General features: G+C 35.2%; 7 protein-coding genes across 13 annotated transcripts; 3 read left to right on the forward strand and 4 right to left on the reverse strand.

Annotated features, from left to right (window-relative positions):
• Window positions 1-1,752: 1,752 nt before the first annotated feature.
• Window positions 1,753-21,303, forward strand: LOC123549518 (U6 snRNA phosphodiesterase 1-like). The gene is made up of 7 exons (XM_045337666.2): window positions 1,753-1,885; window positions 17,133-17,299; window positions 17,838-18,015; window positions 18,268-18,321; window positions 18,899-19,004; window positions 20,479-20,562; window positions 20,916-21,303. Exons 1-7 carry the CDS (start codon window positions 1,809-1,811, stop codon window positions 21,039-21,041), a joined length of 792 nt encoding a protein of 263 aa, XP_045193601.2. The 5' UTR covers window positions 1,753-1,808; the 3' UTR covers window positions 21,042-21,303.
• A 2,187-nt stretch (window positions 21,304-23,490) lies between these two features.
• On the reverse strand, window positions 23,491-44,507 carry LOC123549515 (inositol monophosphatase 1-like). 5 transcript variants are annotated; one of them, XM_045337658.2, is made up of 10 exons: window positions 44,363-44,507; window positions 34,739-34,838; window positions 34,518-34,608; window positions 33,151-33,284; window positions 32,411-32,515; window positions 31,696-31,741; window positions 30,368-30,476; window positions 29,001-29,106; window positions 26,774-26,925; window positions 23,491-24,745 (listed from the first exon to the last, which is right to left on the reverse strand). In XM_045337658.2, exons 3-10 carry the CDS (start codon window positions 34,581-34,583, stop codon window positions 24,639-24,641), a joined length of 825 nt encoding a protein of 274 aa, XP_045193593.1. In that variant the 5' UTR covers window positions 34,584-34,608; window positions 34,739-34,838; window positions 44,363-44,507; the 3' UTR covers window positions 23,491-24,638. The 5 variants fall into 5 exon arrangements, with proteins under 5 accessions (XP_045193593.1, XP_045193594.1, XP_045193592.1 ...); XM_045337659.2 differs by lacking the exon at window positions 44,363-44,507 and adding an exon at window positions 35,455-36,437; XM_045337657.2 differs by lacking the exon at window positions 34,739-34,838.
• A 23-nt stretch (window positions 44,508-44,530) lies between these two features.
• LOC123549517 (dynein light chain roadblock-type 2) lies at window positions 44,531-58,366 on the forward strand. Of its 3 annotated transcripts, none has more exons than XM_045337665.2 (5): window positions 44,531-44,611; window positions 49,248-49,323; window positions 50,164-50,331; window positions 53,540-53,620; window positions 57,896-58,366. In XM_045337665.2, exons 1-4 carry the CDS (start codon window positions 44,609-44,611, stop codon window positions 53,584-53,586), a joined length of 294 nt encoding a protein of 97 aa, XP_045193600.1. In that variant the 5' UTR covers window positions 44,531-44,608; the 3' UTR covers window positions 53,587-53,620; window positions 57,896-58,366. The 3 variants fall into 3 exon arrangements, with proteins under 3 accessions (XP_045193600.1, XP_045193596.2, XP_045193597.2); XM_045337661.2 differs by lacking the exon at window positions 44,531-44,611 and adding an exon at window positions 46,767-46,931; XM_045337662.2 differs by lacking the exons at window positions 44,531-44,611; window positions 53,540-53,620 and adding an exon at window positions 46,767-46,931.
• A 3,165-nt stretch (window positions 58,367-61,531) lies between these two features.
• Window positions 61,532-83,236, reverse strand: LOC123549512 (putative tyrosine carboxypeptidase MATCAP2). Its single transcript, XM_045337652.2, has 4 exons — window positions 82,064-83,236; window positions 70,592-70,868; window positions 66,773-67,078; window positions 61,532-65,384 (listed from the first exon to the last, which is right to left on the reverse strand). Exons 1-4 carry the CDS (start codon window positions 82,691-82,693, stop codon window positions 65,131-65,133), a joined length of 1,467 nt encoding a protein of 488 aa, XP_045193587.1. The 5' UTR covers window positions 82,694-83,236; the 3' UTR covers window positions 61,532-65,130.
• Window positions 83,237-85,190: 1,954 nt separating this feature from the next.
• Window positions 85,191-93,152, forward strand: LOC123549513 (uncharacterized). The gene is made up of 4 exons (XM_045337653.2): window positions 85,191-85,614; window positions 87,870-88,014; window positions 88,874-89,051; window positions 89,452-93,152. Exons 1-4 carry the CDS (start codon window positions 85,514-85,516, stop codon window positions 89,913-89,915), a joined length of 888 nt encoding a protein of 295 aa, XP_045193588.1. The 5' UTR covers window positions 85,191-85,513; the 3' UTR covers window positions 89,916-93,152.
• LOC123549514 (proteasome subunit alpha type-7-like) lies at window positions 92,374-114,308 on the reverse strand. Its single transcript, XM_045337655.2, has 6 exons — window positions 114,150-114,308; window positions 103,481-103,607; window positions 100,645-100,769; window positions 99,931-100,047; window positions 98,153-98,335; window positions 92,374-93,243 (listed from the first exon to the last, which is right to left on the reverse strand). Exons 1-6 carry the CDS (start codon window positions 114,249-114,251, stop codon window positions 93,154-93,156), a joined length of 744 nt encoding a protein of 247 aa, XP_045193590.1. The 5' UTR covers window positions 114,252-114,308; the 3' UTR covers window positions 92,374-93,153.
• A 2,198-nt stretch (window positions 114,309-116,506) lies between these two features.
• LOC123550644 (uncharacterized) lies at window positions 116,507-118,012 on the reverse strand. Its single transcript, XM_045339069.2, has one exon. The coding sequence runs from the start codon at window positions 118,010-118,012 to the stop codon at window positions 116,507-116,509; it is 1,506 nt and encodes a 501-aa protein (XP_045195004.2).
• Between the last annotated feature and the right edge of the window lie 1,357 nt (window positions 118,013-119,369).

The raw sequence follows: 119,369 nt of genomic DNA on the forward strand, positions 1-119,369 counted from the left end.
TGGAGGGTTGATGGAGAAAATTTATAAATACTTTACACAAAGGGATCCACAACAAGAGTAACAGATTTTGAAAATTATACTTATGCATATTACACATTCTTAGCTTACTTGTGTTTCAAAGATTGATGCATTATCTTTGTAACTGTAAAAAAGTAATTGTGTTAAACAAAATTTCAATACATTTAATGAAGTAATGGAAGATATTCGTTCCGCAGAATTTAAAATATTACATGTTTGTTTTCCATGCAGTAAATCTGTTATTTTGTAACAGCACTAGCATACATGTATAAATTTTCGATTTTAATGAAATCATGAAACTCTCGAATTTTATACATTTCAGGTGGAAATTTTAGCGGAGTTGAAGAATCATGCAAAAATGACCAAACATGAAAGTTTCAATTATTGAATTACCCTTTTAGACTTATCATCTTAGACTTAGATCGCCACAATATGAAATAAAGATGAGAAAATACATGTATTGATTACTTGTTGATCGCAAATTACATTGAAAAATGGTCAGATATGGGTTCGATAATGGTTGGATTTACATTATGATAATGATTATCGTAAAGAATCCTACTTCCCAAGGACGATCAGGGAATGGAATGGGTTACCACCGGATATAGCGTCAGTGGGGACCCTGGAAACTTTCAAGTTCCAGGTGTCCAAGTACTTTGCCTAATCTCTGTAAGTTATTCTTGTTTTTAACTTTCCTCTGTATATAGTATATCTTTTAACTCTGAACTTTTTCTGCGCATACTCCCAAAACGTCAGTATAATCAATATGTTGATTGTGGACGCGAAACGGCAGAAGCAGAAGCAGAAGCAGAAACATTAGAAAATGGTCCAATCGCGATGTCTAGCCAATGTCGCGATCCGACATCTAAAAGGTTTGCAAATCCAACCAAAATTCAACATTAATCCGAATTCGGGATGCGACGTCTATACAACATCTTGCATACGTCAACACCTGACAGCGTTAACTGACGTTGGATAGACGGATTTTGGTTGCGACATCGGTGGCCTAAGTCCAAAATCTAACCAACGTCATATTTATGACGTCTAATAGACATCAGACTTAGACGTCTATGCATGAGTCGTTGGAATAAGATTGGATAGATAGTCAGATGAACGCCTTTTTTGTTATAAAACTAACTAGTATAATTTAGCAAAACTAGTATAGTTTAAAGATATTTACTTTTTATCACAAATTTTTAAGGCCTGAATGCACTTATGAATAATACTTCATTCGCGCATATCACGAATTGATGTTTCTCTTGATAAAGGACATGGTGGAATTTTAGGGATGTTGTCTTTTGTCAATGTGCTTTTTCCAGGAGAGGTCATTGATTATGGTTACACCAAAGTATTTTGCGTTGTTTGTAGTTTTCAGTTGAACAACGTGAATGCAGTAGGAGTGCTTCGTGGTGATTTGTATAACTTCCCATTTGTACAATACAATACAATACAATTGCAATTGCAATTGCAATGCAATGCAATGCAATGCAATGCAATGCAATTCAATGCAATACAATACAATACAATACAATACAATACAATACAAATATTAATACAAATACAAATACTAATACAAATGCAATAGTTCTTTAAGGGAAGTCTGAAAATCTGATATGCTAGAAAATGTCGAAAGACCTTTATGAAGTAAGTGGATTTTATATGAAATAAAGAACAGACGGATTTTGGTGGTATTAAGCTTACAGAAGAAAAAAAACGTATCATGTACGGTATATACCGGAGAGTACACACGGCAATTAGTAGACTTTGACGAAACGAAACGAATTCCCAAAATGTCAGCTTTGGTAAATTACTCAAGTTCTGAGGATTCTGACGACCAACAATTATCAAATAGTAGTCAAGTTAAAGGGTAAATGTTAAAGCAGTTACAAGTTTGATAAAAAGAGGCCGAATCGTCATAATATTCCGCGATTAAAAACAACCTATTTCGGACATGTTCGATTTTGGACATATTATTTTTTTCCTATCGCCTTTGCATTATGTATGGGCCAATTCATTTCATTCAACCCGGGGCACGTCGATGACGTGGAAAGCAAGAAAAAAATCTCGCCGGTTTATTAATAAAACGAACGTTTCGACTTACTGTATGCCGGCCACGAGAGCTGCAAAACCAAAAAAAATAGATTTCCAATTTATTGATTTTCTTGTGGCCTTTGTCCAAATAGAGAAGCATAATATTCTTGCAGCATTGGTTCTACATTTACTGGAAACTAACCCAAATTTTCAAATGTTACCCGATTTAATATGATTGCAGCTTGCTATCTCGCAAGACGGCCACATCGGCTGTTGCGGCGAAACAGTGTAGCCGCAAAAGGTGAAACGGATTGACCTATGCATGACTATGACATTTTATTGTTTTGTGTTGATAACATCTATTGTTTTTTTTTTTGGAAATTTGAACTATCAAATAAGTTTTAACTATATTCATCAAAAACTTGATATATTAATCAAACGCAGAGCTAGCCCAAAAAATTTTTTTTAATAAACACAATAAAAACACCTTATAAAACCTACCCAAACCGCTTTTTGGTGTTTGTGATAGGTTCCATCTGGAACATCTGTACGGGGACAGGAAACAGGCATTTATCTGATCTGATGCTGTCGTCAATCGAAGCGTATGTCGTAGGTTAGTTTCTGCTATTACTCAAACACTTACGCCTTACAGTTTAACTGTCCTTTCAGTGAAAAATCTGGAAAGCATTGTTGAATTTTTTGTGAAAACAAAAGTTTGCCATGAAATTATTGCCTGCATCTGTTTTTAAATGAAAAATATCTTCAATAATGTTACTTTTCGCCTGTGAAAATGGCTAATCTAGACTGTCTTACCAGGAGAGTAAAGATGTCGTTTTTTACATGAATTTGCCTTGTTGATTCAGGTATTTAGAATAAAAAAATTAGGACATTATTTTTAATGAAAAATAGCAAGTCGAACTGTAAACGTTGCTGAAAATATTTGTTTATGATATTGCTCTGTTCTTCACATTTAACATGCGTGTTAAACCTAGATGATTTTCTGGCAGTTTATCTAAAAGTTCGGAATACTAAATGTAACTTCGTTGTCGGCCTTTTTAAAAAAAAATATTGTTATTTAATTTAAAACATTGTATTTTTCACACATCAGTTTTAGATTAAATTTTTTTAAACTAATTTCTGGAGTTTAAACAACAATTTCGTTTGAAACATTCCCTACGTTCAAGAAGATGTTTGTTCTGTATGTAGAAATCTGACATTATAAACAATATTATAATTATGCTCTCAAGATTAAGCAAAGTTCACTTTCTGTATTTTCCATTTTTTTATTCAAATCAAAAAAATCGGTCCCTTTGATAAAGGTTTTGAATTACGTGGTAAAATATTTCTTCAGGAAGTGAGCTCAGTTATATTCATAATAATTAGCATATCACCATATGCGTCGCATGCTGTTTTGCTTCAGAATCCTTTAGATCAATCTCGGGATTCACTAATTATCGCCACTTAACATGTGATGGTAAACCCTTTGAACATATTTTGTTTTAGCCCATGATTAACATGAGGTAATATGCTAATTACGCGTAATCGATAGTGGTGAAAACAAAATATCGATCGCTAACACTGTCGATATTTACAGTATGAAACGACAGCTAAGTACAGATAAATGTATTGATTTATACGGAGTTTCTACTCCCCGTATTAGACCTTCCTGGTTCCATTAGTGATCCATTGAAACAATCAAGAAATGGTTGCAATGGATCGCATACGGAACGTGTTCCATTAAATGGATCGCGATTTTGAAGCGAGTTATTAACTTTACAGAGCCATTCAGAAGGCTTTCTCCTCTTTTATCAGGAAATATATGGTTTTAATCCATCGAATGTACCGTAACCGCAGATCTTCTAGTTGCTATGATTATATATGTTATGTAATTTCATCTAAGGTATAATATAGAGGGACAGAAATTAGTGCATTTTGTAGGTTGTAAGTCAGTGTAGGGGTTGGACATATGGATTTACTGAAGAGAAAATGGAGGTTGTTATTTCATTTAATTTCTATGATTTACAACTAAAGGTATTTTCTTAATACATGTACTTACAATTCAGTATAAATAAATGCATGTTAACATTGTGATTCTTTATAGATTTCATTGTATGTTAGAATTCAAAGATTTATCAAATGCATGACACAATAGTTTTTGAAATGCTGATTCAAATGACCTGTATATTACTTTCTTATATTGAAACTAGTTAATAAATATATATGTTTCTCTTTGTCTATCTATATTTCACAAAATTTAAGCTGGAATTTCTGTTAGCTGCACATGGTTTATCAAATGATTTGTATAAAACTGCATCCAAATCATTGATCATGAAAATGTTGAATGATTGCTATATACATTATTTAACAAATTAATATTTGAATAATTTTAACAGAAAAACCTTTTCAACAGTTGCTGCATATCTCTGCAAATCCAGGCTATATATATATCCAGTCACATAAACGATTTGCCAAAACTGAATGCATCAGGTTTCAATTAAATACAGCCTGTAGTTAGGAATTTATCAGTTTGATGAAATGCATTCCATTGAGTGATCTGTTAAGCGATCTATTATATATGCGTTCCATTAAGCGATCCATTATACGATCTATTATGCGTTCTGTTATACGATCTATTATGCGTTCCATTGAGCGATCTATTGTGCGCTCCATTAGCGTGTTGTTAAATGACACATTTATGTTAATTAGCAAACCATTAGCTCATTTGCATGTGAAATTGGAAAACGGTTTTGATGGTGTTTATTGGATTAACAACTCGCTTGCGGATCATGGTTTTAGTGGTGTTTATTGACAGTGTTTATTGGGCCTTTTTTTTTGTTTGGGAGGATTACAGAAGTATTTAAGAGGCATCAAAAGTATGTTAGGGCATGCATAAATGATGTTGTAAACTTACTTATTTCACTTAAAATAGCGTTTTTTTCATGGCTTTCTTATTAATGGCGGCACGCGGAAATATAGAAATGTGAGGGTCAAAAGTTCTATACTATAAATTCTATGAGTTGTTTATACTAAACATATTCATTTTTTTTTTAAATTGGCAGACAAACTAAGAATTATATTCTTAATGATAGTTCAACAGGAATTTCAAAAATACCCTTACGGAAATATTATAGTTTGCCGCGAACACTTGCTGCGATCATGCCGCGAATTATCCGGCGAACATGCCGCGAACACTTTTGATCATATTGGTATAATTGTTTGCGGATGTTCGTTTGGTGTTCACTTTCACATGCAAATTAGTTGTTTGCGGAACAAGTAGCTGTGAACTTCCGCGAAAATTGCTGCATCATCCGCAACTAGTTGATGCGAACATCACGCGAACTATTGCTGCAAAATGCCGCGAACTAGCTGAAAACCATCTCTACAGAAATGTTACAAAAAAGCATGTACAGAAAAGTGCAAAACAAATGAATTAGTAGGAATCGAGAAAATAAATTTAGTGATAACTTGAACACTGAGGTTGTAACATTCAAATTGTCAATGTCTGAATTTTTTCATATCATATTTGGAGCATTGTTAACAAATTTTAATGAATACTATGTTTGAATTTAAACTGTTACTTGTCCATTTCAATAAAAGTGTCCTGAGTGCATGTATTCATTTATCCCAATGTTTTTTTCACATGCTTATAAGTTATATTGTATCACTTAAAATCTGTCATAGTTTTTACATGTTAATTATCATACTTAGAAGCTTAAAAATTGTCAAAAATAAGCTAGTTTTATATTCTTTTAGATAATTGATACAGCTCTGCAAAAGGTTAAGCTATTTATTTCATTTTCAAATTCCTTTGTTTTACTGAGATATATGAGTATAGACTTATAACAAATTTTTGACTTACCAAAAAATTAGTATTATCCCTATCAGCCAGTAAGAATCAACTTATGAAACTGTCTGTAATGCACACAGATTTCCTTTAACATGTCCAGAATTCTGGTTGTAATTAACTTACAGACTCACACTGTGACCTTACAGATTTATGTTACAAATTAATTTATCACATTACCTGCTCTTATGAAAGCTCTCAGTAACTTTACCAAAGTTATAATCTTAGTTCTTCTTGCAAATATGCCGCGATCATTCCTCTTCCTGCGAATATCCTGCGAACTACTATCAAACCAATCGCGGTAGCAGCGAATATCCCGCGAATAGGTATGTTCGCGGCATGTTCGCAGCATGTTCGCGGCATGTTCGCAGCTTTTTGACCATTTCATAAGGGTATATATACTTTCAATTTTATGATTTGATTTTGCCTGTCACTTTAGATTTCAGAATCGGGCGAAATCAACATCCGTACTATTCAGTATCGTCGAGTGTCCATCATTCATCACTGGCCTGCATTCGACACGATATTGTTTTTCATAATAGTCTGTCTTGCGAGATTTTACAGGTGCACGTGACCATCCATGAGAAAATATTTTACAACCGTAGTTGTAAATGTAAAATCAAATAACAGCATCAAAATGCACAAATAACAGGTAATTTTTCTCTTCCTTCTAAAAAAATGTAAAAAAGTATTATTTTACCTGTCTGCCAACATCTTTTTCAATTTAAATCCAATTTTTAGTTCCACTATTCGGAGAATAGGGGGGCTATTCTACTCACCCCGGTGTTGGCGTGACCCTTCTTGGTTAAAGTTTTTCGGCAACCTTTGTTTTTCTGTCATATCTTTGTTACTATTGCTTATATCTTACTGTAACTTCACATAAACATTGTCCAGTATACAAACAAAGTATGTGTAGGGGCTGAGCCCATTATACCCAAGGTCAAGGTCACCAAGGTGTTATACTTAGGTTATTTTTAAGGTTAAGTTTTTTCGGTAACCTTTGTTTTTCTGTCATATCTTTGTTGCTATTGTTTATATCTTACTGTAACTTCTTATAAACATTGTCCAGTATACAAACAAAGTATGTGTAGGGGCTGAGCCCATTATACCCAAGGTCAAGGTCACCAAGGTGTTATACTTAGGTTATTTTTAAGGTTAAAGTTTTTCGGCAACCTTTGTTTTTGTCATATCTTTGTTGCTATTGCTTATATCTTACTGTAATTTCACATAAACGTTGTCCAGTATACAAACAATATATATGTGTAGGGGCTGAGCCCATTATACCCAAGGTCAAGGTCTCCAAGGTCTTATACTTAGGTTATTTTTAAGGTTAAAGTTTTTCGGCAACCTTTGTTTTTCTGTCATATCCTTTCCGCAGCCTTAACGTACTAAAATGTATTAGCGTCTGATGGCCCTTTCACGCTTCCGTAGAAACAACATTTATTACATGAAACTTATTTTGAAAACATTTCTGGAATGTCTAGGTCTGCAGCTCTCAAATACGGTTATATCTTACATCTGAGGCATATACTGACACTCTCAGACAACATCAAAAATGACATTTTGAGCAATTTGATGAAGTTCCAAAATTATCAATGTACCCTACGGACCCCTGTTGAATTTCTGTTTATCCAGAGCTAAAATATTTTTTCGTAGATTAAAAGCAGACATGCTGTACTAAAGCCCAGGTAATTTCAAATCGTAATAAAGTGCTGAAAATTGGCTCCCCAATAGCAAAAAAAAAAAAAAAAAAAAAAGTCCACGCGCATACATTTAGACGGGGTGACCCCTGTGCGTGACCCCTGACTATCTACGAATCAAACTGCGGCTTTTGTTTTCAAGTTTAGCATTTCTACTTTCATTTTATTTACTTCCGGAAATAGCTGAAGGTCAAGTGACGCCATTTTCTGTGTTGTCAAAAACATACATATGCCTGGCAAGATTGCATAAATATGTGCTGGCCGTCCTAAGGATATCTTTGTTACTATTGCTTACATCTTACTGTAACTTTACATAAACATTGTCCAGCATACAAACAAAGTATGTTTAGGGACTGGGCGCATTATACCCAAGGTCAAGGTCATCAAGGTCTTATATTTAGGTTAAAGTTTTTCGACAACCTTTGTTTTTCTGTCATATCTTTGTTACTTTTGCTTATATCATACTATAAGTTCACATAAACATTGTCCAGCATACAAACAAAATATGTGCAGGGGCTGAGCCCATTATACCCAAGGTCAAGGTCACCAAGAAGTTATACTTTGAATTATTTTCATGTTAAATTTTTTCGAGAGCTTCGTTTATAGACATATCTTTGGTACTTTGAAATATAATGACTTGAAATTAAAAGTATTAGTTTATAATCATCTGCATGTGTGGCTACATACCCCATAACTCTAGTTGTGTTTTTGACAGAATTATGCCCCTTTTGTACTTAAACTTTTTTGCAATCTTCGCTTTCTGGATATAACTTTAATGCAATATAAGATAAAGACTTGAAACTTAAAATGTATCTTTATCATCATTATCTGCATGTGTTGTAACACTCCCCATAACTCTGATTTGTATTTTTGACCGAATTATGCCCCTGTCATACTTAAATTGTTTACAAACTTCGTTTTCTGGACATAACTTTGGTACTATATAAGATAATGACTTGAAACTCAAAATATATCTTTATCATCATCATCTGCATGTGTTATAACAATCCTAATAACTCAGATTTGTGATTTTGATGGAATTATGCCCCTTGGTGTATCTTCCTTTTGAAGTAGAGATCTCTTATTCAGACATGTATTCATTTTACTGTCAAATCCCCGAATAGTGGAGCGCGCTGTCTTACGGACAGCTCTTATTATAGAAGTTTTACCCTCAAAATAAGTTTGACCGTTTGTCTGCTTTTGTTTACAATATGAATGAAGGCCATGTGACCGAAAATTTCCATCTCTCGTGTTGTGACGTCACAGGAAGTAGTGGGGTAACGACCTTAGGACCAAAATGTGACGGATATCTTCTGCAGTGTGTTGCTTTTAAACGGCATGGGGACAATTCATTTTTGATGGTTTGCAGTTAAAACTTGATAAATCTATGGATTAAAGGCTATTAACTACTGGTAAGTGCTTAGTTTACCTTGCAGTTCGATAATTATTTTTTATGCATGTGCAAATGCTTACGGTAACGAATGATGGATACTCGAGGATATACATTTTTTTTAATACGTTACGCTATTTTAAGTGAAATAAGTAAGTTTTTAACATCATTTAAGGATGTCTTAACATATATTTGATGCCTCTTAAATACTTCTAGTCTATCCTCAAAGGGTTGTCTAGGAATACGGAACTTTCGTAATCCTAGAACCAGAGACTAGGATCAAGGGCGTAGGAGCTGGGGTGGCAGGGGCGGCACTTGCTGCCCCAATATTTCGAGGAGTGGCGAAATGCCGAACTTGTAATTTTTTGAAAAGGCTAGAAAACATAATTTAGAATAATACAGCGGTCTTCCCTTGCCAATTGTCAATTTATCATGAAGTGCATCAGCGACTGATATGTACACAGAATCTTGTATTGCTGACACCTTGCTAGATCACCATGGTGACTGTATTGTACCAAGGTCGCTGTATTTTCACACCCCGCAGACTCAGATTATAGGCAGTACATTAATTAATGAAACTGCATACTGCCGAACAGATTACAGGCACTTGCAGTTAATGTTGTGTCTCATATTCTGCCGATTGAGTAAAACACAAATGCAAATCGACATCTTTAGATGTCTTTCTACAAAATATATCAAATAAAATATTTTGAACACTTAAACAATTTGTTTGAAATATCAAAGAAACCAATGAATCAATGCATCAAATGTAGAAAAATCCTCATAGATTTTACAGATCTAGTTACATTAGTAAGTAATACGGATTCAATATAAAATGGAAAAGCCAAATTAGCCTCGCAATTTTGCGATTCCAGAACAATCATTTGGTAAAAAGAACCTTGAACTCCGTTCATTCAACCCTCAATGGTTTCAGTGTATTACCATGGATTCACAGTATGATGAGTCTTCTGCTTGATCCCCAACTTAGACAATACTGGTTCTACCCTAGCAATACATTGTCCGTATCTAACATAATACCGTTATTACAGTGTTTTAACACAGTAAACTGTAAATAGGGGTGAAAACTCGGAAAAAAAGAGTATGTTCAAGAGTAGTCCCAATCCGTGACTCTAGTTACCTCCCCTTACGGTCCGTCCACAGAATATCTATCTATCTGTCTGCCATTGACGTCAAACCCCTTGCGGGAATGTAGACGCTTTGCACGACAAAATCAAAAAGAGAAAGAATATAGTGATAAAAATTTAGAGTGGAAGAAACTAAAAATAACTTCGGTGATATAAAAAGTTTAAAACTAGAGTTTTCAAGATAACTAGGGCGAGACATGTTCAAGGCTGTAAACTGCAGCACTGAACTGCTCTTAGTGCTGTAGGGTGGGAAGGTGGGCGACACTGGGGGGAAGTTGGTTCCAATGGTACACTGTTCTCGGAAAATAATAAAACTTGTAATAGTCAGTGGTTGCAGTAATTAACCTATAACTTAGGGAATGGCCATAGCGGACACAACAGGTCGTTTGGGTCAGGTAATCTACGATTGGGATAGCAACCAGATCATGATGAATCTTATAGAAGAGTGATAACCTAGAATCTATACGCCTTAAATCCAGTCTACGAAGGTTTAGGGAGTGTAGCATATCTGTTACACTGGAAGTTCGGCCGTAGTCGGTCTTGATCCAGCGGGTGGCTCTCCTTTGGACGCTTTCAATTTGGTCAGTTTGAGTTTGGGTGTGGGGCGACCATACCTCGGAGGCATATTCGAGCTGGGGTCGGACTAGAGTTTGGTAAGCAGTGGTCTTAATGGGTTGGGATTTGACCCTAATGTTTCTTCGTAAGAACCCTAGGGTTTGGTTAGCTTTCTTGGATTACTTGTTTATGTGATTGTCCCATGATAGGTCATTTGAGATATCCACGCCTAGGTATCAGACTGAAATGAAATGAAAGTGATAATTACGTCACAAGTTGGACTAGTTCTACAGCTACCGAGCAGTCCAAGAAGTCACCAGGTTGGACCCCGTTCATCGGAGGGTTATTCCCACTCAGACCCACCCACCGCCGCCACTCAAATGCGCAAATTGTCCCTACACCCCTGTAGGATTACGGTACCGTAATCGTGTAGGCAATAATTATTAATTTTAAATTCAAGTTATAATTCAGGTTGATTTGATTAAATAGAAAGTGTTTTTTTTTTTCACACTTATAATTGAGAATAAAAAGTTAGCCTTGAAGCTATGTAAAATATTAATCTACTGTTGATGGTAAATTAAATACATTGAAATGCTGCTATTAAAACAAATAAAAGTTAATTGTAAAGCTGTTTAGGTTAGAGAACACCAGTTATTTTCCCATAGACTTCCATTATAACATTATGGCGTGTACGGGCTTCGATAAATCTAAACATGTATATCCAGTCACATTTTTTTTTCAAGAACTATCTTAGTTCACCCAAAATATCGGACGAAAACATATGAATAGTGATACTTTATTTTAGTATTTTTCTGTGTATGAGATGACCCCCTGTTAACATCGTTGTCATAGCAGGAGAAATTCATTTAATGAACCTTTATTTCAATACACATAAAATGTAGCAAATTTTGTCTGAACGTATTTAATGAAATACTGTTTATGCAGTAAAAATATTTCATTTTGAAAAAAAAAAATCACTTCTTGGGTTTGTTTACATGACTGACAAATCAGAGTGCACAGACATTACCTTATTCCCAGGTATACACTTACCTCATTCCCAGTAAGTTCCCTGTACTTTTTTTAATTGGTGGTCTCTGACCTTTAATATGCAAGAAACACATTCATTAGAGATAAAACTGATGCATCTAGGCAAAGTTTTTTGCATGCTAGAACGAGATATAACAAGTAAAAAGACTTGCTCGAAAAAAGTATAAATTTAACAAGGGTAAAAGGTTAGAAAATCTGTCTAAGAAAATCCCAAGGCAGTTTTGGAAAGCAGTCAATAAAACTATTAAAAAGACTCAAGAAGTCCCAAGTTCCCTTTCAGTAAATGATCTTTTTAATCATTTTCATACACTATTTGGAGAATCAGGCCAGTCTCATCAAGATACAATGTACAGAGACTGGGGGTCGCGAAAATGAGGAATTAGATAGAAATTATAGCGAGACTGAGCTACATAGGGCAATTTTTTCTAAAAACAATAATAAGTCTCCATGCAGGCACTGACAAGATTACGAGTGAAATGTTAAAATCTTGTTATGACATTATATTTCCATTTTTACTCTTTTTAATAAAATGTTCAACTCTGGAAACTACCCAGCATCATGGGGTGAGGGTATGATAGCCCCAATATTTAAGAAGGGCAATGTAAATGAGGCAAAGAATTACAGAAGGATCACATTGATAGATATTTTAGCAAAGGTTTACTCTACATTGTTACTCAATAGACTAAATGTATGGGCAAAATCACACGATACTCTCTCTCAGAATCAGTTCGGATTTCAGAAAGGGAAATCTATCATCGATTGTATCTTTATTTTACAATCTGTTATTACAAAGGTTCTGAATTCTGGTAACAAATTATATTGCATCTATATAGACTACCATGTGTTTAAAAAATTACAGGGGATTAGACTATCTAACTCCTCATACAGGTTGGAGTTGGGAAACACAAAATGCAACATCTTCCAAAATGAAACAACTGTCTGGTAATATAGTCTGCATTTTAATCTAATATCCCTTACAGAAAAAAATGGTCTGTGGTGAATGAATGCGGTGAATGATTGGTTAATAGAAAGAGAATGAAGTTGGGACCATTAACTTTTCATTAACTTTTCACATGCAAATGAGGTCTGCGTTGAATGACTGCGGTGAATGAGCTGCGAACAGTCTGCGGTGAATGAGCTGCAAACATTCTGCGGTGAATGATCTGCGAACTGTCTGCTGTGAATGAGCTGCGAACAGTCTGCGGTGAATGAGCTGCAAACATTCTGCGGTGAATGATCTGCGAACTGTCTGCTGTGAATGAGCTGCGAACAGTCTGCGGTGAATGAGCTGCGAAGTCTGTGGTGAATGAACTGTGAACAGTCTGCGGTGAATGAGCTGCAAGTTGCATGTCTGCAGAAAGCTAGCTTTCATCTTGTAAGGCAGAATGTCGAGCCTGCCAGCGGTCTGTCAGGTGTGACCTTGACCTTGAACCTAGGGACCTGGTTATTTCGCATGACACTCCGTCCCATAATGATGAACATTCATGCCAAAATACATCAAAATCCCACCATGCATGAAGAAGAAATGCTCCCAACAAACTTCAATTTGACCTTTGGCCTCCAACTGTGACCTTGACCTTTAAGATAGGAACATGGGGTTTGTGCATGACACACCTCATTGAGGTAAACATTCATGCAAAATATAAACAAGATTGGTCCATGCATGTCAAAGTTATGGTCCGGACAAAATCAGATGCACGGACGCACATACACCAAACTGTAAAAGTGGCGACTATATCAAGCACAACGCAAGTGGGCTCAACAATATGCTAGTGAATTAGCTGGAAACCTCTATACATTTACATGCACAAAAAATCAAAGTCATGGAAACTGATGACAAAAATAAGTCTACATCTGTTTAGAATTATATGAATCAAATAAATTGAAAAAAATATCACATTTTACTTTTGACATGCCTTGTGTATATCATAGACAATTAAAAAGCCTTACTGAGCCTGATACCATTCTATTCACATTAATCTGCTGTGCTTTGCATGGTCCAGAATTCAAACTCTACAAACCATTTTGCCGCCAAAATTGGTGCAGCTATTTTATTCAAAAATCATTAAATTCAAGTTTCTCCGGTGAATTGAAAGTGAATTATTGATGCAATATTTAAAATACCAAGTCCTGCGGTGAATAAGAAGTGAACACTGGAGTCTGCGGTGAATAGAATGTTAAAATGAAGTTTGATCCCCAATCATTTACCGGATGCGGTGAATGAACAGCGAACTGCTGTGGTGAATAGCTCCATTAACTTTCTATTAACTTTTCATTCACCGGAGAAGGCTTGTTCTGTAAGAGATTGGTTGCTTTCAAAATGAAAACAAAATATTGAAAGACAGCAACCATTACTTCTGTTTTAGCTTACCTGAGCCAAAGGCTCATTGTGAGCTTTTGTGACTCCTTAATGTCGGTCGTCAGTCGTCCATCTGTCAACAGTTTTTTAAAAAATATTCTTCTTGAAAACCATTGGGCAGAATTACACCAAACTTCACAGGAATGATCCTTTGGTGGCCTCCTTTCAAAATTGTTCAAAGAATTATAGAACTCTGGTTGCCATGGTAACCAAAAGGAAAAATTTCAAAAATTTTCTTGTCTAAAACTGCCAGGCATAAAGCCTTGATATTTGGCATGTGACATCATCTAATGGTCCTCTATGAAGATTGTTCAAATTGTGCCCCTGGGGTGAAAAGTGGCCTCACCCTGGGTGTGACAAGTTTTGCATAGACTTATATAGGAAAAAAACTTTTAAATCTATTTGTCCAAAACTGCAAAATGATCCTCTATGAAAATTGTTCAAATCATGTCACAAATTTTACACAGTCTTATTTAGGGAAATTTTTTTAAAAATCTTCTTGTCTAAAACCACAAAACCTAGACTTTCGATATTTGGTATGTTGCATTGCCTAGTTGTCCTCTACCAAAATTGTTAAAATTAATTTGTCCCTGGGGTGAAAAGAGGCTGTGCCCTGCGGGTCCCAAGTTTTACATAGACATCTTCTTGTCTGAAAGTTCAAGGCCTAGGCCTTTGATATTTGGTATGTAGCATTACCTTTAGGATCTCTAACAAGTTTGTTCAACTTACGCCCCTGGGATGAGAGGAGGGCCTACCATGGGGTCACTTGTTATATAGGAATAAATACTGCAAAAATTATCATATTTCCTAGGCTGTTTAATTATAATTACCTGATGACCCCAAGTGATTAGGGGTCACTTGACTGTGACCTTGACCTACTGACCTACTTTCTTGTTTTTAGTTCACCTCAGCCAAAGACTCATGAAAACCTTTCGTGACTGCTCAATGTGCGTCATCAGTCACCTGTCAGTCAACAATTTCTAAAAAAAATCTTCTTCAAAACACTGGGCAGAATTACACCAAACTTCATAGGAATGGTCCTTAGGTGGCCTCCTTTCAAAATTGTTCAAAGAATTGAGTTCAATACAGAAGTCTGGTTGCTTTGGTAACCGAAAGGAAAAACTTAAAAAATCTTCTTGTCAAAAACCACAGGTCATAGGGCTTTGCTATTTGGTATGTAGCATCATCTAGTGGTCCTCTACCAGGATTGTTCAAATTCTCCCCCTAGGATCAAATATGGCCCCGCCCTTTGGTCACATGGTTTACATAGACTTATATAGGGAAAATTTTGAAAATCTTATTGTCCAAAACCACAAGGCGACCTTGACCTACTGACCTGCTTTCTTGTTTTTAGCTCACCTGAGCACGAAGAGCTCAAGGTGAGCTTTTGTGATCGCCCTGTGGCCGTTGTCGGTCGTCGTCCGTCCGTCCGTCGTCATCACCAATTTGACTGTTAACACTCTAGAGGTCACAATTTTGACCTAATCTTAATGAAACTTGGTCAGAATATTCCCTCAATAAATTTCGACGAGTTTGATATGGGTCATCTGGGGTCAAAAACTAGGTCACCAGGTCAAATCAAAGGAAAAGCTTATTAACACGCTATAGAGGTCACAATTTTGGCCCAATTGTAATGAAACTTGGTCAGAAAGTTAACCTCAATAAAATCTTGGATGAGTGTGATACTGGGTCATCTGGGGTCAAAAACTAGGTCACCGAGACAAGTCAAAGGAAAAGCTTGTTAACGCTCTAGAGGTCACAATTTTGGCCCAATCTTAATGAAACTTGGTCAGAATCTTACCTTCAATAAAAATATTGGACGAGTTTGATATTGGGTTATCTGGGGTCAAAAACTAGGTCACCAGGTCAAATCAAAGGAAAAGCTTGTTAACACTATAACTTGGTCAGAATGTTAATCATGATGATCTCAAAGTCCAGTTTGAATCTGGGTCATGTAGAATTAAAAACTAGGTCACCAGGTCAAATCAAAGGAAAAGCTAGTTCACAGTTAGAGGCAACATTTATGACCATATCTTAATGAAACTTGGTCAGAATGTTAATCTTGATGATCTATAGGTCAAGGTCAAATCTGGGTCAGGTGGGTTCAAAAACTAGGTCACCGGGTCAAATAAAAGGAAAAGCTTGTTAACACTCTAGAGGCCACATTTGTGACTATATCTTCATGAATCTTAGTAGGAATGTTAATCTTGATGATCTTTAGGTCAAGTTTGAATCTGGGTCATATGGGGTCAAAAACTAGGTCACCAGGTCAAATCAAAGGAAAAGTTAGTTAACACTTTAGAGGCAACATCCATAACCATATCTTAATGAAACTATCTTGATGATTTTTAGGTCAGTAGGTCAGGTGAGCGATACAGGGTCTTCATGGCCCTCTTGTTTAAGATACAGCCTTGAAATTTGGATGACATATACAGACTTGCACACCAATATTAAAACTGACTTTCAGTGGCCGTGAATTTGACCTACTGACCTTCTTTCTTAATATTTTAGCATCAGTTTGACATTTGAAACATGTAGTTCATATTATTCAGGTGAGCGATCCAGGGTCATCATGACCCTCTTAAGTTACAGTCTTGAAATTTGGATGACATGTACAGTTTTGCACACCAACCTTAACCTTTAGCCTGCTGGCGGCAAGTGTGTCTGCCTTTGCAACCAGTGCAGACCACGATCAGCCTGCACATCCGTGCAGGCTGATCGTGGTCTGCACTGGTCGCTATTCAGTCAGTTAATTTTCAGTGAACATCCCTTTGAATAGTAAGTGGTACTGCCCAAACTGAATGATGGACCAGTCCATTTTAGAAATTTAGCAGGGTAAAAGTTAAAATGACTTTCAGTGACAATGAATGTGACCTACTGACCTACTTTGTAATATTTTAGCATCAGTTTGCCATTTTAAACATGTGACTCGTATTACTCAGATGAACGATTCAGGGTTATCATGACCCCCTTGTTTGAAATTTGTTATTGTCAAGCCTGTCTTAACATAGAGAGAAAGCTTATTTGCTATGTTTTATTACAGCAATGGAGATGTTAAGACAACTTTACCTGTACCAGAGGACATTCAGAGTTTATTTAAGGATATTGGTAGTGATAGAAATGTAAAAAATGACCCTAACAGTCACGGAGGGAGGGTACGATCCTTTCAGCATGAAGAAGGAAACTGGGCAACTCTAGTGTTTGCACAATGTATGTGATAATTCTGTTAAACATTTCTTCATTAATAACAGCAACTGAAAAAAGAAAACTGCCAGCCGTGTAAGTTTGATTCAGGCCACATGATTAATTTTGACTGCATCTGTAGTATCATTTTATTTAAAAGAGTGGAATTTATATGGGTATGTGTATCTAGCAGGTTAGAGTTTATATATTTTTCAACCTAAATCTCCAAAATTACGACTTATGACTGAGTATTACCGGTATGTCACGCAAAGTTTGTTTACTTCATATCAGATGCCAAAGTTCAAAAGTAAATTGGCACCAGTTCTTGCAAATTCAGACTGTTCTATGAAATTCTAATGTCTTAGTAGGTTTCTAATTTGGACTTTTGCCTTTTTGGCATTCATAACACTATATTTTCCCATACAGAAAGCTACAGGTTGTTTTGAAAAATCAAAAAAAAAAAATCATTGGAATTCATATAAATTACGTTGAACTTAATATAACATCATAAATAGAGCATAAATTTGACAACAATACTTGACAATGAATATACTTGTTCTTGCAGACAACACGGATGATGATTTTTCACGAATGCAGCAAGAATTGTTTCTATGTTTGAGACCTTTGGAATTTCAGCCAATGGATGATTACCATATTAGTTTCTCCCGGACAGTGAGTATCCGTCACCATTGGATACAGGACATCTGTGATTCTCTGGCAAAGGACTTTACTCATTTAGAAGGGTAAGGAATATACGCCATGTTCTTTCTATTCAAGGTCTGATTCCACCAATTCCTTATTTTTCAAGTTGGAAACGTTCTTGAATTTTAAAATGTAGTAATAATAACTTCTTTTTCACAGAGCACACAGAAATAGATCTTAAAGCAATGAAAAATTTAAAGTAAAGAATTTGAAATTTGTTATATTGGTGTTAGCTCTATAACTTCTGAGGATGATATATTTAACCCAATAAAAATCTGTGAATATGCTTTCAGCTGTTGTTGTGAAATTGATGGTGTTGAAGTGTTAACAAATGATGAAAAAACAAGGTAATTACTCTGTAGTCTGTTGTTTCAAATTCATATTATTTCATATACAAAAAATGTACTTGACGTAAGACAATCTAAATAAAATACAAGGACTGGTTCAGATCTTTTCACTTTCTGTGTAGTCATAAATATTCATGGGGGACTAATTTTCATGGATTTCACAGTTGTGTCAATCACAAAAACTAAACCACAACATATTAATTCCATCATTTTCATCGTCAGCATTAGAAGTCCATCAATTCATATCCCCATGAATAAGCTGTTTTTGCCAGACATTAATATTTGTAAGGAACGAATTCCACAGATTTCACAGTTGTATCAATCAATGAAATTATATCCCAATAATTTTCATTATTTTGGTCTTCAACATTTTGAATCCACAAATTGATAGACCCATATTAAAGCTTGATGTTTTCAAGGCCAAGTTTAACAGGTGAGCGATACAGGGTCATTAAGACCCTTTTGTTTAGATATTCTTATCCAAAACATTAGATATTTAACTTGTAGCATAACCTAGTGGTCCTCAATCAAGTTTATTCAGGCTTAATTTTCTTTATTTAAATTTGTGATATTTCAGGTCTTTCTTGACATTATCAGTATCTCCAGCTGATGATTTACTTCACCAGTATGTCTCTGTGGTCGACACGTGTTTTGAGCAGTACAAATTACAGAAATATTACACGGTATAATCTAGACATTGACACATTCACTGTATAAATGTTATGTTAATATAGAGTTTCTTGATACCTAGTTGTAAGGACTACCTTTAGCTTAACCATGCAAAGTATATTGAAAGCTTTCCTACTCGTCCTTGTGTGGGTGTTGGTGTCTAGAGCCTGGTTAAAGTTTTGATGCACTTTCACTTTACCTTTTATTAGTTGATGTGTTTGCTTCAGACTTAACCTTTACCTTGCTAAATTTCTAAAATGGACTGGTCCATCATTCAATTTGGGTAATACCATTTGTTATTCAAAGGGGTGTTGACTGAAAATAAACTGACTGAATAGCAAACAGTGCAGACCATGATCACCCTGCACGGATGAGCAGGCTGATCTTGGTCTGCACTGGTTGCAAAGACAATATCACTTGCCGCCAGCAGGCTAAAAGTTAAAGGGCAAGGAATGCCTGGTCAATACAGAAGTTTCACATAAGAAATAATTTGTGCCGCGCCATGAGAAAATCAACAGTGGTTTTGCTACCAGCATGGATCTAGACCAGCCTGCACATCCGCGCACTCTGGTCAGGATCCATGCTGTTTGCTTTCAAAACCTATTGCATTTAGAGAAACCATTAACGAACAGCATGGATCCTGACCAGACTGCGCGGATGTGCAGGCTGGTCTGGACCCATGCTGGTCGCAAAGCCACTATGTTGGTTTTCTCATGGTGTGGCTCAAATTTTGTTTCCTCTAAGAAAGCTTTTTTTGGTGTGGGGGGAGGGGTGTATTTTAGATCACTCCAGTGATAGCTGTAGTTTCCTCACATGTGCCCTATTTCACTATACAGCATTGAAATAGTTGAGTGTGTTGTCTCCTCTGACAGCTTGTTCTAATTAATGGTATATTTGTGCCTGGCAAAATTTAGGAGTGGCACTAAACTTGCTGTTGTTGGCCTTGTGTTAAACAATCACTTTACTTTTTGAAGAAGCAATTTTCTCTTATATCTATACATGTATTCCATTATTCTAATTCAGTTTGTTGTGTAAATTTTACATTCTGTTACTCAGTGTATATCATATATCAGTGTACTGTATAAGAAACTCTTTATTCTTTATTTAGCATAGCTATTATAAATGCTTTATCCTGATTATTGATGTATACAATGTAAAAAGAACTGAATTGTTGATGAGGCTATAATGTCTATATTCTACATTGTGCACATGTTAACATTTAACCGAGATACATGCATTCTTTGCCAAACTTCTAATGTATTTTTCAATTTTTCTCCAGAAATCTCCTCTGAGGTGAAGGGAGTATAGTCCTGATATATATCAAATTTGACTCTGACAACAATTAAAACAGTTCAAACTAAATTATAAAAGACAATTATACCAGTGAATTGTACATGATTTTGGTCAAGTGTATCAATTCTATGCCGATTATTCTACTGTCAATATGCGTAAGAGTGTATTAAATAAAATGTATGCATATTTTAACAGCCACCCTGTTTCCATGTCAGTGTTGGTTGGTGCCTTGGTGATGTTACAGACAGCGTAACAAAGAAAACCAAGTTAAAACTAAAGGTAAGAATTTCTTGCCATTTTCACGATAGTGTAATTATTCAAGTGGGGATGAAGTCAATAATGGAGCTGCCTTTGTTAGAATCATTCATCATGACATTTTTATTTTCCTAGCAAAACATTTTCCCACTTTCTGAACATTTGACAAATGGTCGGGTAATATTATGTGATTTGTTGCTCTTGTGGGAGATTTTACACTGTAAAACAATTTTTCATGGAGACCAAATCACTCATTATTATTATATAGTTCTAACAGGATTTTTTTTAATTCTTGTAATTCTTTATTAGGACAGCAGTAAAACAAATCTAGTGCTAAAATTATGTTATCATTTAATGATTATTTTTTTAATTTACAGGAAATCTTAGAAAGGACATTACAAGAAAGTTCAGATCTAAAATATTTCTACATAGATAAACTCCTCATGAAGACTGGAAATAAACAGTTTGTGTTTCAACTTGACACCGCTTCTCAGGTCACCTGAATGGAGCGATTCGACAAGATTTGTCAAATATTCTGTGATCAGTGTTTTGTAACTAAAGGAAGAGGTAGGGCTGTATAATGCTAGCACAAGACACTTCCCGTAAACATCAACTGAATGACAAATGATGTCATGTTGGTGAAATATTTTGCATGCATCTTAGATAAAAGATGAATTAGAACACTTCCCAGGGTTTTGCCTTGTTGAAGACATGTTGCAATATTTGTGTGTAACTTACCAAATAAACAGCTTGCACAACATTTAATTTACCTGTTACTTCATTGCTTTTTATGCCCCCGAAGGGAGGCATATAGTTTTTGAACCGTCTGTCCGTCTGTTGGTCTGTCAGTCTGTCCGCAATTTTCGTGTCCGGTCCATATCTTTGTTATCGATGGATGGATTTTCAAATAACTTGGCATGAATGTGTACCACAGTAAGACGACGTGTCGCGTGCAAGACCCAGGTCCGTAGCTCAAAGGTCAAGGTCACACTTACACATTAAAGGATAATGCATGATGGCGTGTCCGAGTCCATACTTTGTCATCGATGGATGGATTTTCAAATAACTTGTATGAATGTGTACCACAGTAGACGACGTGTCGCGCGCAAGACCAGGTCTGTAGCTCAAAGGTCAAGTCACACTTAGACGTTAAAGGATATGCATTGATGGCGTGTTCCGTCCATATTTTTGTCATCGATGGATGGATTTTCAAAAACTTGGCATGAATGTTGTACCACGTTAAGAACGACGTTCGCACGCAAGACCCAGGTCCGTACTCAAAGGCCAAGGTCACACTTAGACGTTAAAGGAATAGTGCATTGATGGCCGTGTCCGGTCCATATCTTTGTCATCGATGATGGATTTTCAAATAACTGCAGAATGTGTACACAGTAAGACGACGTGTCGCACGCAAGACCAGGTCCGTAGCTCAAAGGTCAAGGTCACCACTAGCCATTAAAGTCTTTTTCATGATAGTGCTTGATGGGAGTGTCCGGTCCTATCATGTCATTCTACCAGTGATTCTAAAATAACTACGCATGAATGTGTGACACGTAAGACGAGTGTCGCGCCAAGACCCAGCTCCAATAGGTCAAGGTCCTAAACTCTAACATCGGCCAAACTATCATTCAAAGTGCCATCGGGGCATGTGTCATCTATGTGAGACAGCTCTTGTTAACCTGAGATTTACTTTCATATGCCGCAATGGTATTTTAGATCAATATGAAAGTATGTAATTTAGAACTCTTTTTTCGCAGCAAGTTTATGAAATGAGCAATTATAACAGAAAACAGTTGAAATGCCTGTACTGTTGAGAAATACTGCTGAATGTGTGCATGCTTATAGAGTGCAACATGTGATTTACCTTTGAATATGAAACAGTTTACAGCTAAGAAATACAAGCAAGCAGAAAATCACCAGAAATATGAATAATCTTCAATTCCTTTTTACATTTTATCATAGGCAGGTGGAGAGGCCTCAGTGGCCGAGTGGATCAGGTCGCTGACTTCACATCGCCTCTCACCGATGTGGGATCAAGCTTACATTCGGGCATGAATCTCATATGGGGAAGCATCCAGCTGGCTTGAAGTCAGTGTTCTACCAAGGTGCCACTTGTGATGAAATATAACAGACGGGCACCTGGAGTCTTTCTCCACCATCGAAGCTGGAAAGTCGCCATATGACCTATAATTGTGTTGGTGCGACATTAAACAACAACAAACAAGAGGGCCATGAAGGCCCTGTATCGCTCATCTGACCTACTGATCATCAAAATTAACATTCTGACCAAGTTTCATAAGATATGGTCATAAATCAAAGATTTTATTGAGAGTAATATTCTGACCAAATTTCATTAAGATTGGGCCTAAATTGTGACCTCTAGAATGTTAACAAGATTTTTCTATGATTTGACCTGGTGACCTAGTTTTTGACCCCAGATGACCCAATATCAAACTTGTCCAAGGTTTTATTCAGAGTAACATTCTGACCAAGTTTCATTAAGATTGGGCCAAATTGTGACCTCTAGAGTGTTAACAAGCTTTCACAAAAGCTCACCTTTGAGCACTTTGAGCTAAAAAATATGCAGGTGGGCTTGGAAGGTTTGATGGTATTCAGAAATGGCTGAATGTTAAATTTCAAAGATGATCTGTGCCTCACTACTGCAATGCCAACCAGATCTGTTCGTTCCTGTTCTTGTATTTTACCCTAGTGGTGGGGATAAAGTTTTAATGACCTTAAAATCAAGAACAACAAAATTTTATAACAAATTGACATACCAAATGCATTGATATTGGAATCAGGCATGTGAGAAAATTCTCAATGGTTCAATAGTCAGCTTAATGGAATATTTTGTTGGTTCTGTAAAATTTTTCACTAAAAAAAATGTTCAGAATTTCATTTTTATGACTTTTCTCATTTTGATACTTACAATAAGAAGATGTAAAACAAAACTTGTCTTATCTAAATAATTTATTCCCTAGTAATAACAAGTTACAACATTTCAAATAATCTTTTAAATCAAAAGAAAATACAATTTAAAGCAAAGAATATATTGGTGGATGTCCTTTGAGAAAAGGAAAAGAATCTAAGATAACTCTACATAAGATGTTAAAAAAATATAAATCTTGTACAACTAAATCATAATTGAGCCGCGCCATGAGAAAACCAACATAGTGGCTTTGCGACCAGCATGGATCCAGACCAGCCTGCGCATCCGCGCAGTCTGGTCAGAATCCATGCTGTTCGCTAACAGTTTCTCCAATTCCAATAGACTTTAAAAGCGAACAGCATGGAGCCTGACCAGACTGCGCAGATGCGCAGGCTGGTCTGGATCCATGCTGGTCGCAAAGCCACTATGTTGTTTTTCTCATGGCATGGCTCAATAACAAGGTACATCTAGCACTAAAATACTGATCACAGAAGAAAATATGTAAAACAGTGAAAAGACTAGGACCAGGCTAAAAACTGATAAAAAAAATAACTGTCATCTATTTGCCATTGTCACAGCTTGAAACATAGGCTCCAGTCCAGGCAACAAAGCTTTGCTTTAAAATTCAAATTATAAATACTTTTAAATCATAAATATTTGTAGGTGACAATTTTTTATGAATATCATGCTTGAAATGATCGATGAAATTAAATCGCTACAAGGAAACAAGATTCTTACTACTTTACTTCAAAAGTTGAAAACCACAGATTTAAATACCCACAAAATAGCAGTTTTGGACAAAACCACATAATTCCATGCCCAAAATTAAATAATTTCGCAGTATATAACTCCAACATTAAAAGTTTATTTAGGGAAAAAAAACTGCTGCATTACCCCCATGTCTGATCGGCTCTCCTTTTGTTTGTGAAAAAGCAGTAAAACATTTCCCAACAGTAGTAAAACATTATCTAAGACTATACTTTAAAGTATTCCTCCAATAATATCTGATCCCCTTATAAAACCCAATCATCAATTCCCTCAATTAATGTAAAAAATTACAAAAGCAATCACTAAACAGTACATTAATTTGTGAATAATTATGTAATCACCGAAATAGGTATGTAAATATATGTTAGGTTTTTGAAGAGAACAGAATTTGCTATTCAAACAATCAGTCTCTTTCTAATGAAATATTTGTGGTGATTTTAGATATCTGTCCTGCAACTTCTTTATTACACGCAGCCAGTACTCGTCTGTTCATTAAATCTAGGGTATCTCCTGAAAACATAAAGATAAAATTATTATCATATTCAACATGTATCAGGATACTGTTTCAGTAACTTATTTAAATGACACTAGTGCTATGATGACCCTGTATCACTCATCAGAATTTTACAGCATTTTGGCAAATTACTTTGAAAACCGTGCTGCCAATTCTGAGGAGATTTTCAAAATTTTCCATTACAGCCATACAGTGCAGGGGTGTGGAAATGGCAACATTTTTCACTTGTCCACAGACAAGTAAGGCTAAAAAGTCCAAATGTCTGTGGTCAAAATTCACTGGTACAGATTTTCAACATTAAACACAGCATTAAACTGCCAATAATTATTTATTTCGGACAATGATCTACTGGTAGTTAATGCGGCAAACGTAATACAGTGTAGTGAGAACAACATCAATCTCTAGAAGCCCTGTTTTGTTTTATTTTGCAAATTTGTATAGCTTTTAACCATTTCAGTAAAGGTTCACCCAATGAGCATTTCTTGATCAATACACCATAGAGAAATACGTACTTAACAGTTGTTAAATATAAAACTTTATAATCAAGGTAGTTTACCTCTGGTACCCAGTTACAAAGGCTTTTCAATTTTGAATGAAAAATTAGTAAAACATTTAATTCTTATTTGTTTCCATAACTTCTAATCTGTCAGTGACTAAGTTACAAGGCCCTAAGACAATAATTTTTTTGATATCTGAAAAAATTCCCTTTGCTTGTCATACAATCTTGAGGTCAGCGCCTTAAAAAGCTAATCAAGATATTCTAAACAAGAGTGCCATACTGAGTCTGCCAGTCATAGAACATTATTTTTGACTTGCAAAATAATTACTAAGCAGTCTATTCACCAATTTTTGAGACTCCAGATTTTCTTAACTCCACAATATCTCTCCACTTAGCCAAGATAATATGCCCATAAATTTGCTATGTTTTGTAAATGTTGGATATGAACTGCTTATTAATAAGTTATCAAATGGACACTGATGATTTTCACAATTTAGAATGATTGACCCTTACCATGCTGGACACAACTGGTTTTGCCTTTTCAACCAGTGTATATCATGATCAGCCTGCATATCCCTGCAGTCTGAACATGATTTGCACTGTTTGCCATTCAGTCAGTATCTTTTTTGTAAGCACCCCTTTTAACAGTTAATGGTACTGTCCAAATTGAAAGGTAGACAAGTTCATTATATAAATTTAGCATGGTAAGGGTTGAATGGCCACAATTCAAGAGCCACTGTGATGACTTGCTTGGTTATCAATCTTGTACAAGATCTTTTACTCACACAAATTTAGACCTATAGTTTGGTGAACACTGGATATGAAATGAGTTTGGTGAACACTGGATATGAAATGTTCAAGCTGAAGAGAGAGGACACTGTCCGTTTCTGCAATGTTGAGTAATTTAAGGGCCGTAACTCGAGAGACTTGAAGGATCCAGCTTTTCAATGATATGCAGCCATTAGAGAGTGGACAAACAATGTTTGCAAATTTTCGAATTTCTAGGGCCATAAAACCTTAGCTACTGCAACAATCCTGAAGTTTATTAAACTAGCCCGAGATATTATGCCTAAGAACCTTGTGACCCAGTTAGGTGTATAAGTCATAAAATCTGCTTGGTGAACACTTATAATTTTTCTAATTTTGAAAAATTCGAGCACCACAGGAGAGAAACTTTAGAAAATTTGGCTGGTTGATGAACTTGGCCAAAATTTTATGCCTGCAAACATTCAGACTTTGTATAAGAACTGCTTATTAATAAGTTTAAGAGCGGACAAATTTTGTGGACACCCCAACTTTCAACCCCAAGTGATTGCATAGTATATCTTGTTTCAGATCAATATAAAAACAAAAAAAATAGCTTCTTGCATCCATGGAGATATTAAGAATGATGTAAACTATGAATGCTAACAAGGAAAATACTTGTTAGGAGAACAGCTGATCAAACAATAAATTAAACAATATCTTATGTCTTACAGCTAATACATAATTTAAAAGTACTGTGAACATGAAAAAGAAAACAAACCACATGGATCACAAACAACTCCCCCAGCTTCCTCCACTATCAGTTTTCCTGCTGCAATATCCCAGACATGTATACCATGTTCCAAATAAGCGGCATGCGTTCCCCGAGCTACAAAACACATGTTGATTGCTGCTGAACCATACGCTCGTACCCTGAAAGGTAAGTTTGAGTTTGTGTTTAGTTATTCCGTTCTTTTTTAGTTTTTGCCGTATTAGTAAAAATAGTTTGTAGTGTATTTAGAGTAAGACGTTCTGTGGCACAGGCTGATTAAAAGCAAAATAAGATTGAAATTTCATATATGACCAGAATAAGTGTGTGAAGGATTTAACATTAGTAAATGCCTGTAGTGTTGTACATGTAAATTAAATACAAACATAGTAATGAAAAATGGAAAAGAACTGCTTAAGTTGTTAAGCTGACGCTCAATTTTTCCAAGCAGAAAAAGCACATGATACTCCTTAGGCTTTATTCTAATGGGAGGGTGAACTGATACATATGAACCGGTCAGAGCACAAAGAGATTTGTTGGAAGACAGACATATTCAGACTAAATGAAAATTTTGCTGGGTAAAAATCTGACCTTTGATCTCAACATGCAACCTTGACCTTGAATAGGCATAACCTGCACATTGCCTCATGGTTAACATTTGTGACCATGAATTTGAAAATGCTTCAGGGATTATGGAGATACAAAGTGGACAAAATATCGCTATTTGACCTTTGATCTCATCGTGCAATACTGACCTGCAACCGACATGATATTTATGTCAACTTATTTGAATATCCTTTCAGCAGTTTAAGGGATACAAAACATACACAAGAATGTCCATTTGATTTCACTGTGCAACCTCGACCCTGAACTGAAAGTTGTGTTCTGCATGTTTTCTCATTACTGTTAAAACTTGCAGCAAGCTTTTTGAAAATAGGGTTAAAAAGATAAAGAGCAGACACTGCATGACAGAAGGAAGACCAGATGGCAATTATGTTTGCTCCAAATTTTTCAGGAGACAAAATTACCTGTAAGTATAAAAGCACTATATTATAGTAAGTTGTAAGCCGGTATACTGGTTTCAGGTTGTTTGTTTGTCAGTCTGTCTGTCTGTCCTTAGACACAATCTTGTGCGCACCAACTCTCCTCATTCCCTTAACACAATTTAATGAAACTTCACGTAAGTGATCAGTAATAACAGTAGTTGTGCACGGTGCATGCAAGGTTCTTTCAGAAAAAAATTTGCAGAGTTACGCAACTTGTTTTTTGTTACTAAACTATATACATACAGTCTGCATATGCAATATTGTGCATGCCTAATCTCCTGAACCAGTGCAAACAATTTAATGAAACTTAACATAAGTGATCAGTAGTAATCCTAGTTGTGCATGGTGCATGTTAGGTTCTTTCAGGAAATAATTCTGCACAGTTATGGGGCTTTGTTTCTTGTTAATATACTTTATACATACAGTCTGCATATGCAATCTTGTGCATGCCTAATCTCCCGAACCCTAGCTCAATTTAATGAAACATCACACAAGTGATCAGTACCAACCCTAGTTGTGCATGGTGCATGTTACGTTCTTTTAGATAAATATTCTGCAGAGTTATCGACCCTAGTTGTGCATGGTGCATGTTGCTTTCTTTTATATAAATATCCTGCAGAGTTATGGGACTTTGTTTTTAATTACTATCCTATATACATAGAGTCTGCATATGCAATCTTGTGCGCACCTCTCCCGAACCCTTGCACACAATTTAATGAACCTTCACACAAGTGGTAAGTACCAACCTTACTTGTGCATGGCGCATGCTAGGTTCTTTCAGAAAAATATTCTGCAGAGTCGTGGGGCTTCGTTTTTAGTTACTATACTATATACATACAGTCCACATAATTATGCAATCTTGCATGCGTCAAATTGCACTGTACTGTATTAGTGCATGTGAGGGGTACATTCATCACATTCAGCGATAGCTCTAGTTGGAATAAATTTTAGCTAGGGTTTATGATGTATAGGGATTTACTTGGTAAAATGCTGCAAAACCTCATTAAAGCTACCCTTTCAATAATTTTCTACCATACTATAGCCTACGACTGACAATGCATTTCTTGATTTCTGCTACTCTTCCATTAATGATTCTGATACTTGATTCAATTTTAACATAACAAAAGACATAGCTTATGAACGCATAAATTTGTCTAAAGCATAAGCTTGTCCATTAACTAAAAAACAATTACCCATGGCAGTTTTCTATAATGGATTTCACGTTGCTTATTTTGGGATCTAACACCTCTGGTACCCTTGATGTTCCTCCTTCAATAATAACAACACCTCGCTTTAATTCTGAAATTTATGAAGAATATCAGAAAGTTGCTTAACACTTACCCTGCTAAATTTCTATAATGAACTTGTCCATCTTCCAATTTGGAGAGTACCATTAACTGTTAAAATGGGTGCTTACCAAAAAGATACTGACTGAATAGCGAACAATGCAGATCATGATCAGACTGCACGGATGTGCAGGCTGATTATGATCTACACTGGTCACAAAGGCAGAACCAGTTGTGTCCAGCATGGTAAGGGTTAATAAATATTACATATCATAAAATCTTTAGTTTCTTGAGAACTAAACAATTACAGTTATGTCTATTAAGTTTTGTACAGGACTATTACATTTTGTTTACAGTTACATGAAAAAGGGGGAAAAAATTGGTCGTAATTTGGCATTCATAAATTAAAAGAAGTCTTTTTTTTATCACTAAGACAAAGGTCCATACTCATAAATTGTTAACCCTTACCATGTTGGACACGATTTATTCTGCCTTCGTGACCAGTGTAGATCATGATCAGCCTGCAGATCCGTGCAGACTGATCATGATCTGCACTGTTAACTATTCAGTCAGTATCTTTTTGGTAAGCACCCCTTTTAACAGTAAATGGTACTTTCATTATAGAAATTTAGCTGGGTACTGGTACACGCCTGAAACTTAGACTGAAGAATGGCAAATATTCAATTTGAATGAAATCTGACAGTGCTGTCTGTAGATACAGAGTACACATTCATGCAAACGTTTGAATATAACCATAGTTGACCAAAAACAGAAATTTTAGCATTTTAAATTCTAAGCTTTAAACTTAAGATGTTGATGAATATCGGCCCAGTCCTCATGTGAGGTTTAATGGTAATTTAGAAAATGGAATATACAGTGTAACTGAGAACCGACCCCCACACAACTTCATTTCCATTACTACAATATCTTGCCCAAAGGATTTAGACATTTGTCATACCAGACCCTAAACCAAAAGATGTCTGTTCATTGCCATGAGAAAGTTGCCATTAAACTTTAACCTGAGAGCAACAATAACAATTTAATGTTAGACTGTGAAAGAAGTTTGAAGCTTATCGGATCTCTTCATGGAAAAAATACAACAATATGACCACAGTTGTGTTCAAACCCACGGCTTCCCAGATCAGTTGTAGACAATTTTAAAATCATCAGAACAGAGCTCCCCCTGTGCAAAAGTTCAAAAAGTTTTATACTTGAACAGGGAATCAATACAAATGTGTTTGTGTAAGAACAAAAAATAACTCTTTGTTACATACCTTGTATAGCAGAAACTGATAATTTATCATCATTGCAAAATGCACCATGACCTTTAATGGCTGTATATGTCTCTCCTAGGACAGGAGCATGCACTATTCCAGCAACTATCTGTTCAAAATATAATAAAATGTGATCAACTACTCCATTATTTTAGGTTTCATTAAAAAATATAAAAGCAGCAGTTAATATTTTGTAAATGAAAGTGACACATGAACTAATTAAGAGCCTTTAGGTCATTTATGCATATTTTTTTATAAAGTCTGGTCTTGCGGAGTAAAATTGGGAAATAGATTTTAGTTTTGTGTGATTTGTTGACAAATAAAAAACATGATTTTGCATAGTAATCTAATCATGAAGGCCTTAGTGATTAAGATGCGTCTGAACGAAAAAACTTAAAATCTATTTCCATTCTTACATGTTCGAATTACACCAGGAAGTGATACCAATCTAGAATCCTTTTAAGTGTAAAAGGACGCATTACTTCTCTTGGCGCTAAAAGTAGGTCATTTTACAAACGTGTTTTAATCGACAAGACAATACATGGTAAAATCCTTCAATCCTTCTTTGTTTGTATAAAAGAAAATCTTAAAAGCGCTAGAATCCTAAACAAAACCTCATATGCACATCTTCACATGCTGAAGAATAGTTCTATAGTGTCAGGACTTTTTTAGATACATTTATGTGCAGAACGAATTTTCACAAACTGATGGACAAGGGCAATTCCAAGCACTTCTTTCCCAAAAAGTGGGGGCAAAAAAAATAATTCAATATTGCACCTGCAGAATAACTTCACAAGGGCATAGCCTTAGTGTTTTATTTACATGGTATATAACTAATTCAGAGTGTTTAGATGTAATAATGGATTTCATGGTTGAGTAAATCCATACGAACAAGTAAAATCCCTGTTCATTTCGTCTTCAGAAGTTAACTCCACAAAGTCACATCTTAATGAAATAGCTATTTTGTCTAATACAAGGAAATTTCACATCAATGAAAATAAATGATTTCTCAACCGTATGGTTGCCATGATGTCAATGTGACAGCGAAGATTACTCATTCCGCAGAATAATTAAGGAGTGCATAGATGTCTAGTGAGTTAAATTTACACACTTAATAATCAATTTAGTGTGTATGAAGTAAGTGTGTTATCATTTCAATCATGATAATCTCATGGCGCGGCTCATATGTCTTTTATATAAAATTGCAGATCAAATAAGGCAGGGCTCTTTCTTGCCATCTATATGGTTCCAAATAATTTTGACGTGATGTCAACAGTGTCAAGTTTTCTTTTTTTCATATTTATAATTTAGAAAATCAAATAATATACCTGTTTATTTACTGCTAAACCTATAGATATACATGTATGTGGAATTCTGAAAAATAAGAAAAGGAATACAGTAAATACAATACAGGTCTACTGTTCAATATAGATTACTGGATACAAATTCATTTTGGGAAGCACTCCATTATTGTTCTGATACAAAAATCTCACTTCAGTAATTTTCAATAAATAGGTATAATCAATTTACAGCAGAGATATGTGCTTAATTTCACAGTAAATACATATGAGCCGGAATAACCCCGAGTCAAACCAATTACATGTACTTGACTTACCAGGAAAATATTATTTATTGAAAATTACTGAAGTTAAGATCGTCTATGAGAAACAATTCTTGTGACTAGTAATTTCTGACTCTACCTATGACTATACTGTACCCAAGTCCCAACCCTATTAGATGTATAGTTTAGATAGGGTATTCTGTCTGTATGTACCTATAATCCTCATGGTATAGGTAAGATCATTTGAACAATGTCTGACTTAACCACTGAACAAACTTACATTGGCTGTCTATAGGATCTACAGAGTGGATTCTTCTGCAACAATTCCTAGCTGATAAACAAATTTAAAACACCAACCAATTAGATTTAATATTCTTGGGAAACTGTAAGTAATTCATAATTCTTGACTTTAATACCATGGATGAAGTTTGGAATTTCATGTGCTGATAGGTTCTGTAAGGTAACCCCCACTCCCAACTTACCCATGAACAAAGTTAGTAGTTCCATCAATGGGATCTATAATCCAGGTGGGATCAACTGTAAGCTCACAATGCCCGCCTGCAGACACTGTTTCTTCACCTATAAATCTGCAATGCATATTAAGAGCCGCACCATAAGAAAATCAACATAGTGCATTTGCGACCAACTTGGATCTAGACCAGCCTGCACGTCCCCAGTCTTGTCAGTAACCATACTGTTTGCTAACGGTTTCTCTAACTGCAATAGGGTTTGAAAGCGAACAGTATGGATCCTGACTAGACTGCGCAGGCGCACACTGGCTGGTCTAAATCCATGCTGGTTGCAATTGCACTTAATACTGGTTTTCTCATAGTGCGGTTCACTTATGTTTGTCAAAGATGTCTGCTAAATTATTACTAGACAACAGTACTGTTTTCCAAATTTTCAAAATAGAAAAAATATACAGTTTTTTTTTAAATCACTATGCAAGCTGTAAGGCCATTCCCATATGTTTAAGAGCAGTAATTTGACCACACAAATGAATGAATTTTGCTCCGAGTAGTTGTTGAGATTTCACACAAGTAATTCAAGGGTGCTGTAAGCTAGTCACGTCACCTTGACTGTTTGATCTAGAGTAGTTTGATTTTGCTTTAAATTGATTCTCCTAGCTGTGCCATTAAATGGGATGCAATCATGAGTCCTATTGAAGTTCAATTTATAAGCAGGTAAAATAAACTAATAAACCACAAAGTAAAAAACTTACTTATGACTGGGATATTTTTTACTCAACCTTAACATGATCAGGTCCTCAACAGCTTTGTCTGTCTCAGTGACAAGATCAGCATAATTCTCCTTCATTTCTATTTTCTTAATTTTGTAGAAATCTGTTTTCACTCTCTGAAATGTTAACATTTTAGAATAAATTAAATGTTTAAAATTAATGTCAGATTTTAGTAACGTAAAATTTTAAACAAGGCAGTCTGAAAGACAGCTATATCCCCTGCCACTGATACATATAGTAAAAGGTTGATGGTGGAAGCATTGATGATATTAAGCATGCTCAAACCTTTGACCTTGAGTTGTGACCTTGAGCCAATATGTCTGACTCATGAGTTCTACACATCGTCTTGACGAGGTGACCATTTGACCCAAGTTCAAGAAAATCATTCAAGAGATTTAGGAGATACAGAGCTCAAACCTTTGACCTTGAGTTGTGACCTTAGCCTTGAGCCAACAAGGCTGACTCATGAGTTCTGCATGACCTTGAACTTGAGCTAAATTACCAAAACCATTACTTGACCATTAACCCCACCTAGATGTAGAGGGTAAGTAATGTTGATTGTCACACTCTGCATGTCATGTAATCACCACCTACCTGTATTACGAGTTTCAAGAGAATACCTTGAATAGTTTTTAAGCTGTGCTCTGTACACAAAATATTGTGGACAGATTAGACCTAAAGAACTCAATTTGTGAACTTGATCTTTGACCTTCTCACAAAGGTTATCATATGCTCTTTAGCTATTATTGGTTATATAGTTATGCTCTAGACATAAGATATGATGGAAGGATGAACAGATGCACAGATGCAGCCATCAATGAATAAAATGCCATTCTGCCAAAATGAGTGCAGAAAAACTCATTTAATGGAATGTATACACATGTAAAAGTAAAACCACTCGAGCCAAATTTCAAGTGGTCATTTCATAAACAAGTTGCATAATACAGGTGATCGTAAGTTTGTAAGTTTGTGGACTTCACAAAAGGGTCAACAATTTTGCTAGAACACATGCAGGAGTCATAAACTATTACTTTCCTGTCTTATGAATCAACCTGGATTTGAATACAGAGTGTGCAAAAGCTCTATCTGTTCTTCAAACAGTCATGCTAAGAAAAAGAGCTTAAATTCATATTCCTTTAGTTCATGCTAATTTGTTTAGCTCGATTGTGATGACAGCTTTAAGCTTATTGTAATCACTCTTGAGTCCACTTCCTGGAAAAACCAGTACTGGTGTCATAATTGTGAGAAGTCATGTCGTGACCCCAGTGAGACTCGAACCCACAACCCCTGGATTGAGCCGGCACCTTATCCACTAGACCACCGCTGCCCTTAATCAGGTAATGTCTTACCTCACCAGCCTCCTTTGCTACTTCTAGACCAGTTTTAAAATATTCTTGTATTTCATCCCCCATCATGTATGCTGACACTAGACCTTTATATCTGAAAAGAAAACGATATAACTGAATTGAATGACTTGTCTGTCAATAGTAATACACTAACTGAATCGAAGGTCAGTGGACTATTAAAGATGTCCAAAAACTTGCAATATAACAGCTATTGAATGACTTGCCAATCTATTTGCCAATGTTGACCTTTTCCAGTTACCAACAACTCTTCCCACTTGTCTGGGTTGAATGCCATTGTTGGCCTCAGTCTTGTTCCAACTTGACCTGTTTAAGAATATTATTTGTATTGTTAAAGTCAAGCAACAGGAAACAGCAGGTAAAATAACTAGTAACCATTCTAATAGAAAGCTACCTAACCAAGTTCAAGGAGAGTCTCCTGACCTAGGTCATCTGCTGAGTTATACCTAAATCTGAGTCTCAACATATTACTACAATTTCTGTTTTTCCCCTTGGACTGTTCACCGCTGGAACAGTCTACCACCTGATATTTCATCCCTCAAAACACCTGAACAATTCAGCCAGATTAAACTGACCATCTCTCAGCTTAAATCTAGCTGCCAGATTGTGTTCTATGTTTCAACAATGGTTACAACCTACATTTTTCTCCTTTTCAGCAGGCCAGGCATCCAGTTATTGGATGGCTGGACACTGCCTTCTCAAAACTGGGGCGTAATTTTTTTTTTCCTCCTGCAGGACTAGTCAAAAAGCCAGTAAAATCTACTCACCCTTAGTGAACTGTCTCTTGCCCAATTGAAATTACAAATATCTTAATGACTTCTTTTTAACATTGGTACTTTTATAATGGAAGTATTATGAACTTCTAATAAATTGCAAAAATAACACACAGTACTCAGACAAATAACATTTTCTTGTACACTACATTTCCTTTTTGTTTAATCCTTTTTTTCTTTTCTTGGAAAGATGTTTCTCTTCTTGTTCTACCATTTTTCATCATCTCAACCATCGGGCGCTTTCAAAATAAACTAAGGATGTCAGTTTGTTTAGATGTTGAAGCCATGCTTTGACAAAGTACAGGACAATAAATGGTGATAATAATAACATTAACTCAGATAGAATATCCTTTATCTTGACTGGCTTATGGTATATGTTTTTAGTGTAACAACAGACTCGATAATAATAATAATTACAGTCTAGTGCGCACCTGTTAATCTTTATTGTTGTGCAATTGAATTTTAAAGATTCTACCAACACAAAAATTGTTATTGTCTATCACAATGTAATTCAGCACATACTTAGTTGAAATTTAGTAAAGTTACGATGTAAAAAGCACTCGCCAGGTTGGTTGAATATACAGCGAGGTCCACTCCTCTTATCCTGACTTTAACTCACCAATGCGAGCAGCATACCTGTCAAGTCTCACGCACTGGGTGTGAAAGTCACACATTTCAAGTCCGAATCAGGCTCTCATGCACATAAATATTAAATTTTCTCACGCAATTACAACAAATCAAAAAAAATATTCAATTAAGAGTTCTACATTAAATGATCAAACTGATCTAAATTTTAATGTTTTCAAACGTTTTGAAGGTTGCACATCATATCTAATATTAAAAGGAATGGTTGTCTTGATTGTAAAATAGGTCTGAAAAGTGAACACGAGCATTTCATTTTTTTTTGTGGACACATTTTTTGGAAATCCTGAAACAAGGCTTAAAAAATTGCAAGAGTTTTCTTTCCTGTGGCCATTGCTTCTTACTTATAGGAGAGATCATGTTTGTATACAAAGCCGTTGAAATTTCCAGTGATTGGGTGGGCAAACGCTGAACAGCCGTGTTTTTTGTAAACATTAATGTTTTTCTATCGGCCTAAAACTTTTTTAAAACACAAATTATATCAATAATTTTTTTATCAATGGAAAGATTATAAAACAAGCAATAATTTTTATTTATTAATTACTTTTAATTATTATTTCGAACTAAAACGGATCAATCATGAACGCTTAACTTGCAGTGTTTTCCTAAAAGTTTTGAACATCACTACGCTGCTATTAAAACTAAATGTCATTTAAAACAGTTATTCATTTAAAAAAAGATGTTTGAATATGAAAATATGAAAATTGTAAGTATTTCAAAACTTTTTGAAATTTGAAAATCTGTAAATAAGCGTAAAAGTTATTAAAAATTAAAAATTCCGAAACCATAATCAAATGATGTAAAACAATTTGTTTTGCCCACCACCAGATAAACATATGTTAATGCGTGACATCACGGCGATCTCTCCTAAAGGTCAGAGATTGTTATTACAAGCCGGCTTTGGATTAGTTGAAAAAAGTGTAGGCGCTAGGGAAACCCGTAATGAGACGTAAGCTGATTGGATAACAAGAGCTGTCTGATGACAGCGCGCTCGACTCTTCGAAGAATTGATTGAAGAATGGGGTCAAAATATTTCCACGGATATTCAGACAAAAGGAATAAATAGATTAGACAAACAATGTTCCTGTATTACTTTGATTTCGATATGTCTTGCACTAAATGGCAATATATGAGCCAATTTCAAAGTCCAAAAAGGGCCATAATTCAGTCAAAAAAGTTATGTACTCTTGCCTACAGATGGAAATCATAATGATAAACAAGTGTTCAAAGTTTATAAGCCATATGTCAAATAGTTTTGACAAAACATGGACTTGTATGAAAACAGAACCAATTTCAAAGGACCATAATTCAGCCAAAATAGATGACAGAGTTATGTTCTCTTTCCTACAGATAGAGACTATTATACTAAACAAGTGATAAAAGTTTCAAAGCCATATGTGAAACACTTTACAAAAAATATGAACTGGTACGAAAAACTTAACAAAGATTTCTAAGTCAAAATGGGCCATAATTCAGCCAAAATCCTTGATGGAGTTATGTACTCTTGCCTATAACTGGACATGGTGATGGTAAACAGGTGTTGAAAGTTTCAAAGCTTTATCTCAAAAGACTTTGTCAAAATATGAACTGGTACGAAATATTAACCCAGATTTCTAAGTCAAAAAGGGCCATAATTCAGCCAAAATCCTTGATGGAGTTATGTACTCTTGCCTATAACTGGACATGGTGATGGTTAACAAGTTTTGAAAGTTTCAAAGCTTTATCTCAAAAGACTTTGTCAAAATATGAACTGGTACGAAAAACTTAACAAAGATTTCTAAGACAAAAGGGGCCATAATTCAGCCAAAATCCTTGACTGAGTTATGTGCTCATGCCTATAACTGGCCATGATGATGGTAAACAAGTGTTGAAAGTTTCAAAGCTTTATCTCAAAAGACTTTGTCAAAATGTGGACTGGTACGAAAAACTTAACCCAAGGTGTGACGCCGACGCCGACGCCATGGTGAGTAGGATAGCTCTACTTATTCTTCGAATAGTCGAGCTAAAAATGTTATGTTTACAATCATAAAATTTGTACAAAAATCAAGCAATATAATGTTTCCTGTGAAATTTGGAATATTTTACTTGTGCCTGGCTGAATGGTTTACTTTACAATTCTGTATTTAAATAGTAGGTGTCAGTGGGCATTTTGCCTCTAAATGCCACGAAGAAAGGGGGTAGGTTTTTCTGATGAAAAATTGTAAGAAAACGGATTGGTTACGCCTACATTATATAAAATTGCTATTTTTATGTGTCTGAAATGCTGTCCTACTGAGAGTCGCATTTTCATGGTCATTTCTCAATTTTGGGGCATGTGACAGGGCCATTTCTTATATTTACATTTACAGTTTTGATGGGAGTTTAAGGTTTAGGCAAAGCCTCTTGTGTCCCATGTCTCTTAGTTACATTCCAGTGGTGGTCTAATCATTTTTTGAATGTTTCAACTGTCTGAGCACTTACAACCCTTTCCAGCAATCCATTCCATGCATTTACTATTCTGATGGAGAAAAAAATTTTCCGAAGAAGGAGTCCTTTCTTAAGAGTTGGTTTATAAAGCTTGAGTGAATGTCCTCTGGTAGATGAAATATCTGATAACTTGAAAAACTTGTCAGGATAAGAATTGTATTTACCAGTCAAAAACCTATATGTTTCAATCAAGTCACCTCTTAAACGTCTTTCTTTCAAACTGTACATATTCAAAAGATCTAAACGTTCTTCATAATTTAAATCCGCCAACTCGGGCACAAACCTTGTTGCATATTTCTGTACTCTCTACATTCAATATCTTTCACAAAGTAGGGATTCCATGATTGTACAGCATATTCCATTAATGGTCTGACATATGTTGGATAAATGACCTTAAAACTGTTCACATCAATATGTTTGAAAATCCGTCTAAGTAAACCTAATCTTCTTAATGCTTGCTTGGCAACTTTTGCACATTGTTCACTTGGTTTACAGTATTCAGTTATCATAACCCCTAGATCAGATTCTTTTTCAGAAGAAGATATTTCAACATTATTTAAAAGGTATGACTTCCTTGGGTTATTAAAACCAAAATGTATTGTTTTGCATTTTTGTTCATTAAATTTCAGAAGCCAAGTTTCTGACCATTTACTTAGTATATTCAAATCACTCTGTATAGTGTCACTTTCATCACAAACATTTAGAAGTTTTGAGTCATCTGCATACATTAAGAAGGTTGAGGAAACAGCATCAGGAATATCGTTTACATATAAGATAAATTACAAGGGCCCAAGTACCGAACCTTGAGGAACTCCACTAAAAACTTCTGCAGGATCCGAAATATGACCACGAATTGACACTTTTTGAGACCTTCCTACAAGAAAATGTTCAATCCAGAGTAATAGTTTACCAGCAACACCATAACTTTTCAATTTGATTAAAAGTCTAGAGTGAGGTACACTGTCAAATGCCTTTTTGTAATCCAGATAAATACCATCAACACTTTTACCACTATCAATTGTGTCTGTTAAATAGTCAAGTGCATGCAATAAGTTAGTCAGACAAGATTTACCTTTCACAAAACCATGTTGATTCTCATTTATCAAATTTTCAGAGTTTAGATGTGTGACTAAAGAATCTCTTATAATAGATTCAAATACTTTACAAGGAATGCTTGTTAAACTAATAGGTCTATAGTTCTCAGCACTGTTTCTACTACCCTTCTTGCATTGTTCCAATCTCGAGGTAGCTCACCATTGTCTAGAGACAGGTTATAGATTTTAACTAGCGGAATTGCTAAAGTAAGATAACATTCCTTTAAAACTTTTGGATGCACTTTATCCTCACCTGGTGTACTGTCATGTTTCTGATTTTTCAATTTTTTACTCACAGTTTCAAAATTTATAAGAACTGAACTGATTTCTTTTTCAGTCTTTGAACTGAAAGTTATTGTTTCATCCTCCAATTCTCTAGTAAAAACAGACTGAAAAAACTCAGAAAAACATTCAGCAGTTTGACCGTCCTTTGCTGTAAAATTCCACCAGCAGTCTTAACTTTTTCAACACCTACTTTCACCTTTTGTTTTCTCTTTACATATTTGTAAAAGGGTTTTGGAATTTGTCTTAATGTAAGACATCAATTTCTTTTCATAATCTATTCTAGCTTGTCTCACTTTTACAGTTGCAGTGTTCCTTGCTTCTATGTATGCCGCATAATCAATGCTTAAGGTGATGTCACTTTTTGAATTTCCGGTGAATAACAAAAAAAACAAAGAATATTGAGTTCTTTCCAAAAACCGTTATGTTATGATTCAACCAAAGTTTCCTTTGTCTACCAGAAAGGAACAATTCTTATATCTTAATATTGAGATTTGGTACCTTTATAACAGAAAATAAACTAAAACAATAGACATTCATATGTGACGTCGGTGAGCTCAACAAAGCAATTTCAAGCACAGATATGGGTGGTTTTCAAAATAATGAAGCAAAAGTGTGACATAGGGGTTAAAAATTCAAACTTATTTCTTATGGTGGTCACCTATTTTTTATTATAGCAAATACTTCAAATTTGAAGGAAATATCTTTGGGGAAGTGTTGAGAAATGCCAATCAGAAAATATTTCAGCCTTTAATTCGAAAGTTCAGTGAATTTCCAGTAAGGTGGGTGATAAATGTTGCATGGTTTTATGACGAGGAAATATGTATAACAGTAATTTTTTCAACATAAATGATAAGTAATGGGTGTATGTGTATGGTTTGAAACTTATTTAATCATATGTTTGTGGACATTGGTTTTTAAAATCACCCTTTCTGCACAAATTTGACATGAAAAAAAAACTTTACCTAGAAAAGTTGTTGCTGAATGCAAAATAACTATCATATAATTATAAAACCAACTTTTTTCTGACATGTTGCATGTTTATAAACCACATACCAAATTTCAAGAATGTCCAGTAATTCTAATTTCTAGAATTGTCTACTCAAAATTGAGTTATTTTAAAGATGCACAGGGGACACATACTGAAGATCAGTGTAATATTCACCCATTATTAGTTTTCTATTCATAAAAAGACTACTGGTAATAAACTTTAGACAAATACTATCAAAAAATAGTTTATTCCACAAAATAACTACAAAATTGAAAATTTTCACTTCAAAAACATGAAAATTCAACAAAATGTAATGCTTTAAATGAAAAATAAGTGACTTTATACATAACTAACAAATTGAAATCATTTAATTTACATGAACTGCTTATTCATATTAGAAAAATGACAAAATACCATGCATGATAAAATGGAATAGTAAAATTCATACATACTTTATAATGTTACTAAAAAGGGTGCACAGGGGACAAATTGTATCAAAATATTTATTCATAGAATATGTTTATGGTAAGTAAAATTCTTTTAACTACATAATATTTACTAGTGAACATTTACATATTTAGGTAAACTTAAGGTAGTAGATGTGTAATAGAGTACCTCCTTTTTGAAGAGTATTCAATTCCTACCATAAACCCACATTTACTGCAATTCTCAGGGGGGCGTAGGTTCAAGCCCTACTGGGACCAAATTTTTTTTCCCCTTATTTTCGATTTTTTTCTAGTAAGTTTTTACTTCTTTCAAGACTTATGATAGATTTATTGTACAAAAATGAAAAAAAAAACATTTGCTAAGCGATTTCTTGCTGTTCAAAGTGAATTTACTACTTAAACAGAAGGGGTAGAGTTACACATCTGTAAAAATATTGAGTTACATGTGGTAAAAGTTCTCTATTTTGCTTCCATTCTTTAGATTACATATTGTGTAAGAAATTTAGGTAGGTTTTACATCTGTCCCAAGGTAAATTTTGAATGAAGTAAGCAAAATTCAAAACAGAAACAAGGATTCGACCTTATTTTTTCAACGTTGAAATAAGAATTCTGTATCATTAAATCCGTTTACTTGAGGAACACTATATAAAATGATATCCACATTTTTATTTTGTGTTTAATAATTGTTTAACAATAGTTTGATGATTCTTTTATTAAAATTAATGGTAAAATGAGTTCTCTGCAAACATTTTATATAGCGGCCATCACTTTGAAATTTTTCTCTACTTGAGCTAGAGGAGATACCACAAGTTATACAAAATTTAGAAAAAACGGCATGGTAAAAGTTGTTTAAAATTTGCAATACAGTGCAAAACACGGTCATCTTTAAGAATATACCATGCAAATGCCATTTTGTAAACATTGCTATTACACCTCTACTACCTTAAGAGCTTAAGAAGCAATAAAATTGATATTTCCACTTTTAAACTTGAAAATTGGCAACTTCGGTAAAAAATGCAAACAATGAATTTTTAATTGTCCAGGGTTTCTTATATAATGCTAAATTATCAAGTAATGCCTAAATTTTGCATACACACTAAGAATATAGAAATGCCACCACAAATTACAGTACTGCTATGATAATTGATATATGTCAAAAAAAAGGGTGCACAGGGGACATCACTTTTGGCCTTGTGAATGTTTAACAGTCAGTAATATGTGAAGTTGAAGGCTGCTTTTGTATCTGTTGTAACTCCCTTTCAAGGAAAATAAAGTAAAATCCCATTTTATTTAAAGAATAAAAGAAATCTGACACTTAACAACTGAAAAGGTGCACAGGGGACATTTTTAGGTGTATAGACATTCATCAAGTATCTGAGAAAGTCGATTTATTAAAGAAAAAAATCATACTGTGTCTTCACAGCTGAAAGGATAAAGATCTTAGAAAAACATTAAGACTTTAGAAAAGTAATAGGATTATGAAACTGTAGTGTTCAACATTTAAATTTAGTATTTTTTTCACTATTTTTCGTGAAAAGGGTGCCATCACAAGATGTGAAATATTGGTAACAATAAGATGTAGGTAATGAAAAGAAGTATTTTATTTAAATGTGCAGAGTTTAAGTTACATTAAAAAGCCAAAGCTGTAACAATAAATCATGGTTTTAAAAAAGTAAACCTCAGTTGAAAACTATACTTCATGTAAAATGTCACACTTTTTTGGGTGCACAGGGGACAAAATTAGCTATATAATTTAATATAACTTTAAAACTGCTTGAGCCATCAAGATAAAATTGCACACATTTATTGAGTACATTGATTTGGATATATTTTGCTCCAAAACACATTCTAAAACTGAACTGAATTAAAGTAAGGTGAGAGAGAAGAAAAAGCTTCATTATTTTGAAAACCACCCATATTAATGTGGAATGTAAAGTAAGTTACACACTACAATATCCGTCCAAGATAGTTTCAAAAACAATGCATTTGCAGAATAGAGAGATAAAAATAATTTTGACAGCTCGTGAAAACTAATGACAAATTTTGACAGGTATATGATGACCCATGACCTAATTAATTTTTCTCTGTTATTTCTAACTTCCAGTTTGATTTTCATAAAATGGGTATTCTTTATTGTAGCTTACAATTCATACATTAAAACAATAAAAGAATATATTGTTACCTCACTGTTGTTTTGTCTATCCATCTCTCCTACAAATTCCTATTGTTTCAGTCATTTTTCAGTAATTAGAGCAACTCACAGTGTTGCAATCATACAAAACACATCCCTTATTTTCACACAGATATTGAGGATTTATCTAATGAGCACATGTATTGGAAACACAATTTCAATACCCACTGTGTTTTGTAATAATGCTAAACTATCTCAGCCGTGACATGTCCTTAACTTACTACCTTTGTATTTCTTAAACAAGTCATTTTTTTTCCTTACTGCTTTCTTAATGCTTGATTTCAACCATTACGGTTTATTGTTTGTTTTCTTTGAAGACTTTGGAACAAATAAATCAATACCCTCATGATAGATTGACAAAAATCTAGACCATTGAGTTTCAACATTTCATGTTAGTTCATTTTCCCAGTTTATATCACCATAAAAAGTACTCAGTTCTTCATAGTTCCCCTTAAAATACCTGTATCTTTCCTTCTCTAATTGAATCTCTTGCTCATTATAACAGTGAAAAAAGAAAGATAAACCAATGTGATCACTTTTACCTAAAGGTTGTAAGTAGTCAATTTGATCAATAGAATTTACATCATTTGTTATCACCAAGTCTAACAATGAAGGTTCATGAGGTTCACTATATCTGGTAGGTTCTTCAACATGCTGAAACCAAAAATTTTCCATGACTGTATCTAGAAATCTAAACTGAAAACTAGAAGTATCTATAATGGAAGTCTATATGGAAAAATAGCCGAACTTATCAGACGTATACAGTTTGTTTTATATTGTGACGGTGGCTGCAAAAGTCAGAATTTAAAAAAACTGCCACTCAGCGACATTAAGCTTGTCTAATGGAAAAAGTAATAGGAGTGTCTGACCTAAATATATTTGCTGGGTCGCGAAATTATATTACAATTGTATTTAATGAGCTATACTTTCCATGCCAATACTTACACTGAAACTATATCGGTCTTAAAGTAGGGGACTTAAGTAACTCCGCTAATTGATTACAATTCAGCTTTACCAACTGCACGTAAAATGATTTGATATATTGCTGACTCTCAGTGAAATATTTCGACGAGTATATTTTACACTTGTAACCGATTAGTCACCGGAAGGTAAGGTGCGCCTGCGTCAAACCTTAGCAACGATTCCAGATCCTACTTGTCAAACAGAGAGGAGGAACAAAAACATACAAAAATGGTATAATTAAGCGTTTTTACTGTATAAATTTTAATCAAACATATATTCTTAAATAGTTTTAATTGATTTACACGAGAAAATTACCTGTAAATTCAGTCATCTTATTAGAATTCATGATTTTTCCATCTTTGCAACAGGAATTTCTTGTCGTCAGTAAATTGGGATAATATTTTATCTGAGGGACTTGCACTGGAGTTCTAGATATGCCAATGCTAGATCTAGAAGTTGATGAATGCGGAGAAAGTGTACCTATTTGGTCACTTTACAATTCTTTCTTTTGGATTTTTTCATGAGTTTGAGAGAATTATTCAGGTTGCTACAACGGATTGCATGTGCCAGAATTTGGAGCTCTATGTTTACACATTATACTGTAAAATCAGTTAATTTTGTGGGCATGAAATTTCGAGGTTTTGGTCAGAACGGCAATTTCGTGAGGATATGAATTTGTGGATTTCAACTTTTGAACATAAAATAAATTATGGTAATTTTACTTAATCCTTGGGATTAAATTTCGTGGATTGCCTCAACCACGAATTCCACGAAAATTAGTCCCCCACGAATATTAATGATTTCACAGTATGTGCATCCCAGTAATGGCAGAACCAGGAATATTGTTTTTCTCAGAAATTTATTAAAAGTTATGGGTAGAATGCAATTTTTGTAATTTTGTATATACTTCCCTTTTACGGGATATTTTCTGCAATCAGTAGCAGATCTATACCAGCAGGAAATACAAAATCATAAAGTTACTAAAGTAAGAGTACTGGGCCTCCTGGTTAAGGTTGCTGGCTTCAAATTACTTGCTGCTCACTGAAGTGGGTTTGAGCCTCACTTGGAGCATTGAATTCTTTATGTCAGGAAGCCATCCAACTGGCTTATGGAAGGTTGATGGTTCTACTCAGATGCCCGTTTGTGAGAAAATAATGCGCAGAGGGGCAGCTGGGGTCTTCCTCCTCCATCAAAGCTGGAAAGTCGTCATATGACCTATAATAAAAACTGTGTCAGACCATCGCTGCAACGTTAAACTCAACAAAAACAAAATTTTACTAAGTATGATCTTAGTTTTGAAAATTGTTATTTAACATGAAATTCTATTGTACCTAGGAATCAAAGGTGAGTCAGACTGCACAAAGACTTGTTGTTCTTGTAATAATATTGTCCATTTAGGAAACACCATTTCAAATCAGATGTAAACATACAATGTACCAATTGAGAATTTTTTTAAAAATTGTTTAGAGTTTGCCTTTCAGTTCTGTAAAAAATGGTTATGGCGCACTTTTCACTTGGTTTATGTACCATTTAAAGTTTGATTTTAGACTTATTATTCACATAGATACTATGGTTAGGGTTTTGTCCTGTCTTGTTAAACTTAAAGAGTCTTAACTCTGTTTGGTGGTGCGAAATGGCAGCATTTTGTAGTTAACCTGTTTGATAAGTTGTGTGCAGTGGCTATGTTTGTGTGATCCTGAATATTTTTAAGGTTAGTAAACATATGAATCAAACATACTTGTCACATTATACATACTGATATATTTAATGACCGATTCTGGTTCTGAACATTATCAAATGGTTTTTTTTTAAGTTGCTCAGTTTAAGACAGATAGACTTTTACTTTTTTGCACTAATTTACAATGTATAAAAGTAAAAATGAAAATATTGATCTGGGGAAAAAGAGACAAATGGTTAAAAATTAATTTAGAAATCTCAATCCATGGCCACCTGCAAACAAGAAATTTTTTATTGCACCTTCCAATCATGATGTCAAACCTTGGTTATTGGTCTGTTATGATAGTGTGTTGCTGCAGTGATCATGTGGTGTGCCCTTTGATGCCCTCAATGTTTTAAATTTTCTTACTTACAACTGACTGCTTTTTAATGAAAATCTGAAAGACCAATTAGGAAAAATATTTGTATAAAACTTTAGCTGTTAAAACTTACTTTTATTCAAGGTTGGTGTTTGAATAGGAGTGAAAAAAAATATGTTCAAATGCCTGCAGTTTCAGTTTAATTGATTGAGATTCACATTAATTTAGTAACTCAACCATTCCTTCTTGCTTTGTTTGCGGTTTTAGGGGTTGCACACCTGCCCTTTACCTGCCAAAATGATCAATCATCATAACCAAAATTAGTCTTCTCCTTAACCAACTTTGGAAAGGTATCTGTTCCAAAAATGATCATCTCTCCCATTTATCAAGCATGGAAACATTGCAATCAGACTATTTCTGAGAATATCTGTGAATTAAGAAGCTGCGGCAGCCAAGAACTTGACATCTCTGTGAGGTGCTTTTGTCTCAGTGTTGTGAATCTTCTCTGCATTATTGTAAGTATTAAGGAATTCACATAAGTACATCCAAAATTTGCATCTTCAACCAAATCTTGCTGCTCTGCATAATTGCAAATGGCAGACAGTGATTGTTTTACACCGCTATGACTTATATCACTTTCCTGAACTTGCCTTGACACATTAGCAGTACATGCAATGAAATCACTGAAAAAAGGCAGAAACAGAAAATAGTTAATAATATATGCAGGTGATATCTGTAGACTTTTTAAAACATACAGCACTGCTATTGTGTGAAACAGTCAGGTCAGGTCAAAGGTAATTAAAATGTTTATTTTCTCACATGTCAGCCAATGGTCTAAATCAAAAGAAGTCTGTCACAGTCAAATGCACTTTGTCCCAGTCAAAAGCATTTAAAACATTGTAGTCAGATTGCTTCCAATGTTAAAGGATGTATGACTTAAACACTGTGGGGATGTGTGGTAATTGTAAATCTATTATCAAGGTGGAAGTCAGAATGTTTGTTGTTTGTTTATTAGTGTATTGAGGATGTCATCAACAATTTAGGACTGGCAGGTGGTTGTGAACTAAGATTTCACAGTGTATTTTATACTTTTTCTCCATTTTGTCCTGTACCATTTTTTATCATTATGTAAATCTGTCATAACATTAAAAGATAGACCAAAACTGAGATGATACATAGCTCAGATTGTAACTTCATATTAAACATACATCTGAGATTATCACTTAATTTTGTATACAGCGGAGATTGTCACTTCATGATATATATACATCGGAGATTATCACTTAGTTTTGTATATTATCGGAGATTGTCACTTCATGATATATATACATATCTGAAATTATCACTTAATTTTGTATATTATCAGAGATTGTCACTTCATGATATATATATACATCGGAGATTATCACTTAGTTTTGTATATTATCGGAGATTGTCACTTCATGATATATATACATCTGAAATTATCACTTAATTTTGTATATTATCAGAGATTGTCACTTCATGATATATATACATCTGAGATTATCACTTAGTTTTGTATATTATCAGAGATTGTCACTTCATGATATATATACATCGGACATTCAGAAATTATCACTTAATTTTGTATAGGCCCCATGTGGTTCTGGCACGATCTGTGTATGAAAAGAATTTGAACCACTGCCTTACCCTTGCATGATCGTAAGAGGCGACTAATAGGGTCTTAACACTTTGTTTTGCTGTAACTCTGTGATTCAAGCAGGTATGCAAATTTTGATTCCATACCTCATGTTTTTATTTCGATGTAAATGAGATGTGAAACCAAAATTTGTAGTCCTGTTTGGTGCCATATAACCTATACTGTGTTGGTGTGCCGTAAAACCCAAATAAATAAATAATTTTGTATACATCAAAGATTGTCACTTCATGTCAGTTCATGATATATATACATCAGAGATTATCACTTTGTAATATATATACATCTGAAATTATCACTTAATTTTGTATACATCAGAGATTGTCACTTCATGATTTGTATACGTCTGAGATAATTACTTAATTTTATATACATTAGAGGTTGTCACTTCATGTTATATACAGTGGAGATAGTAATAGTTACATAGCCCTAATGATACATTTGAGATTGTCACTTCATATATTTATATACACCTTTTTATCAGTTCATAAGGGGAAAAGAGTTGATTTGAATGTTTGATGTGCTGCTGTGTAAATGTTTAATTCATCATTGTTTTAAACGAATGAAACAACATTAAGAGACATGATTTTGTTTAAATAGCTGTTTTTATGTTTTAGCTCACCTGAGCAATGCTCATGCTCAGGTGAGTTATTGTGACCACTCAATGCCTGGCGTCTGTCTGTTTGTTGTCTGTCAAAATTTAGCTTGTGTATGTGATAGAGGCTGTATTTTTCAATTGATCTTCATGAAATTTTATCAGAATGATTGCCTTGATGAAATCCAGGTCAAGTTTGAATATGGGTCCTCTGGGATCAAAAACTAGGTCACTAGGTTGTATCAAAGAAAATACTTGTTTAAACTCGAGACACCACATTTTTGGTCCAGTCTTAATGAAAATTGGCCAGAATATTTGTTTCCATAAAATCACTAGGTCAAACATGTTTACACTGTTATGATGTGTTTCTCAGGTGAACAACCTAGGGCCATCTTGGCCCTCTTGTTTATTATTATTATGTCCTTTAATTTAAAAAAAACAAATGTGACTTTAATATCTGTAACAATTTTTCTCTTTTCTGATTTTTCATACTCAAAGCTATAAATTGATACATTGAAATATTTAATCATTAGATATTTCCATTTCATTTACTTGTAGTCTGAAGTAGAAGAAACAATCAAGAGAATCACGGGTCACAAGGGAGTCATAGGAGTTATTGTTGTCAACTCAGAAGGTAAAAATCTGGCTTATTTTACTCTCATCACGTCAGTGTTATGGTTATCATTACCTATGGCATCACAGGTTGAGGGGGGAGGATAATTTATAGTCAGCCAAAGGAAAGGAATATCACCTGAAGTGAGGAGGGGGGAGGATAATTTATAGTCAGCCAAAGGAAAGGAATATCACCTGAAGTGAGGAGGGGGGAGGATAATTTATAGTCAGCCAAAGGAAAGGAATATCACCTGAAGTGAGGCTTCAGGATTTTATAGTATTTTTGTTTTAATCCTGACAAAGATCATGAACAGATGCATATATAGATATATGTTACAACAAAAAGTAGGTGCTTAAAACCAGGTAACAGTTAGGAGCAGTTTTCTGGCAGGTAACATTAGGTTTATTTAGGTTGATTGTGAAGCATGCTCTACAACTTATATTAATCACTCTCGACACTTCATTCCTGATAGAATCCATTGCCACGAGGGTATGAGAGAAGAGAAACCAGTTTCCCTTTTAATGCTGAGCGTCAGTCAAGATATATGAGTTGACGTGGGTAGGGATCGAACCAATGACCTCCCGCACTGGAAGCAACACTTCAGAAGTGAAACTGAGAATATCACAACATCAATATCAAGTTGACAGGATTTGTCAGGTGTATCATTTCTGACTTTGTGGACCCTGTAAAATTATTGTACAAAGTATTTTATGGCGCACGTGTTCTACAGTGTTGGCATCATTCTTGTTTGCATGGACTTCAAAATGTTAATGTGTCTATCATTTTCGGGAAGCATGTGTCGTACATTACATAATCCTTGTTATTTTTCATATTGACTTTTTATTTCTTTTAATTTACAAGGTATTCCCATCAGAACAACACTAGATAATTCTACGACTGTTCAGTACGCAGGGTTGATCCACCACTTGACTTCTAAAGCAAGGAGTACAGTCCGTGACATTGACCCACAAAACGACCTCACATTCCTCAGAATTAGGTCAAAGAAACACGAAATTATGATTGCTCCAGGTTAGTTTGAATATGTTATCTTTCCTTTCTCATAATGATATTTACAAAGTTGTATTTCTGTATGTCGGAACAATACTGACAAAAACACAAAGACAAATGAAAATAATTATGTCTAAATAGCCTAAATAGTTTGTTCTCTCACAGGAATGTTGAAGCTACTACAAAAAAAGATCACATACTGAAAACAAATCGGAGTCACTTAGCCAGTGCTTTAGTGCCTGTTAGAAAAAAATTTCTTTTTGTTCTTGCTTTGTATTATAGATTTTACAAATTAACTTGAACTCAAATGAAATAATTACTAGTCTTGAGATTTATGCAAGGTGTCATTTTCTCACATGTATAATTTTGTACCTTGTAAACATTGCTTACAGCAGAGTAAGAGACACATGAGAATATGTATGCATTCAGTACAGGACTGTACAGTCATGTACAGCCAAAAATATATTTAAGTTAGAGTGAACAAAGAATTTACAGAACCATGTACATATATTACCAAGTCTGAGTGGTTTAGTTGCAGAACAACAAGCAGTCATGCTGGAAAATAGAATTTGTCTGTTACACAAGTTTATAAGTTAGAGTCCTTAATGCAGACAAAGTTCTGTGTGTAATGATTTTAATATTTGTTTTAAAATTTATGGTACTTGTACACAGTTGCTATATGATGATTAGGTAAATACCCAAGTTTATTGACCTGACAAAGGTGATATTCACTGAGGCATATAGGCCAAGCCGGACACCACCTTGATCAGGTTCATACACTTTGATACTTACTGGTGCTGTAATACTTAACATGGTTAGTATCTACCGGTAATAAGAATCAATGTTGGATTATTCATGAGAATACGTATACATGTATACAGTAAACCCACCTGTATTAAACTTATCTGGAAATTTTCTCTGAAGATTTGGTGTTTGACTGGTCTATACAATGTATTTAGTATAGTGCATGTATTTGTATTGGACAGTAATTTCTCGGTCAAGTTTGTTTACAAGAATATCACTTTTTGATGGTTAATATTTCTTTCTATGGACGTCCATTTGACCAGTTAGCGACCAATGAGATTATCAGAATTTACGAGCATTAAAATATTAGTATATACAGGGGCGGCAGATTCAATTGTCCGTATTGCCCAGGTTGTCCCAAAGCTTATACGGACAAGTGAAATTTGACCAGAATTTACTATATAACTGTCATACGGACAAGTACAAAATAGCAGTTGACAAAAACAGACGAGCAAGTCAAAATCAGATTTTGCCACCCCTGATATAGTTATGAAATATTAGTTAAATACTGTTCTGCTTAAGTTTGCATGTAGATCATTTTTAGCTCATCTCATTTTTGGAAAAAAAGAATGAGATATTGTCATCACTAGACTGGCATTGGCATCGGCCTTAGTTTAAGTTAAGTTTATGTTTAGGTCAGCTTTTCTCCTAAACTATCAAAGCTATTGCTTTAAAACTTGCAACACTTACTCACCATCAAAAGCTGACCCTCTACAGTAAGAAACATAACTCCATCCTACTTTTTACAAGAATTATGGCCCCTTTTGGAATTAGAAAATATCATAAAAACACACGGGTAGGACAATATTCCTGTTATACAGAGACAAAAAAGATCAGATGAGTGTCTGCACCAGCAAGGTGATGTTCTTGTTCACCAAGCTGTAGACTGTGATAGCATGGTTCTACTTGATGTAGTGATGTTTTAAATGTGTCATCATCCTTGATATTGTACTGCTTGTTTCTATATAAGAGCCACACCATGAGAAAACCAACATAGTGGCTTTGCAACCAGCATGGATCCAAACGAGCCTGCGCATCTGTGCAGTCTGGTCAGGATCCATGCTGTTCGCTAACAGTTTCTCTAATTGCAATAGGCTTTGAAAGCGAACAGCATGGATCCTGACCAGACTGTGCGGATGCGCAGGCTGGTCTGGATCCATGCTGGTCGCAAAGCCACTACGTTGGTTTTCTCATGGCGCAGCTCAATTAATATTTTGTAAGTGCAGTGAAACACGTCTGATGAGACAGAGATGACCGTCACCAAACAAAACTGTTGTTTTGAATGGGGTTGTTTAGTTTATCTACCTTTAATGTTGACCTTTTTGCTTGATCACTGCAAGCATTCTGACTTTATTGATTAAATTTCGAACAGCACAGCGTGACCACAGTGATAAGAAAAAATGTTTTCAGTATTGGTTTAAAGAAAAAAAAATTATGAAAGAAGTGCAAAACTGTATACATATGGCCATACTTAGAAGTCTTTTTATTTTCTGTGCTCTGGTCAACTTAAAAAAATTGGCCTTACCTAAAACATTTCCTTGCCTTGTCTTCCATCCTGCTTGCTTCTTTCAGCCATAATCACTTTACTCCATTACAGTAAAGGCTTCAGTTTATAGCTCTAAGTATGGTCTGTGCAAAGTTTGGAAATTAAGAAATTCTAGTAAAATAAACATGGATCAAGTTCATAATTCACCAGTTTGTGCTGTAGTTGGAAATTTACCAAATTTGGAAAGGGGAAATTTTATCTGCCAGTTGGGGTTTTTAGTTTGGACATAGATCAATCACAAGACAATAGATCAATCACAATTGATCTTGTGAAATACTTATACATGTAGAATATTATGTAATCAGTCATTTTAAGGCTCACTCTTGTTAAGATTTTGTCTTGTCCGCTATGTTAGAGGCACTAGGTAAATTACTGTATATGCCAGTACTTTAGTTTTGTGATTCATATTTATATACATGTACTTCAGTATAAAAGGGTTTTGCAGTGAACTAAAATGAAAACCATATCAGGAATGATAATGCATTTTACTGTTACCAATACTTAATTGTTATAGTCAAATAAATGTGTGTGGATTTTATATATCTATACTACATTATACAACAGAATAAATCAGATCAGTGGTTTTGTTCTTTTTTTTTTGTTAACTGTGTAAAACTTTCGTCAGTTTATTAATATGAACCACAGAATTTCTTATGTACCTGAGTCTATAAGTTTTTATGCCTTTAAGAGTGAATTTGACACAGTTGGAGTATTGAAATTTAATCTTGATAGTACAGCATGCTTTAGGGATGAAATCTGATCAAGTTGTGAGCCATGCATTTTTGAATCGTGTCACATTGATTGTGTTTTATTTGCCATATATATTTGTGTATGATAACATGGTTTACTAATTGATCTTTTTGTTTCTTTCCCTACTAGAAAGCGATTATATGTTAATAACTATCCAGAACCCAGCTGCAGTTTGAGTGACATGTGCAGCATATTGTCGTCATTATTATGGTACACATTTTATCGTGTACTTTTTGTCTGTGTTGCATAATATTAAGTCTTGCAAAGAAAGCTTTCATAAACTGTAGACTCGCATTGATTTATCAGCTTGCAGTTTTTCTGTTTATTTTTTTCATAGTCGAAGGTTGTATTTTTTTTAGTCTATCAGTGAAATATTGTATTTGTTTATTTTTTGAAGCATTTTTTACCATTTTGTTTTATTTTTTCAAGAATGCATTTATAACAGTCCTTTTTATCTAGTTTATATTTATAGACTAATTGCATTGTAACTTACTTACAGTTTTGCATTGAGGAAAGAGCAAGATGTGATATCATGCTATCTACAGTTTGTGAAAGTTGCTTTTCTTTAAAACATGTAGTGTGGCATTATGTACTATATCAAGCATGACAACAGTATCTATTTGAGCTGTCATTGAATGATAAAAATGTCATGTTGCCTGCTAAATTTTGAAATAACAAACATGCTTTTTTAACCTTCAGCATGCTAAATATCTACTTAATTAAATGTACTAATCTATCATTCAATTTGGATAGAACTATTTATTATTTGAAGGGGTGTTCACTGAAAATATATGAATGTGCAGGCTGATCTTGGTCTGCACTGGTCACTTGCTGCCAGCAGGCTAAAGGTTAAGTTTGGAAAGAGCTGTACCATGTTGTCATGTTTGTTTCATTTCCAGACAACTTCACTTTTTGTGCTCAGTTTTCGTATAATTTCAACATGCTTTTATTATTTGATTGCTGTACTAATTAACACATTTATGTCCAACACTGCTTCAATCATATCATAGGGTCAGTCTGATTGGTCACAAGTGTATAAAAATACAAAGATATGAATAACTTTATAAGTAAGGAAGTCCTGCTTTATCAGCTGTACAGCTAGAACAGAATGCTTGGCGCAAAACTATTGTATCTTGTTCTTTATTTATATACACTTACAATAGTTTTGCACCAAGCCCTCGATTCTGATGGAACCACATGTATTTATAAATTTAGGATGAGACATTATGTTCTCTCAGTGTGATGATTGGCTGGAGATGGTATTGTATATATATAAGGTTACTCCTCCTTTGCGGGAAAATTGTCACTTACTTGTGAAGAACACGTTTCTACTGGGTAGAAATGCAGGAACTCTAGCTTTATATTTACTGACTTTTATTTAGTAAACCTGAAACACCATTAAACCCAACAAAAGAAACAAACCAGTTTAAAAAGTGATGTTGTTCTGTTTGGGATTGCATATGCTTCATTCTATTTCCTGGTGGAATCTAGACATATTTCTATGTTGTTGCTTTTTTTTTTTTTTTTTTTTTTTTTTTTTTCAAATTTATATCTTGTTACAATTATATTTTGGAGGAGGCAGATATATCTTTTTCAGTCTATACAAATATAATTGGTGCAGCATATTTAGCTTATGTTGATGATATATCATTATTTCAGTTCCTATTTTTTTCTGTTTTTTAGAACAACAAAAACAGCCTGTTCTCATATGATATCCTTGTCCAAATGCCAAAATGGAAGACATTGTTAATTTGAAAAAGTAAAAGAAAGCCCTTTTTTTTCAAAATTGGAAATTTAAGAACTACGCACAACCCACTGAAATAAGTCACCCACCTAGTGGTGGGAGATATATTGCTTAATGCTGTCCATCTGTTTGTCACAAAGTTTTTCGAGGCAACTCCCCTGACACCACAAGGCGGATTTACATTAAACTTAACAAAAATGATATTGCTAAGCCTTGTTTTGCATATTGTCAGTATGCTTAGATTCATTAATTTTTTATGGAGTAATGGCCTTGTCAAATTCTATTATATTTTGGCTACTTATCTTATATCATTGGGTGTTTTTCCACCAAACCTTACAAGAGCGATCAGTGCCAAGCCTTACTGTGCATATTATCACTATGGTCTCATGCAGTGATTTATAGCGGAGTTAAGGTCCTTGACTTATCATATTATACCTTGTCCATGCAGCAGCTGCTCTGATACCACTAGGATTAATCACACCAAACTTAGTGATCATTTCCATGTTCAGTTGTATATATCATGTACATACTCCAGTTCAGCAATTTTCAGTAGAGTTATGGCCATTTATTTGTCAAACTTTACGATGTTTTGGCATCTACGCTTACATCATTGACCAGATTTCCACTAACCCTTAAAGGTGTTACAAGTGCAAGGTCAAGTTATACATCATAAGCATGATCAGTGATTTTCACTAGAGTTACGGCCCTTAATTAGTGGCATTTCACAATGTCTGTGTGTTACATAGTGTGAGGCATATGTTTTTTGTGGGGGAGAGACATGTTTTTTGTGTGGAAGACATAATCATGTTGTTGTTTATTTTCTGGACAACAATCTCTATAAATAGTTTTATGATAGCAGTGTTATCCACAAAAATCACATATCATGGATATGAAATGTCAACTTTAACATAACCATAATGTTTGTTTTTGAAAGCTGTATTTAGTGTGAAAAATTGATAGAAAAGATAACTTAAGTAGCAAAATTAACATATAATACCGTACTGATGCACAGGTATGGCATAACAACTTGCATTATTGCTGCATGTATGCTTAACTAGTATTTTGTGTTGGATAAAACATTAAATTTATTTGGCCAGCGTGCTAATGTTGTAGCAATTTTGTTTATTTAAACCATTTGTGTAAAGGTTTTACTTTTGTCAGTTGTGGTTTTAATTTTTGGTACAAAGGTATTTTTATATCATAGAAAATAATTGCATTTTTTTTTGTTGCAAAGAGTCAAGTGTGATAAAGGATGGTTATGGTGTCCATACTGTAAAATATTATTCTAATTTGTTTAATCTATGAAAGAAATAGGACAAGAAATATATGAGCAGCACCATGAGAAAACCGACATAGTGCATTTGCGACCAGGATGTATCCAGACCAGCCTGTGCATCTGCGCAGTCTGGTCAGTATCCATGCTGTTCGCTAACGGTTTCTCTAATTGCAGTAGGCTTTGAAAGCGAACAGTATGGATCCTGACCAGACTGCATGAATGCTCATGCTGTTCTGGATCCAGGCTGGTCGCAAACACACTATGTTGGTTTTCTCATGGAGCGGCTCATATGTTATTTCTTGACATTTACAGTTACATTTTAAGGAAATGCTTCTTTTGTGTGTATGGATACTTTTTTTTAAAATAGAGAGCTTATATTTTGCAGTTTTCGTGATTCTTATTTTTATGCGTCCGAAGGGAGGCATATTAGTTTTCAACTGTCCGTCCGTTCGTTAGTTCGTTCATCACAAGGTTAACTTTTTGCATGAATGCACTTCACTCGCGAACCACTGCATCCAGGACCTTCAAACTTCACATGCTGATAGTACTTATTGAGTACACAACCCCTACTGACTTTGGAGTCACCAGGTCAAAGGTCAAGGTCACCAGGTCAAAGGTCAAGGTGCTGCAGGGGCATTTGTCACCATTAGTGACAGCTCTTGTTATAACTTATTTTAATGTGTAATTTAAAGTTATCTCTGAAATGCTATCCTAACGTATTCAGACAAGTAGTTAAAAGTTTAGAATTCAGAATTTCTGAGAGGGTGAATTTTCACTCTGAGGAATGGACAGAAGACATATGTTATAAGTCTTCCGCTGACAAGTTAAAAGATTGTCAGTCCATTGTAGTAGACAATTCAAACCTGGTTTATTCCATATGTCTACTGGCATAATTATAATACCAAAATATCATACTAAACATATAAAACAAAAAATTGTAACCTTCAGAATGTAAAATAGATATATTGAGAAGTTTTACACTTCACCCTTTTGAAAATATATCAATTGGTTATTGCTTTTAAATCATATTCTTTTACCTCATATATAAAGATATAAGCATATCATAATCAAACTTGTATGATTCCTTTCACAGTATGCAAATTGATTCACATAATCTGCCTATAATATATAATGGCTGGGGCTAGGAGCTTTCTTAGCTGAGCAGTTTTTTCTTCTGTACCAGACCTTTATCTTGACATACTATATTAACTTCTGAGCATGCAACATTTATGATTTTTAAAGGATGTACTATTATGTGCTATCAATTAATTTAATGTGATCAGTGTTGTGTTATAGGAATTCTAAAATGTTAATGTATATTGTACATAGTATACTATGTTTTGTAGGTATTGTCTCAGTAAAAAATTCAGTTTGTTTCACAAATATAAATGTATTGTTTTGTAAGTTTTAAGAAATGAGTATCAAGCAACATGTTTTAATATGTTTCTGTCTTTTCTATTTGCAGATAAGGAGTACCTTTTGATAGTTATTCAATCACCCAATGATAATTAAGTAAACATGACACAGTTAGGCAACATCACACAAAGAACTAGTTAGGCAACATCGCACAGAGAACTTGGACAGATTGGCACTTTATTCTTCAACAGATCAACTATGGATATTCTTATAGTTCAAGAAATTTTTTTAGAATATGAGCTTAATTATAGAACTGTTACAAGATATTTAGTGTAAAATATTAAATTCTAAAGACACAAACATTTATCATATTTCAAATCAGTTTTATCATAAGTAACTTCCTATTTTTTTCTTCTTTATATGTATAATATGAATTTATGTAAACTGTGTAGGGTTTTTATTTGCTGATACATTCAGATCTAATTTTTATTCAATTTTTTCATGTATGAAAGTTATGTATGACTGTGATATGTGTTATGACTGAATGAAAATCTCATTAAATTATTCAATCTAACATCTATATCTGCTGTTTCTTTTATTTTCAAGCTGGCTTGCAAAAGCGAAGACATGGTTGTCCAAATGACTGTTTGGTGCATGATCTATAGTCCATTTGTTTGCCCGCACCATAACTTTGACAGGCATTGAGGAATCTTGTATATTTGGCATGAATGTTTAACTCGATGAGACGGGCTCTATCTCAAATGTCAGGTCACATGGGTCAAAGGGCGGGCTCAACTTGTTACCTGTTGGCGTCTGGTTCATTGCATGTTTATTGATTCATTCTTTTCATGTTTTAAATCAGAATTTTCAGTCACTAGTTTAACCCTGTGTCACCTGGTATAATGAACAATTGTTACATTTGCCAGAAAATTATGATGTTCATTTTGTATGAACAGCAAAAGGAAAGGCACCAAACTTAAGCCAATGCAGCTATGTAATAACGGGATTATGAAATATGGCAAATGCTTATCCTTGAACTTCTGAGGTGTACATTTGGTTGTCCTGTCTGCCTGTAGTGAAATGTTTGTAAGACCGTGCTAAAGCAGCATGCCTCCAGATCGTTCGACAACCAAAAATAATTTTTAGCTCGACTATTCATAGAAATAGTTCGCATCCGCGTCCCGATTTGGTTAAGTTTTTGTATGTAAGCTGGTATCTCAGCAACTCTTGTGGGAATGGATTGAAACTTCACACACACATTCACTGTGATAAACTGACTTACACTGCACAGGTTCCATAACTCTATTTTGCTTTTTTTACAAAATTTTGCCCCTTCTTTGACTTGGAAATTTTTGGTTAAGGTTTTGTAAGTAAGCTGGTATCTCAGTAACAACTTGTGGGAATGGATTGAAACTTCACACACTTATTTACTGTGATAAACTGACTTACATTGCACAGGTTCCATAACTCTATTTTGCTTTTTTACAAAATTATGCCCCTTTTTCGACATAGAAATTTTTGGTTAATAAGGTTTTGTATGTAGCTGGTATCTCAGTACTCACTAACTGGAATGGATTGAAACTTCACACACCTGTTCACTGTCATGATCTGACATGCACAAAGCAGGTCCCATAACTTTATTTTGCTTTTTTACAAAATTATGCCCCTTTTTCAACATAGAAATTTTTGGTTAAGTTTTTGTATGTAAGCTGGTATCTCAGTACCCACTAATGGGAAAGGATTGAAACTTCACACACTTGTTCACTGTCATGAATGACATGCAGTGCAAAGGGTCAATAACTCAACTTTGCATTTTACAAAATTATGCCCCTTTTTAAACTTAGGAGTTTTGGGTTAAGTTCTTATATGTAAGCTGGTATCTCAGTACCCACTAATGGGAATGGATTGAAACTTCACACACTTGTCCACTGTCATGATATGACATGCAGTGCAAAGGGTCAATAACTCAACTTTGCATTTTACAAAATTATGCCCCTTTTTAAACTTAGGAGTTTTGGGTTAAGTTCTTGTATGTAAGCTGGTATCTCAGTACCACTAATGGGAATGGATTGAAACTTCACACACTTGTCCACTGTCATGAGCTGATAAGCACTATGCAGGTTCCATAACCCTATTTTGCTTTTTTTAAATTATGCCCCTTTTTTGACATTCGTATTCATTCAATCAACAGGGCTGTTGAATAGTCGAGCATTGCTGTCCTCCGACAGCTCTTGTTTTTAGATATCTTGAAATAAATACTATATTTCTTAAGAAGGCTTTAAAACTTAATTACTGACGAAGTTTATGTTGTGGAAACACGAGAATTTGCAGTTTTTACTACTTTTTATGATGAAAATTGAAAAGTGTTTGTCACGCTTTTACTCCTTGTAAACTGTCTCGATTATAAATATCTATATTTTGAAGTCATTATTCATTACTTCAGCTATAGAGCTATTTGTTACGATGACAGGAAAATGTCTTTATTGCGGCGGCGGTCCGGGGTTCGACTCCCGATGCGGTCATCTTTTTTTCTCGATTTTGAATTTTTAAAATATTTTAGAAACAAAAATTCATATTCTAATGTTCATAATATGACCAAACTTCAATTTGAAAGAAAGAATATTTTTTAGCCAAATCTGGAGGCATGCTGCTTTAAAGAGTTCTGACCTAAATTACAAAAACACCATTACAGTGACTGTGAACTTCATATAAACTATGAATTGAGCTGGATATATACCATGCCTGATTTATGAGTTACGGCCTTTTGCAATTATTGATACTCTGAATAAGACTTTAAAAATCCTCTTGTCTAAAACCCAAGCCCTGGAACTTGGACATTTTGCTTGTAGCATTGTGTGAAGGTCCAGTTGTTAGTCATACCTGTTGGTGCTCAAAGTCATTTGTTTTAAATGGACTTGTATACAAAAAAATTATGGGTTATCCAGTTGCCATGAGCAGTATGCCTATAAAGTCTGAGGATCAAATGTCAAAGTCTAGACCTTTCTCCTACTGACCACTAAGTTAACAAGGATCATCCACTACCGAAGAGCAATGTTATTGTCCATTTTAAGAAACCTTTGTAAAGGAGAGCAAACAAACACAGTAAACTCAAATTGTTCTTTAGAATTCTGAAATGTATGTATATAAGTATGTAACTATATCCTCTGTTTACACATGGCTGGCTCAGAGGGCAAAATTTACCAGGTAGATCTGTAATTGGTGAACAGGGATCAGGATGGAACCTCGCCAGTGTATGTAAGTTTAACAGCAGGTCAGCTGAAGAGTTTTTGTGACCATGAGCAGAGGCATATTCAAACTGCAAGGTCCCTTTCCTACATCTTGATGCAAATATGGGCAAATCATTGACAAGTGTTAACTCCAAAGCCGAAAGTATCAACAATTGTGAATATTGTAATATTTTGACCTCCTTATACATACTGGAATAAATAGTTTGGGACACTTCCAGTTTAGCGGTCCCCGGTCGGAAATACGTCGTGATGTCACATTACTTTGGGGGCTGCTGCAGCTGCCCCCACATCCCTTCTTTTTCTATTAGTACTACTGGCCCCATACCAACACTATGCTCTTTTAACAAGAATTTAAACACAACCCTCCGAAAATAGTAAGTCAGTGGGGACCCCTAAAATGGAAACTACCCAAATGTTGTAACATTTTCCGTTTCTTCATATTGCTACTGTAATTAAAGAAATACTAAATTTAATTCAAAAGAAAACAAAACACAGAAAAAAGTACATTGTTTATCAAAAATACCATTTAATGTCTTTGGTCATAAAAACTTAAATGCATCAATTTCAAGCCATTTCTAACAGGAACTATATTTACTTAAACAAGTGCAAATGTTCAACAACTTGGCAATAGTTCCTGGTGTTCCTGCCCTTCCTCTTCTTACTATCCATCAGTGTGTAATATTTCCTTAAATTTACTTCAACATTTTGTAACTTGGTACCAAATTAATCAAGACAAGAGTTACAGTCCTTGTGCCCATTTCATTGCCAACATTTCTTTCAATTCCCTTTTAATAGTTAAAAAGTTATTGATGGCGCAAAAATTATAAAATCTAAGGTACAAAAAGGAAGATACCGGTAATTGAAAACTTATCAAAGATGAAATATTTTAAAGTTCTTACCCTTTGCCCTTCTTCTCATTACTTATTATGAAAAATTTCTTTAAATTCCTGTCAGTACCTGAAAATGTGTTTTCAATTAAAAAGTTAGCAAAATAATGCACAAACAAGAAGACAATAAAAATAAAAAAATATTTCGAACAGTTTTGTTTCTGCACTATCTCCTATTGCGACATGTTTCTGTAAATTCTCTTGCAGTTTTTGCGTTGTTATCCAGACAATCTTCTAAAAAAAAATAAGAACAACAACAAATGTGGAAATTCCACGAAAACCAGGTTTTCAAACTTTGCATCATGCCAACAGACTCTGGTTTGTTAAACATTTTTGACAGCATTCAGACATGCTGTTCAGAAGTACAGGAAATAACTAACTCAGATTTGACATTGCCATTTGTAATTCCTGACTTGACCCTATGGCAATAGGTGTACCCAAACTAAAGATCTATTTGTCTATTTTTAGTAATAATGACCCAAAATATCATCCAAAGCTAATTTTTCAGTTAACCTTGCTGTACACCAAGTTCGGTGACAGTAGGTAAATCCAAACTAAAATCATAAACCACCTTTTTGATGACGACAATCGGGAAAAAATCTGTTTTTAGTAACTGTGACCTTGACCCACTATGGCATTAAAATAATTTTTTTTCATACAAGGAAAACAAGTCGGGCATGCAGTTGGATTCGAACCGTGACCCATCCGTTCCACAACAAAAAAGGTAGCTCCAGACCACTACTCCATGGTGGAATTTTCTAAGTATGCAGATTAATTAAGTTATGCTGTCCTTGAATTATTCCACTGACCCCATATACAACTGCAACCTTGGTTTTTCTATATGCTACCTATAGACCAAGTTTAATGTCAATACATGAACACAAACTAGAGTTAATGAGTAGAAATCATTTCTTCTATTTTTAGCTTGGTGGCCTTGACCTTAAACCTAGTGATGTCATATGCAATCCAAATTGCTGTGCAAACTACCTATATACCAACCTTTGAGTTTCATTAAAATGGGTTACAGTGACCTTCCTGAAGTTATTGAGCAGAAAACACATGTTGACGCCACTTCCTCGACTATGACATTTCCCAATCTAATTACCTTTTTTTTTTAAATGGTTAATAAGTGTGCTAAACTGTCATAATGCCTGTCACAGCATTTTTCTGAACATTAACTAATTCAATTTTTGCAATTTTAAGAAATCCAAGGGCCTTAACTTCAGAGACTTAAGAGGATTCAGCAGGTTACTGGTGGGTAAACACTGTAACCAAGTCAGGTGATCTGTTAGAGAGTTGACTCATTCTGTCATTGTAATTTTCATTCAAAAGCCATACGTTGTAGCTCCTATGAAAATTGAAGGATCCAATTAACATATCGAACTTGCATGAGATATTATGCCCATAAACACTTGTTTATTTGTTTTGGGATTAACACCGTTTTTCAACAGTATTTCAGGTACGTTACGGTGAGCAGTTAATGTAACCAGTGTTCCTGGATTCAATCTGTACCAGTACAAACCTGTTCTTTGCAAGTAACTGCCAACCTTCCCCACTTGAATCAGAGGTGAAGGACGAATGGTTTTAGACACAATGTCTTCTATTAAATCCTCACAAGAACATATGCCTCACACGGGGATTAAACTCGTGACCCCGCGATCCTTAGATCTGTGCTGTTCCTTCTGAGCTAAGCAGGCAGGCTATGCCCATAAACAGTTGGTCCAAATCAGACTGCGGACAGTGGTTTTGTATCCTGTCCTCCTGCCACAGGAACTGTCCCCCCGATACATTCCATTTCCTTGGTTTATATAAAGTGAAATGATTTGAAAGCTATTGAACATAAGACAGTCTTGCAATCATTCTCTGAACTTCCTCTCATCGCAACATATCTATATTCACATTGAAATCTCTTATTTAATATGCAAGCCGCGCCTTGAGAAAACCAACATAGTGGCTTTGTGACCAGCATGGATCCGGAACAGCCTGTGCATCCATGCAGTCTGGTCAGGATCCATGCTTTTCGCTTTTAAAGCCTATTGCAATTAGAGAAACTGTTAGCAAACAGCATGGATCCTGACCAGACTGTGCTGATGCGCAAGCTGGTCTGGATCCATGCCGGTCACAAATGCACTATGTTGGTTTTCTCATGACACAGCTCAAGTAGTTTTGGAATTCCACTCCTAACAAGGAATTTTAGTATGATGAACATGGCTGCAACTATTTGCTCTCCATTCAGATCAAGACTAATGACAATCACATTAAAGTTAAAACAATAATATTTACTGCCATACAAAAATATGAAACATATATATATTGTAAAGTTTGTTGAAAGATTTTGTTCATGTTTAGGCCTAAAAAAAAAATTCTTTGTTTCCGGTAACATGCTCAAAAAAATTAGGGTAGGTAGGTCGGAAATTTTTTTTTTTTTTTGGAATTTTTTTTTATTAAGGGAGACTTTTCGGAAATTATTTTTTTGTCAAAAAATGATTACAAATAAGGGGGATATGCCTTTAGAGCATTAGTAAGTTGATTTCTAACATCACTGGCCATGTTTAACACATAAAAAGTGCAGTTTTGCATCATTTTGTTAAAAAGTTGAAAAAAATATTCTCCAAAACATTTAGGGTCGGGCCAAAAATTTAGGGTAGGTCGGGATACCGGAAACAAACAATTTTTTTTTTACGCCTTAATGCAAAGTTGTAAATGATCACATTCAAGATATGAGAACTTCTGAAGTCCTTTAATATCTGTCTCTGATTCTGGAAGAAATAGTTTGTAAATCTTGTTTCCATATAAGATTTTCAGAGAGAGTAAAAATGCAAATAATGCTGTGAAAATTCTGTTTAAATTCAGAAGGATAATTGAGCCGTGCCATGAGAAAACCAACATAGTGGGTATGCGACCAGCATGGATCCAGACCAGCCTGCGCATCCGCGCAGTCTGGTCAGGATCCATGCTGTTCGCTAACAGTTTCTCCAATTCCAATAGGCTTTAAAAGCGAACAGCATGGAGCCTGACCAGACTGCGCGGATGCGCAGGCTGGTCTGGATCCATGCTGGTCGCATACCCACTATGTTGGTTTTCTCATGGCACGGCTCATATAATTATGGCAGTCTTGTCCTTTTTAATGAAATACAACTCAGTGCATTGTTGGAAACCTCTGGTTGTTTTATGTTGGAATCACTGCACAGGAAACCCTTGCTTTCCATTCATACATCCTCCAGAATATCATCTGTTAAATCATTGGCCTCACAGATTTTGTCTAAGTATTTATGGTAGGCCTCTAGATCCTGCATGAAGAATGGAATTTTTGTATTGTCAAGATTTCCTATCAAAGCCACTTTATCGATGTCCTCCCATGAGATCTTCCCCAACTGAACCAACATGTGAAAGTCGATGTTTTTGCGATTTTTGAGAATTTGAAGAGCACCTTCTAAATATACCTGGTCTTTACAGAAGCCTCCTGAAATGAGATTGTAAAAAATGTTCATCTGAGCAGGTCCAAATATTATAAACTGAGTCTCGAGATGTGTCTCATATTGTCGTTTTGCCATTGGTCAATTGTAACCCTTACCCTGCTAAATTTCTATAATGAACATGTCCATCTTCCAATTTGGATAGTACCATTAACTGTTAAAAGGGGTGCTTACCAAAAGGATACTGATTGAAGGGCGAACAGTGCAGATCATGATCAGACTGCACGGATGTCAGGCTGATCATGATCTACACTGGTCGCAAAAGCAGAACCAATCATGTCCAGCATGGTAAGGGTTAAAGTGTTTTCATAACTATGCTTGAGACTCATTGTATCCAAATTCAGCTTTATAACCTCAGACTCTGGTAAACAAGATGTATTTGTAAGCAACATAAAATTCTTCTCAAAACAATGAATAAAAGTACATAGTGCTTTTGCATCCTTTACAGGTTCATGTATACCAAAAAGCATAATCAGAAAATTTATCAAGAAATTAAAATCCGAGAAAAAAAAGGGAGTATAGAAATAAAACAACTAAATTACGATATACATTTGTATATTCAAGTACATATACAGTTCCAAAACCGATAAAGCTGACAGTAATTGAGTTCCAAAACCGATAAAACTGGCGGTAATTGTTTGTACTTTTGAAATAAATATTTTCATTAGTTCCCAAACAGTGTTTCATGAGAAGGGACTTTTTGCCCTCCCCCACCCTCTCCCTCTGTCCATCAGACCATCAGTCAGTCAGCAATAACTTTAAAAGTACAAGACATTTTTTCATGGACTGACAGCAATATGGAGAATAACCATGTGCAAAAATTGTAGCTGCTATGGCAACAAATAATCAAAAAATATAACCAAAAAGTGGATTCTGCAGTAACTTAAAAAAGTAAAAGATTTTCTTCAATATATTTGTAAATAGACTAATATTGGTAGAAGACAATGTGAAGAACACACACATCAGCTTTTCTCTCCATTTGTCCATTCAACTGTCTGTCCTTCTGTCTGTCACAAATGGTGGATTCTGTCACAACTTTAAAAGCCTACTACAAGAGAATTTTTGACAAAACCCAGGACATAGATAGAAAGTATTATGTTAAACATACAGATCATTTTATTTTGTCCCTTTATCTGTCCATTTATCCATCACAAAAAAAATAGATCCTTTCTTAATTTTCAAATTACAAGATTTCTTTTCATGGAACTTGACTTACAGATGGTAGGTTATCTGGAGAATATGCAGCCCGTGCATGCAGCATTTTTGCAGCTTTAAAAGATCTTACAACTTGTACAAACACTGAAAGAGATTGTAACTAATTCTTACAATATGTAGGTTTCTGGCAAAATGGACGGAAAATGGGCCATATATGTACCTGGAGTTGAAGTATCCACTTGACCCCTTTTTGCTCGAATACAGTAATCCCATCTCACATAGGGGTCACTCACAAACTGTCCTAGATCCTTGAATAACTCCTTCAATGACAAAAATGCTGATTTATATGAGACATAATACAGGAGTGCTATTCTCCAAAGGCTTGGGTCTTTTCTTAACAACACACTATGAAGGGAAGCCAGCCCCTCCTCCGTTGGGTTTGCAGGTTTCATACCCAGTTCCTTCCTTACCTTCCAATTCCACCACTCTTGAAATTTGTTGTTGTAACTCCTCAAGAAATGTGTACCTGTAAAGAGATTTGAATAAAGTCTGTGAAGATGAGTTGGACAACCTATAAAGACAATTAAGAGACATAGTTACAAAAGATAAGCTAGACAACCTGTACTGTAAAGACAATGTGAGGGATATATGGTTACTGAAAACAAGCTAGAAATATAAGAGACAACTTATAGAAGATAACCTGAAGATTAGTTAGACAACCTGTAAAGGCAATGTAAGAGAAACACAAGGTAAGAGCAAGGTAAGAGCAATAGCATGACAACCTATAAAAGCAATGCAAGAGAAACAGGGAGACAACTTGTAAAGGCAAGGTAAAAGCAATAACATGACAACCTATAACAGCAATGCAAGAGAAACAGGGAGACAATTTGTAAAGGCAAGGCAAGAGCAATAGCATGACAACCTGTAAAAGCAATGCAAGAGAAACAGGGAGACAACTTGTAAGGCAAGGTAAGAGCAATAGCATGACAACCTGTAAAAGCAATGCAAGAGAAACAGGGAGACAACTTGTAAGGCAAGGTAAGAGCAATAGCATGACAACCTGTAAAAGCAATGCAAGAGAAACAGGGAGACAACCTGTAAAGGCAAGGTAGGAGCAATAGCATGACAACCTGTAAAAGCAATGCAACAGAAACAAGGAGACAACTTGTTTTGTTTGTTTGTTTGTTTTGGGATTAACGCCGTTTTTCAACAGTATTTCAGTCATGTAACGGCGGGCAGTTAACCTAACCAGTGTTCCTGGATTCTGTACCAGTACAAACCTGTTCTCCGCAAGTAACTGCCAACTTCCCCACATGAATCAGAGGTGGAGGACTAATGATTTCAGACACAATGTTGTTTATCAAATAGTCACGGAGAACATACGCCCCGCCCGAGGATCGAACTCACGACCCCGCGATCCCTAGACCGACGCTCTACCTACTGAGCTAAGCGGGCGGGCGAGACAACTTGTAAGGCAAGGTAAGAGCAATAGCATGACAACCTGTAAAAGCAATGCAAGAGAAACAGGGAGACAACTTGTAAAGGCAAGGTAAGGGCAATAGCATGACAACGTGTAAAAGCAATGCAAGAGAAACAGGGAGACAACTTGTAAGTCAAAGTAAGAGCAATAGCATGACAACGTGTAAAGGCAATGCAAGAGAAACAGGGAGACAACTTGTAAGGCAAGGTAAGAGCAATAGAATGACAACCTGTAAAAGCAATGCAAGAGAAACAGGGAGACAACTTGTAAAGGCAAGGTTAGAGCAATAGAATGACAACCTGTAAAAGCAATGCAAGAGAAACAGGGAGAAAACTTGTAAAGGCAAGGTAAAAGCAATAGCATGACAACCTGTAAAAGCAATGCAAGAGAAATAGGGAGACAACTTGTAAGGCAAGGTAAGAGCAATAGAATGACAACCTGTAAAAGCAATGCAAGAGAAACAGGGAGACAACTTGTAAAGGCAAGGTAAGAGCAATAGTATGACAACCTGTAAAAGCAATGCAAGAGAAACAGGGAGACAACTTGTAAGGCAAAGTAAGAGCAATAGCATGACAACCTGTAAAAGCAATGCAAGAGAAACAGGGAGACAACTTGTAAAGGCAAGGTAAGAGCAATAGCATGACAACCTGTAAAAGCAATGCAAGAGAAACAGGGTGACAACTTGTAAAGGCAAGGTAAGAGCAATAGCATGACAACCTGTAAAAGCAATGCAAGAGAAACAGGGAGACAACTTGTAAAGGCAAGGTAAGAGCAATAGCATGACAACCTGTAAAAGCAATGCAAGAGAAACAGGGAGACAACTTGTAAGGCAAGGTAAGAGCAATAGCATGACAACCTGTAAAAGCAATGCAAGAGAAACAGGGAGACAACTTGTAAAGACAAGGTAAGAGCAATAGCATGACAACCTGTAAAAGCAATGCAAGAGAAACAGGGAGACAACTTGTAAGGCAAGGTAAGAGCAATAGCATGACAACCTGTAAAAGCAATGCAAGAGAAACAGGGAGACAACTTGTAAGGCAAGGTAAGAGCAATAGCATGACAACCTGTAAAAGCAATGCAAGAGAAACAGGGAGACAACTTGTAAAGGCAAGGTAAGAGCAATAGCATGACAACCTGTAAAAGCAATGCAAGAGAAACAGGGAGACAACTTGTAAAGGCAAGGTAAGAGCAATAGCATGACAACCTGTAAAAGCAATGCAAGAGAAACAGGGAGACAACTTGTAAGGCAATGTAAGAGCAATAGCATGACAACCTGTAAAAGCAATGCAAGAGAAACAGGGAGACAACTTGTAAAGGCAAGGTAAGAGCAACAGCATGACAACCTGTAAAAGCAATGCAAGAGAAACAGGGAGACAACTTGTAAAGGCAAGGTAAGAGCGATAGCATGACAAGGCTATAACCAAGGGGGATGTAACTAGCCAAAAGTCTAAAACTCATAAAAAATTCTGAGTGAAAGAGAATCACATGCTCTTTATTACAAGTGTAACATTGAACCATACCAAATATCAACTTGAAAGAAGTTTATTAAATATTTCATAATGTAAACAAACCTGTACAACATTTTACCATCAATAATTTATAACTCATGAATGCACTCAATGCAGGAGATACTTGTTATAATGGGTTCTCTTGATATAATGCTAAATGAAAAGCCCAAACAAATTACCTTTTTTCAAGTTGTGTAAACAGTTTCAGTTGTAAATTGGTGTGAATTTCTTAAGTTACCTGCTTACATTGTTTGCAACAATACATATTATATATCTTACAATTTGTTTAAGGTAGTGTACCCATACTGAAGATACGCAAATTACAGATTCTCTGTATGTTACTGTAAACCTAGAAATGTTTTCGCGCTTTTTAAATTAGCGCCTTTCGCGGGTAGTATATTTCCGTGAAATTAAATAGCCGCGAAAAACTCTGATCTAACAAAAACGCGAAAAATTCTAGCTTCAGCTTAAATAGATCGCTGTAAAATGGTTCTGTACTTACACATACCTGGATATTAATAACTCAAATTCTAGTACCATAATTGTATAAAATGAGTGCACAAATCTACATTAACTCAATTGACTGACAAGTTATTTCTGTATGATGTAACAGCCTTTTCAATATTTAATATACTATCAATGCAACTATGCCGTGATACTTACCTTAGTATACTTAATATGTTTACTTGCGACTTCATTATCGCGAGATTCGCGATGGATATGATTCCGCAAATATTTGTATCCGCGAAAATGTCCACATTCTGAAAAACGCAAAACATAGTATCCGCGAACATTTCTAGGTTTACAGCATTTCAGCACTTTTTGGTTTCTATCGAAAGCAGTGAGGGTGTTGAGCCATAATTACGTCAAACAAATACCAAATTACGAAAATACATACACTGAAGAGTGCCATTCTTGATCAACTACGTTTAAATGTTAAATTTACATTTTATGACAGTGACCATTTGTGTTATACTATTTTACAGCTAAGTACTCCTTCAGAGTAATGCTTCAAAATGAGTAAAGCATTTTTGATATAAATGAAAATTACCAATTTCATGTCGCAACAGTCCTTCTACCCAGTATTCCCTGAGATCTACGATTCTCACATTTAGTACAGGCTTCCCTTTAACCCTCGTCATTGAGCCTCTAGACAACAGGTCCTCAGACAGATTCACCATTATTTCACGTTCCAGTTCGTCACGTTTCAGATATCTCTGGATTAGAGCCATAATGTTTGAACGTTGCAGAACTTTTCCGCCTGTTTGCTCTTCAAAGTTTTCATAAGTGCCGTACTTCTGAAGGGCATTTTCCATGATGTGTATAGCCTGAAAATTAAGTTGAAATTCAGAAGTTGATAATGCAACATTTAAACTAAACATAAATTTTCTAAAATGGACAAAACAGTATATTTTGCTATTGCTTGATTTGAATGATGGGGAAAAAAACTGCACATGTATTTGCAAATGACATTTCTAAACTTAAGGAATATCTCAGAAGGTCAACAGACTAATGATAGACTTTGGGTGCCAAACTGCCACAATATGTGCAAGTCATATGTAGCAAATTACATGAAATTTTCATTTAAAGTAGTCTACATATTGAACAAACAAGTTGTCAGTTTTCTCAATTTTAACTAATTCAAGGGCCATGACCTAGGAGACAATTTAATTAACAGAACTGACTGGTAACCAAACTAGACCTAGAATTTATACAGATACACATTTTACATATTTAAGTGTAGCTGAGACAAAAGAGAACACTCTAGTAATTTAGCAGACACTGTCAATTTCCTTAATTCTGATTAAATCACTGGCCATTACTTTGGAGATATAAATTGGATTCTGCATAAACCGAGTGGTCACTGTGAATATTTGAGTAATTCAAGAACCATAACTCCAAAGCGAGTACGACTAACAGTTACTTACAAAGGTATTATGCTCATAAATATCCTGACCAACTTTGGTAATACTGGATAAGAAATGTTTAAGTTACTGAGCGGATATTGACAATTTTCGCAATGTTTAGTGATTCAAGGGCCATAATTTAACTAAAGAGATTGGGACTATAAAGTTTGGTGAATACTGCAAAAGAACTGCTCAAGTTAGAGAGCAGACAACTTTCGTTGCCACTGCACACTGCCCAACCAGCCGATCATCCGTCAGCCTGATTTGGATGTACAGAAAAGCCTAATATAATTATTATATTATTATATCTATAGAAGTAAAATTACTACAGTTAATTACTGGAAATGAAAATGGATTATTTCATAAACTTGCTATTGCTATAAAGGCCCACAGTTATTTTTTTGCAATCATTAGTCATCAGTGTTAGATTTATTAAATAGAAGTACTGTAAAAATCAGTTTTTGTTGAATTTTGTGGTTTGAAAAATCAAAATTTTGATATTTGTAGCAATTTAAGATAAACATTTACCAAAAGTATTTTCTCTTCAAAATTATATAGATAACCAGTGACAATGTTTTACATATTTCTAAAGACTGCTAAGTACTGCATGGGTCTCTACATAACATGTCTATAAGACAGCAGGCGTGACTATTCGACAATTTTAACAAGGGCCACAACTTCCAATATACTCAAGCAAGGCTTATATTACTGAAGTATTTCATTACAGTTTACTAAAAAAAAAAGAAACTGAATACAAAACTACTACCAAATTTTCTAAGTCAAATAAAGGCAACAATCTGAATTAATTTTTTAAGCTCTTCAACTGACTAAATAACTGAGCCGTGCCATGAGAAAACCAACATAGTGGGTTTGCGACCAGCATGGATCCAGACCAGCCTGCGCATCCGCGCAGTCTGGTCAGGATCCCTGCTGTTCCCTTTCATATTAAGCCTATTGGAATTAGAGAAACTGTTAGTGAACAGCATGGATCCTGACCAGACTGCGCCGATGCGCAGGATGGTCTGGATCCATGCTGGTCGCAAAGCCACTATGTTGGTTTTCTCATGGCGTGGCTCAACTAAAGTTTGAAGCCACCACATGTATATGTAATTGTTACCCTGATACAGCTTTGCTAGTTACAAGGAAACCTTTATTAAACAAAGATAGCCAAAAAAGAGCAATAATTTACATTAAATTCAACAAGAGTTATTAAACTTGTTTATTTTGAGTATTTTGAGTATATCTGATAACTGGGAAGCCTTGTATTTAAAAGTTCCAATCCAAAAATATAATGGTTACTTAGATATGACCTTGGATGCAAACTTTTAACTAAGGTGTGATGCCAACGCCAATTTGAATGGAATAGCTCTCACTGTTCACCAAATAGCTTCAAACAGCAGAGGGCATTTTTCATATCGGCGGTACTTGTTTGGGAACAAAATAATTTTGAGCTCATCTTTATTACTTTAAAACATTTCCAATTCTATTCTAATTTTCTTCAGTACTAAAAGTCATTCTGTGAGCATAGGGATAATAGCTTATTTTCAAACATGATGAAAATACTTTTGGATATTTTTGTATGCTTTAAAGGCACTGGCCTCCAGATCGTTCAACAACAAAAAAAAAAATCATTTTTTTAGATATCTGGAAATTAATGCTATATTTATTAAGAATGCTTTGAAACTTGATTACTAACAGACGATTATATACAGAAACACATGAGAATTAGTTGTTTTTACTACTTTTTACCATGAAAATCGAAAAGCATTTGTAACGTTTGACTCAAGGTAAACTGCCTCGATTATAAATATCTATATTTAACAAGCGCATTAATCACTAAATCCTCCATAGCGGTACTGGTAACGACAGCGGAAAACTTCTTTATTGCTGTGGCGGTCCGGGTTCAATTCCTGACATGGTCATCTTTTTTTCTTGATTTGGCATTTTTTAAATAGTTTAAACAAAAACTCATATTCTGATGTGCAAAATAAGACTAAACTTCAGTTTGAAAGAAAGATCATTTTTTAGCCAAAATCTGGAGGTCAGTGCCTTTTAAAGGCATACTTTTGCAATTTTGCATTTTAACAAAAAATGCCATAAATATACAACAAACACGATGTCTTATTTTATTTCATATCTGTTATTTTTCCTAAGCTGGTCAAGTTCTACAAATGAACAACTTTCAGTAAATTGATCTACAAATGAATAAATTTCAGTAAATTGACTTAATTCATGAAAGAATTCCAAAGAAATGGTCTTTAAATCCACTATTTAGAAAAACATTAATTAGATTCCTTATTACTAGACTGCCTCCCATCCCTATGTTTGTTCTGTCATATTTCTGATGTATAAGTTTCATTTCTTCATTAACAGTGGAAGAAACTCCAGCAGGTTCTTTCAATATTGACATTTGAGCCGTGCCATGAGAAAACCAACATAGTGGCTTTGCGACCAGCATGGATCCAGACCAGCCTGCGCATCCGCGCAGTCTGGTCAGGCTCCATACTGTTCGCTTTCAAAGCCTATTGGAATTAGAGAAACTGTTAGCGAACAGCATGGATCCTGACCAGACTGCGCGGATGCGCAGGCTGGTCTGGATCCATGCTGGTCGCAAACCCACTATGTTGGTTTTCTCATGGCGCAGCTCATTTTTAATTGCCCCTGGCTCCAAACATAGTGTATAGTTTAGCCATCAGATAAAATGTGCTATTTTAGAGGCTTTAAGGTTTGCAGTATTTAAAAAAAATAACCATGCAACCAGGGAGCCAGGCTACTTTATTACCTCCCCTGATATCTTCACTAAATAACCCGTACCTTCCCTACAATTACAGTTTATCATAGATCACACAGTGCAAAAAGAAAAGCAATTATTTCAAATAGTGTCCATTAAAACTGATTTAAAATCAAAGACAATAGAAGACATAGCTGGTTTTACGATTATTGATCCTGGTTCAGTCAATTCTTTGCTTTTAATGAGCAATCAATTGTTTTAATCAAAAGCTTTTTATTGAACTGAACTGAATCTAGATAAGCCTGCCAGTAAAGGAAAAGGAATGTCAATATGCTATGAACAATAATTGTTCTTAAACAATATAAAATCTTAGGATCAGACGAGCACCTGGATACCGCCAGTTCAGTCCATTTTTAAAGGTACTCGTACCTTGGTAGAAATTACTACTAATAAACATTACATGGTTTCAACTGCAAAAGCAATTTTTTTATAAAAACATACTGGTTTGGTGTTAAACAACAGTTGTATAAACTTTTAAGTTCTTCTCCTGCAATTAATTCTATTTATTTTATAGTTAAAAAGACTTTCATTGGAGAAAGGACAGTACAGATCACATTAAATTATATTCAATTATTGATTAATTTTTATATCTTAGTTTTATCTTCACTATTGTCTGTCACTCTTCCAAGCCCAATTGTCAGCCATTCTGCCAAACCCAAATGTCACTCACTCTACCAAACCAAATTGTCAGCCATTCTGCCAAAACCAAATGTTAGCCATTCTGCCAAGCCCAATTGCCAGCCATTCTGCCAAACCCAATTGTCAGCCAATCTAATGTTAGCCATTCTGCCAAACCAAAATGTCAGTAACTCTGCCAAACCCAATTGTCAGCCATTCTGCCAAAGTCAATTGTCAGTCACTTTGCCAAGCCCAATTGTCAGCCATTCTGCCAAACCCAATTGTCAGTCACTCTACCAAACACAAGTATCAGCCATTCTGCCAAACCCAACTGTCAGCCATTCTGCCAAACCCAAATGTCAGTAACTCTGCCAACCCCAATTGCCAGCCATTCTGCCAAACCCAATTGTCAGTCACTCTAATGTTAGCCATTCTGCCAAACCAAAATGTCAGTAACTCTGCCAAACCCAAATGTCAACCATTCTGCCAAAGTCAATTGTCAGTCACTCTGCCAAGCCCAATTGTCAGCCATTCTGCCAAACCCAATTGTCAGTCACTCTACCAAACCCAACTGTCAGCCATTCTGCCAAACCCAAATGTCAGTAACTCTGCCAACCCCAAATGTCAGCCATTCTGCCAAAACCTATTGTCAGTCATTCTGCCAAACCCAATTGTCAGCCATTCTGCCAAACCCAATCGTCAGCCATTCTGCCAAACCCAATTGTCAGCCACTTTGCCAAACCCAATTGTCAGCCATTTTGCCAACCCAAATGTCAGTCATTCTGCCAAACCCAAATGTCAGCCATTCGGACATCAAAAAGTATTACAGGAAGCCTTTAACAAATTCTTTCTTTAAACCTCAGTAGAGTCGAATTATATAAAGTAGCAGTATGACACAGTTGTCTTTGTTTATAGCTTATATATGACTAACCACAAACTATAGACAAAATAACCTGATAATGATATTATGATATTCTGTTTCAAGCTTAAAACAATAATTTGTGAACCATTATAACCTTACTGTTAATAATTAGACATTTAATTGAATTACACCTAAAATATTCTACAAAATTCTTAAAATAATTCCAAAGGCATTTTCATGACTGTGTTTAAAATTTAGAAAAAAATTATGTTGAAATAATCTATTATATTCTAGTATATAGTATACACAGAACACTAACAGCTTACATTTATTTCTGAGACAAATTAAGCTTTCACTAAAAGTAAAACATCATTGTTAGAATTTTTAAGATTGTTGAAATGTAATTTGATTTTAACCCTTAGCCTGCTAGCGGCAAGTGATTCTGCCTTTGCGACCAGTGCAGACCAAGATCAGCCTGCACATCCATGCAGTCTGATCATGGTCTGCACTGTTCGCTATTCATTCAGTAAATTTTTAGTAAACACCCCTTCAAATGATAAATGATACTGCTCAAATTGGAAGATGGACAAGTCCATTATAGAAATTTAGCATGGTAAGAGTTAAAATTTGTAAGATACAGGTAGACTTAAACTTGGTCTCTTGAGCCAGGTCAGTGTTGCAAATCTCAAGGCAATATGTCACTTACAATCATGATTTATTCAACATGTAACACCTTTTATAATAAATTATAAAGCAATCAATTCTTGTTCATTGAGCTTATAAATTGGGTATTTATAGTGCTGTTCAATCTAAATGGGATTTTCTTTTGAAATTTAAGTCTGTCTTTGAATTTTAGACCAAAAGACACTAGGTCAAATATTACAAATGTCTATCTTTTTGGAACTGTTATAAATAGTGTCTTACAAAAACGAGAACTCGGGTAAATATGATTACACATAACAAAGCAAATAGAAAGATTTTTCAAAAGATGAAAAGAATCTTTATGAAATGAAACTTTACAATATACAGTATCAATACAAATAAAATTACAAATAAAGAATTTTAGCAATTAATCTTAACATATCTTTTCACAAAATATAATTTAAAAGTGCATTTAATACACAGTACAACTGCCTTTATTTTTAGTATTACAAATGAAAGAGGATAATTAGAATAAAGAACTGAAAATACTCAAACAGAAACGCAGGAGACTTCTTAAGTTACAACAGTAGTGTTTAGTCTAGCTTTGTCTGACCAATTTGCTTCAACAATCTAGGTATTAAACTAACCATAATTTTGTCTGAATTTATAATTTTGAAAATGAAATAAAATAAAAGTTTATATATATCGTATTTGATGTGAATATTGTATTATTTTATTCTTCTGTATCATGGGTGAGATCTTTTCAGTGACAGGTCAAAGTTTTGCACATCCTCAAGTTACAAAATTATATTTAAGAGGTGTAATGCTTTTTCAGTGACCACTTCAAGTTACCAAAATTACATAATTTAGAGGCGTAACACATCAAGGAGCTATCTCAGCGGTCCAGTGGTAAGACTCCGGACTATAAAACCAGGGGTCCCAAGTTAGAACCCTTGCTCTCCACCTATTATCCCTATAAGTAACATTCTTTCAGATAAGAGTCATGTGTATGCAGGCTTTACATATAGCAGACAAAACAACCAGGGAAGTATCTGGAATCAGAGCATTAACTACAATTTGCACTATCCAGAGCAAAAGATAAGCTTACAAAGTCAGCTGGTTACTACCCACCATTTTGGTTTGAATTGTGTATGGATCAAACTGTACTGGGTATTTTAAAACATTCATGATTACTTCAGTTGCATGCATATTCATGTAGTTCAACACAAATTTCTTAACAATTACTTAATTTGCAATAATAATAATTGTAATGTGGTGAAATTTTTATTAAAAACATTGTTTACAAGAATTATCACATAAAATTAAGTTGTCTGTCTTTATTTTTAACGTTTTATTTTTGCATACACTGAAAATATTTTTTTTTTTTTTTAAACATAGTGTTATACTTTTTAACAGAAAATAATATTTAGTCATAATGTGTCTGAAAAAAACCCACAGTAATTGTCATATGTAAAACCAGTTCCTTAGAGAAATGTTTGAAATGTTTTAAGCTGAATAAGTCAAATGCATCAGTGTTTACCACCATTTGGCTTATAAGTTATACTAATTTGTTTTAGCTCGATTGTGTTGAAAGCTTCAAGCTTATTGTAGCCAGTCTCAAGTCCGCTTCCTGGAAAAACCAGTACTGGTGTCATATGAGAAGTCATGGTCATGACCCTAGTGGGGCTCAAACCCACAATCCCTGGATTGAGCAGCCAAAACCTTATCCACTAGACCACCGCTCTCTTGGCTTATATTATATTTTGTAAGATGGTGTTTTGATCAATAATACCCAGGTGACTGGTATATACACTATAGACTTTGGTCTATTTCAATTTGATTCTGAAGGCCAAGTGGCACATGCATCAAATCAAGAACTATGTATTTTGGTTTATGCATGCATTTTGAAATAATGATAATTTTAACTGAGTTCTGTAAAACTTAATTGCATATTTATGCAAATATGGGTGATTTCAAAAAAAATGAGGCAAATCAAATAAACTTACTTAAAAAGACAAATAAAAGGATTCTTAACATAAATTTTATGTTGTAATATGCGTCTCTATGACCAAAATGTGTGTAGCAAGTTTCATGATGATATATGCTGTTAATCAAATTTAACGAAGGGAAATGTGGCTAAATTTGTTGCAAGTGTAACATTTTTTTGGGACATTTTTACAAAAACAAGTTTTTAAATGTAACTGTGTAAAGAAAATGCTATTTGAGTATGCAAAATATTTGTTTTTGCCGATGCCTTGGACATTCAGGCATATAAATATGGATAGTACTCTAATACACCAACATCTGATGCATTCATTTTGTGCATCAAAGTAACATGACCCATTGGATTTTTTTACAACTAAAAACCTCCATTTTCAAAATAGACTGTATTTTATTAGTTGTTGTGAAGCAAAGATAATGAAAAAGTATATGACTTTTCACAGACTAAGGTTTTATCTACACAAAGTATTCTGAAGTTTAAAGATCAGTGCTTTCATACAATAATAACAGTGAATTAAAGATTGTCAGTTGAAATATGTTGCAAGTGTAACATTTGATTAAAAATGACAAGATTTTTTTTCAAATGTGAGATAACATGTACCTTTCTTTATCTATCACAGGAGCATCAACACCATAGATCATGCACAACACTTATTATCATGTATCAAAGCATGTAGATTAATGATGCCATTATAAGTGATGTTGCAAGTGTAACACTATTTTGACATGTGAACTGGACACATTTCTAACCAGATTTAAGCAAAACTGTGACATCTCCATTGGAACAGCTGTACATTCAATTAAAAATAGTTACGTTCTCATTGTTGTAGAGGCTTCATGTTAATGGAATTACTTATTTTTGAGTTAAATTTTATATAAAATGTGTGAATTTACCCTTCATTTATTAACATTATGAATTCTGAAACAAATATTTTATTTAAATAAGCAATTTTAATTGTTTTGCATAAAAGTGCAATGCATACTTGTTCAAAATAAGCAACTTTGGAAGCCAAATACCTGTACTTTATTTGACTATCATGTTAATGCTTAATGTAGGTAAAGTGTTACACTCGCAACAATAAAATTAATAATTGCAAATTATTACATACAGCTGTATTTGTTCTTCACAGAAAATAATATAAATTCAAAGAAACTTGTTTAAACTTAATGTTTATTGACAGAATTGTGTCAGACATTGTTCACTGTTGACATTGTGAACATGTAATCCTTATCTTGCTAAGAAAACATACTGATGCTTTTGCAAACAGCTCAGACCCAGATCAGACAGCCCCGAAAGAGCTGTCCTATCAGACTTTGTACTGTTTGCTTACAGCATGTGACAAACCAGACCTTTAAATTCTTGTTATTGTGAAAAACTTTTTATTTTCAACAGGCAGGCATAATAAAACTATGAATTAATATCATTTCTATAAGGGTACAGTCTGGTAAAAATCCAACAGCAACATCAGCCAATCACAGGCCAGCACATCTTATATGCATGGAGTTTCTCCATAGAGCTCCTGGTAAACTCAGCTGTAAATCCAATCAGTCATTCAGGAGATACAATATTAACAACACTGACCAATCAGCGGCCAGCACAGGTCATAAGTACTGTATGCGCAGAATTTCTCCATGTAGGCAAATTCATCCGAGACATCTTCAATATAGATCCATTGGTAAAGTCTGGTGAAGATCTAAGAAGCCGTTCAAGAGATATTGCGTTCACATCACTGATAAATCACTGGCCAGCACAGGGATTAGTATGTCAATATAGGTCCACTGGTAAAGTCTGGTGAAAATCCAAGAAGCTGTTCAGGAAATTAACATTGACAAATAGTGCACAGGCCAGCAGAAATTGTTTAGCAACAGCGACCCTGATCTTTTAACAAAATTTCCACAAATGCAATCACAGCCTTCCTCTCTCTATAAGCAATCTATTCACTAAGTTTGGTCCACTAAGTTTGGTCAGATTCAAACTAGCCGTTCATGGGATATTGCATTAACATCATGCGCACAGACACACGGAAAGACAGATGCACAGACACATGCCGGACGACTGGAGAGAACCCATTTCCATAGCTCCCGGCCATGAATGGGCAAGAGCTTGTTATCAGGCATCAAAAGGGTTAAGCATTTATTGTGATTTTCTATCTATAGACAAGATGGCTGCTACAGGTTAGTCCAGATTAAATGGACCTACATGTGGTTAATTTTTTACCCAGTTTGTTCTAAAATTTTCTACTGTTCTTTATTAAAACTATAAACCCTTCAATTTTCTTATCATGCAAATATTGATGATTATGCAAAAAGTGACTAGACCCACATCAGATAGCTTCTAAAAGAGCCATCTGATCAGGGTCTTCACTGTTAAATTTGCTAAGATTATGTGGCATACCAAGACATCAACTTTTTTTGTCATACGAAAAGCATTGCATTTTTAATAAGCAGATGTAATCGTACTGTGAATTTATTTTCATAATAGTAATAATCTAAAATAAATATTCAGCAAGCAAATTGCATTCTCAACTGTTCATTTTTTGTAATAGAAAGTGAAGTGAAAGCAGTTTCTTGAACACTTCCTAAAGGCCAAGTCCTGGTCATATTATGTTTCTTGAACTTGTTGCAAGTGTAACACGATGCTACCTTTCTAAATATGGTACTAACTTTTACTCATTTACTAAATAGACTATCAAAACATTTTATAAAATGGCTAAAAATGATTATTAAACATGGATCAGTTCATCAAGAAACAACAAAAGATTGTAATATTCCTTAACTGACATGTTGTCATATTCAACTTTGATTTTCGAATGTTTTTGTTAATTTTGTAAAAATAAATTGTTTATAAACCCCTTTTCTAAAACATTTACAATGTACATGATTATGCTAAGCATTTGTTGTCCACAAACCCAATACATTTCATGTTTATTTGGGAAACATCCATTACCTTAATGTGTTGCAAGTGTAACAAATTTGGAGAAAAATTATGTTTGTTTTTGTATGACATATTTTGGTACATAACATACATATAGAATAACAAAAAAAGGATCAATTGTTATTTCACTGACCCCAATGTTGTATTTTAGAGGCAAGATCTTGTCTTTTGATCTTTTAAAAAAAACACTTAAACTTTTCCATGTGTGAACAGAAAAAAGCTGGTTTAAAATGCTGGAAATTCAATTTTTTTTAAAACATTTTGCAGTCTTATCCAATAATTTTGATGAAATTTTCTTTTTTCAAATGTACACCATCATACACAATAAAAAATAAGAGTTATATGTATGATTTCTATAAAACTATCTGTGTTCAAATTTGATACTTATGTTGTCAAAATACACAAAACTAGTTAATTAAAACTGTTAAAATAAAATTCCAGTGTGCTTGTACAATTTCGCCCCAATGAGTTTTGTAAACTTCAATGTCAGGAGATATCAAGCCCATATAATTTAAGAGCCAAGACTGAATTTGAATTTTGAGCTTTCTGTCATGCTAATGTCTTCATTTTTTTTGAAATCACCCATATGCAGCTCATCTGTTGCTCCACTAGTCTATGAAATCTTAAATGAAAACTATTCTGTGGGAGAGTTGCCTTTATAGGTAATTGGCGGCCACAAGAAACTCATATACACAAATACAATCATAAGGTATCATAATCTAACTAAAAACAACCTTACCGGTAATCACCATGAGTGCTTGACTTACCTGATTTAAATATTTGTCAGACGGTTTGCCCAATCTTTCTAGCACCTCAGAATCAGCTGGAAATCTATACACAAACAGTGGGTTGTAGTTGTAATTGGCCCGCATGAATCTGTCCCTTTCTGCCTTTTCATTCTCAGGTTTTATTGCAGCTAATATTGGCAGTTTTTTCCGTCGCTCATGAGCACCTGGCTGCAAGTTTGTGGGCAAAGTAATTGGAAGACGGCATCCAGCAGCAGATCTTGGTGTACATGACTGACTTGATTGACTTGATAAAGATTGTGTGGGTGTCGGAGGTTTTGGCAAATGCGGCAGTTTTGTTAATGACATTAATGAATGTTCACTCTGTGACTGTCTTATTGGTCTATAAATGTACTGTATGTTACAATTACTCTCAGGCTGATCAGCAGTATCATTGCTCTTATTCTGAAGTTTTACTTCATTCTCATTGTCAATCTTTACTATAGAAGCCATAGATACAAACTGTTTTCTAAACTTCAGCCTCTTCCCTTTCTTCCTCTTTTTGCTGTTACCTGTTTTTGGCGGACTGCCTGCCATAGACTGTATGTACACAGGTGGTTTGTTTTGGTTCACTTTTTTCTCAGGCATTTTTGGCATAAACATTGAATACATAAACACTAAGTATTTAAGTTCTTGTCCTATCTAAGATATGTTTCCTATATTACATCATCCTGAAATTGTCTTTATTACACATTAATCAGGAAACAACTGAAGTCAGAAAAAAATTCAATGTTTTTTTCTTTTCACACTCTATTTTAACAGAGAGGTTAATAAAAATAAAGTATAGCTGAATAACTGATAAACATAAACATCCAGTGAAGCAGTGAAGACGATATTTCAAAAAATCAAAGTTCAATAACTGCAATATATCCGCCAAATAATAAGCTTCCGATTTAATTCAAATACCGATAGCCCTTCAACTTTCGCTTCTTCGACTCCACTCTCCGGTAATTTGTCGTTCCTTTTGCTTTCAGGGAAGCTGAAATAACAATAATGTTCAGCTATTTTTACAAACATCAATACAGATCACATTAAACTGTATATTAATAGATGACACGACTTTAAACCGTTAATATCATAAGCATAAAAGAAGCAATATTCGTGCCAGAATTTACGGCGGCCCTGGCAACTGTCAAAAGCTGACCTGGAAGTAATTGTGCGGTGATATGATTAAATTTCCATCGGTTAATTAGTCCTACGGTAACTTCATATTTTTACTACTTATTCATGTATGTATGAAATAATTCGCGGGCGGGGAATGTCATCTTCAGCTTTAAGTTTCAAGTTTATTTTTCACATCAGGGTATATTCAAAGGGGTCCGACACGTAACGGTGTGGGTCACCTTAATATGGCATTAATATGGCATAATAAATTAGTCCTAAGCCCTGAAGCCACTCAGGGAGCAAAAACATGGGTCACTAGATGACATGTGCATCCAACTATGAGATCAGTGTATTTTGTGGAGAATGAAAGACAAAATGATCTTACAAAATAATGCTAGTTTAATGAGATTTGCCTTAATTTTGCAATTCATAAGATCATCTAGTTTGAATGAACTAGGATGGTTAAAATAATATTTTAACATGAACTTTATTCTACTTACACTAAAAAGTCACATTCAGATAGATAGTGAAATTCATCCCCTAGATCTATTAAATTTTTGTCACAAAGTGCACATTTTCTTTTACATCGTTCAATGTTATAATGTCTCCCTTTCTCAATAGGTAAAGAATGATTCATAGTTCTAAATTTGCAAAGAGTTTTAGCTAAATTATATGGCAAAATATCTAAATACTTTTCAAAACAATGTACCTTTTTTATACATACGATATAGGCCTACAAGGCATTTTTAAGGTAAACGAGGGGGACCAGAAGTCTCGCACGGTAAAACATTGATATGTGAATTAACGAAAATATACATGTAAAGATTTGAAATTAAAAAGAGTTAATGCAGAATTATATATAGCCTAGTGCATGATAAACGGGAGAAATATCTGTAGACACAACAACATGAACGAAACGGAATCTAAGTACAATAGTCGTTGGATTTACGCCTATATTTTAAAATGTGCGCGCACGCAAAGTAGACTTTGACCCAAACGGTACACCATAGAGGTATGCATTCTCGGACAGTGTTCAAGACTTTCATAATTTAGTTTGATTTCTTTGGAAGGGTAGTGATGTGTGATATAAACCTATTTCTTTGAGTTCCTTCTATTTTACGTTGACAGTCACAACAACAAACGTCCCAAGTTTAAACAGACTGAGGGCATAGAAATTCGCATCTGTCCGTAGCCCGCCATATGAGATATTTAATAGCACAACACACGAGCAACTACATATACATCCAATCTCTTCATAGGAAATTTATACGACAGATGATATATGTACAACGAAGATATAAATATAGTCAACGCAAGTAATAGCAAACATAAAACGAAATAAGCAAATGGACCGAGAAGATCCGACAGCAAAAAAATATGTAACAAATCTGACAAATAAATATCTTGATAGGTATAGTATGATGTTCCTTTATGGCCATCGTTTTTTCGCCCCATTATCGTCCTACAAACTGGTAAGTGCGACCGTGCGATAATACGATGCGAAGGTGGGAAGATATTAAGTCAAACTTAATTCGCCCGAACTCGACGGGCAATATTTGTTCGAGTTATCGGTAGTTATGCCTCGAAAAGATACATTATATAGATATTTTGCCGGGACCTGACGATGAGCAAAGAGTGATGTACGAATTATCCGAGTTTGAGCGAACGGAGTTTGTATTCGAAAAAGTGAAACACGATGTGGAGACGCGATATTGATATATCGCATTTTCGCTTCTTGTTTTCGCATTTTCGCGTCATGTCATCGCACATACTAGTACACAACGTATTTTCGCGATATTGTAATTTTCGCGTTTTGCATCATTGCATTTTTATTTCTCCCTTAATTAAGTTGAAGGGACCATAATTTGATAATACGATGCAAAAACGCGAAAACATGATGCAGAAGTGCTATGTTAATATCGCGTCTTCACATCGTGTTATCCCGTTTTCATATACATGTATATCGTATTGTCGCGCCTTTGCATAACCGCCCTTACTAAACTACAGGGCGAAAGAACAATGACCCTATCAGAACACCGTATTAGAGTCATTTACATGTTATATATAGTATGGATTGTAACAACTGATAAATAAGTTTGTTATCTTTTGTATGAAGGATATAGGTCTAATATGCTATAAACTAATATCTGTACGAAGTAGCATAAACACTCGGTAAGGCAGTCTAGGTTTGCCGTCATTGGAATATCAATAACTTAAATTACACAGCAAACATATTGTTAAATTACACAGCAAACATATTGTTAAAATATATACCTGTGCATAATAAATGACGGAAGTATAAAATCTAAGGAATTTTAAATTTTGATAATGGAAACATCGGACGAGCTAGAGAAAATAAAAGAGCTGGAAAATCGCCTGGACGGCTGGGAAACTGAGGAGGACGATGCAGGGTTTAAGTCACAGCAGACGTAAGTTTTTTTGTCTGTTTTATATAGTTATTTTATTATTCTTTATTAAAGGCAAAGAAAATCTCCTATATAAGTGACCCCCCCCCCCCACACACACACCAACAAATGCCAGGCCAGACATCTTAATCGATCCCCAATAAACAGGATCCATAAAACCCATGTAGTCCATGTCAGAGGATCGTAAGTTTTATTGATATGTACAGATAATTGGTTATTGCCTGTGTTTTGCATTTTATTGATTGAGATGCAGCTTTTTTTCAGAATATAAACAAAATTATTTTACTTGATAATATACTAATTGTAACTGCTCTGTCATGTTAAGTAATGTCCTGACCAATTGAATTATAACTCTTGCAGCAAAGCAATTCTCACCCTTTTAGAAAACTCTCACCTTTATTTAATAAAAAAATAATGTAATTATTTAAAACTGAATAAGAGAAATGACAAGTATTTTTTATTAAATTATTATGATCTAGTAACAAAATAAAACCAGAAAAATCGATCATTGCTGGATTTTATTATACAGTTATTGACTTATGTTGTATATATAATAATGTGGTTTTTAATACTGCGTTTTTAAATAAGTTTTAAATGATTTAATGTTTTTATTATTATTATAATAAAAAGTAGAGTATAGACAGTTCATGGTCTTGTGGCAGTTGTCCCCTTGGATGTTTTGTGTGCAAGTCAGTCTGAGTCAGGAAGGGAACCGCGGGTATCTTTATAGACGATTTTGTTAATCAACAACTATATAAAAAAAAAAATCAAATATTTTGTACTATTTATTTTATTTATTATAACCTTTTGACAAATTTAATCGGAAAATAACAGATAAAACATTACAAAAACCAAATAATTATACTCCCACAAATACCCAGACATGTTCTAAAATACCACCCAGGCCTTGAATTAAGGCCCCCTTTTACATATAATACATTAATTACAATTTGGAACACATCCAGGCATCGATTTGTATTTGATATCAGGTCTCAAAATTCAAATTTCGCTGGGCCTACGATCGAATTAGTTTGGCCGGAAAACTACGCAGCGCAGCGTAATCAAATAAGCCTGAATGAATAAAACAAAAACAAAACATGCAATCTATGTACTGCGCAGTAGCTATACAGTAGCTTATTATGAAAAACAGAAGCTAGTCTATCAATGGTCCAGTCTTGTATATCGGCCCTTACCGCAGACCGTATCATCCCCATAGGCCATATACCTCGCATACCAGAATCAGTGTCTTTAATTCTTTTTTTTTTTAACATATTAACCTTTTAACCGCAGCATGACAGCAGAAGTTTTGAAGTAATAACCTAAAGTAACATGAATGGTATACGAGGGACTTACAAGTAAAAATACTGAAGCAACAACAGAAAAGTACGGAGTTTTCTATAACTGTAAATGGCACGGTTTTTTTTTTCAGAGACTGAAACGTTTCGGATGTTAAGTCTGACAAATGAACTCAAAGACTCCGTCTGAAAAGCTCACCGTAACGGTATATTTATAGAACATCACAAACAAAGGTTTTGAACATTATCACCGATCCTGTATGGACCATTTATTCAACAGGCTTATTGTATTTCTTGTTTTTAATAGATTTCATTAAACTGGTCACAGATGTTTACGGGCATTGCCTGAAACTGCAACTCCAGTGTAATTCACCAAATGTTCGATCCTATCAGTGTCACAATACAGGTCAGCTGACTGATCAGACCATTTAACATGTACATGTATGTAACATATCGCGGGGTAACTGATAGATAGGAGACATTTCACTTTATCAAACTTTGTTTTATGTTTAAAACAAACAATGAAGCAATTAATCAGTTAAATCACGATTTTATCTAAATGTAATTAAGCACTGTCAACATAAAAATTGTTGTCGCAAGGACAATAAAAATAGAAAACGAAATTAACAAATTCATTTTTATTGTAGCAATAGATCTAATACAATTATATCATGTACATTTTACATTAGTTTCGTGCCTTGTGATGAAATCAAATCGTCCCAAATACCTATCCACTCTAGCCGAGGTCAATAAAATAAGAACGCATTATCAAGTTTTAAGGCCTTGATATGACTGTTGTAGTAAAATTGTCCATGCTTATGCGTTTTTCGGCTGCAGACGTCTCGAGCGTTTGCACGTTGACGTTGTTGACTAAAACAGAGCTCGGTAAATCGTTCCATAAATTTGCAAAATATAAATACATTCTCAATGTTGGTAGATCTGTTCCTGTTTCATAATTTCAAGATACCGTCGATACTTGGAGGCGCGTGACTGGAACGTGGAAGCAGCCGAGAAGATACTGAAGGCAACCATTGACTGGAGGCGGGAAACTAAGCCACAACATGTCGTCTGCACTTACTGTCATGCAAAACCAGGCTACCATGCAATGGTCAGTATTTCGTTCCCTTTTTTTTTTGTATGTTATGAATGTATGACATTTAAATGCACCAAGCAGTTAAGAATTCAAAGTCCGACATTTATGAGAAACAAAACACAGTATCCAACTACACTTTACAGGTCTTCGTAGCCTTGAAAGCGTCACTATTTCCGCGTGGATTTAAGGTATAGGTCCATGTTTCGGCGAAAAAAGTTCGAACGTCATCAAATCATAGAAAGAAAGCATTGTTTTACATGAAAATTTAACAGCATATAAAACATTTATATCATTTTACAAAACCATTGTCAATTTACGCATATATTTATTGAATTCCGGAAAGGGACTGCTTAAAGGAGCCACACTTCTGGACAGTTCAGCGCCTTTAAAATCTCACCATTTTTAAAAAGCTGTTGTATGTCTTCGTTTTGATGCATTTGCAACATCGTGCGAGAGTTTAAACTTAACATAACTAGGTAATACATCGTTTTTGACAATTGTTTACATTTATTTCTTTACAAATGGCATTCTTATTAACCGGGGGACAACTCATTTTGAATAATTTTAGTATCCAACTCTGTGGGACAGAACAGTAAAACATGTATTGGACAGATAAGTTGTGTGTCAAGATGCTGTTCATTTACTAAAAAATCTGTTATTTTGTGATATACTGCTAAACCATAACCATCTGATTCTACTCCTTCTGTACACGTTTGTTTACTATTAATTTCTTAAGTTCAAGTTAATTCTTACCAAGAACTGTTAGTTAATTACGGCTTATAGTTCGATACAAGCACCATATGGGACAAATCACCTATTTCTGATTCAGACTAGATAGTTGTAGTAACGACACATTATTGAAATTTTGTTTCAGCGCCATGTTGGTTTCGATCGCCACGACAGGCCTGTGTTGTACTCGAATTTTGCTCAATGCCATACGCAGCATAATGTGGTCGAGGACGCCATCCAACATATGATATATCTAACAGAAAACGCAACACGTGCAATGCCTGCGCATGTGTACCAGTTTGTGTGGGTCATGGACTTTACCGGTTCGTATTTGTACAACAAAATTGGTTACACGTTCCGTAGCTAAACGCTAAAAAAGCAGTGTAATTCTTGCGGTATACATGTATTAAATTACAGGCACATGAGCCTGTGTTTATATCAACATAAATATAAAAAAGCAAAGAGCATGTCTGACCTGACAGAGTATATACGAACTACCATATTTTTCATAGATTGAATTTTACGTTATTACATTTCTGGAGATTTCAACAACTTTTGTTTTCGTAGTAATGTTGTTTTTTTCAAGTACATATCCCGTAGCTTTAATATTTCTCCTATATCTGTATTGTTTGCGGGTTACTTTGCCATGTATATTAAAGTCAAAGGGAGCGTGTTTTGACCCTTCATGCATTGTATGCACTATATTTCACTTTGAATTTTTAGGTATGAAGGTCACATCGTGCAATCCGCGTCTTGCACGTGCTGTAGAACAGATCACGTCCAACCACTACCCAGAACGCCTCGGCGCATGCGTATGTGTCAACCATGGACCTTTGTTTCACGCCTTCTGGAAAGCCGTTAAACATTTTATACCACCAACCACAGTTAGGAAAGTACATATGGAGAGACACCATGAAAAAATAGAAGTTCTTTTCAGCGAGTTATTTCCAGATGAACTGAAACACTGGCTTTACGAGGAAATACGATTGAACAAACTTCATCCGCTGCCGAAACAACAGAAAGAGTTCTGGACCACAACTCATACAGGTCATGACACGAGAGGTTGCAAAAGTTACGTAGAAAAGTACTTGAACAACTTGCAATTAGATGAACATAAATCAAAGTGCAATACCTACCTACCACACCCTAACATACTCGACGATATTATAGAAATGAAGAAACAGTGAAAATACAGTTCGATTGTGCAAAGCTTTTGAATTACTTTTTTAAAATGAATTCTTAAACTCATTTTTAGTGGTTAATGTACAAACAAAAATTAAGGTATCACTATCATGACTAAAAGGGTCATGTAAAAGGCAAGACCATATATCATGTAACTGAAAAATTTGAACTTCGACCTTGAAAATAAGTATTTGCATTGATCAAATGTATTTAGAAGAACATATGGACAGAAACCAATTTCTTATTACAATAAATACCATAGATGCTGGAGGATAAAAACAGATGCAGTGATAAACTTCATTCAACTTCTAATGTAAAAATATGAGTGAACTATAAAAAGGTGGAAAACAGCATTAATTTGGAGATATATACCTCTCTTCGATGTAAAATTAGTCATGGAAGAATTTGTAAGTTAAAATGGAAATGATCTACAGCATCAAGTAACTGTTTATGATGCTTGTTGTATGCCATTTTGGTAGCTCAAAATAATGTTACTAGTCAGTACACAAAATGTCATATCTTTTCTATTATTTTTTTCTAGTATGCACATGGCGAACTGAAAAATTGACCTTCATGTATAATACTCTTAACAGTTAAAAACTACTGCTGCCAATTAAAATACCAAGATATTAAGTACAACTGCAGTAACCAGTGGAGATAAATTTTGCTACAAGTATGTCATGACAGCCCTAGATTGCTCACCTGAGTTTCACTGTTTGAACGGCTTTGGTACAAGATTTCAATGTTTTACATATATTATAGCAATATACAGAACACTAACCCTGCTTCCTGGCAGCTATGAACAGAATGGTTTGATACACTCACTTAAGAAACATTTATGTGAAATAATTTGACAATCAGGCCAGTGGTTTGACAAATGTTTTAAACTCTTACATTAAGCCAAACAAGGAAATACTAGCCCTGTCCAAAGAGTTTGGTAGAGGGTGACCCAAGGAACATTTCTGTGAAATTATTTCAAAATCAAGCCAGCAGTTTCTGGCCAGATTTTTTAAGTTTTTTTTTTCTTTTGGTTGCCATGGCTACCAGAATTCTGCATGGATAACTTAGATTTGACAAAATCTGAAAAGGGACCACCCAAAGAACTTCCCTCTGAAGTTTGGTTGAAACAAGCATAGGGCTTTAGGGAGACATTTTCTAAAGACATTAAGGAAAACAGACAACAGATGTTCAACAATCCTAAAAGCTAACCACCAGACTTAGTGCTCTGATAAGCTAAACAGTTATTAACCACTAAAATATTTTATACATTTCAGGTCACAGTCCTCATTACTACACCCATTAACAGTATCAGGGTTACAGAATGACCTAAAAAAATACCAATAGTGTTAATTAATATATTTTCTGTATGTTGAAATGGTATAAACTACTAGAACAAATTGTTCTTTTATAAATTCATTGCAAAGCCAGATTGGCATACTTTCCAAATTTTCCCTCAGGCATACTTAGACCTATATCCTACAAGACACATACTTTTAAATATCTCTAGGATACAGATGCCCCCCCCGCCCCCATCTGTCACTGATCATGGTTTCAAGACTGTATTATTACGACAAATGCAACAAATTTTTTTAAGCAAGGGCCATAACCCTAGTCTAGCCGAGTGAAATCCCAGAGAACACCTGCACAGCTTCACATGCTATATAACAATCCTGTAATATTTTATGATTGGTCAATTACATTTTGAGATACATGGGACACAAACATTTATGTCCTTAATTCATATATTTGACTAAGGCACGGGCCACAACTCTGGTCTTGCACAGTGAAATCTATAAAAGACTCAGGTGTACAAATTCAATAATTTTCCTACATGGTTTCATTATTAGGTGAAATATTTTCTAAGATATATACAACACAGTTTTAAGGACTTTATGTGTATTTTTCACTAAGTCAAGGAGCTTAAATCTGGTCTGGCTGAATGAAATTTCTAACAAAACCCAACATGCATAACTTCGTATGCTGAATAACATTCCTGTAATTTTTCCGACATAATCCTATATAAAGTTCTTTTTGAGATACATGCAACACAAACTTTTCAACCCTTTTTATGCATAGTTTTGACTAGGTCAAGGGCCATAACTCAGGTCTGGCTATGTGAGATAAAAAATAACACTTGATGCAAAACTTCTCATACTGAATAATATTCCTGTGTGGTTTGATGACAATCGGTTAAATAAATTTTGAGATATGCACAACACAAAATTCGGACGGACGGACAGACAGGGCAACTCTTAAGTGCTCTCCTAATTTTTGGGGGCACAAAAATGGGGAAGTAAGGAGAAACAAAACTGTTTATTACATGTAAAAAATTTAGCTTTTTTCTCAAACTTGTCCAAAAATGACAAAATTAGTGTAAACTTATTGAGGACTTTTCTTTTAACAACACTAAGGAAGTGCATTTTAGATTGATATCTTGTATATAAAAAACAATATTACTTCATAAATAGTTTACATCTAAATTTTATTCATCAAATAAGTAAATACATCACAATTAACAGACTGTTATCAGACAGATGAGTATCTGTAACAGAAGTAGCACTTCTCTCTAATTGGTCAAACATACATTTAATACGTTATGATTGTTCAAAAATACATCATACAAAATGCATGTTTCCATAAGTAACACAAAAGAATCTGACACTTAAAATTAAAAAAAGAAGAAAGTAGTAGTTACATTTGAATAGGGTATGCCACCAAGATGAGGGGAAAGTAATTAGCTTTAATTAGCATGATGTAAAGTTCGGACAGATTCCCTCCGATTCTATAACTTGATAGACTAACTCTTTTGAGAGTGTGTCGGTGTATTTCAAAGACAACACATATTTTTTAACATAAATACTGTCTGGAGGAGTGTCATTCTTCTGAGGCAATATCAACATAATCCAACATGAAAATATCTTACCAAAACTATACTAGCACTTTGATTCCAAGTATTCTAAACTTAGCTCTAATGAGACTAAACTTTGGCCATGCTAAGTTTGAAAAATCTGCATGTGTGTCCTTCAGATCAAATAAATATGTGAAGAAAAATGCAAGAATGAAACATGTGGATGATGAAAAGACATTGACATGAAGATTACAAATTCTCCGTTTAGACCAGTCGCAGAGAGATTTTATAACTGTTTCACAACTGTATTTTGTTTAAAGTTTTGCTTTAATCGAGCTGTTGTATCATGAACTTCAGTTGTGTGATGAACATAAGAAAAGATGAATGAATACTGGTTATTTCTTTGCTTTTTTCTTCTCTGCCTCTTCCTCTTTCTCTTTCTCAATCTCTGCCAGATACTTGTCTATCTCATCAGAATCTATCATCTGAAATTCAGACATATTTTAGTATACAGTGCAATTTCCCTATTCAGTATACAGTGCAACTTCCCTATTCAGTATACAGTGCAACTTCCCTATTCAGTATACAGTGCAACTTCTCTATTCAGTATTCAGTGCAACTTCTCTAGAGTGAACTAGAGCTATCACTTCAGGTAATTAATACCCCCAATATTGCATTGATACAGGGAAATAAAGTGTTATGGTCACAATGAATCTGACCTTTAAGTATGACCTTGACCTTAGACATAGTGACCAGGTGTGTGCACTATGCATGTCATCTGGATGAGATTAACAGATGACGAAAATAATTCCAGGGATTCCGAAGATAGGGAGCAGACATTTATGTCTGCTCCCTATCTCAGCTCCCTATATCAGCTCTTTGATCTTAGTCTTCTATGTGTGACCTTGATCCTGAATTTTGTGACCCGGGTCATGTCCTCTGCACAGTGTCTTAATGAGGTAAACAAGAGATGCTTCACTTCCGAAGATATTGTGCAGATTTGGAGGAGAATTTAAGCCATTCGACCTTTGGCCTCCAAGTGTGACCTTGACCTTCAACCTAGTGACATGTGAGGTGCAGTCTGCACATTGTGTTGATCAGGTATATAACTGATGCTAGCTCAATGAAAAGATTGAAGGGTTTAAAAGATATGGAGCTGTCATCATACAATAAAGAATGGACAGACATGCATTATTTCAATATATTTCCATATTTACACATGCATTTTGGGGATATACAAGCACTGGCAAGACTAAACTGTGTTTGTGAACAGCTTCTGTTGCTCAGGGTTCTGCTTAATGAGTGGAAAAATGCTGCCTTTGCTTATCTGCAACATTGTTAAGAATACATTATACTGTTTTTATTTGTTTGTTAACTTTTGGGTTTAGCAACATTTTTTCAACAATATTTCAGTTATGTAACAGAGGCACTGAACCTAATCAGTGTTCCTGGATTCTATACCAGTACTAACACGTGCCCTGCAAAGTAACAGCCATTTTCTTCACAAAAATTAGAGGTGGATGATAAAATGACTTCAAACACAATGTCTGTTATCAAATCGTCACAGAGAACATATACTTCACCAGGTTATCAAAATCATGCCTCTGTGATCAAGTGACCTTATAAACCCAACCCTGGAGACCCGACACTGCAGCTCAATGCAGCACATATACTGAAATGTTTCAAAATACTGTGGTATCTACTATGCGGTACTTCCGTTCCATCATATACACAGCTTAACACCACTGAACAAGAGATGCCGTGCTTCATCATACATAATGACTTTATAATAAACTAGCAAAACAATAAGTGGCTTAAAGGGTTTAAAAGAAATACACTATATACAACAAGAGGACCATGATGGTCCGAATCGCTCACCTATCCCCACATGACCCAGTGCTGAACTGAGTATGACGTCATTATTTCTATTATTTGACATAGTGACCTAGCTTTTGAGCACATGTGACCTAGATATCATCAAGATAAAAAATTCTAACACAGTTTTCATGAAGATCCATTGAAAAATATGACCTCTATAGAGGTCACAAGGTTTTTCTATTATTTGACCTAATGACCTATTTTAAGGCACGTGACCCACTTTTAAATTTGACCTAGATATCATCAAGGTGAACAGTCTCACTAATTTTCATGAAGATCTCATGAAAAATATGGCCTCTAGAGAGGTCACAAGGTTTTTCTATTTTTCGACCTACTGACCTAGTTTTTGACCGCACATGACCCAGTTATGAACTTGACCTAGATATCATCAAGCTGAACATTCTCACCAATTTTCATGAAGATCCATTGAGAAATATGGCCTCTAGAGACATCACAAGGTTTTTCTATTTTTAGACCTACTGACTTAGTTTTTGACCGCACGTGACCCAGTTTCGAACTTGACCTAGATATCATCAAGGTGAACATTCTGACCAATTTTCATGAAGATCTCTTGAAAAATATGGCCTCTAAAGAGGTCACAAGGTTTTTCTATTTTTAGACCTATTGACCGCACGTGACCCAGTTTCGATCTTGACCTAGATATCATCAAGGTGAACATCCTGACCAATTTTCATAAAGATCCCATGAAAAATATGGCCTCTAGAGAGGTCACAAGGTTTTTCTATTTTTAGATCTACTGACCTAGTTTTTGACCCCATGTGACCCAGTTTCGAACTTGACCTAGATATCATCAAGGTGAACATTCTGATCAATATTCATGAAGATCTCATGAAAAATATGGCCTCTAGAGAGGTCACAAGGTTTTTCTATTTTTAGATCTACTGACCTAGTTTTTGACCCCACGTGACCCAGTTTCGAACTTGACCTAGATATCATCAAGATAAACATTCTGACCAATTTTTATGAAGATCCATTGAGAAATATGGCCTCTAGAGAGGTCACAAGGTTTTTCTATTTTTAGATCTACTGACCTAGTTTTAGACCCCATGTGACCCAGTTTCGAACTTGACCTAGATATCATCAAGGTGAACATTCTGACCAATATTCATGAAGGTCTCATGAAAAATATGGCCTCTAGAGAGGTCACAAGGTTTTTCTTTTTTTAGATTTACTGACCTAGTTTTTTTATCCCATGTGACCCAGTTTCGAACTTGACCTAGATATCATCAAGGTGAACATTCTGACCAATTTTCAAGAAGATCCATTGAGAAATATGGCCTCTAGAGAGGTCACAAGGTTTTTCTATTTTTAGACCTACTGACCTAGTTTTTGATCCCACGTGACCCAGTTTCAAACTTGACCTAGATATCATCAAGGTGAACGTTCTGACCAATTTTAATGAAGATCTCATGAAAAATATGGCCTCTAGAGAGGTCACAAGGTTTTTCTATTTTTAGATCTACTGACCTAGTTTTTGACCGCACGTGACCCAGTTTCGAACTTGACCTAGATATCATCAAGATGAACATTCTGACCAACTTTCATAAAGATCCCATGAAAAATGTGACCTCTAGAGTGGTCACAAGCAAAAGTTTACACACGGACGACGGACGCCACGAGAGCACAAAAGCTCACCTTGTCACTTTGTGACAGGTGAGCTAAAAATACAATTAGAGTTATGGAGATTGTAACCTAACATGCAGAAGATGATTATAAAGATTTTTTTTTAATTTCAAGTCATTATCTTTTATAGTACCAAAGATAGGTCTATAAACGAAGCTTTTATAAATAATTCAAAGTATGAAAATGATTCAAAGTATTTGGTGATTTTGACCTTGGGTATAATGGGCCCAGCCCCAGCAAATATTTTGTTTGTATCCTGGACAATGTTTGTGTGATGTTACAGTAAGATATAAGCAATAGTAACAAAGATAGGACAGAAAAACAAAGGTTGCCGAAAACCTTTAACCTTAAAAATAATCGAAGTATAACACCTTGGTGACCTGACCTTATGTATAATGGGCCCTGCCCCTGCAGATACTTTGTTTGTATGCCGGACAATGTATATGTGAAGTTACAGTAAGATATAAGCATCAGTAACAAAGATAAAACGGAAGGACAAGCTGATGCCGAGGTGAGTAGAATAGCTACCCTATTCTCAGAATAGTGGAGCTAAAAATGTTGATACAGGATGCTGGACCATCCCCCTATACTAACAGCTCACCTTGAACAAAGTTCAAGTTAACTATAGAGTAATAGGAGCAACATGGGCAGGAATTTTGAACCAAATCCCTTAAAATAGTGTACATGAGTTTGAGTTAGCATCTTTTTCAACAGTCTTTCAAATGACATGTCTATTTATATCAGTAAGTACAAAGCCCAGCAGCCTACCCACTTAGCTGAACAAGAGGTTCATGATGACACTGGATCACTCAACCGAGTAATATGAGCTACATGTTTCAAAGATCAAACTGATGATAAAATATTAAGAAAGTCAGTAGGTCACATTCATGGTCAATGAAATTCAGTTTTACGATTGGTGTGCAAAACTGTGTATGTCATCAAAATTTCAAGGCTGTATCTTAAACAAGAGGACCATGATGGTCCTGAATCGCTCACCTCTTCCCACATGACCCAGTTGATAAACATTCAGACCAACTTTCATACAGATCCCATGAAAAATATGGCCTCTAGAGAGGTCACAACGTTTTTTCATTATTTGACCTACTGACCTACTTTTTGAAGGCACGTGACCCACTTTCGAACTTGACCTAGATATCATCAAGATGAACATTCTGACCAATTTTCATGAAGATCCATTCACAAATATGGCCTCAAGAGATGTCACAAGGTTTTTCTATTTTTAGACCTACTGACCTAGTGTTTGACCGCACATGACCCTGTTTCGAACTTGACCTAGATATCATCAAGATGAACATTCAGACCAACTTTCATACAGATCCCATGAAAAATATGGCCTTTAGAGAGGTCACAAGGTTTATCTATTATTTGACCTACTGACCTAGTTTTTGATGGCACGTGACCCAGTTTCGAACTTGACCTAGATATCATCAAGGTGAACGTTCTGACCAATTTTCATGAAGATCTTGTGAAATATATGGCCTCTAGAGAGGTCACAAGGTTTTTCTATTTTTAGACCTACTGACCTAGTTTTTGAAGGCACGTGACCCAGTTTCGAACTTGACCTAGATATCATCAAGGTGAACATTCTGACCAACTTTCATAAAGTTCCCATGAAAAATATGACCTCCAGAGTGGTCACAAGCAAAAGTTTAAGGACGCACGCACAGACGGACGACGCGCGATCACAAAAGCTCACCTGGTGAGCTAAAAATCCAAGAGCGACTTAAATTCAGAAGGGTTCATCTTTCTCTTATCTCAAGTTTTCTCTCTTTTAACATTTACCAAAATATTTTTTCACTGATAACATATAAAGTTTGTATGTTTTTTCCCTTATAATGTTAAAAATAATACTTTTAAAGGTTCTCCTCTCTTCATAATTGCAAGTTCCACATTTTTCCCGCCGGTTTGTACGACTTCTAGTAGAGCTTTCAGTGTCAGTTTGATACATTCCTTATCATTTGCCGCTACTTCATCTGTGTAATGTTTCTCAAGAAACTCTCGTACAGTCTTTGCACTTCTACCTATAGCATTAGCCTGGAACGTAATGATTGGTTGTCTGAATAAGGACAGTTTGATTGACATTATGATATAAGTATATTCAGAACGAAACAATACCCTTTCACTGTGCTGGATATACAGCCATTAAAACTTTTCCAGGTTAATAATTACAGCAAAACGGATAAAAAACACATTGTTTAATCCACCTTTTCCATTACAATGTTTTTCCTTGATTTTTTTTTCCAAAATACATTTTTTGCCATAAAACTGTGATAATGAAAAACCCCTTTAAAATTCAAAAAAGATTCTACTACTGCCCATGAAGACATTTAGAACTAGAAGATGCTTTTGTATAAAAGCGCATGTCTCCCCCAATGCATAGTAGTGATAGGCAAGAAGTCAATAGGGGACAGGAGTAAAAGTCAAAGAGATACTGATGGTTGGCTGCAATAGGGATCATCTACTCAACATGTCCAATCATCCCATGAAGTTTCAACATTCTGGACCTAGTGGTTCTCAAGTTACGGATTGTGAACAGTTTTCCAAGTTCTGGCCCCTGTGATCTTGACCTTTGATCAAGTGACCCCAAAAACTACTCCATAAGCCCTGCCACCCTATGAAGTTTGTAGGTTCTAGGTTAAATGGTTCTCCAGTTATTGATCGGAAATGAAGTGTGACAGACAGACAGATGGACAGGGCAAAAACAATATGTCGGAGGTGGTGGGGGGGGGGGGGGGGGGGGGGGAAGACATAATGATGTATAACTTGTATACGAATCCTGCAAAATGAAAATGAAATTCATGAAAATCCCTGTTAGCACCTCCCCCACAAAACAGTTTGTTGGGTGTTTATTGTTTTATTTGTTTTGGGTTTAACGCTGTTTTTCAACAGTATTTCACTCATGTAACAGCGGGCAGTTAACCTAACCAGTGTTCCTGGATTCTGTACCAGTACAAACCTGTTCTCCGCAAGTAACTGCTAACTTCCCCATAGAGGTAGAGGACGAATGATTTCAGACACAATGTCTTTTATTAAATCGTCACGGAGAACATACACCCCGCTCGGGGATTGAAGTCGCGACCCTGCGATCCGTAGGCCAACGCTCTCCCTACTGAGCTAAGCGGGCGGGCTTGGGTGTTTAATGGAAAAGCTCAACATCAAGTTGACAAAATTACAGTACAGGTTTTGAAGCAATCACCTGATATTTATGGTTAAAAAAAGATTTTTAGGGCCAATCACAGGTAACATTTACATTTGCAAAATTGAAAAACAGAGGACCAACTGGACTTAAGCTGTTCACCTAAGAGGGATTCACAAGGTTGATACTTAACAAATGTTATTGCTGAAAAACTTCAAATATTTCAAGTTTTCCTGTGTAACACCTGGCCCATATGACAGTATCAACTATTGAAGGGACCTGACCTAGAATTAAAGTAGCAATTTTAAGCAATCCTAAACTTCTGGATTTCAAAATTAGTCTTTTGTTTCCAGTATTATCGCAGGGTGTAAACTGTGTTAATTTTGGTAAAATTGAAGGGTGAAAATTAGGTTAATTTCAAGTAAAATTGTTGGGGGTACATTGTGTTCAATTCCAGTAAAATTTCTGGGTGTGAATGAACATGTGTGTTTACCTTCCATTCATGGTATGTTCCTGAGGGATCAGTCTGATATAGGTGTGGCCCATCATCATAACCAATTAACAATGCAGATAAACCAAAGGGACGTCTTCCATTACTCTGTGTATATTTCTGAAAACAGATTATTTCAAACATTCTTCATATCTAACATTGTATTTTCCTTACAAGTAAGAATTTTCTAAACATTTTCGTTTCAGGCCAGCGATAGATTTATAATTACTGTAAAATCAGAAATTATCAAAATGGATAATTGCATTCTATTTTCATTGTCCATAACAAATATGCGAGTAAAAAGTATTATAGATATAAATAGCGCCATATGCCTAAAAAATTAGTCACATATTCAAATATTCTGACATACAAACCATTTTCAGTTACTTTAACCCTCATCATGCTGGGCACAACTGAGTCTGCTTTTGCGACCAGTGTAGATCATGATCAGACTGCACTGTTCGCCATTCAGTATCTTTTTGGTAAGCACCCCTTTTGACAGTTAATGTACCAGTTCATTATAGAAATTTAGCAGGATAAGGGTTAAACTTTGCAATACATGTAATAGCTGACTTCACAGCTAAGATTCATATGGTATTCTGCTTCATACAGTAGTCATGTATACACTGATGCTGCATAAAAGACTGAGAAATTCTTTATTTAAGCACTCTTTATTTAACATTGACTCCCATAGCTACAATACAACAAGTTATATACCTGTTTAAGTTGTGCTATATATCTGGTAATATATTCTATAGTGACAGGATCTTCCACTGTTAGTTTATGACTCTGACATTCTACTCTTGCTCTGTTAATGAGAATTCGAGCATCAGCTGTCAATCCTGGAATTTGAATATATAATAATTAGTGTTATTACATTAATTAATACAATGTGATCTTTAAAACTAGGTCAGTAGAACTTAAAACAAGAGGGCCAAGATGGCCCTAGGTCGCTCACCTAAGAAACACTCCATAACAGTGTAAAACATGTTTGATCTAGTGATTTCAAGGAAACAAATATTCTGACCAATTTTCATTAAGATTGGACCAAAAAATTGGTCTCTTGCGATAAAACAAGCATTTTCTTAGATATGACCTAGTTTTTGACCCTAGATGACCCATGTTCAAACTTGACCTAGATTTTATCAAGGCAATCATTCTGACCAAAATTCATGAAGATCAACTGAAAAATACAGCCTCTATCACATACAGAAGTTTTTTCTTTGATTTGACCAAGTGACCTAGTTTTTGACCTCAGATGACCCATATTCAAATTCGACCTAGATTTCATTAAGGCAATCAACCTGACCAAATTTCATAAAAATCAATTGAAAAAAACAGTCTCTATCGCATACACAAGATTTTTCTTTAATTTGACCTAGTGACCTAGTTTTTGACCTCAGATAACCCATATTCAAAATCGACCTAGATTTCATCAAGACAATCATTCTGACCAAATTTCATACAGATCAATTGAAAAATACATCCTCTATTGCATACACAATGTTTTTCTTCGATTTGACCTAGTGACCTAGTTTTTGACCCGAGATGACCCATTTTCGAACACGGCCTAGATTTTATCAAGGTAATCATTCTGGCTAAATTTCATGAAGATCAGTTGAAAAATACAGCCTCTACTGCATACACAAAGTTTTTCTTTGATTTGACCTAGTGACCTAGTTTTTGACCCCAGATGATCTATTTTCGAACTTGGTCTAGATTTCATCAAGGTAATCATTCTGACCAAAATTCATGAAGATCAATTGAAAAATACAGCCTCTATGATTATCGCATACACAAGGTTTTTACGTGATATGACCTAGTGACCTAGTTTTTGACCCCAGATGACCTATTTTCGAACTTGGTCTAAATTTCATCAAGGTAATCATTCTGACCAAAATTCATGAAGATCAATTGAAAAATACAGCCTCTATCGCATACACAAGGTTTTTCTTTGATTTGACCTAGTGACCTAGTTTTTGACCCGAGATGACCCATTTTCGAACTCGGCCTAGATTTCATCAAGGCAATCATTCTGACCAAAATTCATGAAGATCAATTGAAAAATACAGCCTCTATCGCATACACAAGGTTTTTCTTTGATTTGACCTAGTGACCTAGTTTTTGACCCGAGATGACCCATTTTCGAACTCGGCCTAGATTTCATCAAGGTTATCATTCTGACCAATATTCATGAAGAAGAATTGAAAAATACAGCCTCTATCGCATACACAAGGTTTTTCTTTGATTTGACCTAGTGACCTAGTTTTTGACCCGAGATGACCCATTTTCGAACTCGGCTTAGATTTCATCAAGGTTATCATTCTGACCAATATTCATGAAGATTAATTGAAAAATACCGCCTCTATCGCATACACAAGGTTTTTCTTTGATCTGACCTAGTGACCTAGTTTTTGATCCGAGATGACCCATTTTCGAACTCTGCCTAGATTTCATCAAAGTTATCATTCTGACCAAAATTCATGAAGATTAAATGAAAAATACAGCCTCTATCGCATACACAAGGTTTTTCTTTGATTTGACCTAGTGACCTAGTTTTTGACCCGAGATGACCCATTTTCGAACTCGGCCTAGATTTCATCAAGGTTATCACTCTGACCAATATTCATGAAGATTAATTGAAAAATACAGCCTCTATCGCATACACAAGCTAAATGTTGACAGACGACGGACGCCGGACGACAGACAACAGACGACGGACGCCGGACATCGAGCGATCAGAAAAACTCACCTGAGCATTGCTCAGGTGAGCTAAAAATTGGTGCAACAACAAGCCAAAACCTAATGAACCAGAAGAAGAACTTAGATCAGAAAATATGATCGCTACAGTTTATAATTATGATCATGTCTTCAGCTCAATCCAATGACAGGAGAGCTAAAATATCAGACGGCCTTTTGTTATCATCATATCTAAGTCTGCTCCTGTTATCCATAAATAGCTGTTAACTTAAACAGATATTCCATTACAGAATAACTTTATCAACTGAATAATTCAATCGTTCTGGATTTAGACCTTGGTACACCTATAGTCAGGCTATATCTGCCACTTCTACATGTACATAATCTGTAATGACACTTTATCTTAGACATTATACATTGTAAATATCACCTAGACTATATAGCAAGGAGTATACAAGTAAAACAAATCTTTTGCATGTGTTTTACAATCTAAAAAAAGTACAGATTTTCAGACACCATGAATTTAGCTGCTATACAATAGTTAAGGAATTCTCACCTCAGAGCCTGCTTCTGTATCTTTAGAGACAATTTATAACTATTTTGGCCAAAATGCCAATTCATAACTGAATTTAGATCTAAACTTGTTATATATTATTGATTCTGCCTTTGCGACCAGTGCAGACCAGGATCAGCCTGCACATCCCTGCAGTCTGATCATGGTCTGCACTGTTCGCCATTCAGTCAGTATCTTTTTGGTATGCACCCGTTTTAACAGTTAATGGTACTGTCCAAATGAATGATTGACAAGTTCATTATATAAATTCAGCAGGGTAAGGGTTAAATATGTAATAACCTGCGAAAGCTAGCGCTACATGATCATCCAGCAAGGCTATTTTTCTGACAGTCCTGTCCTCCTGTAGTTTGGCCACCGCTTTCTTTTCCACTCCAAGTACAACAATATCCTTGCCTCGCACACCAACCTGAAACATCACAATTTTAATAGAGTAACTAGTGTGCAACTTATCTTTTTGACCAATCAGAGGTAGTTATTTTTTAAAAAATATGGCTTCTTATTCCAGAAGATCAATGTGACTGTAGCAATAATTTTCGAAGAACAGCTCTACACGGTGAAGAGCGTCAAATGAATGTGCATGCGTACCAATGACCACCCCTTCATCGTATTTCAAAGGATGCTAGTCAAAGGTAGGCGGAGAATCCAACACAACTGACTGCAATTCTGATTGGTAAAACGTAGATTTCACACTATGTCAGATAGAGTCTATGAAGAGAATTCTTCGAGAAAAAGAAACCTCGGTCGGTCACTCCCTATTGGTTTCTTTTTCACGAAGAATTCACTTCATAAACAAAACTCTATAACGTAGATAATCCTTCCTGAAACAGGACTAATGATCTGTGACAGGGATTTCTAGGGTTTTGGGGTTTAATAACCCTGGTCAAATTGGGAATTTTTTACATGGTAAATTGTCAAAATTGGGGGAAAAGTATCAACAAATGAATTATATTTTGAAGTTTAAACATTAAAACATTTATTCTTATTACTTTAAAATTTTATTTTCAAGATTTAATTGTAGACAGTCAAATGAATAACAAGTTTAAAGTATCCTTTGGTAAAAGTGAGAGAATTTAGTTTTCAGGATTTGTTTATGTTGCTGATTCTTCACAGACCTTGCAGAAGTTGAAAAACTCTTCATTGTCATGTTTAAACTTTTGTTTACACGTAGTAAGTTTTCACCACAAATGCAACAGTTGTATAAAAAGTTGTGTGTGTGTGTGTGTGTGTGTTTACTCGGGTGAAAAAATCGGGTCATAAAAATCTATGCTGTATATCATTAATGGCAAAAGAAATATCTGTCAACAAGCTTTGGGCACTTTATTCAATAAATGTTAATGTATCTTAGTGTTTTGAAAGGCTTTTGCTTAAAAACATACAATATTTTGGCAGAATCATATATATGTTTAATTACTGCCAAGATGCAGATAGCCATGCAACTAAAAATAGTAACAGGTTGATTTTTCAAACAATTTGTGTGATTTCTTTGGTGAACAAAATTTAATATGCAAGAATTCTTTTGAATTTGAAAACGGAAAAATTCCCAATCGAAATGAATTTTTGATTATTATGATAAACAAGAGCTGTCTGTAAGACAGCCAAGCTCGACTATTCAAAATATTGTCCCAGAAGCAGGAAAATATTACCCAACAAGAGCTGTCCGTAAGACAGTCAAGCTCGACTATTCAAAATATTGTCCCAGAGGCAGGAAAATATTACCTAAAAAGGTTAAATATCAAAAGAGTTTTAAGTTCAAAAGGGGGAATAATTTGACCAAAATGCATATCAGTTATGGGACTTGCTGCTATCAACTAGTTTTATAACCCCGAAGGCACATGTGAAGTTTCAATTCAATATCTGCATTAGTTTTGGAGATAGAAACTCGCATGTAAAACTTTAGCCAGAATTTTCAAAGTCCAAAAGGGGGCATAATTTGCCCAAAATACATGTCAGAGTTATGGGACTTGACCCAGTGAGGTTGGTAATTGATCTAGAAAAAGAAAAAACAAGTTTCAAATATATAATTATGTCTTTTAGTAATTGCCGTATGTACTTGCACGCAAAACTTTAACCAGGATTTTCTAAGTCCAAAAAGGGGAATAATTTGCTCAAAATACATGTAAGAGTTATGGGACTTGATCCAGTGAGGTTAGTAATTGATCTAGAAAATGAAAAAATAAGTTTCAAATCTATATGCCTTTTAGTAATAGCTGTATGTACTTGCACGCAAAACTTTAACCAGAATTTGCTAAGTCCAAAAGGGGGCTTAATTTGGCCAAAATGAAGGTCACAGTTATGGGACTTGCTGCTATCAACTAGTTTTATAACCCCGAAGACACATGTGAAGTTTCAAATCAATATCTGCATTAGTTTTGGAGATAGTAACTTGCATGTAAAACTTCAACCAAAATTTTCTAAGTCTAAAAGGGGGCATAATTTGCTCAAAATACATGTCAGAGTTATGGGACTTGACCCAGTGAGGTTGGTAATTGATCTAGAAAAAGAAAAAATAAGTTTCAAATCTGTATGCCTTTTAGAAATAGCTGTATGTACTTGCACGCAAAACTTTAACCAGAATTTGCGAAGTCCAAAAGGGGACATAATTTGGCCAAAATGAAGGTCAGAGTTATGGGACTTGCTGCTATCAACTAGTTTTATAACCCTGAAGACACATGTGAAGTTTCAAATAAATATCTGCATTAGTTTTGGAGATAATAACTTGAATGTAAAACTTTAACCAGGATTTTCTATGTCTAAAAGGGGGCATAATTTGCTCAAATTACATGTCAGAGTTATGGGACTTGACCCAGTGAGGTTGGTAATTGATCTAGAAAAAGAAAAAATAAGTTTCAAATCTATATGCCTTTTAGAAATGTCTGTATGCACTTGCACGCAAAACTTTAACCAGAATTTTCTAAGTCCAAAAGGGGGCTTAATTTGGCCAAAATGAAGGTCAGAGTTATGGGACCTGCTGCTATCAACTAGTTTTATAACCCCGAAGACACATGTGAAGTTTCAAATCAATATCTGCATTAGTTTTGGAGATAGTTACTTGCATGTAAAACTTTAACCAAAATTTTCTAAGTCCAAAAGGGGGCATAATTTGCTCAAAATACATGTCAGAGTTATGGGACTTGACCCAGAGAGGTTGGTAATTGACCTAGAAAAAGAAACAATAAGTTTCAAAGCTATATGCCTTTAATTGATGGCTGTATGTACTTGCATGCAAAAACTTAACCAAGGTGTGACGCCGACGCCGACGCCAGGGTGAGTAGAATAGCTAGACTATTCGTCGAATAGTCCAGCTAAAAATTAATTTTGATTGGGAATTTTTCAGAGTTTTTTTAAACCAAAATTTGGAAGGTGCCTGTGCCTGTCCATTTTGTGAAGATTAAATGTGATTTTTTCAAAAATTGGGAAGAAGTAGCATGCTATTTCCAACAAGAGCACCGCAATGCGGAGCAATATATGCCCGAAGATATGACCTTTGAACGCTAAGTGTGACCTTGACCTTGAAGAGAGCCATCCGAAACATGCGCTCTGTAAGTCGTCTTGATGTGCTTTCTTTCTTTTAAAATCCTTCAAGCAGTTCAAGAGTTACAGAGCGGACATGAAACAAAGTCAGATGACATTTAACCCCCTAAGTGTGACCTTGACCTTGAAGTGAGCCATCCAGAACATGCGCTCTGCATGTCGTCTCGATGTGGTGAACACTTGTGTCAAGTTTCCTCAAAATCCTTCAAGGGGTTCAAGAGTTATAGAGCGGACATGAAATTGCTAATGGACAGACGGACAGACAGATACCAGCATCATAACATAATATGTCCCTTCAGTCGCATAATAATTGGGAAATAATTAGGGGTAATGCTATAACTGAAAACAAGTGAATGAAGTATTGCCATGCAATACAAAGTCTCCTACTGGAAGGCACCTTATAGTTTCTACTGCAGTATAACATAATGAATTGATATCATATATGTCAATGATGTATAAACAATATTGTATTATAAATACAATATGTTATAACAAAACACTTGGATTAAATTTGCATACATAAAAACCTATAGTTGCTTTCATATGGATTTATTTTGGCCAATTATGAAAAAGTTATCATATAAGTTATCTATAGTAACCACAAAGGGAAATCAATAAAAAAAAAAAATTTAAAAAAAAAAAAAATCTATTAGAACAAAAAATATATTACAAGTCCACAGAAAACTCTTTACCAGGTTGAGATAGGTCAAAATACATCTAAAAAATCAATGTAACATGCATGTTGTACCACAGAAAAGTTGTCTCGATTTTTCCCTATGGCCAGTAATAAACAAGAGGACCATGATGGTCCTGAATCGCTCACCTTGACCTAGATATTATAAAGATAAAAATTCTGACCAATTTTCATGAAGATCCATTGAAAAATATGGTCTCTTGGGAGGTCACAATGTTTTTCTATTATTTGACCTATTGACCTAGTTTTTTAAAGCACGTGACCCAGTTTCGAACTTGACCTAGATATCATCAAGGTGAATATTCTGACTTATTTTCATGAAGATCCATTCAAGGGTATGGCCTCTAGAGAGGTCACAAGGCTTTTCTATTTCAAGACCTACTGACCTAGTTTTTGACCGCAGTTGACCCAGTTTCGAACTTGATCTAGATATCATCAAAATAAACATTTAGACCAACATTCATACAGATCCCATGAAAAATATGGCCTCTAGAGAGGTCACAACGTTTTTTCATTATTTGAAATACTGACCTACTTTTTGACGGCACGTGACCCACTTTCGAACTTGACCTAGATATCATCAAGATGAACATTCTGACCAATTTTTATGGAGATCCATTCACAAGTATGGCCTCTAGAGAGGTCACAAGGTTTTTCTATTTTTAGACCTACTGACCTAGTTTTTTACCTCACATGACCCTGTTTCGAACTTGACCTAGATATCATCAAGATATACATTCAGACCAACTTTCATGAAGATCCATTGAAAAATATGGCCTTTAGAGAGGTCACAAGGTTTTTCTATTATTTGACCTACTGACCTAGTTTTTAATGGCACGTGACCCATTTATGAACCTGACCTAGATATCATCAAGATGAACATTCAGACCAACTTTCATACAGATCCCATGGAAAATATGGCCTCTAGAGAGGTCACAGGGTTTTTCTATTATTTGACCTACTGACCTAGTTTTTGACGGCACGTGATCCACTTTCAAACCTGACTTAGATATCATCAAGGTGAACATTCTGACCAATTTTCATGAAGATTTCATGAAATATATGGCCTCTAGAGAGGTCACAAGGTTTTTCTATTTTTAGACCTACTGACCTAGTTTTTGATGGCACGTGACCCAGTTTCGAACTTGACCTAGAATTTACCAAGATGAACATTCTGACCCATTTTCATAAAGATCCCATGAAAAATGTGACCTCTAAAGATGTCACAAGGAAAAGTTTACGCACGGACGCATGGACGACGGACACCGCGCGATCACAAAAGCTCACCTTGTCACTTTGTGACAGGTGAGCTAAAAAGTAACAATATAATCTATTTATAGAAATTACAAAGGGAGGTAATTCTTAAAACAAGGGTGCCTCATAACAATGAACATTTGTGCCAAGTTACATCAAAATCCCTCCATGCATGGAGAAGAAATGCTCTGGACAGTCATTCTTAAATTTAAGCTTTGACCTCTAGGTATAACCTTGACCTTAAACCTAGAGACCTTGTTCTTGCGCATGACAATCCGTCTTATAGTGGTGAACTTTTGTGCCAAGTTTCATCAAAATCCCTCCATGCATGAAGGAGAAACGCTCCCAACAGTCATTTTTGTATCTGACCTTTGGCCTATAAGTGGGACCTTGACCTTAGACATAGTGCCAAGTAATATTAAAATCCCTTCATGGATGGCAGAGTTATGGACCGGACAGGAAAAAAGCTCTGTTGACATTTGACCTCCAATTTTGACCTTGACCTTTGAGCTAGGGGTCTGGGTCTTGCGCATGACATGTCCTCTCCTTATGGGGAACATTTGTGGCAAGTGATATTAAAATCCCTTAATAAATGACAGAGTTATGGACCGGACACAAAGCAGACCCTGTTCATGCCATGCTGACATTTGACTGCTAAGTGTGACCTTGACCTTTGAGCTAGGGGGTCTGAAAGTTGAGCATGACACATCATCTTATTATGAGGTACATTTCTGCCAAGTAATATTAAAATCCCTTCATGGATGGGAGAGTTATGGACCGGACAGGAGAAAAGTCGCCCACTTTCGAGAGCCCTGGTTATAGCAAGCAAAGGGCCAGCTCAAGAATCGAGCTTTGTGGTGACGCAAGTATCCTTTCACACTTGACTGATTTTTAAAGTTTTGCAAGAAGCTATAACAAAGCGCACCCTAGTGGACAGGAAGAACTTCTCTCCGCTAGGTAGTAAACTAATACAGAACGTCTTTCGATTGATCAATAGATTACATAAATAATGTATGACTTTGAATCAGTCAAAACAGTATTCAGTTATTTTGAAAAAATATTTCAAACATTATTTGGTAAATTACATTTGCCAATTTACCCACACAGCTTATCGTTACTGAGTTTGCAGTACACGAGGCCGGGGTTTTCCATTTAAATGACAACATGAATTTACTATATATATTTAGTACTGGCATTCCAGTTTTTGTGGGGTTTTTTTTCAGTACTTTATCTTTCATTTTCCCCCTAAAAAAGTTTCCTGCGTAAATATTGGACAGAAAATGGAAAATATTGTCACTGATATTAATAAAGCCAGTACGAGAATGCGGCAAATAGGAAATGACGTCACCGTGACACCAGCTTCCCGTAAATTTTGCAAAGTATGATATATTCGCCGTAACAGGTTTGACACTAAATGTAAACTTTCCGTTTTCAAGTGAATAAGTTCTCGCGAATTTTCATTTTCTTTTGAGAAGTGAATAGTTTCTTTGTAATATATATTTTATAAGCTAAAACTGATTTCCTTGACAAGTTCGATTTGAGGCTTTGCTTTATTTCATAATTATTACTTATTTTGCCGACTCAAAACAAAGTTCTTATTCATTACTGTTTTAATTCTTATGAAAACGTAATAGCGAGCTCAAAGGACCTGCTCAAGAATTGAGCTTTATGGTAACACAAGTAATAAAAAGTTCAAGTATACTTTTTCACACATGGCGATGGATTTTAAAAGTTTCGCTGGTAGCTAACAAGGCAACCGGTGGCATTCCCTAGCCTAGAAAGGTAGTGGTTCTCTCTGCAGTGAATACAGAACTTTATCTGATTGCTCAAAAATCGTGCAAGAAAGGTTTCCACTTAGCTGAGAAAAGGTTTAATTTCTTTAAAAAGATAAACGGACAGAAAATGGAAAAATATTGTCAAAATAAGCCTAAAGCCAGAACAAGAACGCAGCAAACAGGAAATACGCCATCGTGAAACCGGCTTCCAGTAAATTTTTCGAAGTATGATATTCACTGTAGCAAGTATGATGACACTAAATGTAAACTTAGTTTTCACAGTGAAGAGGTTCTTGCGAATTCACTTTCTTTTGAGTAGTGAACAGGTCCCAGAAAAGTCACAAATTAGTTATATAGCTAAATCTGGCTATATATAGCTAGAAATAGCTATTTAACCCTTTACCACACAGAACAGAAGCCAAAGTAACCTCTTTTACATAACACTGATAAGTGATAATCAATAATCGGTATATGGCTGATAAAGGTGACTGTCTTATCTGAACAGAGGTGTTGGCATTATTTTGTGATTACACACACACATGTTAAAAATGTCATTATTTTAATATTTTCTGTAAGTTTGACATTATTTTTGTCAATATAAAGTTTATAGCAATTTAAATTCTCTTTCCGATGATACAAAATTTATTGTAGTTTCTCTTTGAGTTTCGAAGATATAAAGTGTTAAAGTACGGGAATATATATTTTTAGGCATAAAATTCTGTTTTGGATTACTTTCACATTGAAATTCATATACAATTTCATTCTGATGTTTGAAAATTTGATTTATAGTTAATAGACTTATCTTCCGAATCGGAATCGGTAAGTATTTATATAAAAAAACAACCATCAAACTGAATAACACTACAAAAATAACGGATCGTAAAATTTCTGAAAGTGCAAAAAGATCATGGAGATCGAGACTCGTAACCGATTACAGTATTCTTGTGCTAAAAATTAAATATTTTTAAGATAATATTACGTAATATTTTGATGATCAAACGTCAGTACATCACTGGTGACTTCCGCAGCAATTAACTCTTGGGGTGTCATAAAATATTTGAAAGCCGCGGTCCTTCTGTTTTGATTAACACTTCCCGTTATGTAAGGCCATAAATTCCAAGCCATCGTATACACAAATTGTTGTTTAGGGGAAATCTGCATGTATCACGCGTGACCTTCATGACCTAACACATTTAAAAATACTTTGATGTTAAATGGTTGTTATTTTTAGAACGACGAAAGCCCCGCAAACAGCTAGTTGCAAGCAGTTTCTCAGTAATTTTCCATGACGTAGCAGTGTTCACGAAAGACCCTGAATATTCACAGGACAGTCGGTCTGGTAAACATGATTTTTTTACAGGACCGGATAATATTTTACCAGACCGAATTCTTTTTAATAAATTTGGTATCTGATCTTTAAAACTGGTATTTATACATAGTCTTAAACTATATAGACAGCATTACACGAATCTACATCCTTTTAGTTTATTTCCACATATTAACTGAAACAGATTTCAGACATTAAGTTTTCAGGCTGTAAAAAGTCTCCCTGTACTTGGATTCAGTGTTGTTATATTTTCTGGTCCTTTTGGACCATGGAGTCCATTCAACATTTGTGTAATAGATTAAGAGTCCCGCTTAAGCCGTTGTTTGGGAGGCGTGAGAGATGTCCTCTCGCGAACAGACTCGGTCAAAACGAGTCTGCTGTTATTCTTCTTGGTTGCATTCTTTGCTTCAAAAGGATCTTTTTACAGATTTTATTCATATTCATTTGCTATATCATCGCTGTCTTTTCCCCCACAAGTGTATTGTTTGCACCGAGTCACGTTGATGTTGACATATAAAGAGAAAGATGACCCGGAATTTCTGGAAATTCCCGTCTGGTTCCCGCGTACAAAAATCGAGTACCATCCGCGCGTAGTAAGCATCCAATGATAACGCGCGTTCTTAGAATTGTCGTGACGTCGTGAGGGGTTTCCACTGTTTCTATTTTTAGTACCAATGAAACAAGCGCTTACTAAAATATAGTTTGACATCAATTTCTCGGGATTCCATGTTACAATTTAATGATGAAAGTCAAACTTTCTCGAAATCGCGGAGGACTTTCTTCTTATTTTATGATATTGACCTGCAATTTTTATCGGACACTCGGTCTTGTGAACTTGATATATCACGCCGGACCGGATCAAAATTTACCGGAAATGTCCGACGGTCCGACGGCTTTCGCAACCTCTGACATAGCGTTGTGCACATGTAGGAAAAAACCCCGGTGTCTTTCTTTGCAAAGTACTCGATAAATTTAAATAGTAACCAAATGATCTTTTACGTAAATAATGATGACGAAATCCCATATTTTGAGTTAGTAAACATCCGGAATTTGTTTCTTTAGGAAAAGAACGAAAATAAAGCGATTGATTATGAGACACGGGATAAAACGATTCTGTTCAAATGGCCGTTAATCGGTATAATACGTTTCTATCGGGGAACCGACAGACACGGGTCAATACGTTTCTGTTTGGTAATCGATAGATACGGTGATAAACGTATCCATGTGGGAAAGGGTTAACCAATAACAATTGTTCAAAATATGTCAATATCGAATATAAAATAGTTATTATCCGATTCAAATAGTTTATGAAAAAAGACAATCACAAAGAATGGAGATCTATGCAGTTTCAGTTTCAATACATGTTGCGAATTTCTGCGAAAAGTCATTTCTAAATTTGTCTTATGCTATGATGATTATCACATGAAACATTCATTAATGATTTATCACAAAATACTACTGCATTTATTGAAAATGTGACCGCAAAGATCTTGGTTTTGTGTTATTTTCTTTTATCAAGTCCCACTGTGTTATTTCCTTTTGAAAAGAGCAATTTTTCATGCAAAATATTAAAACAGGTATTTACTCATTTTTTTCATGAGTGGTTTCATGACTTAAATTTTCCAAGGCATTTTAAAATGTCAATGACACAAGTTTCTGATGGAAGAACATGCTACATGAGTATGAATTTTACTAAAACACAAGGGCTCAAATCGATGAGAAAGCTCGAACTGACGATCGAGAAACCGGCATAAATTTTATTCATAATTTTAACATGTCCAAAACATTGCAGAATGATACTAATTTCACTTGGGTAATGATTACATTTTACTCGGACTTTATCATAGACTCCTTGTGTAAAATCCAAAAATTTTAACTCAAATTAAGGTATTAAATTGATACAATATTTCAGTGAAACTTCAAAGTTTTGTTGTTTGTAGCATCATCTGAGGCATGTGCAGTGAAAAATCTTAATTTGATTTCTAAAATAGTGTGATATTTATTTCTAAAGTCACTATATGTTCATTATAAATATACTTCATTATACCCAAGTGGAAACTGGCAGGTACTCGAAAATGCATATCTCTGATTGGTCAGTTAGAATCTCTAATGCACTGTGATGTCATGATAAAGTTATGAATATCCGATTTCTTTGAGTTCGCTTGCGCCTTTACCTTATTTCATATTAATTTCAGGTCGTTCTGAGACTTTGTTTTATTCATTTTTGTTATGTGCACTCCAGAAGTCGCTACAAATCCAATACAGACTAACTTTGTTTTTTGTTTACCCCACCCACTAGAATTGTGACTATGCAGAAAATGCAACCGCCTGTAAAAATGTGTTTCGCTCAATTAAAACCAATCTTACCGCCGTGGATCCTTTCTTTACAGCCTCCTGAGCATACTCAACTTGAAATAAGTGCCCGTCTGGTGAAAATACGGTAATTGCACGGTCATATCTCGCAGTCATGACGAAAAAATTTTGTTTACCGGCACCGGAAATAGGTCAGAGTAAGCTCCCCTCAAACACTTGGATAAGTTCTGTCAAATATGCGGTCCGTCATATTTTCTTGTAGGTCACACGGACCTAAATATCATTCGACATAAATTATAATATTAAATGGACAATTTTAACAGAGGCGCAAAAATATCACTAGTTTTATTTAAAAGCAAAAACCTTTACCTTATTTTAAAGAATTAGTCTAAAACTGACATATCTTTTTTAAATAAAAGTGAAAAATAGGGGCTATTTATCTTCCAAGGGAGATTATTCACGTCACATTTGCTTGGTACCAAAATCACACTACTATAACCTGATATTACTGCTCACACTAACTAGTTTTACAAGTGAGTGAGTGAGTGAGTGAGTGAGCTTTATATACAGATGGCAAGAGGTCCAACAATACGACATAAGCTCATACGAGCTTTTTAACTTACTATTAACAACACTGTGTATATGCTTGAAGAAAAGCATCTATAAAATAAAATGCATATGATACAAGGCAAAGACGTGCAGTGATACACATAGGTATAATATCATGCTAATGGCAAATGAATTGAGGTACAATAAAATCTGTAAAAAGATCCTTTGGGAGAATAGAATGCAACCAAGAAGAATAATAACAGACTCTGTTTGATGGAGTCTGTTCATGAGAGATAATGAAATGTGCAACACCTCTCACGCACCCCATGCGCCGGTTTTACGGGAACTCTATTACACATATATTGAATAGACTCCATGATCCCAAAGGACCAGTAAATATAACAACACTGAATACAAGTATGGGGAGTCTTTTTACAGTTGCAACAAGGCATTTAAAGCCACATAAAGTAGCACATGAGATTATGAGACTAAATCTAATTGCAAAGCATAGCATGTTAACATCACATAAGACTCTTTTATTTACACTGTCTAGTGACTTTGGAACATGGTGGGGGTAAGAGTGAGGTAAGGTGCACCATAAACCCTTTTAAGCTCCCCAGTGGTGGTTGTGCCACTGACCGTTTCAAGGCGGTGCCCCACCATGTTCCTTTATTTGTTTGTTTTGTCCTTGTGTGTTTGCTTTGTGTGTGTGTGTTGATCGTGTGCGCATTTACGGAGGCTGCGCTTCCTCTGTTGGATGTTCTTCCTTGTTTTCATTAAAGTTAAGTACAAATAGTAACATGTATATAGTAGCACATAAGACCCTCTTGATATAATGCCTTCACATCTAAACTCAAAACAATGATTTGATTTTATACAATGACAAATCATGACTGATTTTTGATATATTATTTCTTAAACAAAACGAAAATTTTTTTGTTAAACGTACGTAAGATTTTTCATCAAGTAATCATTTTATGTACAATTTCTGTAATAAGTCATTGTTTGGAGATAATCAGTTTTACTACCTCTGCATACGTATGCTTCAGAATTTAGATTGTATTTAAGACATATAGATCTAATAAATTAAGATATATCCATACTATATTGCAAACGTAAATATTCCGTTAACACTGCTTCACTTGAGATATATCACTTCAAAATTATGCCGATTTAAATTATCTGACAATTATCGGATTATTACATGTAGCAAACAGTAATAATACAGATTTGCTATTTTTTCTAAATAATTTCTTTGATAAAAAACATGGAATCATATTAAAAGATTTTTTTAAGAATTCAGTTGAAGTAATAAATATATATATAATTATGCATTCTTTCTCAAATGATAGTTGAATACGATTTCTGTCATGTATTAAATGTGTGTATAATATGGTTCTGTACCGCTTTAACCACTGACATCCTAAGCCAGGAACCGCCCGTCGTCAAGTGTTTCGACCCTTTAATCCCAGGACACTCTCTAGGCGGCGGGTCCGTAGTGTTGATCAGGCACTACGTGTCAGTGGTTGGCTTCCAGCTCTTCTCCTCTCTCTTGAGCCACAGCCAGCTGGATGCCCTTTCAGCAGCGAGACTAAGCTTTCCAATGACTTTCTTCCTCTCTCCTCCTGTGATGCCCATGGCGCTTAACATTCTCCACAAGGACTGTGCTGGGAAGCCTCTTGACCAAATTTCAACAGGGAAGAGCCATGTCTTCCAACCTCGCTCTTTGCACTGCTCTTGGAGCTCTGTGTACTTGGCCCGCTTACGCTCATAAGCCTCCTCACAGCGAGTTTCCCAAGGAACTATCAGCTCTATCATCACCAGGCGTTTTTCTTTCCTGGACCAGATAACAATGTCTGGTCTCAATTGTCTGATTCATCAAGGAGGGATGTTATTGCTGCTTTCTTCTTTGGTGCAGTCTGGCCTTCCTTGACAAATTGTATTATCTGTGGGCTTTGCTTTTCCCTCTTCTTGGTTCTCTCACGTTCCAAGGTGTCTGCGAGTTCTCCAAGTACGCAGTCATGTCTCCACCTGTATCTGCCTTGGGTTAACGATGTGGAGCAGGCTGAAAGCACATGCTCCATGGTTCCTACCTTGTCGCACAATGGACAAATTGGGTTGTCTTGTAGTCCCCATCGGTGTAAGTTGGAAGGTGATGGTAGCAGGTCATAAACAGATCTTAGCAAGAAGCTAAGTCTGACTGGTTCGTAGCGCCAGATTTCTGCCCATGTCAATTTTCTATCTGTGGTACACCACTTTGTCCAAGCACCTTGGGCACCCATTGAAACTGCTCTTGTCCTCCTTTCTTCCTCCTCTGCCAAGCGTACTTCATTCTGTATCATCTGCCTCTTTGTGGTACTGTCAGCTGAGACCCATCTCTGGCTTTTGATGATACCGAGCCCTTGACGACCAACAGCAGTAGTCCCAACTATATCTTTGTGCTGGAGTCTACTTTCGGCTTGGCTAACTGCCTGGCTTGCAGACCATTTCCGTCCAGTCCGAGTTTCAATTCCAGCTTTTCGGACTAAGTCATCCTTTGACTCTTTAAGAGTGACCACCAGTCTTGTCTTTGCAACCTTGAACTCCTCCACCAATGATGAGAGTGGGAGCTGAAGCTGATTAGTTCTGCTGTAGAGACCAATGTTGCTGAAGCTGGGTGGGACCCCAAACCATCGACTTAAGTATCTGCTGACCGTTCTTTCCAAGCCTTCTACTGTTGATGTTGCTATTTCGTAAAGCATTAAGTGCCACATCAATCTGGGTAGGAGCCCATGTTGGAAAAGCCATGCCTTAAACTTCCCAGGCAGGCCAGTCTGGTCGATCTGTTTCAACCCTTCCTGTAACTGGTTTTTAATGCGCTGTATGTTGTTGGCATCCTTTAAGCTCGCATCATACCATTTTCCGAGGCACTTGATCGGACTGTCTACAATAAATGGAATGTCCTCTCCTTGAACCTGGAGGTTGAACTTCTTTGTGGTCTGTCCCTTTCTAATGACCAGACTTCTTGATTTCTTTGCCTTGAATTTCATTCTTGCCCATGTGGCAGCCTCATCCAGTGCTGACAGTACCCATCTCGCCTGTATATGAGTCTTTGTTGACACCGTCAAGTCGTCCATGAAACCTCTGTTTGCTGGTAGGTACACCCCAGATGCAGTTTTAGGACCTCGGGTTTCCCTCTTGGCTGCGTTGATGATGAGGTTCATTCCCATTACAAACAAAACGACGGAGATGGTACAACCTGTGACGATGCCTTTCTCTAGCTTTTGCCAAGATGTCATTCTGTTGCCCACTGCAAAGCGCAGCTGTATGCCATTGAAGTACCCCTTGATGATTCCTTGTATGTGTTCAGGAATGTAATACTGCTTCATGGCTTTCTCAATCAGCTGGTGTGGTATAGAACAATTTAAACGATGATTGTTAAACGCATGTGACACGTACAAACATAAACATGAGGTGTTGATTAAAATTGCTTTTAATCCACAGTAGCAAGGTGTATTGTCATGCGTAAATGAATTAATGACTCGTTGTGGAAAAATATAACATGTGTGTCACTTTATTTGTGCATTATTATTATTTTCTATTAATGCCTTTGATCGTAATAAAAATTCATGTCATACAATTTGTGTATTGCGTTGTGTATTGCCACCCGTGTACGTATTGCATGTACTCTTTTCACATTTTTCTTAATAGACATTATGTATTACCGGATTTTTAGGAAAATTGTTGATAAACTTAGAATTAATATCGGAATAATTCATCAAACGACTTTTCAATTATATTGCAGTAATATAGTTTTATTTGATGATTTTGCTTATCATTTTAGTTGTTTTTTTACGCATAAATACAGAATATAGCGAAATCATTACGGACATGGCCTAAGTTTTTCTTTTTAAAATATTAAATACTAATATTATTTCCTGAGAATCGGCATACACACGTGGAATTACATTCTTAATAATACCCCAAAAGGAATTTAATTAATGTTATGAACTTTGATTTCACTTGTCACTTACAAGTGTATTTACACGTATAGAATCAAACAAAATCAAAACCCGTGTACGTTTTTCTATTCAATACCATAATAAATATTAATATTTTGACTTGAAAATTGACATATAAACGTAGAATTATATTCATAATGATGGCTCAAAAGGATTTTAAAAATAGTTCCATCTTTTAATTTTACGATTTAAAAATAGTTTCCAGATTTTACGATTTGATTTTGCTTGTCACTTCCGCACAGAATCGGACGAAATCAACACCCGTATAAGTTTTTCTTTTCAAAACCATACTAAATATGAATATTTTTTCTTGAAAATGTGCATACAAACGTAGAATTATATTCTAAATAATAGCCCAGAAGGATTTTGAAAAATGTTCATTACTTTAAATCTTATGATTTTTCCGCGCATAGAATCGGGAGAAACGCCCATATACGTTTTTCGATTCAAAACCATACTAAATATAAATATTTTTTCTTGAAAATTGGCATACACACGCAGAATTATAAAAACTTAAAAGGGTTTTAAAAAATATTCTATACTTCAAATTTTATGATTTGATTTCGCTTATTTGATTTGATTTCGTGAAATGAAATTTGACCCCTTTTAATGTGTATTCCTAAAATTTAAATTATTCCGAAAATACTGATATTCAGAAAAATTCACTAGAATCTGAAGAAAATGGATCAAATCAATATTTCCGCATTGAGGAAGGATACGGAAG

The sequence above is a fragment of the Mercenaria mercenaria genome, chromosome 6 (genome assembly GCF_021730395.1).
Source record: "Mercenaria mercenaria strain notata chromosome 6, MADL_Memer_1, whole genome shotgun sequence".
In the NCBI taxonomy this organism is placed as follows: domain Eukaryota; kingdom Metazoa; phylum Mollusca; class Bivalvia; order Venerida; family Veneridae; genus Mercenaria; species Mercenaria mercenaria.

What these genes read in the sequence shown, in the direction of transcription:
- LOC123549514 (XM_045337655.2), bottom strand. Translation starts at nt 114,251, where the DNA reads ATGACTGCGAGATATGACCGTGCAATTACCGTATTTTCACCAGACGGG. An exon ending in TGTAGCGCTAGCTTTCGCAG is followed by an intron (nt 100,770 to 103,480) that starts GTTATTACATAT and finishes TTCAAATTCCAG; the next exon opens with GATTGACAGCTGATGCTCGA. An exon ending in AGAGAGGAGAACCTTTAAAA is followed by an intron (nt 93,244 to 98,152) that starts GTATTATTTTTA and finishes TCTGAATTTCAG; the next exon opens with ATGATAGATTCTGATGAGAT.
- LOC123550644 (XM_045339069.2), bottom strand. Translation starts at nt 118,012, where the DNA reads ATGAAGCAGTATTACATTCCTGAACACATACAAGGAATCATCAAGGGG.
- LOC123549517 (XM_045337661.2), top strand. Translation starts at nt 46,782, where the DNA reads ATGATCATCTCTCCCATTTATCAAGCATGGAAACATTGCAATCAGACT. An exon ending in TATTGTTGTCAACTCAGAAG is followed by an intron (nt 49,324 to 50,163) that starts GTAAAAATCTGG and finishes TTAATTTACAAG; the next exon opens with GTATTCCCATCAGAACAACA. An exon ending in CGAAATTATGATTGCTCCAG is followed by an intron (nt 50,332 to 53,539) that starts GTTAGTTTGAAT and finishes TTTCCCTACTAG; the next exon opens with AAAGCGATTATATGTTAATA.
- LOC123549515 (XM_045337656.2), bottom strand. Translation starts at nt 35,519, where the DNA reads ATGGTAGAACAAGAAGAGAAACATCTTTCCAAGAAAAGAAAAAAAGGA. An exon ending in ACTACTAACTTTGTTCATGG is followed by an intron (nt 31,742 to 32,410) that starts GTAAGTTGGGAG and finishes CTTATTTTTCAG; the next exon opens with AATTCCACATACATGTATAT. An exon ending in ATTATAGAAAACTGCCATGG is followed by an intron (nt 26,926 to 29,000) that starts GTAATTGTTTTT and finishes CTTACCTTTCAG; the next exon opens with GGTACGAGCGTATGGTTCAG.
- LOC123549513 (XM_045337653.2), top strand. Translation starts at nt 85,514, where the DNA reads ATGGAAACATCGGACGAGCTAGAGAAAATAAAAGAGCTGGAAAATCGC. An exon ending in GGGTTTAAGTCACAGCAGAC is followed by an intron (nt 85,615 to 87,869) that starts GTAAGTTTTTTT and finishes CATAATTTCAAG; the next exon opens with ATACCGTCGATACTTGGAGG. An exon ending in GTGGGTCATGGACTTTACCG is followed by an intron (nt 89,052 to 89,451) that starts GTTCGTATTTGT and finishes TTGAATTTTTAG; the next exon opens with GTATGAAGGTCACATCGTGC.
- LOC123549512 (XM_045337652.2), bottom strand. Translation starts at nt 82,693, where the DNA reads ATGTATTCAATGTTTATGCCAAAAATGCCTGAGAAAAAAGTGAACCAA. An exon ending in CTGACAAATATTTAAATCAG is followed by an intron (nt 70,869 to 82,063) that starts GTAAGTCAAGCA and finishes CTTAATTTTCAG; the next exon opens with GCTATACACATCATGGAAAA. An exon ending in ACTGTTGCGACATGAAATTG is followed by an intron (nt 67,079 to 70,591) that starts GTAATTTTCATT and finishes ATCTCTTTACAG; the next exon opens with GTACACATTTCTTGAGGAGT.
- LOC123549518 (XM_045337666.2), top strand. Translation starts at nt 1,809, where the DNA reads ATGTCAGCTTTGGTAAATTACTCAAGTTCTGAGGATTCTGACGACCAA. An exon ending in AACTCTAGTGTTTGCACAAT is followed by an intron (nt 17,300 to 17,837) that starts GTATGTGATAAT and finishes TTGTTCTTGCAG; the next exon opens with ACAACACGGATGATGATTTT. An exon ending in ACAAATGATGAAAAAACAAG is followed by an intron (nt 18,322 to 18,898) that starts GTAATTACTCTG and finishes GTGATATTTCAG; the next exon opens with GTCTTTCTTGACATTATCAG.